Source organism: Leuresthes tenuis, unplaced genomic scaffold (assembly GCF_036924035.1).
Source record: "Leuresthes tenuis unplaced genomic scaffold, fLeuTen1.0.hap1 SCAF_1, whole genome shotgun sequence".
NCBI lineage: Eukaryota > Metazoa > Chordata > Actinopteri > Atheriniformes > Atherinopsidae > Leuresthes > Leuresthes tenuis.
Window position 1 is genome coordinate 13730917 of NW_027325355.1, and position 108729 is coordinate 13839645.

The following is a 108729-nucleotide window of genomic DNA, read 5'->3' on the forward strand; positions in this document are numbered from 1 at the left end:
TCTCATAAAGACGCTGACAAGGCGAAATGAATAGCACTAAATTTCTTCTTCTTACGATGGCACCTGCTAGGAGTGGGATATGTAGTTTTGTGACTGAAACTGTACACATAAAGACAAAAATAAGCATATTGTTTTTGCCAGCTTTATAGAGCCCCGTATATGTAAGCTTCTCTTTTATTAACCTTATTTATTATTAATTTTTTTTATAATTAAACTGTATGCATTAAAAATTGTTCAAATCAGTTTTACTTTGTGGTCCCTGGAATCACCAAATGAACAAAATCTGCTGGATGGAAATAAGTAAGAGAAGTGATCAACTCTGTAAGCTCAGATCAGAGGACACTGCAGAGGTAAAAAAAAAAAAAAAAAAGAAGGTTATTTTACATCAAAAGGCAAAAAAGCACATTAGGTCGCACAAAGCATTAGCACCATTCGGAGGATCTGCAACTGCTTCATCTGAACAGATGAAAGCACAGTGATATGATTTATAACATGATATAAGATTGTGAGGAGATGATTAAGTGGGAGACAAAATGTATAGATGGAGCATTGCATCATCATTGCATAATGACTCATTTCTTAGGCAACCCCTGGAAGCCTATGGCAGGGTGTGTGCCAATTTTGCCAGAGCCTCAGAAGGGTATCTTAATACTTATTATTTTAAAGAAAAATCTTCATCAGCAAGGCCCTTCATAAACAAGCCCACGATTATTCAAGAGTATATTGTAAAGTTAAAGATAACAAATAAATCAGCTCAAAAATCACCATCATACTGATGTAGTGAAATTCGTTCAAGTTCATTTCTTTCACCTTTTCTTTTCCATATTTACGTCATCATTCACTGTATGGCAACCCATATAATATAAAGGTGTTAGAAATACATGGCGTACTACAGCTTGCAGCTGTGCAACCAGTGCATCATTAGCAGGCTGCTGCAGAACTCAACAATCTTTTGAAGAGATCCATTTCATCTGAATCAAGTGTGTTTAAGCAGGAAAAACCATCTTAAACCTGCAGGACAGCAGCTCTCGAGAACCAACTTTGGGAATCCTTGCTGTGGGGTGTATTTCAGGAAGAAGGCAAGTCGGCACAATGAGTGCTGGTCCTCTGAAAAAGTCATGGGTTCTGATATATTTATGTAGATGTTGACACACACCACCTACAGCCTTTCATGCAAATAGAATCTCCTCGTTTCAGCAGGATCAAGAGCCCCGCTGGATTGCAAAAAACTAATGAGGAATGGTTTGTACAACATGAGAAGGAGTTGAAGCTGCTGACTCGGAGTCCAACATTTCCACTGCCAAGATATTAATGCCTAGTATCACAAAACTTCTCTAGAGGCCTTGCGTAGTCCATGTCTCAATGTGTCGGAGCTATTTTGGCCACACGAAAAAGACTGGGCAGATAGTTTTAATCTTGTGGCCGACCCTTGGCTTTCTGTCTATACATTTTTTATGTCTGAGGTGAGATGATTAGCTTCTTCAAATACAAACACCGGAAATAGGTTAGAACCAAGAGCTTAGCTTTAGTCAGCTTAGGTCATACATTAATAAATCTACAAAACAAGATTTAATTTCAGTTTTGCTGTTTCCCTCCGTCTCCCGTCTTAAAGCGAAACTAAACGCTGCCTTATTTCAATAATAAGTGATTCAAATGTCTTCTTTAATAATTTCGGATGCCAGCCAGCAAAGGAGTGTGCACAGCTTAATGAGCAATATTCTTGAACTTTTACCTTTAAAAGCAAGAGAAATTGACTTCACACTTTACATATCATTAATTGCTTTATTTCACTGAGCTGCGAGGTCAGCCAAGTGTAATTGTTATACCGCTGGACTGTTCCGACAGACATTGAAAATGGAACTTTCCCAAAGAAAGTGCAAACTTTCCCGACAATAACTTCATAAATATGGCTTTTCTTAGATGGTGCCTCTGCTACACGCCGCAGCTAGATCTGAGAATCAGAGCTGAAAAGAGAAGAAAGAAAGACAATGATAACAAAAAATAATAATAATAACAGAAATCTAGCACGTAGACACGTGCAATCTTCTCTGTGCCTCACACATCCACGCAGATGTTATTTATGCTGAAAAAAAGGCCCTCCTCCTGTCTTTCCCAGAATCCCTTGTTGTTTCTCGCAGCATGTTCGCAGGTTGCATGGTGAAAGGGGAGGAGCTAAAATGTCAGGGGTCAACTGACAAAAAAATGTTTGATCTTTTCCCCCTCCATGTCTCTATATCATCTATCACAGCAGTGAAAGAGGGGGGGCTCAGACTTTAGGTGTGTACGTGCGTATGAGCACACTTCTTCCAGTCTCCGGGGCTTCATCCCAGGACCACGGGGTCTTTGCGGATTTCCAGTAAGAACCCCCCTTTTTAAAAGTTTCCATTTTGTTGGAGATTTCACTTCTGCAAGGAGACATTGATTATGAACTCGAAATGGAGTAAAGCTTCCTCTTAAAAAGGATGAAAGGCCACTAAACTTATTTGGCAGTAAAATTAGACTTTCTTTCTCTTGGAAGTGTACATGTACCTATTCAGTACACATGTAAAGTGACTTTATGGTAAGGAATACTAATCCCTCAGGGAGTTTTAAGAGTAAACCTCTTAAATAAACACTCCTCATCATTCTGTGGATTGGAACACCAAATTATTTTTCATCCTGCACCAACAATTCACAGAGAATAAGTCTTTAGCTCCATCTAATGGACAGTGTTAGATTGTCCAAAAAAACACTGTCAACCACGTTGGATGGAGGCGGTTAACAACCATTTTCAAGCTCGACTGGATTCAGGTCCCCAAACTCACACTTTGTCGCACCAAGACTTACTCCCTCCGTTTTTTTTTTCTCTCTGTGGTTCTGGCGTTGTTGAAATGCAATGCCTCACCCCAGCTATACATTCGCTTTGGATTGCTCGATATATTTCTGTATCCACGAGATGATGCTTAAAGCCCGTCTTCTTCCTCTCGTGCCCCTGGGAACTTTGCCCAAATATTTCCATCTTTGTCTCGTCAGATTTAGCTTCTTATTGTTGAACAGTCATCCTGGTAAGTTTTGGCAAGCACCCAACAGGCTGACATGAGCTTGGTGGCACCAAACCTCTTATTTTTCTAAGCATAATGCTTCAGTGCTTTTGAGAAACCTAAAGACTGGAGAAGTTGTGTGCCTTGAAATACATACCAAGGGTTTTGTTCTTGACATTGTTAACGATTGACGATCATAGTTCTTACGGTACTTGAATGTGTTGCCTCCTCATTCAAGCACACAGGATATGCACTCTGGCCTCCTTTCAAACAGCTGCTACACTGTACTGACTGCAGCAATCACAGGAAGCAACATGAGATTTGGGCCTTCCTTTCACTTACACAAGAATAAAGAGGGCACAGGTAGAGATGCTCTCTTCCAACTGTTGTTTGCCAGTAGCTGCCAACAGGTAAAGAAAACCTAGTTGCTAAGTAAAACTAGTAAGTAAAGCTTTTTGAAAGAGTCTTTTCCAAGTGGTTTGCACCGAGGACTTCCCAGGTGGTTCCTTATAAAAAATGAAGGACGTTGTTCCATCCTTCATTTTTCAGTATTGTTCCACAAACAAAAACAGATACAGAACAGAAAAAAAAGTCTCCTTGATTTAAAATCGGGTTGACTGACAGCCTATTGTGAACACTACGGCCTCTGTCAATCCCCTTCAGCTTTTCAATTGAAACCCAATCTCAGGACAAAGAGCATTACTGCGCTGTTGACTCCTGATGTAGCCATCACACCTAACAGCTGCAGGGGTGACTGCATGGATGAGAATGCCAGAGGATCTGTAAATGGAGACACCACTGAGGTGTGAGTCCTCCAAATGACTCTGATATGAATTCAACAATCGTTTTTCCAACAAGACTTTCTTCCAGCACATAAGCAAATTGCTTAAAAGAATCTAGTTTCTTCCTCATTATGCCTCTGGTTGATATTATCATATACGTTTTCCGAGAAGATCTGCGTCTAAGATTGTATTCCAACAGCACCGAGTCATCCAAGGTAGCAAAGTTATGCGACCTCTACTAAAGGTCAAATATGTATGTCGGCAGCCTGCAGTGGGTATCAGTTGATTCTGCTGTCTGAAACGCTCTTGAAGTGATAGCTTAAAGAGCTATTGTCTGAGAATGCAGGCAATAAGTGTTAACGCCGGATTCTGATCTGTCACACAGCAAGACAATTGTTAACCGCTTAAGTACTGGTACATGCAGCGAAAATAAAGGTAAAAAGGCGACTTGCCGTCTGACATTTCCCTTATTTATCTCATTGGATAAGCAATTTTTTGGCACAAACTGGAAAAGTAAATGATTTAGGTTAAAGTGACTGACTAAAATGTTGGTGTAATTTAGGTTCTTTGGTTTGTTAATGAACAGTGGACTGTAAAACCAATTTTGTATATCAAAAGTGCCATAAATGAGCCATCAAGCCTGGTCAATAGGAGTCAGTGAATATTTAACACTTTTTTCTTTAGATTCAAAATCCTTTAGAATTTTCGGCTACTTGCCCAGCAAAATCAAACAAGCTGAAGTGAAAGAGAGGGCTTTATCAACCAAACGTTTCCTAAAACCCTGACAGTCAAAAAGATACACTCACCAAATCATTACGATCTCAAACTGCCAACGACAGTTCAGGCAACCTTTTCCTCATCGATGTGTCATCTGTCGTTGGGAAAGGATCGATGTGCGATTTCCTCTGTGGTATGTTCTAGTCTCCACTGCACACACCAGAGTGATATCAAACCCTAGTTTTAATGTGTAAAAGCCCATGCATGGTTAATGTTAAGTAAACAGATGCACGTTAGCAAGACAGATAAGCTTCACAAGCTAGGACAAAATCATCTATGTGAAAGTCTTATAAAAGTTCAAATTCAGTTCTCAAGTCATTTAATTGCATATCATAACTAACTAGTTTCCAGTACTAAAAAGTTGCAATATTATGTTGTAATATGTAATATTGTAATAAAATTGTAATAAATAAACCTCATATTATTAGTTTTTTATGGTTAAATGTCACAATGATACTAGGTTGTTATAAAATTGAATGTACCAAACTATCCGGCCGCTCCATAGATAAGAATAAGGGTCATTTTCATTCATCTCAATATTTATACAATACTGGAAATTACAATTTTTGGAAATTCAATTTTTTTTAAAAAAAACCTCGATGTCATTTCCTGAGGGGACAAAATGCTCTTCTATGATCTGCTTTTCAATCAAACAGTGTTTGTCCCGAATGGAAGGGAAATCGAGAGAAATGCGAGACTGAATGTTTACTGTTATTCAAAAAAAAAAAAAGCATTTGACTATGTTGCCCTTGTATTCATTTGATCACAGCTCAATATAAATCGTGTACTCATACTGATGTGACACAAGTTTGACTCAAAGAATGACACAAGCAGCTCCAGCAGGGGGTGTGACCTCTCTCTTCTGAGGTTTAAGTCAGGATATCTGTTGAGCTGAGTGATCCAATGCAGACCTCGGCCTCCCCTCTATCTTTAGTGGGCCATCGTCTCTGAATGGAGAGCCTAACTTTATCTGGACCAGCGTCATCAATGCTGCTGGTATTTTTAGGGGATGGCTTGCAGTGGCAGCAGCTGCTACCCACACACACACACTCATACCCTCCAACCCCGCTCCATTCCAACCCTCCCTTCCTGACTCTTTTGCTGCTGGTCAATGATAGAATAAGAGCTGATGCATACACCAGGCAGTCAACTGAAAAACTGTAGAAATTTTCCTTTCTGCTACCTGCAACCTAACGCCAAACAAGGAGGACACGAGCAAGAAATGACACCCGGGACGACTGCCCGCCAATTGTGAATGGAAGATATCATTTCAAATTTTTTTGCAGAGACGCTCAATGATCAGAAGATTAACCAAAATGTGCAAATAAACCAAGGATACAGCTAAAGAGTTTTACAGAGCTTCGTGACTGTTGTACGGGGCATCAAATCACTGTTTTTATGTGTCAAAGAATAACCGAAAGAGGGGCCTAAAGTTATCTGAACTTCCTGATACATTCTTGAACTTTCTGGAGGAGGCGTCTTCTACATCATATTAGTGACGGAACGCTTTAGAGAGGACAGCACTTGTGGCAGAGTGGTAAGTTTATTTCGTGGATGTTTTTTAAATGGATACAGTTCTAAAAATGGCAGTTTTCTAGTCAGTTTTAGAAGCAGTTCTGTCTTACTGTCCAATTTTCTTTCGTTTAAGTATAACTTCTATTGATGTGGCACCAAAAATAGTAACTAAGCCTGTTAAAGCTACAAATAACATGAAAGCAAGACATGAACCATAGAAGAGAGAAACGTTTTCTATGAGCTGCATTAAGAACATTTCAGGTTTACTTTGTAAAAGAGGAAAATAGCTGCTAACAGATATTGAATGGTTTATGTTGGAACTAAACCTTGCAGTTGTTGAAAAGAAAACAAACCAACAATTCAGAGGCAAGGTGAAACCTTTAATACACTGAGGATGCAGCAGATAAAGCATGACCCATTTTTGCAAGGATTTACGGGTCAGTTTTATCCTAGTTTAGAGCGTGTTTCGGCAAAAGGTTTTTTGTGTGCAATGGGACGCATGCTCTGCAGCGTCTTATTTTGGAAATACTACTTTATAAATACACTCTTCAATGAGTTACAGCACCAGCTGTGAGACAACCAAGAGCGTTGTGCGTCGAAACCAACTTGACTAAACCACTAAACATTTTGTAAACACCCGACTTGGATTTAAACGTTTACCCCGGTTCAGCTGTGGCAACTGCACCCAGCATTTAGACATTTCAAAAGCCTTTTCTATTCAGCTGTGAAAGATTTCATTCAAATCCCTGATCATATCAGTTTTAGAGCACACCGGAGTAGAATTATCTGCAACTATTGGAGGAAATGTATCCCCACAGTCAAAACCATAAAAAAAACTTTTAAAAAAATCCTACAAATAGTTATTTCTGCTGATTAGATTACCCAGACTTCATCAAAGAACTGCAATTTGAGCAAGTCCTGAACTTTTGACAACCACTGAATGCACTGAAGTTGATTGCCTACTAAACTATACATTTTCTTCATCTTTTAGTTCCTTGGCGAAACTTTCGGACTAAATCTTCATTCACGCGGGTGTCATGGATATTTTTGGTGGCGCTCCTAGAGTTTTAGGCTACCCACGCCCTGTAGTGGCACAGTGTGGAACAGATGCAACACTTAAGTGCCAAATTGGTGGAGACCCTCGTCCAGATGTCATCTGGGAACGCAAAAACGCCAAAATCTCGTCTGAAGGACGATACAAGCTCTCAGAGGAAGGAAAGGTGTACTTGTTAACCATTACTAATGTGACCGAACAAGATGCTGGCCAGTACATCTGCAAGGCTAGAAATAGTGTAGGTGAGACCTATGCAGCGGCATCGCTCAAAGTGGAAGCAGAGGCCCAGACACAAGATGGGGAGTTGATGCAACTGGGGGTTAATGGTGTGAAGGAATCAAAAAAGGGAAATGAGGAATTTGGAGGACACCTTAATGGCTACAGCATGGTTCAAAATGGTGCAAATGGAGAGGAAATGAACGGACAGCACAAGTGGAACAATGGGTTAAGTGAAAAACCTGATGATATTGATTTAACAACCAATGATAAACCACGATTCCTCATCAAGCCCCTGTCCCTGCGTGTGGATCGGGGAGAGGATGCTGCCTTCTCCTGCAAAATGTGGGGCACACCTCTGCCTGAAGTGACATGGGAGAAAGATGGGAAAAAGCTGAATGATATCTTTGAGAATTCCCACTTCAGCGTGAGCAGTCAAGACGGGGGTTGGTTCCAGCTCAAGATCTATAGGACGCGTATGCCAGACAAAGGTGTTTATACCTGCAAAGCTGTAAATTGCCATGGCGAGGCCTTGGCTGGAGCTGTCCTTCTTGTCGAACCCATACCAGAGCGGGAGGAGAGTAAAAGGTCCTCAAATGGTCATACTAACAGCCAATGGTCACCAAAGCACAGAGGTGGGCGGCTCAGTTTGTCAAAGCTAACAGAGGAGCCACCTGTCAACGCGTCCAAAGTCAAAAAGTTTGCCGTAACAGAAGGGAAGCACGCCAAGTTTCGTTGCTTTGTGACAGGCAAGCCTAAACCTGAGATCATCTGGAAGAAAGACGGGGTTCCTCTAGAGCCCGACAGACGTCATCTGATATTTGAGGATAGAGAGGGTTACTACACATTGAAGGTTATGTACTGTAAAGTGCAGGACACAGGGCTGTATGTGTGTGCTGCATCAAACGCTCTTGGAAACACCCTTAGCGCTGTTCACCTGTCTGTGAAAAGTAAGCAATGATATCTTTTTTAGATCAATTAATGTTTGAATTTCTATCTAAATGAAAAACAGAGTCAATAGTTGATGCATTGTAACTTGTGTTGGTCTCTTTCAAGTGTTTCATGGATAAATAGCTACAAGAAAAATCATATAATTTGAGTTTAAATGGTGTAGTAAGCACCATAGCCTGACAAAAGTTGGATTTAAAGCCACTAAAGTACTACCAACAAAAATCAACAATAGAATACTATCATGAATGAAACTGCTTCACATGATCCCTTAAAAATATAAGGATTTATGCACGAAAGTTTTTAAGAAGTGACTGTTACAAGTAAGCTGGTGCAGCATAAATTCAGATTAAAGTTAAATAAAGCCTATAGCTCCAATTTAAGGTTCCTAAGACATGTCTTCAGGTTGTGCAAAGATGATTAAGTAAGTAAAGGTAAACCGATGCCTACGTATTACTTACGTGCATCAAATTTGAGTGAAATTCATCAGAATAATGCACAACAGTCGGAGGTTACTGCATCCCATATTTGTTGCTGATACAGTGAAAAAAATGGTAGCCATAAAAAATCTAATCTTCTCTGAACTGATGGTTTCTGTTGATGTTTATATATTTAGCAAAAGCTTTTATCCAAAGCGACTGACATATAAGGATATAACATTACAGCTCGCATCAAAGCTAACAATAAGCTGCATAGAAGGAAAACCACTAGTCTCTGTCAGAGGTGACAGTGTGGAGATAGAGTGCAGGCAAGGATTTCTTTCATTTTTGCCAATATCAAGTCAGTCTGACTAATATTAATGACAAAAAGATCAGACTTTGCTGTGAAAAACAAGTGACCGTTTAAGCTAAATAGCTAATGACTAAATAAGGGAGTCGTCATGTCAGTGATGCATATCTCCAATAACATGAGAAAAATATTAGGTCGCAATGCTGCAGTTGTGCTCAGTGGACTGTGTGCACAGTTAAAATGTTTCAAGTTTTCACTTTTCAAAGTGTTTAATTATTTTGTCCTAATCCTTTCTCAATGGACACTCGATTCTCAGTATAACATAGCATTTCATATATGCATTTCTGTATTTTCCACCAATATAAGCTTCCATTTTGAGTTGGGGTTAACATTGCAGTACGAATAAATTAAGACAAATATGATTAAACTACTCATAACATAATTTGCACTTGTCTTGGGCAAAGTTGCAATATCAGAGTTTCAAGTTATTTCTTTTAGGATTGAATCATTTGAAAAATAAAGTACACTTTTATATATTTTATATAGGACTTCATGTATCGGGACCAAATCATTTAAATAGTGTAGTATAATTGTTTTAAAATTGCGTCCTGATGGAGAAAACGTTAATATTGAAACAGATAATATTGGCTTTTTCACGACTGCATGTTTAGTCTTTGTTTGTTTAAGCCATCAGCGACAAATGTACTGTACGTGTACTCATGATTTCATCGCTACAATTTCAGCCAATTCAACTTTTACATTTATACATATCGTGCAAAATGTGAACTTCTCTTGCTGCTCAGGCCCAGTTGTGCGGTTTAGGCGCCAGTTAAAAGATGTGGAAGTGAAGGAAGGGGACATGGCTGTGCTGGAATGTGAGGTACCAGATGAGACGATCCCAGCTGCCTGGTACCTTGAAGACCAGAGGCTGATGCCCAGCAGCAAATATGGAATGGAACAAAAAGGAACCAAGCGAAGGCTCACTATCCACGACATTGGAACGGATGATGATGGAGTCTACCTGTGTGAGATGCCTGATGGAGGGAAAAGCATTGCGGAGCTATCAGTTAAAGGTTGGTTATACTGACTTATCTACTTTATTGTGGGCCACCTTCCACAACCATCCCAATTTCCATCAGTTTCCATCATTAATTTTCTAAGATAAGCTTAACAAAGGAATGTAAACTAAACTTTTTTTTTTTTTCATACCGACAGGTAGCATTGTTCGTAAACTTCCTCGGAAGCTGGAGGTCCTGGAGGGTGAGAATGCAGCATTCTGCGTTGAAGTGGAAAACGACGATATGGAGGTCCATTGGTTCAAAGATGGGTTGAAGCTACACGAGACGCACCAAATGATTCTCAAGTCTTTTGGCAAGACTCACATTCTGGTCTTTGTCAATGTCGCCTATCATGACACGGGGGTTGTGACATTCGTCGCAGGAAGATCCAAGACTTCATCGCGCCTCAAGGTCAAAGGTATATTTAGGACAGCCAATAATGGTTGAATCCATTGAAGAAACAATTAAGAATAGCCAACCTTGTCCTGAAGCTCTGCATGTGTGTGCTACTTATGCAAGGCTGAAGATAGTGTGTGTAGCTTTTTGTTAATATGTTAAATGGTTTTCTTCTTCACCAAAAGAAGAATGTTTAAACATGTACACCAGCAAAAGCAAGCAGATTCAATCCTTCCCATTGCCAGAAAACCTTGGTTCTCTGGGGGCTACAATGTATTCATAACCATTCCAGAAAACGCCACTACCAACTACTACAACAGGAAATCATGGTTGTACATTGTTTTCCACAGTTTGAGGTGAAGCACACTGGTTCTAAAGAACACGAGCAATTCAAGCCACATAATCATTTGTTATAATACATACTTCAAGAACATTATGTAGCTTAGAACTGAGACAGCAGAAATCTGAAAAAGGCAAAGAAACCAAATATGAAAACAGAACCTCTCCCCTTGTCGCTCATGATACACATCAGGGTTGTTTTTTTAATGCTTTCATTGTCAGGTTCTTTGATTGGTATATATGCAGTGTAGTGCCACCGCATCTCAATGTAGAGCAGCAAACAGGAGCACCTCCCCTTCAAAAACAAAACTCTCTAAATGGCTAAAACCCCCCATCACATACAAGATTTTCTAATGGTTGAAAGGACAACACAAGCAGAGGTTCAGAAGTCTAGTTCAGGAACTCTCTTAAAACATATCCATTGCTGATTTATTCTTTGCACAAATGTTACATTTAAAAAAAATAAAACAGTTCAGTCGATCCTCTTCAGACAAGGTCAAGTTGCTCATGTGAATATCTTGCAGTCTCTAAACCCAACATTATTTGAAATGTTTTCCTTTTCCTTCCTAAAGCCACCAGACACTGCCCCCCTATCTGTCCCGTAGAGGCCAAAATGGACGTGGACGTAGACCGACCCAACAGCGCTCTACTCACCTGGGTGCCGGCCCCCAACAGCCAGACCTCCACACGCTCCATCTTTGTGCTGGAAAGGCAAGAAGTGGGATCTCAGGAGTGGCAGAAGTGTTTCACCTCAGAGACCACCACCTCAGCTGAGGTTACCGGGGACAGCGTGCCGTGCGAGGGCAACTATCGTTTCCGTGTCTGCTGCATGAATAAGTACGGACGGAGTGGCCATGTGGAGTTTCCCAAAGTCATCCACCTTGGTGAGCAACCTTGTCTTGTTCATGTGATCTGTTTGTTGGAAAGAACTTCCAAGTTTGACATCCTGTCTTTCTTTACTTCTACTTTTCTACATTATTTAGTACCGGGTCCCAAGATCCACAGCCATCTCCAAGGCTGTGAGGTGGTGGAAGGAGAAGATGCTCACTTCTCCATTGAACTGTCTGCCCCATTGGTTGGAACCTGGTTTCTGAATAGCACACAGCTACAGAACGGCGGACGCTATTCGATAAAACAAACCCAAACAAAGCACTCGCTGGTGATCCAAGAAATTCAAACACCTGAAGACACAGCAGAGATTACGTTCATAGCCAACGGAGTCCGAGATTCAGCTGTGCTCAAGGTTAAACGTAGGTGTAAAAGCCTGCTAATTGTGTTGAATTCAGCAGACGTTTGATGCATTTCTTTGGAGATTCCCTGTTTTATGTTTTCGCTTCCTTTACAGCTGCCGTGATGAAATTCACTCCACTATCAGAGTCAGAGAGCAAAAAGAGAGTCGACACAGGTGATGCCATCGTGCTCTACTGTGAAGTCTCCCACCCATTTGCCAAAGTATCATGGTACAAAGACGGTGAGGAACTCCAGGTGACCGATGGCCTAAACATCCAGTCGGATGGGAATATGAGGAGGGTTGTGATCCATTCAGCAGACGCCTCTCATTCTGGAGTTTATACATGTGAAACTTCCGGGGATGTAATCAAATTCAATGTGGATGTTGCAGGTACAAGGTTTTTGTAAGGTTTTTTGTAAAGTGTAAAGTATGTATGTTTAAGAACTCGGTCCTTGCTTGTCTAATAATCCATGTAAAAATGAAAGAGATTCAAATAGACATAAATGTAATGTTTATGGAAGAGTTTTCACAAAGAATATAGATCCAGAATTGTCATTATGTTATCTTCTAAAACATATATGTCCAAATTTCTAACTGACATTAACTAAAAAATGCGAAATTGAGACCTCAAGCTCATCGATCATGAGGTCTTTTTCCATTTTTCTGACTGTAAAAGCTACAAACACATCCGATAAACAGATATTAAGATTAAGCGATAACATTAAAAAATGCTGCCACTTAATTCTATTAGCAAGTCGAACCATAAAACAATGCCATTCCAAGAGCTTGCTTAATTTATAGCTTGTTTTCAAGTGCCTGACAATGATCACCTTATCATTCTGTTTTTTTTAGGTGCCCCAGTGGAGTTCAGTCCAGTCCCAGAGGAAGAGCTCCATAAGAGCAGTATGGAGCTGGACCCCGTGGTGCTGCTCTGCCACGTCTCCAGAGATGATGCTGAAGTTGTGTGGTAAGACAGAAAAATGTGAAACTGTAGTGTTTTCGTCAAAGTCATAGAGATTGTAATCTGGATATGAAAATTGGAAAAATCTGGATTAATTCTGTAAACCTGCATGTCTTTTGTGTGCAACTGTCCCATAACATTCTTCTGCTCTGCCTGAATGTTATCTGGAGGAGTCAATACTCAAACACAATAACTGAAAATCATCTCCATTTAGTCTGTTGTTTGAGAACCTCTATTTTACAGCTGTTTTTGTCTAACTCGTGACCCAGGTATAAGGATGGCTGTGAGATCCAACCGAGTGACAACGTCACTCTGCAGTCAGAGGGAACCATGAGGAGGCTAATCATTCGCTCGGCAGAAACCTCAGATGCTGGAGGTTACACCTGCCAGGCAGGAAATAATGGCATGGAGTTCACAGTCAATGTCAAAGGTACGCTGACCAGTATCAGACTCCTGCTGGTCCACTTAATGTTTAATGATTACACATCAAATTCGATTTCTCCTCACTTATTTTCTTCAACGATAAATCCAGAGCCTCCGGTGATGATTGTGGAACCAAAAGATGACGTTGTGATGGAGGGCTATGTATCAGAGGAGATCCGGCTGCAGTGCGAGTTATCGCGCTCAAACGGGAAAGTGAGGTGGTTCAAGGATGGCCAGCAGGTTCAGGAGAGTGACGACATCCAGCTGATATCGGAGGGTCCTTACAGGACGCTGACCATCCTCTGTGGCTCAAGGGAGGATACAGGGGAGTATGTCTGTGAAACAGATGGAGACTCTGTCTTTTTCCAGCTAACTGTTACAGGTAAAACTTTTAATTATACTAACACAAAAATGTGGAATCGCTACACTAAGCTTCGGTGGTTTGATTTGAATGTTTTCCTGCTGTACCAGATCCACCAATTCGAATTGTTTGCCCCAGTGAATCCGAGGTGGAATTGACCCACTTGGCCTCACAGAGGCTGGAGCTCAGTTGTGAGATTTCCATGTCCGATGCTCCAGTTCGATGGTACAAAGACAGTTTAGAGGTAGAGGAAAACCCAAACCTGATCCTGGAGGTGGATGGGGCCCAACGCCGACTGGTTATACCTTCAACCACTGTGGATGACACAGGGGAGTATGTTTGTGACACTGAAGATGACTCTGTGGCCTTCCTGGTCACTATTACAGGTATGCAGGAGAGACATGTAGCACTGGAGTTCTCTAACAAAGAGGTGTGTCTTTTTCCTTTTTAATTGTTTCATTCTTCCTTTACAGAGCCGCCAGTGATGCTTATGCGTCCCAAAAACAAATCTGATATACTGGACAGTTTTGCTGGCAAACCAATTGTTCTGGAGACGGAGGTGTCCCGGCTGACAGCAGAAGTCAAGTGGTGGCTAAATGGCAGAGAAGTAAAACAAAGTAACAACATCACTATCACAGAGGATGGCCTAATTCGTCATCTGACCATCCACAATCCCACTCCAGATGATTCTGGGAAGTACACCTGCGATGCTATTGACGATAAAATTGATTTCCAGGTTACAGTTTCAGGTAGGAGGCAACGGTTGCCTTGGAGATGTTTTTTCCTTTTTTGGTTAATAAAACCACTATGAAGTTGAATGTGAAATTCTCTTTCCTCAGAGCCACCAGTGAACATCTTAAGAAAGTCGGAGATGAATACAGATCTAAAGTTCCTGGTTTCGGACGACATCGTGCTGGAGTGTGAGCTATCCAGAGCCAATGCCATAATCAAATGGTACAAGGATGGCTGTCGTGTTGAAGGTGATGAAAGGTTCTGTGAAGAGGAAGAAGGTACTTTTCGATCACTTGTCATCCTGAACGCTGAACTCAAAGATTCAGGAGAATACTTCCTGGATGTTGGAGACGACAGTATCACCTTCCAGGTTAAGGTGGAAGGTAAAAATAATGTAGTTAATTTTGCTGTCTGATCCAAATTCTTTGAAAAAAGTAACTTAAAAAAATCTTTTGCCCTCAGAGCCTCCGGTAACCATTGTGGGAAACTCATATGACCCTGACTACCAGGAGATGGTGGCAGGCGATGACCTCATCCTGGCCTGTGAGGTGTCCCGTGCCAGCGCTCCTGTCCAGTGGTACCTTAATGATACGCTGCTCACCAATGACTCCCGTACCTACATTGAGAGCTACGGCGCACTGAGGAAACTTATTATTTCATGTATACAGCCTTCCGATTCTGGAAAGTATGTGTGTGACGCCATCGATGACAAGATGGTCAGCATTGTCAGGATCAAAGGTACCTGGGGGTGTATACCTCCAAAGTCTCTGAGGTAAAGAGAAAAACCAAAACGGTGCCTGATTGCTGTGTTTCTTTTCTTTTCCATCAAAGATACTCCAGTTACATTTGTGAACAAGGAGGATGACATTGTTGTGACGGGGTATGAAGCAGAGAGCGTGACCTTGATGAGCTATGTGTCCAAGGAAAGCGCTCCAGTTCGGTGGATGAAAGACTGGACAGCTGTCGAGGGCGACCGTTTTCGAGCGCTTATGGAGGGCCATAAACGCACTCTTATCATCGAGCCTTTGAGGCGTTCTGATGCTGGTGAATACACTTGCGATGCCAACACAGACCAGATCCACTTCAGTCTGCTGGTGAAAGGTTAGAACTTCTGTTTAATTACGCATTTGCAAGGACATTTCTAGAAAGTCCTGGTTTGGGTTGAAAAGTAATGAAAAAACAACTATTTTGCTTTACAGAAATGAGAATCAGATTCGTAAAGCCTCTCCAAAACACAGTGGCCCATGCCGATGGCATGGTGACATTGCGCTGTGAGGTGTGCAAGCCAAAAGCAGACGTCCAGTGGCTGAAAAATGGTGCAGAAGTGGTCCCAAGCAGGAGATTTTCCATTAGGGCCGATGGGGTTGAGAGAAGTTTGACCATCCACCGTTTAACTCGAGAAGATGCAGGGGAATATGTCTGTGAGTCCAGAGATGATCGGACTTCTGCAACACTCAGAGTAGAGTGTAAGTCTACTCAAGGGTCAGATATTCTGTTTTTTCTTATGAGAGATAGGAGCTTCATTAACTGTCCACTGCCTCTTCAGTGCCTCGAGTGGTTGAGTTTCTCACCGAGCTTCACAACACCACTGTGCTAGAAGGAGAAGATGCCACATTCAAGTGTGTTGTGTCTCCTGATGACGTCCAGTTGACCTGGCTCATGGACAATGAGCCCATCGCCTTGGGTGATCGTTTCCAGGCAACCCAGAATGGATTGTGCCACACTTTAGTGATAAAAAAATGCCACATGTTAGACTGTTCAAGGATTACAGCAGAAGCTGAAGGACAGATGAGCAAAGCCAGCCTCAAAGTTCAGGGTAAGACCACTATCAAGGCAAAACAACACCAAAAACTGTTACCAAAAACTACCACATGCTCAAAGTAATTTTTATTTCTGTCTCTCCTCATATTCAGAGGCACAGGTCATGTTTACGAAGAGGATGGACGCCGTTATGGCCGAGGAGTTTGGCGACGCCACCTTAGAGACAGAGATCAGCTTGGAGACTGGTGAGGTCCAGTGGATGAGGCAAGGGGTGGTCATCCAGTCCGGTCCCCGGCACACACTGGCCCAGAGTGGCTGTAAACGCAGCCTCACCATCCAGAACCTGACTCTGTCTGACCGAGGAACCTATCGCTGCGAGACTCTGCACGACCGGACTCAGGTCAAACTCAATGTAGAACGTAAGTGCTTCGTGATGGGGTTTGAATAAAATGTTTTTTGAAGATGTTTCGATTTGAATAAAATCTGGCCAAGTTCTGAAGTAAACCCAGGCAGAGAATTAAGGTTGCAACGATTGATTACTTTGGTTTAATAAATCATGACTTTGTACACTGTCTGTTCAACCGAGAATGTAATTTGCAATGAGATGAAAGACGTTCATCTTTACACCGAAACACGAAAGCTGAATAATTATTAGGCTCTATCTTCAAGATTCTGGTGTACTGCATTTGTCCTTTAACTCACATCTCACCTGCCATAGAAAAGCTCTGGCAAAGTGTAGTACAAATCAAAGGTGTTTTTCACAGTATGTCACAGTGCAAAAAGGCTCTAAGAATAGTACGGCTTAAATCTTTTAGTGTGAAAGGGGCTTTGAAACACAGCCTTAGTGTTACACAATAGTGCACTGAGTGACACTGTGACAATGGACTTTCTACCATTGGTGTGGTTCTTGTGATGCCAAAAGTGTCTATATTTAAACCACCTTTTGTTTCCCTTGAAACACAAAGTACTTTCAAGGTACAGTGACAGTGTAAGCTTTTCCCATTGGTGCTGTCAGCATTTTGAAAATGCATACCATAAATATGAGTTAATCTATTGTTGCATCCTTCAAATTTGGCTCGTATTTTCAGTTTGCCTAAGCATTTCTGCTTGTTTTTAAATTGTATGATGTTTTTATGCAAAATGACATTTAATCTTGACACCATTCCACAAATCTTCTGCTCAGCCCGAAAAATTTCCATCCGCAAAGGCCTGACTGACCAAGAAACTTTTGAACGAGAGACTACCTCCTTTGAGGTGGAGCTCTCCCACACAGATGTGGAAGGCATTTGGCAGAAGGACGGCATCCGAGTGAAGCCAAACAACCAGTGGCGAGTGAGCACCAACGGGCAGGTCCACGGCCTCACCCTGTCCAACCTGACTCTGGAGGACACAGGCACCATCGTCTTCTCAGCTGAGGGGGTGCGCACCACTGCAAGGCTAACAGTCAGAGGTAAATACAAGCCCGTGGTTGTGAAGCTCTGTGGTTTGGCTTTTATTCATCATAAAATGCTTACAAAAGATACGGATAAACCGCACTGCAACGCTAAAGTTCTCAAACGGACCACTGAAAGACAGAAAGAATTGATGGTGTCATGGCTTTAAATGTGACGTCACACGTCCGTAAATAAATGACTGATTGTGTTGTTATTTGTGTTATTTGCTGTCTGAAAAATTGGACTGACTGAACCGACAGAGACACCGGTGTCCATCCTAAAACCGCTGACTGATGTCCGTGTGGAGGAAGAATTTCCTGCAACTCTGGAGTGTGAATTCTCCAGACAAAATGTTGAAGTCAGGTGGCTGAAGGTAAAGCAAACCCTGCAATGTTTTTACTTGCTGTTGATTAGGATTTGGGTCACTGTTGAAGTCTTTGTTGGCTTCGGTATGTGAAAATTAGAAGAAAACTGTCACTGTCTTCGATCTGTCAATCAGAACGGGACTGAGCTGAAGCCAGGGAAGAACTTCCGGATCTACTCTATGGGTCGGAAGAGGTTTTGCCAGATCCTGCAATGCTCCCCATCTGACTCAGGCTCCTACACATGTGAAACAGGGGAAGTCGAAACATCCTGTTCCTTGGAGGTTTATGGTAACTGCATTATGCAATAACACATATTCCTTTAAAGATTTATTTTTGAACTCCCTGTGAAGTGGTTAGACTTTAGTTGATCCTATGCCTCCATCTAGTGGTCAACCTTAAGTTTGTCCACAAATATCTTTTTGACTCGACTCCAATTCCCTTAATCTCTCGACTGACCTCACAGAGCACGAGTTGGGGATAGTGCAGGATCTTGAGGATCTTTACATCCAGGAAGACCAGAACGCCGTCTTCATGTGTGGAGTTTCTCTGGAGGACATCAGTGGGGAGTGGTACAAGGACGGCCACAAGATCCGGCCCACAAGCACGACAAAGATGCGCACTGAAGGTCAGAGGTGGAACAGAATCCACTTAAAGCGACAGAAACAAATTTTGGAATATTCTGCACGCAATCATTCAGGAATTAAGGACTGTTTTCATCTTCCAGGGACCAAACACTTCCTGCTGATGTGTAATGTTAAACCTGAAGATGCTGGAGAAATTCGTTTTGTTGCCAGGGATGTGGCATCAACAGCATACCTTGAGGTGGAAGGTGAGTCCATGTTCAGTCTTACCTGCATTTTCCTCCTGGAACTTTATCACCTTCATATGAAATCCTCCAATTTCAGAACTTCCAGTTTCTATTGTGAAGCCCCTGCGGGACAGAACAGCCCTGGAGAAACACCGTGTTATCCTCGAATGCACCGTGTCATCGCCCCGCTGCAGCGCGACCTGGTACAAAGGCACACAGGAGCTGGTTTCTTCGGATCGCATGGACATTGTGGCTGATGGTTGCTCCCAAAAACTGGTGATTCAACAGGTGGCTGTAGAGGATGAGGGCACTTACAGTATTGAGGTTGGGGAGCACACATCCAAAGCAAAACTGATGGTTGAGGGTGAGTTTTTTTAAACGATGATGTATGTACAAGAAAATGTTAACAAATTTATGTCCCTGTGTGCTAATTTTGCGCAAGTCCATAATGGTGTTTTGCATGCTTCTGCAGCCCAGGCTCTTGTGGTGGTGAGAGAGCTCGAGGATGTGGAGGTTGTAGAGACGGAACCAGCTTCTTTCCAGTGTGAGGTGTCTGTTGCCATAAATAAGCCTCCAGTTTGGACTTTGAACGGAGTAGCCCTCCAGCCAGGCCCTTCCGTTCGCCTGGAGAGCCACGGGACAATCCATAAGCTCACCCTAAAGGAAACCAGTGTCGACATGAGCGGGACAGTAAAGTTTACTATGGGCAAGGCAAAGAGCAGCGCAACGCTCAGCGTGCTTGGAGAGTAGATGGAAAAGAAAGTGGCTTGTCAGAGGAGGAGGAAATGAGCAGGCCTGATTCACTAAATCAGTCTAAAGCATCTTAAAAGGCCAGGATGGCCTGCCTCTCCTCCCATTTCAGGCATATTCAGGGTTTTAGTGGGGTTAGACGAACCAGACATTTAAGCAATGTCAGTCGAGATTTTTTTTTACATTGTAGATAATATTTACTATTGCCTGATTGAGATTTATAGTTGACTTCACTGAAAAATAAAACCATTTTAAAGGAATTGATATTTTGTCACCATTACAGTTTACTTTGTCTTGCGATGGTGTTGTAGTGGTGAGCATAGCTGCCTTCCAAGCAGTTAACTTGGGTTCGACTCCCAGCCATTGTGGGGGGGTTTTGGTCATCTACTCCTTCCCCCTTCTGATCTATTTCTATGTAGCTTATTGTTAGCTGTAATATTATCTTCTGGCTTCTGGCGTATAACGTTAAATAAATGTTTTTCACGAAAGAATGGACTGTACGTAAAAAGAAAAAAAAAAGAAAAAAGTAAAATCACTACAAGACCCCCACAAACTTTTCCAGTCTCAATTCGCACAATTCAACCAGGGATTTCAGTGCTTTCTAGACTGAGTATGGTTGTAACACGGAGAGTTGTAATGCCAACAATTCTACCAATCAGGGATGAGATAGGAGTCAGATGATCATTTCAGTGTTTTTACCACTTTCTGCTCTGTTGTCAAGCATGGAAACAGATGCATGCAGATTTTATTGAATAAAAACAGATTTTGAGGTAAGAAAGTAATATTTTTGACCAACACCAAACTCTTATACTTATACAATTGCCACTAAAACCATATGATTTACAGTAATTTAAACTGTAGTTGGTTAGGCAGAATGTGATGCATTTTACCCCTGGTAATTTCATACCGCTATGCAAATACAGTTGGCTAAACAATGGCAGGCAGTGTTGGGGTGGGTTGTAACAACCATCCCTTTTCAGAAAACTACCAATATTTCTTGATTTTGTTCATTTTTAAGCAGGCCTAGGCAGTGGGAAAAAAATAATACAATACAATAATCCTAATACATCTATTTTTCAAGCATATTCTAAGGTGTGGCCTCTGTTTTTGCTTCATTTCTCTAAGTGTCACAACCCAGTGGGGTAGGTTGTAACAAAGGAACACCACGTTTGACATTAAAACACAAGGTCTGTGATATTTGTGCAGGGTCTTAAATAGATGCAACATGTAGTGAACAAATGTGGGTATTTTAGATAAAAGTTTGAGAATTATAGTTAAAAAAATACGGTGAGTTACAGGTGCTGAAGCAAAAAGTGTTACAACCATACCCGGTCTCCCCCATTTGCCAAGAATCAGCTTCAAAATGATAACTCAAACAAGACCATGGACAAGGAACAACTTACTCTGGATCGACTCCATCTGAGGTGTTGTCAAGTTCCATTTTTTTTTTAAACCACCCAATGTTGTTGGTTACTGGCTCTTCTGGTCATGGATAATAGAGTCTCCCCTCTCATGCGTTTGGTTATGGTCCCTCTTGTTATACGTCGTCTGTCTGTTGCATGGCAACAGAACCTTATTTCTAAACGTTATCATACCATACATGTGAATCCAAATCAATCGTGATACTGGAAAGGTGGTGCAATAATGCAATCTTATAACAATGCTTTCTTAAAAAGTAAAAAAAAACAAAAACGTACAGATACCGAAAAACTCCGTAAAAACCCAAACAGATTTTTGAGCCGTACTGAGGGAAGCTTGGGTTTCGGAGACATCTCAACTTCAGAAGCAATTAAATAGAACAAATACTGAATTTAGTGAATCGTTATTCATCTAGCTATCACCTTATCGTATAACATCGTTATTCACTGTTTTATTATTCACAGGTGTATTATGGTGTATTCCCTTGAAAGGTTTTGTTGGAAAAGCTATCTCAAAATATGCTTATACAGATTTGTTACTCTCATCCCTTCTGAGAAAAAAATAAGTCTTTGACCTTCTTTCATTTAAGATTTATGGGGTGGGGGTGGGGAATGGCATTATTACATTACATACAGTCCATACATTATTTGGTATGATAAAACAACAAAAAGTCAAAAAAAAAAAATAAAAAATTAGGTTACATCTATTGAATCATGAGTACAGTAACATGAATATTCCATATATTAATGAAATTTGTTTGCTTTATTACTGTGCAAAACAACATATACATATCTACTGAATGTGTAAGAAGTACAGTATCAGCAAATGGGCCCCCCCCCCACACACAGCGGCACAATACTCAAATGACTGAATTTTCCTATAAATGTGCCTCACTTGCCGAAGAATTTAAAACGGCGTCAGTGCCGAATCTAACCGAGACGCGTGGCGATGGCTTGAGTGCAACACGCAATTCAAAACAGTTACCCTGTTATGTGCCTACAACAGTAAAGATGCTATAGTTTCTTAGTCGTTTGCTGGTGTTTCTGATCCTTATTCTACCTACTAACACATGAGGTATCCAACCAGGTCTTGCACGAAAACAGCAAGCACAATCATTTCCGATTGGAAAAACAAGCTATAAATATTGTATCGGAGGACCACTCTTGGCCGAAACGAGGAATAAAATCAGTAATTATTCAAAGGAGGAAAAAAAAAAAAAAAAAGAAGCTAAATCGATTGACTAGAACTTGTTTATCATAGAAAAATAAGGCAATAGCTCTTGAAGAGGTGGATCTTATTGCCATCCCTGCCCCAAAACAAGCCTGCTGGTCCAGGCTCTTAGTCAAACCCACCGGTTTCATTCATCAGTGTCGACGCAAGGCATTGTCAACGCAAACGAGGGAGATCGCAAGGCCGCTAGCAACCGTGTTGCTCTTATTCCGACAACAACAGACATCACTATGGAGAGAAAAAAAAAAAAAAAAAAGAAGTCCCAAAAGGTTGAGATTGTAAAAGGAAAATTCCACCCCTAAACCAAATCTCGACATCGAAGTTTGCTAGCATCGTGTTGAGTTCTACGTGTTGGCGCGAATCAATAATTCCGCCGTCATATTTAAGGTTTAAGGAGATTAATCTAGTAAGCACCGCTATAGCTGCACTGTATGGAATTAATGTGAAATCTTTGAAGTCCAAAACATAAGATTCTCAGTTAGGCAACAAAAAAGAGGAAGGAATGGACTCCGTGTTCTTGCCTATGACAGATGCTTACCAATAGTGTCAAGTCTCGGGGTGGATTTATCCCTTTAGAATAGACTGAACTACTTTTCGCGTTCGCAGGTACCGCTTAGGGGGCAAGACTACGACAGCGGAGCCGATGGGCCTTCGTTAAATTAAATAACGTCCTTTCACCATTCAAATATGATCTTGCAAAACACGCTGAAAAATTCAAGGCTTGTGCCTTCAAAAAAAAAAAAAAACAAAACAAGTCATGACACGTGTGAGGCATCATTGTGATGCACCAATTACAGTTGTCGACATCCAGGTGGACTTTTCTTTCTTTTTTCAGAAATCAGTCCTGGTCCTCTTAACTCCGGACTCAACTGGTCGAGACATCCCTTGACAAACGGGGTGCATATTCATGCATGGCTGTCGGGTGAGTCTTTAAATGGTATTTGGGAACCTGAATCTTACGAGCATCGACAGGCGCTCATCGCAACGGATCCAAGGGTGGTTTGATGTCAACGCACTAGCATTGGGGTCTTTTTTTTTGTCCCCCGAGGAACACGATGCTCTCTGGGACTCAGCTTCTATAACACGGCTCATTGTTTGTCGGCACAAATCGATCATCGCCGATTTAAAAAGAAAAATTAAGCTGCATTGTTTTCTGCAGCATAGGAACCTGAATCATTTTTTCGATTTGGTCATTTTAATGCTGACGTCAAATTCCCCCCCGGAAAAAAATTAAGAAAAAAAAAAAGAACCTCTTTTTCTAAGCAGATTCATGTGCGTCCAATTTGAAAATCTATTTCCTCACTGTAGCGACAGAGGCATTTGCACGACAGACTACACATCGAACCTGTAAAGTGCTGTCCAATTATTTCCTTATTAGTGAGATCAACAACTCCTGATTTTATTTTAACATTGCAGCCCTAGCTGAAGTTAACTTTCTCTTTAAAAAAAAAAGAAAAAAGAATCAGATTCATCCATAACACTGTCGTGATTATTGAAAAAAAAAACAAACAAACAAAAAAAACTGATCACATAGCTCTAAAATCTCTAAAATGACACCAAATAATCACATCCGCTTGACTTTTAGACAAAATATAGTGTGACGCTTATCAAAACTCGGGTGTGTGACAACGATAATGCGATTCCAAAAATGTTTAAAAGACATTTACAATCTACAGTACATGTTCACCGTCTTCTGCTCTTTCAACGACCAATCGGGTGCGTCTGCGCGTAAACCTCCAAAAACCCACCAAAAAAATTCCGTTCCACTTAATTACTGCTTACAATCGGTTTGGGGGGGTCAGGGCCTCTGAGAATTCTGCGTTCAGTACCCAGTCCGTGTCCAGAGGATTTCGCGGTTACACACCCCTGCTTTACCAACTCTGCTCCAAGTTCATTTATACCGCAGATAAGGCCGTTAAACATTTACTCATCCTTTCATCCATTCAGTCACTCGCATCAGGGCTGGGTTGATGCGAGGCCAGTTCTCCGTTTGACCAGAAGGTGGCAGCATTAACACCGTCAAAGTCACTGAGGACTCCCAAAACATGAAGTTGCTTGATACAAGGTAGGGTGAAGGCTTGGTCAGCTGTGAAGCAGCCTGTGTTCTGGTGGGCAGTGATAGCTGGAGCCTCGCTGGTGTGTACATTTCCGTATTTTTTTTTTTCTTTTTGTTTTTTTCTTTTCTTTTCTCTCTGTACGCCATTTTGTTCGGAGCTGAGATGAGGAGTCGAGCACCGTTAGCTTGCGGTCCCTTGCTGCTTGAGGACCGTGTAGACGCTATCCACTTTGCTCAGCCGCTCGAAGAACGGGATGAGGTCCAGCAGCTCGGTGTCGGACATGTCGTCGAACCACGAGGCCACGGGCACCTCGATGAGAACACAAAGCAGTCAGCAACATTCAGCTTCTACCAATATCTACAACTATTATACATCAAATATGTTGAGAATGTAGGTAAAATGGACATTTTCAGTGCAACATAACAAATATTGGTATAAAAGCTGTTCTACCTAAAAAGAATACGGTGATGTATTGTATTTTCCTTAATATTAAAGCTTTTGAGGCAGCCAATACAACTAAAAACAGTAAAATAGAGTAATATGTGTAAAATAAAATAAAAATGAGCAGATGAAAGGTCGTCTGTGTCACCGTCGTGACTCGTCTTCGGCGGCATGTTCACTCACTGCGTTGTCGGGATGGAAGATGTAGGAGGCAGGGGAGTTGTCCACAATGATGACTTTGTTGAGATCACGACCCAGGCGACTCAGGTCCTTGACGTAATTCCCTCGGTGGAAGACGCAAGACTCCCTGAAGAGGCGGCAGCGGAATGCTCCCCATTTGTCCAGGAGATCAGACACTGGGTCTGCGTACTGAGGCAGATCAAATTCAAGGCATGGATCAAACCACTACGCATCAATGGGCAACGACTCCATTTCTAGCGATAATAAGCGTGTAATTAACTTTATTTTCATTATCATCTTCACACAATGCATAAAAAGCCAAATGTGTTACAACCCGACATTGGTTATCAAACATAATGATGCCTGTCTGTCCATCAAATGTGGAGAAATACACTAATCCCCGGTCACTTTCCTTAACTGTTACCTTGGCTAAACTGGCAGTGAACAGGACACACTCAAACAGTTCTCCCATCCTCTTCAGGAACTCGTCGACGTGTGGCCGCTTCAGGACATACACCTGGAACACACAGCAGACTCTAAAACAGGTTCATTCAGACCTCCTACTTCTAAAAACAACGTGTTCCGGCAGCTCGTAGGCGCCCCGGGGGAAATCCAATATTTTCTGTTCGTGTTCAACACAACCCCTGCGAGTGATAAGCGGATACTTTTCATCTGAATGTTCGAGTCGCGTTGATTGCATTTAAGATTCTTTCCGAAGCTTCTCAAACATTACAAGGCAGAAACGAGAATGCTACACCTGCATAGGAAAGTGACATTTATAAAGACATGCACATAAATCATAGGCAGAAAAAGGACTCGTCTGGTTGAGGTTCCTCCATTTTTTCTTTTTTCTGCTCTTCCTTTCTTCTCACCGGTGCGATGGCGTCTGAGGGCAGCGTTCCTGAACCAAGTCATCCGGAACAGGCTGTGCTTGTCTGAACAAACCTATCCTGGATTACTTGAATCAGGCCCAGACCCATAGCATGTCATCAAGCTCCAAGCAGCCATCCGCAAATCCCTTAAAAGGCAGACGGCACCTACTACACTCAGCAATACAACCGGGAGAGATGCTGTCACACGACGGCAGATAACAACTGTGAAGATCTTTTTTGTAGCACGCTAGCTTTACCTGGTGTACTGTCCCGTCTATTTCCACAGGAATGATGAAATCTGCGTTGTTCACAGGCTGGTGAGATAAAAGAAAAAACATTTTAGTCGAGAAGACGTGGATATTTACACGTGTAAACACTGGAGGAAAAAAAAAATGCGACTGTCTCTTGGATAGTAAAAACAAACTGAAACTTAGGTAAAAACAAACAGGTGTTTGCACACAAAGGACACGACTGTGTTTACTTGGGTTTATGAACCCGTCGGTCTGGGTTTGGCGTTTGCCAGCTGCGACAAAAAATGTCGCAGTCAGAGCCAACAACAACCAGATGGTGAAAACAGTGGATTCTGGAGTGTTTCTTACACTCGAACATAACCGTCCAGTGCTGTAATGTGTGATCGCAGCGGACAAATATGTGCTTTTCAGCAGGTTCTGAGCGTCTGCGTACACCAAGAAATTCAATCTGCTGACCTTAAAAGAACTGTGAACTAGCGTCTCATCCAGGTCTATGACCACGCAGATCTTTCCAGCATCTTTTGACTTCACCGGAGGCAGCAGTGGTTTCGCCTGGGCCTGAAAAAAAGCCCAAAACAAACGTTTCCCCAAATCACATAAAAAACAAAAGGTGAACGATGGCGAGAGGAATTGTGGAGGTGGGCAAAAGCTTGACTGACGAATGAATCCAACCAGCGATGGGAGAGATAAACGCACCTTGGAGACCGTTCCATTCTCTTCCACTAAGAGAGGGGCGTTGTTGTTGACTGGTGGGGGTTCAGACTGGTCCCGACACAGGCAGCAGAACAGGTTGGAGAACAGGCCTCCGCTCCGGGGCTTCTTGGAGGACAGAGAGGGAGAAGAACCTGCGCACAAAAGACAAGAGACCTCACAGTAAGCCTTTCCATACAGAGTTCGATTCATGATCTTCACAGAGATACAGTTACAAACTGACGAGAGTCTCCGAGCTCTTGAAAAACCATGAAATCAGCCCACTACTGCAGGAAGAACGACCTGCAGCCATCCACACAACGTAACTTCGACACAGCGAACGTGAGCCGCTTCCAGTCCTAACTTGAAATAACAGCTTCTAGGCACAAAGCTAACAACGACGTCGCCCGACTGATGATTCCATCTGCAATACAAACTGAACACTCGGCAGCTTCTCGTGTGTTTTTTAGCCTTGTACACAAACCCTGTTTGGAGACACACGTGCCTGTGCCTGGCCGGGAGCTGTTGCGGAACTACTTCTCGTCTGATGTCAGCAGAAAAAAGAAAAAAAAAAACAGCCTCAGCCACTCGAGCAGCACTTTAACACTTCGCTTACTGTACACTGGCATCGAAAAGACATTTAGGCATTCAGGCTCTGCATGGAAACAGTAACAGCCGTAAAATCCAAAGGCAAATCAAGCCACATGTCCACGCTACACTTAAGTGGATGCTAAAAAAAAAAAAAACAGCAGTACACACGTCTTGTTTTTTTTTTCTTTTTTACCCTCTGACCCCACGATGCACATCATTCCGTTCAATATTTGACTTTGCTTGTTTTTAACAACGGAGCAAAAGACTGCTGCCAAACTGATGATTAACCAGACAAACTTAGCAAACAGTGAAGGTGGGGTGCGTGTTGTTTTTTTTTTTGTTGTTGTTTTTTCCAGCCCTATCGCAGTCAATCACCGTTTGTCTGGAAAAGAGCTGTGCACCTGTGCAACTCAACAGTTATTTAAAGATGAGTCACTTGTGTTGGGTTTTATTTTTAGCTGCAGTTTACATACATACACCACAGCCTATGATTGAACAATGACTTTGAGTTGTTGTTCATAAGGTTACATCTTTTTTTCTTTGATGCGTCCTGAACAGAAGCTCCAAACATGCACAACAACAGCAAATCTTGTTATCTTTTCTGTCTGCTCTGATAAGATTAAGTAGGTCGTTTTTAAAGAAGCTAAGAGCGATTTAAGCCACCCTGGTTCCAGTTTCTCAAGTATGCTGTGGTTTCCTCCTTCAACTTCAGCAACTTTTTCAAGTCATAGTTGATTTAAAGTGATTTTTGGGGTTTTTGGACTGTTGGTCAACAACGATATTTGCAAGATAGGGTGCCACCAGGGCCACAGAAACCAAAAGAACCAACTTTTGCTCAGAAACAGGAGTAAAACTGTTGCAACTTTTCTTCTTTCACTTAAATCTTAAGGCATACTGCCACTGAATGAGTAACACACCGACGGAAATATGACAAAACCTACTACTCACTACCGGACATTTGACTGAACTTCGGGATAAACGTTCAGACATCGGAACTTCCGATGTCGATGCGCCTCGTAGGTCATTCGGACTGCGAAAGCACCGTGGCTGTGAATGGAAGCAGCTGAAGATACCACCCCTTTTGAGCTTTTTTGTCAATCATTTGGCTCAGATGACGTAAAAAAAAAAGAAGAGATCTGGTGGTACAGCTAAGAATCAGAGGTAAAACCAAGGACGAGGAAAGTTTATCTAATAAGAGGCTACGTCCGATTCTTCTTAAAAACGACTCGCATTACAATTCAAAATGTTATAGAGCACCGATTACTGCTAATATTGATGAATAGACCATTAACACTTGATAACAGTCGTCAGTGTGTTGATACATTTGTATTGACTGTTGCAGATTTAGCTAATAAAGTGGTAAAAATTTGTATTCTGAATAGCAGTGAAGACCCACGAGAGACGGCACGCCATAAGCCCTGTGAACCAATCTGAAGTCGTAAATTTAGAAAATCTTACAGGGGGCTCACACCAAAAGCGTTGTGAGCGGCCAGCTGCCATTCATTTTCAATGTAAGCTGGCGTCGATGAGCGGCCGGCGTTGTGAGCTTCAAGAGTTGAGAAAGGATCAACTTTATGCAAATGAGCAGTGACGCTACACGACGACAGCCAATTAGGGCCGATCTGGATTCCGAAGGCGGAAAAAAGGCGAAAAAAAGGTGGAAAAATGCGGAAAACGGCAGAGCGCAAACACAAAGAAACACAAAGAAGGCTGCCAAGAGTACGATCCAACCGATGTATGGATGGATGATTATATATATATATATGCTAGTTGCTATACATATAAGCCCCACCCCTTTGGCCGCTTCCGGCTTCTCTGGCCGCTTCCGGCGGCAGAAGAAGTACAAGCGGCAGGTTGTGAGCATCGTGAGCGGCTGTGGTCGCTCACAACGCTTTTGGTGTGAGCCCCCTGTAAGAATTTTGTGACGTCTTCTGGACCAAATAATGACGAGAAGAAAAAAAAAAAAAAAGTAATGCTTCGTCAAAGCCCTGCCCTGCCCTGCACCTTTAGGTGAAAGAATTGATGAGAAACATAAATGGATCATTCTAAAACAGATTTTCTTAAAAAAAAAACGGGTTTATAGACACCTAGTGGCGAATCTGTAGACTGTAACCAACGGGATTCCATACGCTTTAGAAAAGCTGCAGCAGCTCCGATTATCACACAACTCTTCTAAACCAACAGATCCCCATCGATGCTTTGCACTGGACCTTTAATATTTACATGATGAAGTATTTCTTGCATGCAGATAAGTTCAGAAAGTTCAAGGGTTAGGATTAAAGTTCTCAGGAACAGACGGGGCTGTTCATTTGATGTTTTCGAAGTTAATGTCAATGCTGAAAGAAAGAAAAAAAAAAAGAAAAGAAAAATGGTTTGTCACAACATGTCACTCTTTTGTGAAAGAACACACGTGACCCAGCTATTTTTGTCATTCGCGCATGACTTCACCTCCATGTCATGCCGAAAGATCAGTGGTCAAAAGGTTGACCTAAATAACTTCCCGATGAAAATAAAGTCCAAAGCGGCATTGGGAGTTTAAAACTTGCACCGCCAGGAGTGGAATACTGATTTTGAAGCACTGCGATGTAATTCACAACAGAAATATTGTCGGTTCTGAGCCACAGAAGCTCATCTTAGATGCTGAAATCCTTTCTGCTCTTTTTTTTCTTCTTCTTTAAAAGCAAAAAACTCAAACCGGCTCCCCCCCTCTGCCCAGTGAGTCTGCAGTGAACACTTTTCTCTCCCACTTTAGACTTTGTTTCTGTTTCTTTATGCTCCGCACTCCCTCTTTCCTTCTGTCCGGACGTGACCGTGTTACAAACACACAAACCTCTGTTGTCCATCTCTCGCGCCTCTTTCAGCCCCCCCACCCCCGCCCCCCCCCTGTTTCTGGATTCAAACCCAGCGTGACCCTCCCGGGCCTCTGAAGGCCAAAACAGGAAAAGGAAACAGACGGGTATCAGCGGAGGAAGCCACTCGCCAACATGTGTTGGAAGAACAGGAGTAGGTCTGCGATATTATAGGTCTATTATCCATGTGGATTTTTCTCCGTGCACAGTTTTCAGGTGGCTACATTCAGAAAATTCATTTTTATCCTCCTTGTTTGAGCGACAACTTTCAGATATTCCACCCCCGGCCTTCCAGCATTCGCTTTCATGGCCTCATTTGTTCCCAAGGCTCTCGACAAACTGTGGGCCGACACTTTTCTTTTCTTTTCTTGATAGAACTACTGTTGCTTTCGACTTTTGATAAATGTAGGAAATGAGTTTACAAAAGGCATCTTAAGGAAGAAGGCCCAGAGGAAGCCGACACGGAGCACGTGCGGAACTTCCACTAAAGAAACAACCCCTGATGCTCGGACCCGAGTCATCAAAGAGGCCTGGCCTCGTAAATCTTTAGAGGCAATTAAAGTAAAAGTGGTAGTTCTTGAGTTGTAAAAGACGCTTGGCTGGAACATTGGTCAGGTGACTTTTCTACCGTCTTCCAAAGCTTTTTGTGTCACATGCATGAATGCAGACTTACAGAAGAGTCCACAGCCGACTCCAAATTGCCACATTAGACATTTCTTGATGAAATGGTTCATGAAAACATGTCCGTCTATAACTGTTGAACTGAACTGCGCTCCACCATCTGTGAGGAAACCTCTCTTATCAGTCGATGTCTGACATTCACGTTGATGTGGTTATGTGGCCGAGCATCTGCAAAGACTTTCTTCTTTCTTTTTTTCTTTTCTCCATTCTCGTTAATGGTGAAAACTGCTGCATTCTCAGTGCAAGTTGCATGTCTGACTTTCTGTTGGGCTTATGCGCTCCAGGCAATTTGACTCCGCTTCCGTCGAAAATAAACTTAGACGCTTATTTTTAGTAGTTGAGAGCCGTTTCTGCAACCGGCTCTGGTGGCAGCCTCGCAGCTGGAATGTGACACGGCCAGACCGGGTGGAATCCAGCCTTTCTCTGCATCTCCGGCTTCTCTGCGCGGTCGATGAAGTCGGTCCTCCTCGGCTTCCGGATTGGCTAGCGTTTGGTAAGCGAGATAGTTAGGGTTAGGCGCAAATGTCAGGGGAGGGGTCAGTCAAAGGTAGTAAGGGCAAGTCTTCATGGAATACTGGGAAGGAACCAAAAGAGATTCTTAGGAGATAATCAGAAAGCTACTTAGCTGTGTTCGGTAAGTGTCGGATATTTAGGCCAACCAATTGGTGTGACCGGTACATTTCCATGAAAAACAAGCTAAAAGTGAAATCTACTGGCATTTTGCACTTGCCGGTTGTCAGTTTCAGGTCTTCTATCTGAAATCAGGGCTCTGTGGAAGACATCCAATCTGCTAAAGGACCCCTTAATCTTGTTGTCAAGACAGCTAGTTCTTCAAAATTCTGCCTGTGCGTCGGGGTGTGTCATCGTGCTGCGGACTGGCTCCAATCCGGCATATTTTCTTCCCTGATGGCAATGGAACCATCTTAACTCTTACAGCACCTAAAACCTTTGAGCAGTTAACATCCACAGGATTGCATAATGATCACTTTGTGCACATTACACTTTATGGCCGTCAAACCTAACAATTGTGGGAAGTTGCACAATCCATAAACAACCCCATCCCGCAGCCCACAGAGCTCAAAGTATCTAACCGCTCAGTACCGGACCTCTTCAGGACCCCTCAGACATTCTTTGTTTTCAAAATTGGACAGGTGGTCATAACCAAAACCACATTTTCTGCACACTTTATGCAATGTTTGTTTATGCATTTAGCAGACGCTTTTATCCAAAGCGACTTACAGGTAGGCAGGTAGGGTAAGGGGGTCTTGCCTAAGGACCCCTACTGGAGGTAATACCTGTCATGCAGGGGATTTGAACCCAGGTATCCCTTACGAAAGGTGGCAATCATACCTCTACACTATCCCAGTACATGGCGTCGCTGAGGAAGAGGAGGGTACAGGCGCCAGACCGCCCCATCCCGACCTCCCACCAATAGAAAACCAGTGACCACCTCATGCTGTTGCACACGATGTGACTTAGCTGAGACGCTTCACCGGTGAAGCGTCGCAAGAAGGAACGACAGAGTTGCAAAAGCGGTAAAATCTTTGCTGTTCCACCATTTTTAAAAAAAAAATTACCCTGAGCACCTCAGTGTCAATGCAAAAAATGGATGTGTATCAACAAATTCAATAAAGCTTACCAGGAAGAACATGAAATATATTACGATATCTTACGTCTCATATTGCTGAAAGTAAAGTTACGAGTCACCGCGGGTTAGAAACCGATTATTTTTATTTCTTTACATTTGATTTGGGGTCGTATACTAGGAACACACTTGAATATAAAATTTCTTGTCGCCGGGTAATTCAAACACGCCACACGGAGCCTTTGCATTCATCATCAGTTCTTTAGTGGTATCAAGTCATAACAAGTATCAAGTCATAACATCATAAATGTGCACATGCTTCGCAGATTTTTATTTGCATTTATATTGCTCAAATTTCCCGCCTAATAAAACCGCTGCAAGCATCACTTCAATCTAATTTTTCTGTATTTTTAAAAGATCTTGACACTATGTTAAAAAAACAAAACAAAAAAAAAACCACCAACACATGTGGCTTCAAACACAGATCAAACAACTGTTTGATGTGTAGGGCCTTGGTTTTTTTTCTTTTCTTTATAGAACTACTGTTGCTTTCGACTTTTAATGCAAAATGCAAAGAAACAAGCCTTTTACAAAGGTAAAAAAAAAAAAAAAAAACTAACATGCAGATTAAGCACAAACCTCTACCTCACCGTGTTGGACGGTCAGAACGTGTCGAAGCTGAATAATTCAGAGGCTGCTCCATCGTAATATGACATCAGAGTGGAAGAATTCCCTCTGCTTGTACTCATGATGAGACGCTCTGCCTTATCAGATCTTCTCATCAGCTTGGGATGCATTTTAAAGCCTGTCAGTGTTTTCCTGTAACCGACACCTATTCCTCTCCCATTCCTGATCATCTTCGCCTCTCTGGCCTCTGACTTTTAACCCGACAACAAACATTCAGGCTGCCGTGATCCCAAACAACCGAAAACCCCCAAAACACACGAAACACCAGGCGACGGGGCTTTCCTTTCTTACGTCTTAAACACCATACTTTCAAACAGGTCACACGAGCTTGGCACGCATGTCGGTTACTGGCGTTGACGTACTTGATGGCTTATTTAAATCGGCTACAAATCAATCACAAGTTCTGCTTTTTGCACAGGGATTCGGGTGCTTGTGAAGGAAAGGATCTGAAACGGCTTCGACTACCAATTCAACAATAAAAGGGGACAAATTAGCACAAATTATAAGGTCTTTCATTAGCAGGCTGAACTATGTGAACTTTAAGTTCCCACACAAAGTGTAGATGGATAAAACGTGCCATTTCCTGCAAGTGTATGGTCAGAGAGGTGGAAAAGGAGGCAATCTGCATTCTAAAATCCAACCGGCACCCACTTTAATCTCCATTTCTTGGTCACACCTTACAAAATCTATCAAATAAACCATGCAGATTAGAAAAAAAAACACATGCGTTGATATGAAACAAATTATCACGTTTACTCTGGATGGTCTGTACCAGTCCTTAAACATTTAAAGCCGCCATTAGGCTTGGATTTCAGGTTCTAACGTCTCATCTGAGGGCTGCACAAACGTGTAGTGAGCCTGCGTGAGGATGTATGTTTACACTGCATATTTACCAAAAAGTTTTTTTTAAAAAAGGGAGTTAAGTTATAGAGTCTATTGAGAGATGCACAAGATAAAACAACAGTGCCTCAGCTTCTTGTCCAATATCCCAGTGAAGAGAATTTAGCCAATAGGTCAAACTTAAACTGTAAAGATCCCCTCAAAGCCACCCTGATCCTGCTGTAGGTTTATTAGTTTTTTTTTTTTAATCTAACGTAACTAACCAACTTGAGTTCCCACCGTGTCAGAGTCCAAAGCGAGCCTCATAGAGCAGCTGTGCGTCACGGTGGGCAAACATGCTCCCAAAGTATGCGTACGGGGTTACGTAACGGACGGAGCTCACGTACGTCCACAAGAAAACAAAGCGTCCACCTGAGATCATCTCGCTCACACGTCGACTTTTATTGCCAAAACACGCTCGGCTGTAATCTGGGTGCAGCTGAGTAAAGTCAGCGTTTTTTTTTTACATTTTTTTTTTTTTATGTAAGATGACTGATGGGTCACCAGATTACTCAGTAACCTGCGTTTGCACTGGTTTGTGGGACGGCCGCGGTGCCAGAAATCCACGCGAGTGACTGATAACGTTGGCACAACGCGGCAGAAACTGGAATTTTAACTGGAATTTTAAGAGCAAAACATAGTGGAGCGATAAAGACAAAGTTTTATAGGCGAAATATTCTATTAGGACTGAAGTTTACTAAATGATGCACCGGCCTTTTGCTTCCTTGGCTGATTGGTTTCCAAACCATAAAACACCGTCCGCAGCCAAAGACTAAAGAAAGAAAGAAATCAAATCCTTACAGACGGAGTATTTAGGTCATACGGAGGAAAACGATAATGAGATTAGGTTGTTTTTCCTCCTGTCAGGCCTACAATATGCCGGCAAAAAATGTCATGTGCGGCTGAAAATGTGACACCGCGCTCGAGGAAATCCTTTCTGCCTCTTCAAATGAATACGGAGCGGTCACAGAGGCCGGAGGAGACAAAAAAAAAAAAAAAACGAACGTGGCCCGCATTCCTGCAACCTGAGGAAAGCTGCTCGTGGACGGATGCAAGACAAGTCACACCTGCATCTGCGAAACAGGGAAGAACACGACCAAGATGGTGTCGTTTCATCCCACAGTCGTGCAGCTCGGGAAGGTGGAGGCACCCTGAGACACCCACAGGTGAGATGAGCCACATCTGATGCCACTGCCATCAACAGCCGTATTGATGGTTTCAGTCACTGTGTTGGATGGCATCCTGCAGCTGCACCCTTTCACAGATGTGGCACATTTGACTTGTTAAAGATCCACACCGTTTCTATTGCTTTAAACAACAACAACAAACAAAAGAAACCCCTTTAATCTCCCCGAGATGATCACTTTCATTTCTTCCCACTGCTGCTTCACATCCAAGTGTGCGCAGAAGCGGGATTATCTCAACAAACATGCACTTGCTTGCAAGATTCTTCCACTTGAGAGCGTAAATAAAACCCCATATCCCTCGACAAAAGGAGTTTAGAAGCATGTCAAAACAATACAAGTGGGCGAAAAGCTACGGCGCTGGCCTGCAGTGTCCTTAACCGAGCCGCGGCACGTCATTTCCTTCACTTTCATCACAGGCCAAAGGGCCGCAGCCATAATCTATACACAACAAGAAACTCTTGACAGTTTAACTGCTGTAATTGGTTCTCCGCCCCCCTCCCCCCCTTTTTCTTTTTAAGTTTCTATTTTTTTTTCGTAACGTAAACTCTAATATTAGTGCGGCCGAAGCGACTGTAAAATGTTGGGGAGGCAAATTACTGCGCAAGCTCCGAGTTTAAGATCATATCGCGGAGCTGCAAAACTTTTCCGGACATGACTGCAGAGGACAAAAATGAAGACACTCACCCCTCTCTCCAGCACTTTTACTTCCCTCTTCATCCCGGCTGACTTGGGTGATTACTGAGGACGAATTGTCCATCACATCCAGGTCTGGTCCAGAGTGCTGACCTCACACTTTAAAGTTGGGGATTGTTCGCCGACGCGGTGCTGCATGAACTTAATGTGAAAACACAAAACTAAAAAAGCGCCGGGAAGGGGAGGGGGGGGGGACACCGCAACGAGTCGCCTACAGCGCGTCCATTCAACGTCGGGGGGGTCGTTATCCGCTTGGCGAGCCGCTAACGTTGTGAAGTCTGAAAGTTAGAGAACATTTGTGAAGGAGTTGGCAACTTTGATTCAATATGGTGCTCAACTCCGCTTGCAATTTCAAGATACAAACATGGAGGTTTCAAGGCGTCCCATTTCACTTAAAGTGGCGCGGGGACGGAAAGGCCGTACTCAACACTCCGCCTCGCGGCGTCTACAAATTCGACGATGGTCCCTAACGGTTGCCTGAAAAAAAAAAAAACATTGCTCAAAAGTTACATAGGGCTCATTACAGTCAAGTAAAAAAAAAAAAAGAAAAAAAAAACCCAAACAATTTTTAGACTGCGTAATGAAGCAGTTTAGTTATGTACACATATGAACCGTCAGAGCCATAATGCCTTTATGTTGGTGAAACTTGAAAAATGAAAAAAAAAAACTATAATATGTAACTTAAGACTCCGACAACAGCTACCAAAGCAGACACACAAATTAAGTCAGCGACTACGTCTTTACGTAAACGCCGAGTTTACCACGGTTTACGTATACAGTGTGTGGGTGTCGGTCACTACTGTCGTCGTCGTGTAATGACCGCTGATGGTAAAAACTTACCGATGAGTAAAACTTTTTCTTTTTTTTCCCCCCCAACTCCAGCAAAGAAACGCCCAGTTTGGGTCCCCTTGAAACTGCCTGGAGGTTAGGGACCGTCGCGCAAAGGCAGAGTCTGTCTTCTGCGGGGAACGTTTGCTCCGCTCAGGAAGGCAGTTTTACGTTTGACTACTTCTCGTCTTTGAATCACTTAATAATAACACGTAATATTTAAGTTAAAAGTGGATTAATTTTGCTTACTAAAATGGTATCTTTTCCGTTTGAAGAGGAGTACCCATTTGATAGAAGATAGTGGTTTTAGTAAGTGGCGACATTGGTTTATTTTGAGGAAGTGCATCATGCTATTCTCTATTATAGAAAGTAGTTGATTACTGACATTTGATATTAGATGATATTGTTAAACGCAGGGTGTGAACTAAAGTTGGGCCTTTCCTCTGACATAATATAGATATGACAGTTTTTCTGTTTTTTTTTCAAAACAAAAGATTTTTTATGTCTCATATTCAATCCAGCTGTTGTTTTAGTTTATTATTACTGTTTATAGCCTTTTAGTTTCTTGTGTGCTTACAGCTTTTGCTTTCCTAACAGGCCATTCTGTACATGAGACTCGTACGCCTTCTACTCTTGCTTGAATAAAGCGTGGATGAGTAGCAGATATGAATTTTTCTTTCCATGACAACAGTTCATTAAATAAAATGTTACATAGAGGGTGCTCTGTATTCTTCAGTTTGTTATTTTTGTCACTTACTGCAATTTCCACCACATGGAAAAGCATTTGAAAAAGATCATATATTTGGCAACAATGGTGGAGATTTCATATAAAGGCTTTTATTTGTTGCCAGCTGTGTTTGACTGTCTCTGCTGTGCACACCAGTGTAGTAACGAGGTAAACAATCAGCATGAATGGAAAGCTCCCATCACACGTTTGAGGATGTTGTCCCGCCGTGTGAGTGTCTTTGCGCCATTTTCCAGCTTCTGTGTAAATGCATTCTAGTTGCAAATGCCTTTGAATAGTTTGAATTCTATCCCGAAGCAAGAGAAATTTAGATGTAAGAGTGCAGGTGTGAAGCCAAGATCAGCATTGCACTTAAAGAAACATATTCCAATCGTATCAATGGTTTATTACATACTATCTCATAAAAACATTTTCAACTTTTTCCACATATAAACACAGCAAATTGGTACATTTACAAATCTTTTACCATCCAAATTCATACAAAAAGAACACTGTGATAAAGCAGCACACAGGACGTTCTATTATTACAAGGACTGTGTATGCCTGAATAAATGTATGCGATCTACAGTCATCTCGCAGTTATTCTAATGTCCAAATACTGTCGCAAAACTTTTATTTTGGAACCAATGGAAACATTTACAAGATCAATAGTTTTTGGACCTTAATCCGACTGAGGCACTAACTGGATGGCCGTGATTTTCAATAACCAAAGACCAACCGATGTTTAATACTGACAAAGTCACAGCAATTTACCAGTGTTTGACCTTTCTGAGAAAAAAAAAAAACCTTATCTACATTATGAACCGTTTGTCATAGCTGTGTTACAGTTAGTGTTGAGGATTAACCACAGAACAAGAAGTTGTACAACAAATCCTATCACACCCTTAAAATAGTTTACTGGGTGACGCTCGACACCAATCACAGACACTCCTTAGATTTTTTTTTTTGTCTTACTGCTAATTGAAGTGGATCGAAAATGCTCGTGCACACGCACACGCACACACACATGCAAATAAATTAACATGAAAAACGTAAACAAATTTCCCAAGAAAAAAAAAAAAAGACTATTTTTGGCTTTTAATTTTAAAATGTGACTGAATGAAACAATATGTTGGCAACTTAATTCATGATCCATTCCCATGAGTTGCTAACTACAAAAGTGAGTGACATGAACGCATTTTTTTTGCAGTAAAAGTACTAATGACACTAATGATAACAGGTTCCAGGTTAATCGTGCAGACTGGAGACCAGTGGTTATCTAAAGCAAATATTAATATGCAATTTCAGAACCCACAATGCGGCCGACAGAAGAGAAGTCGAAAGGACACCCCGGTGTCCTTTCAACAGAGCATTGCTTCATGAGCAGGTCTGAACGTCATCAATTCAACGAACACATAAGCATGGTGCGTATTTTTGATTCTCCTCAAAATCAAACCGGTGCCGTGTCTTGAATTTTGCCCAAATCAAAACACGGACTCTGCGATATCTGCTGTCGCTTGTGCTCGGGGGTTTCAAACAGTGCCTTGGAGCAGATGGGGTCGACAGAGGAGTTCTAGGAGTTACTTTGCTTTCTTTTGGGAAGCTCTACAAACTCCCTGCTGTTGTCTCACTTTGGGCTGGAAACATGCGGCGCGGTCCCAGACGCGGGGGACTGGGGTGAGCCCTGGTAGGTGCGCAGCAGCACCTTGTGCTTGGTTGCGCTCTCAGTACGACGGCTTTGCTGTTCCACCAAGAACTCCTTGAGTCGGTTCGAGGTGAAGGTGAGAGTCTGCCTCCGGAGTTTCATCAGGTAGGAGTCCTGTAGCCAGGCAAGTGTGAAGCAGTCACGTGTAGTTGGACGGGCCCTGAAAACACACAAATGCGAAGAATTTAGCATTTTCTTTTCTTTTTTAAAAGATTCTCTTGGGCCCTGTTCTTATGAACATGTAGGGATGGGAATTGTTAAGAATTTAGCAATTCCGGTTCCATTATCGATGTCACTTATCGATTTGGTTCCTTATCGGTGCTCTTATCAATTCTCATCCAGTTATATATGTAGTACAAATGGCTTCGAATCCAAATCGAGCCCCGATTTCCTTAATTTTGGGCGAACGGCCGATGCTTGCATGTGAAAACAATCTTATCCACCGATCTTATCTACTTCCGCAAAGGTCTGAAAATCAGCAACTGTCCCTTTTTGTCTGCCGTCTGCACATGTGCGGTAACCTGGAGCACGTTCAATCAGTTTGGCAGTATTATGGGGTGTTTTTTTTATTATTGTTTTTTTATTTATTATTTATTGGTGGTTTAAGTTGTTTTTGTTAGTTTGTCCTCAACTGACCTCAAACTTTGTGATTTTATAAAAGCAAAACACTGCTGTGCACTTTATCTTTGGTAAGAGGCCCAAGACAAGTCTGAAGTCTAACCTGTTGTGCAGGTTTTTGTTTGTTTTTAAAATGTGAAAAATGAAAGACTAAAGGAAGTAATTTATTTTAGTTTAGTTTAATTTAGTTCATTTCGTAGTTTGGACAGCAATGCTCTAAACTTTTCATTTATATTTGAGAACACTTCCTCGTGCAGTTAAAACAAGTTTGTATTGTTTCATCTGTATTGTTCAATGTTTTTCAATAAAATAACATTGGGACATTGAAGGTGTTTGCTGTCTGACTGATCTTATAACACTTGACAGTCAGTTATAAAAACAAAAAAAAATCGATATCAGCCAAAATTGGAATCGGCAGGTCAGGCTTTTTTAAGATCGGCGATCGACCAGAAAACTGCAATCGGTGCACCCCTAGTTTTCACCCTGGTCCGAGTTGCCGAGAAAATTTGTTTTCAGAGGCAAAGAACAGACGTTGGCCTGTTTTCATCTGGACAACAGGCAGAAAAATGCACAGATAAATCTACATTTGTTAGATACCCATGCTCGGATGAGCAGGACCTAAGCTATAGTCGCAATCACCATGGGTAGCTGCTCAACATCTTCTTCAGAAAGGCTGAGGCACTTTGGGACACATTGGGGAACAATTTGGTTGGGTCAAACTTTGCCATCAGGATTTTGGATTCCGCTTTCTGAGGGTCCTTGTCCTCGAACGGCAGCCGACCACTTAGCCTGGTAGAAGATGACAAAAAAAATCAAGGTTTGAAAAGTCAATTTTTAGTACATTTTAAGATCAGTCAGTCATTTTTGTAATATATACTTCAACTGTGTCACTCTACTACACCACAACCATCACCTTTGATCTTATGGTTGAAGTTTTACACAAGTAAGAGTGAATGAAGTGAAACGTACATGACGTAGGTCACAACTCCGACAGCCCAAATATCAGTGGGAGGACCAACGACTTCACCTTTCACCATCTCAGGAGCTTGTCAAAGAAGAGAACAATTCAGATCACTCAAACACTCTCAAAATAGTCTCCTTTCTATTTTGATAGCAGATCTGTGAGATTTAAAAAGTATGGTGTGGAAACTGCCCGTTTTTATTTAGTTTACAGCACATCACGAATAGAGGATGAGGTTTCTTTACGACGATATCGATAAATCATTTCCCTGAACGAATCGTATTAGACAGTGAGTGGAAAGCATCCTACGTGTCAGCAGAACAGAGTATGAAGCAATAACTCTTACTAACACTCGCAGTAAATGCTCTGATAGACTAGCTGCTACTGTACGTTCAAATGTTCTGGAATATACTGTATGTAGTCCTGGTCCTTCCCCTCACCCATGTACTCCAGTGTTCCTGCTCCAGAGTCCTGTTGTTTCAGGTTGAGGGGGTTAAAGCTTTGAGCGCTGCCAAAGTCCACAATTTTGATCATGTTGAGGTTGGTCACCAAGATGTTGTCAGGTTTAAGGTCCAAGTGGAGGATGCGGCGGCTGTGGAGGTACTCGACGGCCTGGAGAATCTGGACCAGGTAACCCACCACGTCATCCTCGGAGTAGCGGAACCTTTAGTGAGTGAGAAAGGTGAGTATTGTTGACGGTTTTCCTCAGATAATAAATACGGAATTAGCAACTGTCTGTGCCAATGGCAGTCCATTTTCTTAATAGATTTATGACTCTAGAAGTCTCACGATCAGAAATATTTCTTAAAGCACCACTCGAGAAGTTTGTGAACCTTAAAACCTTGTTCTTCTGATTTGTTTTGACCATTGTTTTGCACATTCCTGAAGCTGAAACCGGCCTGGAGCAGCTGTGGGCTGACAGCTCATGGTTTCGGTTTCCAGCCTGGCACGACACGACTTTGCTTTACAGTAGCATATCAAACACCGACAGCGAGATAACAACACACGTTTGCTGTAATGAATAAGGTAACAGATGGGACAGATGTAGAGTTAGCTTTGTTGATATCAGTAATACCTAATTAGCTTTCTTGTTCTGTCACATTCGCTTTGCTTGGCTGTGTCAGTGAAGTTACTGACGTGCAGGTTTAAATTCATGAAAAGAATGCAGTCATTATCATTTTTCCATCTGTTCGGTGTAGGCTTTGAATCAGAGGAGACTGAAAGGTTGATTCTAATTAGAAATCTAATAAAACATGTTTATATACTGCAGACGTTTACTTTAGTGTTCTGTACCATGACTAATGGGACATACACAACGTAAGTTCTAACCATATCATTATCCTCTCTGCCTCATAGATGATGCCTCATTTAGCCACTTCGGTTAATTTCAAGTTGACATGGAAATATGTTTTTATTATTATTAAGGGACTTGGAATTTTAAAGCACTTCAAGATGGTATCTACTATCTTGTATTATATGGCACTGTGACTATTACATTGCACGTTTATCAATTTCATAAATAATTCCTTTCAAATCCTTCAAAAATGTCAATCAGAAAAAGGGAAACTGTATTACAGGTAAAAAAGGAGTTCTGCCTTTGTGTGAGCAATGTTAAGCCTTACTCTTATAGGGTCCTGCAACGTTAAAGTACTTTGTCTCTTGACATTAAAGGTGGCTCCTTTTGTCAGCCTGTGCATGTGCAGGGCTCAGTCAGAGAAATGTTTTTATGCCAGTAGCGTTACATTCCACAATTGTAGCCAAAGAGCAAAAAAAGTTGCCAAATTCGCTTGTGATGCTCCAAGGAGTAACACAAAAGAACTGCATTTTACATAGATTGCAATTGCTAACCATCCTACCTATCTATGAGGCTGTACAGCAGCTCTTTTCCAGTGCAATACTCTGCCACCAGCACTAGGTAGCGCGGTGTAACATATGCCTCGTGCAGAGCCATGATCTTCTCGTTGTGAAGGGATTTCAGGATCTCATACTCTTTCAGCACTTCCTGCTTGCTCTCCTGACTGTAGGGAATGATCTTTGCCATGTAGATTTTCCCTGTTGCATTCTCCCTGCATTCACGGACCACTCCAAATCGACCCCTGAAAAACAGGAGGCACAAAATATATGGTTCCAAAAAAAATGATTCATCTTGGAACTAAATGCATTTTTTTTTGTGGATGTACCCTGACAGATGGAAATCTGTTAATTTAGGTCAGAACAACAACTAATAAGAAGTAAATATCATCCAAGTTCAACCCTGATTTTGTTAGGATTTTGTTAGGACATTATTGTTGTCCCATACAAGGTCCTCACCTGGATTTCTCATCAAGGAAAGTATACGGTTTCTGCGGAACTCCCTGTCGTAGAGTTGTGGAGGGTGTGGTGCGTCCTGATGGAGTGCCTCTAGTGGGGGTGCTGGCACCCTCTCCAATTGGGCTTAGGCTTGAGGTCTGGAGTACTTGTGGGGAAAAGGACACAGCAGTTGGAACCACTCGAGCGGTGGCGGTGGCTGTAGGGATGTAGGTTGGGACTGAGGCCACCACTGGTTTTGTGGGTGTTGAAGGTGGGGTTACAAGAGATTGTAGGGGTGATATGGGTGGCGTCTGGGTCATAGGGGTAACCACGTTTACTGGACTCTGGGGTTTAGGGAGCACAAATGGTGGAGGAGCTTTGACTGCGGGTGAGGCAGGGAGTGCAGCGCTTATTTTTTGAGTCTCTTCACCTGCAGGTGGTGAAGGAGGCTTTGTGGCAGGGCTGGAGGGCAGAGGGGATGGTGTCACCCCCAATTTGGATAATGGAGATGGAGTCTGAAGAGATAAGGCAGCAGGGGAAGCTGTATCTGTTGGAGAAGAGGGGGTGGAGGTGATGGTAGCATTGTTCTGAACTGGTCCGTGCACAGGGGTCGTCACTGAGGAGATAAGCACTGGTTCGGACGGGGCTGGGACTGTTTTTACAACAGCAATCGCAGGTGAAGCTCCTCTAGCTGTTTGACAGTTAAAATACATTCAGGAATTACTCAATATGCTTATCAATAGAGCTTATCTAGCTTGATATTACTTTAGATAATATAATAATTTCACTAATAGTGGTATAATAACTGTATGAGAACTTCCAGTGATTTCCTCTGAGCTTTTTCTGTTACCTGTGGAGTCCAGGGTGACCGGAGCAGAGCAATTGCTGTGTGGCCCCTGTCCAGCCTTGTTGACACAGGAGACTCGGAACTTAAAAGTCCCACATAGTGGCAGGTCAGTGACATTGTAGTAGCAGTCAACTATTCCAGTAGCTACAGTTACCCACTTAGAATCACCTGGAATACATTGGGGAAATAAAGCAAGATTCATGTCATGTCCAGAGGAGTTCGTGGAAAGATCATACACAATGACTCAATACATTACATATTAAGCAATACAAGATTGAAAATATCTTAGATTTTTTATTTTTTTTAGTCCTCTCTGGGTGTCTAAAAAAAGTTATAATTCACAAATCAAACACTAGATGGCAGTGTTGACAAACTCTTAAGCTGATGATGTGGATATGAAGGTGGTTAACCCGCCAATGTTTTAAAAAATTTAAACAAAAACCTGAATTAAAACAATCAATTGGGCAGTGACACAACTAACATCAGGACTGAAAGATTATACACAAGTGAAGCAACAAGTCCAGAAAGTTCTTAGTTCATCATCTACCAAATTATAAGGTAACAATGATTCATTACACATTATGACACAAAGCTCCCACACCAACACTACGGCAGTTTTATTTGGGGTTTTCTTAGCTTTTCAAACACTATTATCTCCTCGGACCCGGAGAGAATTTATAGTCCTAATAAATGGCCTCACAGTGATAAAATGACGTTTTAGTGATAAAAAGAAGTTTTAAAGCACCCACAGACCACATACAGCAAATAATTCGGCAGCTTCTTAAATACTTCTGACTCACTCACCCTCTGTTTTTCTTTCCAGAGAATAGCTGCACGGAGATTTCGTGTCCACAGGTTTCCACAGTACCAGGGCTGTATTGTTGTAAGTCTGAGCTACTTCAGGGGTCCCTGGTTGTTTTGGGACACCTTGACAAGTGAAATGGAAGAAAGAGTTAAGTATATGCTTTGAAAAGAGCACGGCAGGGAATTACTATAATCTTTGACATGATTCTGCATGTTTTCTGCTTCGTTTTTCTTCTTTTGCCAGTCTGAAAAAAAAAAATTATTTTAAGATATTTTAATTTACATATGTAGTGTTTTAACGATAGTCTTTCTGTGGTTTTTAGGATGTGTACACTTATAGCTTCCACTGCAGTAAAGATGATTTTACAAGTGCGATAACAACCTTTTGCGGGTGTTTGTGACTATATTTGTCAGGCTATTCATTCATACCCTGACTTTTTCAGCTTGTGAGAAAGAGTAGTTTCACCCACAGGCTGTTATGAAAGCTGATATTGCTTCTGTGCTGCACTGGTTGTATTTTGCGTTTGATATTTTGATAACTGAGTTTGTCTTTTGTTTAATCATTGTTGCTGATGATTGATGCTCAGTTTTTGTAGTAACATGATAATATAATCATATATATATCATATATATATATATATTCTTCATTTTCTCCAGCCAAAAGTACAAAAAACACCCAAATAACTGAGTTTTGTTCTAATTTAGTGTTGTTCAGTTATTTTGAATTTCATTTCCCAAGACTTCAGATGAGGTAAGCATTTTTTCCCCCACAGATTTAAACTGATAGATTATTAAGGGACATATGACCAGGAAATAAGCTTTAAAGCCACAAATGGAAGTTTCTTCAATACAATCAAAAGCACCTGACATTTGAGAATTAGATTTCCCACCGAAGCCCCAAAAAAATCTCTTAATTATTGTTGCAATTGCAAGCAACCTTGGCAGAATCTAAACATTTCCACCATCACTATACACCCTTTGTGCGAAACCATGACTGGATGCTTGATATGACCTGCTACAGCTGATTTCAATTGCCAAAATGTCATTTGTAAATTATTAGATGATGAAAACTCCATCTGCCGTGAAGCTCATCTGTTGACATTAACATTCATTTCAGTTGTATTAATATTCATACCACTCACACTGCCATTAAAGTTCAATAATGTAAAAATGACTATAGTCTGTGTACTGTGGGTCTTTGAAAGGCTAACAAGCTTCTGCGCTTGTTTGAGAGGAGTTCTCTACATTTGAAACCAGGCTGAAATGAATTCACTATTCTCGTTTTCAGTATTTGGTGGCTTGACAAATTAACTGAAAATGAAGTAGCTATGGACAAAGTAAACCACTTACAGGCTATGGAGAGCGTACAAGAGGTAGTGGTGGTGGCTATGGGATTCGTGGCTATACATTCATAAACTCCAGCATCCCTGTGGCTGGATCTCTGGATTGTGAGAAGCTGCCTGCCGTCCGGATGTGAGATCAGGTTCATTCGATCGTCTGTCAACTCCAATAATTTCCGATCTGAAACACAAAAAATCCAAGAATTTTAGAAGCGGCTTTGTGTTGAAGAAATACATCCCCGGTTGAATTGAAGTTACCTTTCATCCATATGATTTCTGGATGCGGGCTGCCAGCTGGAAGGCAGCTGAGAGTGACAGCTTCCCCCTCCAATAAGACGTGGTCTTTCAATTTAATGTGGAACACTGGGGCAAAATCTGAAGCAGAGCGAATAAACTGCTGGCTTTTTGTCAAGCCCTCTTCTTTTGGGACAGTTGAGGATAAATCAGGCTGGGAAGGAGTTTTGTCTTTCTTGCCCCGCGTCAAGCCCCACCTGTCCCAGCGTGATCGTCTGTCACTCTCTGCTGCTTTTTCGGAATGGATGCTGGACATGGATTCGATAGACTCCTTGGATGCGGCAGCACCAGTTTGCTTTGCCAGTTGATTCTCAGGGATGCCCATTCCTTTAAGTCCGCGACCCTCTGATTGGGAATGACGGTGACGAGCGAACAGCGGTGTGCTCTTACTCTCGGTGTCTCCTTTTCTCTCCTCTGACTGACTGCGGATCTTTGTGGATATTCCTGCCACTGTGTTCTCAAACTTCTGCCGTATTGCTAAAACAGGTGACTCTGGGACCTTCTTTAAATCCTTCTGAACCAGCTCTTTTTGATCCCCCCCAGTTTCTTTAGCTTTCCGCTCCTCTGATTGATTCCTCATTTTGGCAGAAATTCCAGCCACTTTGGACTCAAACTTGCGCCTCATGGCAGAAACTGATGACTCCTCAGCTTTTTTTTGCTCTCTCTCACCCAGCTGCCTCTGTGCCCCTGCACCATTCAGCTCCTTTGTATCCAGAGACTTACTACGACCAATGGCCCATGAAACTCTCTTATTTACAGCAGCTTCCTGTTGGTTTACTTGCTTTTCCTCCTTTGGTTTCTCACCTTTCTTCTCCGTGGATGTTGACCGCTTGCCCCGCAAAGAAAACCGCCCAATTAGACCAAGGCCAGTGTCCTGATCTACTTCTCTTAAATCTTGAACAGATTTGGATTTTTCTGGGAGTCCTTTGGATACCACTTCAAGCGGAGACCCTCCTGGCCCTGGCCTGTAAATCTCCTCGCTCCCATCAACCACCTTGCGGCTTAATACAGGGGATTTCTCCTCTGATTTGTTTCTGGTCAGTTTGCGGAGGCCACGGGTCAAAGACGATTCCCGCTTCTTAAACCTCGCTTCAAAGACCTCCTCTGAATCAATGTCTTTGATGTCTGATCTGAGCACAGGATGGCGAGGGATAGTAAGAAGATCAGGATTGGATGAAGAGGAAACAGAACCTGAAGATCGGTCACCAGTTGCTATTTTGGCAAATACTGCTGGATGTTCTGACGAGGCAGATGTATCATTAGACTTTGTATCACTTGGCTTGACTGTCGAAGTAAGATCTTTGGATTGGGATTTGACAGATGTTTTACGCGGCACTTCAACAGCTTGAGTGACACCTGCATATGTAAATGATTGCTTATTTCTCTGTGCTGTTTCCTCATCTTTCATTTCCCCTTCCTTTAGATGTGAGACCCAATTCTCTTTTCTCTCTTCCTCTTCATCATCCTCCTCTATTACAATTATAGGAGTGATAACAGAGGGGGATCTAGATTCCGGTTCTACTTTTTCTCCCTTTTCTAACTGAATTTTGGTCCTTTTCTCTGCTATTACATCTATGTCCTTGTATTCTTTCACATTATTCTGTTTTTGCTGTTGGTCCAGTTTTTCTGGTGCTGGGAATACAAAGGAAGTTCTGTCTCTAAGTGAGGCAGGTTTAGACTCCAGCGTTGCTTGTTCAGTCAGTGCAGACATTGAGGTTGCCTCCTGGAGCATCTTCCCTTCTGTGCAAGTATTGCCCACCGAGGGAATCTCTAAGGGGGCACCAAACCTGCGGTGCAGGGGCATGGGCTCAGAATCGCCCTGAGTGAAGGAGACACTTTTGCAAAAAACTTTGGTCTTTGGCATGTCCTCTCCAGCAATTTCAGAGGATGCCGCTCTGGTGAGTGTCGATGGCCCTGCTCGGGATCTCCTCAAATTCCGATCGAGAGACCCTGTCTGCCTCTCATCCTCCATGCCAAGTGTTTCAAACAAGGGCCCTCGCAAGCCACTCATCTTTTTATCTATGCTCCCTCCCCTCAGCAGTCGCTGTCTCATCAATTCAAGTTTTAGGGCATAATCCTCCTGGCTTAACTTTGTTGCCCCAGGACTTGGGCTGCGATTGGGTAGTTCCATAGAAACAGCCTTTTTCAGGCTATTTTTATTACCCTCTGAATCATCTTCTGCATTTCCATCTTCTGGGCCAATGTGGAGAAGCAGTGCTGAATCAGCAGAGCTGCCTCTTCTCATGGTAGCTCGTCTGGCTTTTGTCTGCAATTCATCGCACTCAACGCTTGATCCTTTCTGAAGAGCAGCTCGTTTCCCCATTCTTTCCACGTTTTGAGTTTCCTCTTCATCTTTCATCTTTTGATTAGCCTCTCCTCTAGAGTCTGCCACATCCATGTTATCCTTTCTCCTTGTTCCATCGGCATCAGCACCTGGTTGTCTGGCACTTTCATCTCCTGGGATCTCATTAAGGGAGACTCTTGAACCAGAGAAGACCATGGATAATGGCATGGGAATAAAGGGAAGTTCATCCACATCTGCGTCTGAGTCGGATGAGGAGGACGGCGGTGGAGAGCCCTCTTTTAAATTCCGTGCTACGGCAATTGAGACATGACTTGATGAGTCATTCAGGAGCTCCGGGATGGACCGCATCACCATCTTGGATTTGTAGTTGATGAGGGAGCGCTAAAATTGTTCAACAAATAACAATTTTGGATTATTTCATCTCCAGTATTTATCACCACTTCAATTCTGAGTAGAGTTGTTCTAACAGTAAATGAAAGCATGGGTTGTTGCTTCGTATGAGTTTAATGTTGGTCTGACAAAAACTTTGGGATCATAGTAAAAATCCACATGCCGTTCGATGTGAGAACATTTAGTCTTCCAAATGGACAAGCTATCTCTCAATTAAAAACATGCCTTCATAGAATGTAAAGACTTTAATTAGTATTATTCCATTATTGTTTCATAATGTTTTTGTTCCTGAAACAACTGAATTAAAGCCTTAACATAACCCTGGACTGCATACAGTGTTTCCTTTAAAAAGTCCATATCCGTATCAGACTTTGGAGCCTTCATATGTCCCCATTGTTGATTTACAAACCCTGCATGCTCACGATCTGCCAGCCACGTGACTTACCTGCCACCGCCTTCTAGAAAGAACCTGCTTTAGCATAGCTGTGCTGATGCTCTTATTTGTAGGTGACTGCAAGACAAACAAGGGAATTACCATCAACCCAATCGGAATATCGATCCAATGATGACTGAATTTCAAGGCAGGCAGGTAGATTTTCTAAATAATAGCTCACCTTGAACCAAGGGTGACGAAGGCACTCAGTGGCACTGGGCCTCCTTGAAAAAGGGAAATGAAGCATTAAAAGAGCGTCTCATGGTTTAGACTCTCTTGAGTTGGTCAAACTAAATGAGTCTACACATGTTTTCATGAGCCATTAAGATACTTACAGCCTGTCCACCACTAAAAGCTTGATGACAAATCCCTTTGCTTCTTTGCAGAGGCCAGAAAACATGCTCTCCTCAAACGCCACATTGTAGTTGCGGATGTTTAGGGCAGTGGCTCTGTCATTCTCACCAGCGAAAGGAGACACTCCAGTAAGACTAGAGTAAAAGAGACAATCAAAAACCTATAGTTTTTTTTCCCTTCAATGATGTTGAAATATGTTATGTATTGTGACAAAACGCTTCAGTAAAAAGCATACGGAACATACCAGAGGTAAGCGATGACACCGACGGGCCTGCGGGAGAACATGACAGATGAATAACAAGTGGTATTGAAGGAAAAACATAAAAAGATACATAAAACTAATTCGATTTGGTTGCTGAAAACAAAGTTGCGGCAAGTGTGGAGTCACTTCTCCATGCTGGGGAACAGGCAGCTTACCAGATGTCTGTTGCCGTGGAAACGGGAGTTTGATTAACAATCTCTGGCGCAACATACTCAGGTGTGCCATATTTGCAGTAGCACTCCTCCGAAGCGTCCAACTTTAAGGCATTTCCGAAGTCGCAGATGCGAATATGGTCACTCCCCGGGCTCACCAATAAAATGTTTTCAGGCTAGAGGGGGTTTACACAAAAACAGCACTGGTACTCTTAAAAAGATCATTACACTAAAAAAAAAAGATGCATATGGCACAAGTGTTAAAGGTGGAGTGATACCTTTATGTCAAGGTGAGCTATACTTTTTTGGTGAAGATAGCGAAGACCCTCCAAAACCTGCTGAACGCCACTGCGGATCTGGAATGTGAAACGCAGGGAAAAATCAAGTATAACGTCACGTTACATAATGTCAGTGCGGTGCAGCACACAAACCTCCAATTCCATGACAGTTGTTTTCTTGGCCATTCTCTCCAGCAGCTCCTCGTGACATCTTCGCACAATGGTTGAGGAAAAAAAAAACCCACACTCGCTTCAACTCAACTGTGTAGCCCAAAGTGGTGGGTGCGTGTAAAATGAATTATAAATGAGCAAACTCCCACACGTCCTGTTGCTTGCTAATTCCACTCAGCAGCAATGAGTCAGAGAGGAAAAGCTGGGCTGCTTCATTGAAGCCTCCAAGCACTGCAGGAGACATCAGAACCAATGGTTTGGATTTTGTCTTTAAGATGCATCTTGTTTGCCTGATAAAACTTGAAGCAGCCACTCAAAATGTATTGCCTTTATACAAGCACAACGTTCTCCATCACTGAAAACAAAACTGCATCAAAAGGATACAACTCCGTGATGAGCACCACAACGTTCTTCTTCTCGAAAGCGTCGTGAAAATAGAGGATCCTCTCGTTGTCCAACTCAGACAGCAGATCCATTTCTCTCAGCGCTGAGGCTTTCCTCTTTCCCCGAGCGGAGATGAACTTGGCGGCAAATTCGGTCTTTGCCTTCTTGACGGTCACCCTCTTCACATAGGAGAAGGCCCCCCTGTCACGCAGTAATGACACGGTTAGCTTTTCATCTAGCTGCTCGTGTTTATAAAACGGTCTATTTAAATGTCATCACAACTAAAACATTACAATGCTGCATCCAATAATCCATCCACCCGTCTCCAATTCCATCATGACCTTTCGGCATATTGTAAGTCAAGTTACTCAAGAGGGTACGACCGCAAATGCGACTGTTAACTAACCAATATGAAGCAAGCACTGCTCTCTTGAGGAATTAAACAATGTTCTTGTAGAGAGCGAACATGGTCGTGCTTGAATTGTGGAAGCCACTGACCTTGTAGTGATTTGTGTACCACTCATAAATAATATATATATATATAACTAATGCAACTACAACAGGACAATTACAGATATATATGGTTATAGATCTGTGCAGAACTACGCAGTAACATTCCAAGAGAAGAAAGCAAGCGGCATACCAAAACAATAGCAGGTTTGAGTAAAGAACTGTAAATGAGTTAGTGAGGCCTGCCATCTGAATCATTTAGATTTAGTTGGCACAGACAGCTGCAGTGTGCACTTGCGTCTGTTGTCATCTGTGTCCTACAATGCCCCTCTGTAGGATTTTACCCGACGTGTTTTGAAGTTGCATCTTTCCACCCACTTGCGAAGGTCCCTTTTATCATTGTGACGCCGAAGTGTTTTGTCATTGAGCCTTAAAGTCATAGCCGAAGTTTGATTTTGAACGTCTTGATGATTGGTAATGCAAAGATGATCGTGTGTCTGCTAATGGCTCGTGGGGACCATATTTCAGCAGTAGTGCATGACAATCCACACTCATGTTGGTTCTTGGTTCTTGAAATCACACCCCTTTGTCACTTTGTCCCGTCTCCATGTCTTTTCATTTCCTGTTTTATTTTGAAAGAGTAACTCTCCTCTCCTTTCAGGTCACTTGCCCTGCCTCGTGTCACCAGTCAGATTGTCTTCTCTGATTCCTGATTGTGTCCACCTGTTTCCCACTGCCCTCGTGTGTTTTGTTCTGTTGTTCACCCAAGCCAGCCACCACAGTCCAAGTTGTCCCTACCTTGCTTTTCCCAAGTTACGAAAGCCTGAATCCTTTTGCCTCCTTGCGAGTGATTTTTTTTTTTGTTTGTAAGTTTCACAGTTTATTGTCATAGCTTCATAGCCAATTTGATAGCCTCCTTTTGGAATAATTTTTTGTTATAGATAAAGTTTCATAGAGTTGGCTGAGCCTCCAATTTTCAGGAGAGCTTTATATATATATATATATATATATATATATATATTTTCTAGTACTGAGTTTGGTTTTCCTCCTTTGGGAGTGATTTTGAGTTTGTCGTTCTTAGCTATTTGTCCTCTTCGCCGAGTGAGTTTCTGTTGTTTTTCCTCTTTTCTTTATGGTTATTCCCTCCCTTTTTCAGACAGGTTTTTGATTATTCAGAATTTTCATCCAGAATAGTGTTCTTTATTGATTTTTATAGTCTTCATAGAATCAATTTCATAGCTTGTTATTTTGTCATTCAGTGTTGGAGGTTGGAGATATTCAAATAAAGTCTGCCTTAATGGTCATCCTTCTGCATCTGAGTTTTAAAGTCCAGGTCTGACACCCTTAGTGACGTCACCACTGTGAAATCTAGGATGTAGAATACATATATTGTATTTTCCCAAACAACATGAGGTTAAGAAACTATGTAAAGGAGGACCCATAAGGAAAAGAACTATAGAGTTGCAATAATCTGACAGCACTTTGCCATGAGATGACGGATGCTGTTTATGTGGCTCTGCTGTGGATGAAGCTACATCTAATATATCTCCACTCCACTCTGTGTTTTTCTTAATCTGTTGTTTCATTCAGCCAAACCTGAAACTATTGCCCAAGCAATAATTATTCGATTACTTCTTTTTTCGTTAAATACATTTCAAGAATTACAACTACATCAAAACAACGTAACAATAAATGTCTGCACAAGGTCGCCATTTTCATAAAGATTTATACCACCACCTCTGCTAGAAGGAATAAGAAAAGGCTTAAAGAACAATCTCAACTTGGCATTCAAACGATCTATGTAGCTCTCAGTCTTTGCTTCCATTTAGATACTTTATTAATCAACAGCGTACCTTACCTATATGGACAAGTATAGACATAAACCACTTTGGTACAGCAAAAGGAGAGGCATTTTATGGGAAGTTCAATTACACTTTGAGTTGAGACTCAGAAGACGCCATTGCTTAACAAAACAGCTGAAAGAAAAACGTCTACCACAACAGCAAGAATGAAGGAGATAAGGGACGTGATCAAGAAGGAGCGGCACAGACTAAATGAGGAGAAATGACACAGGATTGTGTGTGGAGGCTATACAAAAAAGATCTAAATGTACTTCAAGAATAAGCTCAGAGATTTTTCAGCTTTGACTTGTGGAATCAATGAAAAAAATCTCTAATCGCAGATCAGCTCTATTGACCGTCTTGCCCTTTTCCCTCCAATTTATATAAAAAAAAATCTTCTTTGCAAGGAGTTGTATAATCAGGTTTTATCCTTGAACAGTTTCCCGTGGCGTGTAGGGTGGTGGGGGGGAGGGAATCAATCTGAATTTCATTTACAGTTTCTTGTTCCTCGAGCTGGCAAGAAAAACTGATTTTGTCATCTTCCTCGTTTTGCCATTCCAGAGGCTCTACAATTCACAGTAAATGCCCGTCTCTGCAAAGAGACAGACCAAAACAAATCATCTGTCGGCTAATGCATTTCACTCCACTCAGACCGATGACTCATCTCTTGTTTCTGTCTGGTGTTGTTAAGCAGGTGCAACCCCTCTCACCTCCTCCCACACCCCGACCCCGAGAGCTCCAACAGCTATTGGCATCGGTGCCTGAGGGACTCGAGGCAGCGCAAAGGCTGTGGCTGAACATACGCACTCACCTCCCAATTTCTTTGTGGATATCATAGTAATCTGTCAAACGTCTCATCTTCCTCAGAATGGTCCCCTCATCCTCCATCGGCTCTGCTGCCTCTTTTTGCTCTGCAGGGAGTAGCGACATGGGCATCTTTATTTTCTGTTTTGTGTGCGTGCGTTTGGCAGTAAACGTGTGACAGATGGTTTCATGCTGTAGTTTGGACGCACCTTGCGGTCCCAACCATATGGTGCATATTTAAAATGTAATTTCCAAACCACAGCTAGCCTTATACTGACACAACACGGACAGCATACCTGTGTGAACTGTGAGCTCAGCCTTGCAGGAGTTGGAACCGGCCAGGTTCCTTGCAGTGCAGGTGTACACACCAGAGTGCTCCGGTTGTGCATTAAGGACAACAAGGGAATACTCAGGGTCATCATACACAAATGTGAAGTGGCTGCTCTCAGAGAGAAGTGCATCATCCTGCAACAGAGGAAATCAAACAAAGTGACGTTGTTCAGGTCTAGATTTGGACTATACTTTGCATACTTGTATACTTAACAGGGTACCTTAAACCACAGAATATCCGGATCTGGCTTCCCTTCAACTTCAACAGCCAGACGTGTTGTTTCCCCAACATGCACATCCACATCCTCCATGATGGTTTCAAATTTAGGAGGAACTAAAGAAAAAGCAAATATCTATGAGGACAGGAAACCTTCTGCACTCGATGGAAGTCATTACTCGATGCACTTGTGTAGTTTCTACTGACAGAATATTAGGGATTCAGTTTGTGTCACTGCATCAAAATGAAAAGGAGATCTCAAGTTTACAGCGCACTTGTTTTCATCTGGTAAAGGTTGATGTATTTTTTTGAAAAGACCCTAAAACAAAAACACATGAAGTTTTAGGTTCCTCTTGAATAGTTAAATAAGAAGACTAAAGTAAATATCTAAAGATAAAGAGGCATATCAAAGAGGTCTATTTATAAAACATTTGTCAGATTGTGTGCTAAACTGCCCTCTTGGGAGCCAAAACACGTGCTAAACTGCCTTCAAGTGCCCTCCTGGGAGCCAAAACGTGTGCTAAAGTGCCCTCTTGGTAGCCAAAACGCGTGCTAAACTGCCTTCAAGTACCCTCCCGGGAGCCAAGACGTGTGCTAAAGTGCCCTCTTGGGAGCCAAAACGCGTGCTAAAGTGCCCCCTTGGGAGCCAAAACGCGTGCTAAAGTGCCCCCTTGGGAGCCTAAAGGCATGCTAAACTGCCCTCTATAGTGGTGTGGACACGCCATATGTGCCCTTTTTTTTTTCGTTCCGCCCCTGCCCATCAAAAAGTCAAATAAGATCATATTAGGATATGATCTTAAGATACAATGTTGTCCTTTCTTATCTTGCAAGCAGTTCTCTTAATACTGGGCATTCCTACACGGTTTGTACCGACAAAATATTTGTTGCAAAGTTTGTGTCACTGGATTAAAATCACTGTGCATAAATGTTTAACACTGATAACGCAACAATTTATTCATGTATTTTCAATAGAAGCCTCTAATGTGAACTAAGCTGCATGTGGATGGTGACATTTTATCCGCTTAGACCCATTGGGTAATAATAATGACACATGCTTCATTTCGAAATGCTGAAGTCATTTTTAGAGAAGTTATTTTAAATTTTATGATCCTTTAATTTACAAGCTTAAGATATTAAATCACAAGCAGCTTTCCCCGTTGACATTACACACTGCTAATAGTAAGTTCTTTGGATTCTCGCTAAAATACTACATTTGCCACGTGGCAGTCTGTCAGAACGAACCTGCCGCGGCCAGCTGAAGCGTGCAGAGGTCGCTGCCAAACTGGTTACAGGCTGTTACCACCAGCTGACCAACGTCAGCGCTCTTGACCCGCTGTAATCTCAGGGTGTGTTGATCGTCGTCCGGCATGCTCATCTCATACATTCCTGGTCTGTTGATCAACACTACACCCCTCCTGAGGGAAGCAGAGAGAAACCACGCTAGAGCTGCAGATCATGAATCAAAAGACTTGTCAAGAGTCATTTATGCAATTATCATTTCTGCTGTTAACACTTTAATTTGGAAATAATTAGGGCTGTCAAACGAGCAATTACATATATAGATTTATTAGGGCTGTCAAACGATTAATCTTTTTAATCGCAATTAATAATTTTTTTCCGTAGTTAACTCACGATTAATCTCTATATTTAAAAAAAAATTTAGAGACTCAAATAAACACAAAGAAGAAAATGTTTTTTCTTTTCTTTTATCTTTTCTTTCTTCTTTCAAATAAAAAACGTGCATTGTAGACCCACTTCACATGTCTATTTCAAAAACATCGCACATAAAATGCCACAACAATGTGATTAGGGTTTTTTCCATGACCACGGTTTGAATGGAAGAAGTATTTCTCTCGTTCTTCTTCTTCGTCTCTGCGGTTGTCAACCAACTTGAAGGTGCCTTACCGCCACCTGGAGGTCCCACACTCCAGTCTAGTAGACGATAAACTGGGCCGCGATTAACCGCGATCAAAAAATTTTAATTAATCGCATTGTGGACGGATTCTGCGTAACGCATTTTGCAAGCAGACACAATTTTGACAAATAAAAGTATAGCCTTTAGTGTATTTAACTAATGCAAGGACAGCCTTGAAAAATCCCGCAGATGGAGAGCAAATCCTCACTTCAAGAATTGGCAAAGCTCTGTTGAGAGACCGCTTGCTAATTTTATCTAAAGCAACGAAAACCACTGCAGAGCTGTTTCTCAGCCCCCCCGATCTCTCTAGGTCTAAACTCGTTACCCCTATAATGGAAAGCAGCAGGGTTCTCACTTCTGAGAGACCTCTGTGGGAATGCATTCCCACTTTGTGATATATGTGATAACGTTGTGTTTTAGTTCCTACATAGACAGATCACCTTGGCTTGTTTTAGACTACATTTTAAAAAGCACATAAAAAAAAAAATTTTTAAAAGCACAGCAGACCCTCAAGTTTCCAGCATAACTGTTTTTGTTTGGTGAAGGTTTATGTAATATTCAAAAAGACGGTGAAACTCCCAGGTTCCACTCTTCAGTTGACTTGAACAAGATAACTGAATATGCATATCAAAGACGTTGATCTATTGAATGTTTGGTTATGATACATTTCATATGTTAAACTAACCAAACATTCAATAGATCAACGTCTTTGATATGCATCTTTATCTTCAGTTGTTTACTTCAGTTATCTTGTTCAAGTCAACTGAAGAGTTGAGCATGGTTGAAACTTTTATGATCATATCATGTAAGGTAACGGTAACCAGTTGCTGTGTTTTCCTTTCTTATCTGGCAGGCTTCTATTGTACAATTGTGAATTCTTACACAGTTTCTACTGACAAAACACTAGTATCAGTGTATTCTTTAGGCGAAAAAAGAAACTGCTGTCTTTTGTCATTTTAGACAGGAACTAACCTTTTCCAGGTGACAACTGCATGCACGTGGTTAAGTGTGATGGTGATGCTTGCGGGTTGATTCTCCACCACATACATAATGTCTGGTTTGTCCAAGATAACTGGTGCTTTCCTCAAATATGGTCCTAAAAATTGAAAAAAAAAAATCACGTAGGAAACTCTTTATATTATCCCCAATGAGCTTATTTTAGATATGTGGGATCCCTGTGCAGTTGCTGTACCTCTGTCCAGCAGCTGGACCAGATCAGTGGAGGGGGATGGTTTGCTCATCGTCTTCCCGGTAGATGTTAGGACTCTGAACGCATAACGAACTCCCTTCGACAGGGAGGTGACAGTGTAGTTTGTCTCTTTCAGGTTAGATGCTACGACGGACCACTGGATAGAGCCCAGAGGCTGCTGCTGGACCAAATACAGCAAAGAGCTGGCATCTGCAAGCACACATGCTGTTGTTAATCTGACAACCAAAGACAGTGAAGTGCTTAAGGAGGTGCAGGAAGAAAATGATTTAGTTTTGTTTTCAAATCTGTGCTGATAAGACATGATATGCCCATGACCCATAGAAATGTCCCAAAAAAAGTTCCTAAGATGTCCATAAATTAAATTTTAACCAGTTTTGTTCAAACCTTCAATGTTCCGGAAAATCTCTTTTTCTTTTAAAAAAACTGAGCAGTACTCCAAACGCCAAAGTACAAAACTGGTATTGGAGAAACATGCAACAACGAACCCACCCACTGAGGAGTCAAGCCTCTTTGGTCTCTTCCAGCTGAGGCTGATAGTTTTCCCTGTAATGGCCTCAATCACCGGAGGACCATCAGGAGGGTCGGGAACAATATCTATTTTTAAGAATGAGGAAAAGATAAGAAAAATGCTGCTTTCTGTCAATTATTGAATCAAAAAGGGAGCATGCATCTTTACCTGTAACATAGAGATGAGCATAGCAGGCTGCTTTGCCCACCTTGTTTGAGATCACAGCTTTGTAGACTCCCCCATGAGCATGACAAGCGCCCCTAATAACCAGACTGTGGACATCCCTGTCTGGAAAACACACACAAGTTACTTATATAAACTCTTTTCGTGAAAAAAAGCAGGCTCTGGTTGTTCGTCATCCAGTTGACTGCTTACACTGAGTCATTTTGCGTTCCTCACTGCTCTCAATGCGTTTGCCGTTGTGGTACCAGGCAATGGTTGGATAGGGCAGGCCTGCAACTTTGCATTTCAGCACCGCCTCCTTTCCTTCAATGACCTCCATATCAGCTAGAGGTTTAAGAAAGTCCGGCATGGTCCTCCTCTCCACCTCACTTTCAAGCACTTCAGGCTCCTCTGGGATGGATGGCATCTTCTCTAACTTGGCCCTAAAGGAACAGTTAAGATATAGACGAGTTTGAATTAATATTATCTCTCCTTTTGAAGCTTTCCTTACTTCTGAAGCGTTCTTATTTGCCTTTAAAATGCCAAAATGCCAAATACAGACATTTTTCACGAGGATGACTTCTCTTACATGTGTGAGGAGATGGCAGCTCTCGGTTCTGTCATGTAGAGCTCAGCAGTACATTCACATTTCCCGTGTATATTCTGAGCAACTGCTGTGTAAAAGCCTTCTGTGTCGCTGCTAACGTGGGTGATGACAAGAGAGTGACGACCCCCCTCTTGAAGGATGCGAACGTCATCGCTTTCTTCCACTCGTGTCTCTGGCAGAATGTAAGTGTGAAAGAAAAAAAAAATCAATTTCAAATAAACATGTCTTCTGGAAAGGCAATAGGTGTTTATATGTAGATATTCTCTCTCGCACACACGCACTGGAGGTTCTTACCAAAGTGCATCCATGTGACTCGTGGAGCAGGTGATCCGCTCACCTTACAGTCAAACCGCGCAGTGCGTCCTTCAATGACCTCCAAGATGTCTAGTTTACGAGTGAACAGAGGCTCTCTGGATGGAGTGACTCTCAAATTTGCAGTTGAGGTCAGCTCTTCTGTAAATGGACATGTGCGTTAGTGATGTTTCCCCCCGCCCTCATTTCCTACAGTCTTTTCTATTTATATATATATATTAGGGCTGTCATAGTTAACTCGTTTTTTTTTTTTTTGATCGCGGTTGCCTGAGCAATTGACAATTTATTAGCAATAAATAGGAGAAAAGTCACGAGGAGTTCAGAGTTCTGAATCTGATGTGACTGCAGTTTTTCATTCATTTAACTGTCATTAGGCCCCGTTCTGTTTGTTGTCTACTACATCTTCAGTTTTAAGACCACAATGTTGTGGCATTTTATGTGCTGTGTTTATGTCAAGTGGGTCTACAATGTCTTTTTTATTTGAAAGAAGAAATAAAAGATAAAATAAATTTTTTCCTTGTGTTTATTTGATTCTAACTTTATATTTTTAATATAGAGATTAATCGTGAGTTAACTATGGGAAAATGCGATTAATTGCGATTAAAAAGATTAACCGTATGACGAACACTTTTTAAGAACAGGGGCATTAGTGTTGGTGATTCACCTTTGGCAGTGCTCAGCTTGCAGGTGTATTTTCCACTGTCATCCTCATGCACTGAATTTAGCATGAGGCGACACCTGTAGAATGAAAACTCAATCAAAATTAAAAGAAAAAAAGCAGTCTCAAAGTCACTGTTTGACAGATTGTCAGCAGTAGAGGGTTAGGGTTACACCATTTAATGAAGATGCACAACTAAAAAAGTCAACCCACCTCTTTCCATCAAAGTGCATCTTGCAGTTGAGCAGCGCTGGCTGGATTAGCTTCCCGTTAGACAGCCAGTCTACATCCACATCTGGAGGTCCTGCAACGTGACACTCAAACATGGCCGACTCTCCAGCCCTCACTGCCACATCTTTTACCTCCCTGGTGATTTTCAGTGCCGTCTGCTGTGCAGCTGGTGATGGGGAAAAAAAAAAGTAGGAGAGGCAGCAATGAGGAAACGTGAAATTATAACTCTCATAACAAAATGAAGTGTTTGCTTACTCACCCCTGACCTCCACTCTGAACTCCACCTGCTTGGTTCCGTACTCGTTGATGATCTTACAAACATAAAGCCCCGCGTCTCCCTTCTGAGCTGAGCCGATTCTCATTTCACTGGTGCCATCTTCAGTGTCTTGCACAATGCAGCGCCCTGCAGTCTTCAATGTCAGTCTGTCCTTCAGCCTGGGCCAATATAAAGCCTCTGTCACAATCATTTACACTCAGATGTTTGGAGTAGGGCTGTGTCTGTATGACAGTCTTTGACCTTGGTTGGAAATCAAAGCTTCAGGTGTCTGAATGTGCCTGTAAAGAAAATGTCTTACCAGTACACCATGGGTTTGGGCTGCCCTTTGATTTTTGCCGATATCACAACATCTTGACCCTCGGTTACTCCCTGGTCACACGGTGCCACCTTTTAAAGAATCACAACATAGTTATATAAAGCTTTTGGAAACTATGACAGCTTCTAAGTAGTTTTTTTTTTTTAATTAACATTTAGAAACTTCTTGCAACTGCTTGCATCATTTTTGCATCATTCAAGTTCTCTCCAAAAGTTTTCAATGGTATTTAGGTCTGGTCTGATTACTGTCGAGTTAAAAACAGTCCACTTTCTCTTTTTTCAAACAATATTTTCTGTTGTTTTCAGTGCGCTTCAGGTCTTTGTTAAAAACTCAAGAATGAAATATCCTTAAAATGTGAGTAACGTCATAATTTCTCTCATTTATTCTATTATTATTATTTTGCTACAATAGGCAGCTATGAATCTGAGCAAGACGCCACGACTTGTGGAGTCCAACAGGGGTCAGTTCTTGGACCTCTTCTGTTTAACTTGTATACGCTCCTTTTGGGTCAGATATTGCAAAACTTTAACATTAATTATCACAGTTATGCAGATGATACACAACTTTATGTCTCTCTGTCACCAGACGAATGCAGCCCAGCAGACATACTGTGTCAGGGTCAGGAGGAAATAAACACCTGGATGAGAGAGAATTTTCTACAATTAAATGAAGACAAAACTGAGATCATTCTGTTTGGTAGCAAACAGAAGAGGGTCAGCATTGGTAAATGTCTTGAGAGTCGGGCCCTTATAATCACTCACCAAATTTGTAACCTTGGAGTTTTAGCAGCCACATCAAAGCTGTCACCAAGGCAGCTTTTTACCAACTTAGACACATCAACAGAATTAAAAGTTTTCTCTCCTAAAAAGACCAGGAGAAACTCATCCATGCATTCATCTCCAGTAGACTTCCCAAAAAGAGCATTAAACATCTGCTGCTCATCCAGAACACTGCTGGTAGAGTTTTAACCAGGAATAAGAGATCAGAACACATCACACCAGTTTTAAAACCTTTACACTGGCTTCCAGTCAGTCCCAGAATATATTTTAAAAGCCTACTGATGGTTTACAAATCCCAGAACGGTTTAGGCCCAAAATACATCTGATATGTTCAGAGAATATAAACCCAGCAGAGCTCTTAGATCCAAGGACTCAGGCCAGCTGGTCCAGTCCAGCATTTAGCTGTTATGCTGCAAATAAGTGGAACAAACTGCCAGTGGAGATTAAACTGTCACCAGACATTTTTAAATCCAGGTTAAAAACATTTCTTTTCTCATGTGTCTATGCATGAAATCTGCATGATATCTTTTAACTTATCGAGACTGTTGCTTGTTTTTAATCATTTTGATTCATTTTTATTATCTTATTTGTTTCTCTTTATATTTTATGTATTTTTTATGTTTCTTCCACTCCTTGCTGCAATGCTTTTATTTTATGTAAAGCACTTTGAATTGTTTTGTACATGAAATGTGCTATACAAATAAACTCAACGACTTGACTTGACTTATTCTCTTTAGCTTGTCTTCCCAAAGTTCTACTTTGGGTCCCCCACCCACCCACAGAACACTAACCAAGAGAGATTATGGATTATCTATTAAGCTTTTTACTATCATTAATCTTCACTTGTGCCTCCTCCTTGGCCTTTGCTTAAATCAAACTGGAATCCAAATTTTCCTCCTGAAAGTCAAGTAACATTATAACAGTTCCCAGAACAATGGAGGAGTTATAGACTATGATGTGAGATGTATGAATACACATCCCCTTCTCTCCTGCAGCTTGCTTTTTTGTTATTGATGACATATGCATCCATAACATTGGTCGAAAACCTCTCCATGAGGGTCTCACTTAAAAAAATAGACAATGTGCTTCTTATTCGCTCTTACCAGAAATGACGGCTGTTCCTTCAAGCAGACATGTTTACTCAGAGAAGTTGAGTGTCCGACCTCCATCTCCTCCTGAGGGCTCAGATATTCCTCATCTGACTGGACCGGACTGCTGACTTCCAGGGATAGGGGTGGTTTTCCATACTGGGTGCAAGTCGGCTCTGAAGTAACAGCAGAGTGACACTGGATGATAAGTACAACAGCATCACAAGAATACCGCCACTGCTTCTAATTCACTTTCATTTGGGTTCATGAATAAGTCAGCTGATTTAGCGCACATTTCAGTTTATGTGATTAACTGCAAATCTTTTTGAAAATACTGATAACACAGCACCCGCGTGGCTCACTGAGCCTTTTAATGAGAACAGTCTGTCACAGCCACGTGTGTTTTATGCAACATAACACGTTGAGTTAGAGATGATTCGGCCACTCGGAGCTCCCCCGAACACACGTGTGCACACACAGAGCTGAAAGACCTTTCTGAGTTGACCGCAGCTGAACAGATAACGAATTAATTCCTTAATCCCTGACCCAATCACTCAGTTATTCCCATGAGTTCCAGAAGAGACACTGTGTCCAGACTCCATGCAGCATTTGCTTGCATATTTGAAATGTAAAAGAACTTTCTGTCCCTGTTTCTCCTTGGGCCTTCTTTTTTTCTCTCTCTCTCAATCTATCTCAATGCATCTGGAAAGAAGAGATAGCACCATGACAACTGACTGTAAAAAAAAAGAAAAAGCGCATCAATGAGTTGTAAAGAATTAAGACATATCTTCTGTTCGAAAAAGCAAAATTAAAAAAAAAACCAACATATTGTTTTAGGATATCAACTCAAATGTCTAAAATGAAAGAAAATTTTATCATTTGCTGTAAGCTGCAGGGAAACAAGTAAAAGAAAGGTTTGCCCAACACATTTCAACATGCACATGAAAGACTTGACCGATGACATATAAAATTAAATAAACAACCTACAGATGTCCTTTACGCTGAAATACACTTACACCAAATTAATCTAACTTTTGTAGGCACATATACTCTTGAACTCTCCGTACTAGAAAGAACTAATTCAATAACTTACCTTGAAACTCATCTCTGAGCTGCGTGTGTGCACCAGAGGGATAACTCCTGGGAGTATTCATGGACTCCTGCCAACTCTTACGCAACTGCTGAACAGTTTGAGTCGGCTATCCTCTTTTCATCCTCTATTCTCTTCTCCGTTTCCCAGAACCATCAAGGCAATATTCTCTAACAACTTAAACTCGATAGCGTATTCGATGAAAAGGGAAGTATTGAAAAAGATTCTTTAAGTTCTTGGTCATTTTCACACTTAGCATATTTAACAATGAAATTAACACAAATCTGGGAACGATATTGCGATCTGACATCCACTGAAGCCTATAAATCAACCCGTCACACTATTACTTTCATAAACTCCCATCCCGTTTTGATAACTCCATCTATGAGCCCTCTAGCGTGAAATCCAGGGTGTTGAAAAACTCCCCGAGTGGAGCAGTAATCTCACACAGGGACATAAAGCAGACAGCAATTACCCGGGAGAACAAGAGGATGGCTAAAAATACTCCTGCAAGTCAGACTCCACTGGCCTAATATGGCAACAGAGGCCCCTGTGCTGCTGGTGAGACAGCACCAGAGTGCATGCTCACATTTGTTGACAAAACTGTGGAAGGGCGAGTTGAATTTACATGAGCCTAATCACTGCTCACTGGCAGCAATACAAGCTTTTTGCTTATGCCGTACAATGTAAACACACCTCCACTGCAGGCACAGTAATGAACGGGAAACCTTTTCCCCAAACCCCTGACTTTGAATGCCACGGTTGCCTTTAAGCCTCAGGAGACCTTTGTGTGATGGGGTAGGTCTGCATTTTAAAGGCACAACAGGGGGGGGGAATCTGTGCCTTCAAGAATTAATGGGTTGTCATGGCAACTATCAGCGCCCGGAGCTCTGGTTGGGATGCTGAGCTCCAGTGGGCCTTTGTAGTCATTAAGACAGAATGTCAGGCGGAGGAGGGCTGGCAGTGGATTAAACCATTTGCACGAGAGTCGAAATGTTCATGTATTTTAAGGACGGTTATCATTTTCACGTGCTTCATTGTCTTCCTCTTCGTTTAAATGTACGCTACATTGTTAACACCGAATTTCTTTGTGTCGTGGGCCAGCCTTCCATCTGTGGCATGATCTTACCTGACTGGATGTAGAGGGTGGCAGTGCAGGACGCTCTGCCCGCTGTGTTGACAGCCGTGACGCAGTATGACCCTGCATTGTGTGGCCTCATCTCCTTTATCACCAGACTGTGCTTCTCCCCCGCCGCTTTAACCACATGAGAGGCATCGTTCCGTATCTCCACACTATTCTTCCGCCATGTCACTGCAAAGGGAGACAAAACAAAATTCATGCAGATTTTCCACCGCAAAAACAGATAGAGCACGCGCTTTGGAAAGGCTCATCGTTTTGGGAATGTCTATGTTCTTTTTGTATTCTCTGCTGCATGAAACAAAGAATGCAGTTTATTAATAGGAGGAAAAGCTGGAACGTCTCTTGCACTGAAGCATACAGATGCAGGCTGCACACACTAGTAAGATATTGTAAATGGACATGCTATAGCCAATTCAAATCATAACCTTAAACTCCCAAAAGAAGAAAACCCCCGATATGAAGATGAAGCCCGCTAATCAATAGATAGGAAATTCTCTGTCATACCAGTAGGGGCTGGGCTGCCAGTGATGATGCATTGCAGCTTGACTTCAGAGCCACTGCGTGCTGTGGTGTTGTCGAGAGGCTTCTCAAACACCGGGCCCTCGTCTGGTTCTTCATCAGCAGAGAGGTAGGAGTCATCAGATGACCCCCCTGCAACCAAGAGGGTCGTGTTTGGACAATGCATGTGCATTGGTTAGCAACTGGGTTGGTCACGAATGTGTCATCGGGCTTATTCCAATGTAAAGTAAACTTAAATGAAAAACTATTAAAAGCAGTGCAAGAGACTTTACCTCTGAATGTCATAGAGCATAGAATGTCAGAGTTATTACATAACATTCTTTAGGAGTTACTTCGTACCTCCTGAAAGTCCAAGTTATGCTGATTTTCAGATCAGGCAGCAGCATGCCTGTACTGTAGGCCCCAGTAACAACACCTTTAAGGTGTTGGTATATGTGCAACTGGGCACATTTGTTACTACGCTCCATCCAAACCAGCAGTGGCATTGGTGGTGGTCAGAGGTTTTCAACCAAGCCTAACGTGCATTATTCCACTTTTTCTTGTCAGTGTGGGCAATTAATAGGTGGGTTCGCAAAAAGAGACATACATACATAGATATGGCCTCAGATTTTTAAACAACCATTTTTTACAGAAGACTGTAAAACAGTCCAGCATTTTGCCTCCATTTTAATTTGTGGTGAATGCTGCTTGTCTTGATTAAACTCTGACTTTTTGCAAATGTATTTTATAAGAGACGTTAATGCATGTTAATGACTCCTACCTTCCTCTGAGGACCTGGGTTGAGCTGAGTGACCTTTCTTGCTTTTGCGAACTCTACCCTCCTTCCTCTTAGTCTTCCTCCTCTCGTTGCTCGTGTCTGCGGTTTCACTTTCCATGGGTTCATCCTCAATTAGGATTGTTGGGATGTCCACTTTAAGGGCTGGAGATATTTGTCCTGCTTCCGCCCTCCTCTTTTTTAGGCTTGGGCTTGATGGGGTATGTAATGGGGTAATCCTGGAGGGTTTGGGTGGATACTGGGACCCTGGTTCCCTGACAGTTATGGGGGATGCTCTCTTCCCTGTTGGGCTGGGCGATCTGTGGTGTGATTTGTCCTTCTTGCTGTCTCTCTTTGAATCCAGTTCTTTGTCTTTGGAGGAGGACCAAGGTTGTAGGGAGCTGGTAACAACTTTGTCAGCTGCCAGTGAGCTTTGCAGGGTTTTGCTGTGTGCAAAGACAAGAAAACGGTTGCATAATCCTGACCAGTGAGAAAAATGATCAACTATAAGATTTCAAAAAGGGTTAAATAATGTCCATTATGTGTCTACTTTGGCGAGGATATAACAAATCTTACAAAAATACAGTTAAGTCTATCTGTGTAATTTTAATAAACACAGCTATCGATAAAGATTCTCTTTCCCAAACCTGATTAAGCTTTTCCTTGTAGCTGTTGGCAATGGTTGTCCTGGTAACTGGTGAACTGGTGCCGTTTCCATGGTAACAGCTATTTTCCCTGTGCTTCCTCGTGAAACATCCACTGTCTGTGTCATCTTATCCTCTTCAGACTTGTTATGTTGATTCCCCAGACCTCTGCCTTGGGACTGTTGAGAAAACTTTAAAATGCCATCCCCTTCCCTCCTCCCAGCTTTTTCTTCCTCCAGGGCTCGCTCCCTTGCCTCCAACTTTTTAACTACTTGGGGAGGAATGGGCTCTATTTTCCCAGTGTTAAGCCTATCTTTCTGTGACAGCTGCTCAGTGGAATACGCTTTCTTCAAGCTTGGTTTGCCCACAAGTTTCTTGATCCTCTGGAGCTCCTCTGCAAACTTGCTCTGATAGCTCTGGACCCTCTGGGAGTAGCTTGTCTGGTCTTCCAATGAAGAGGCCCGTTGCTGGAATGCTGCTCTCTTTTGGGCTGGGCCCTGCAGGACACACCCCTCCTCTTTGCTGGGACCTCCTGTCTTCTTTCCCCTGTCATCCGAGTCAAGGGAAGCTGCCCCTCCTGGCAGATCCACACTCGTCCTTCGCTCCTCAAAAGCCCGGACCTTGTCAAAAATCTTGGGTCCTGCACGAGCCATTTTCGGTGTCATAACAACACTGTTAACTCCAGATGAATGGTCATTCTTAGAAGCATGACGGTCTGAGGGTTTGCTTTTATCCAGTTCTTGTTTTGGGGTATAAATGCCATTTTTGTTTGTGCTGAGAGGTGGCTGGGAAGAAGACAGGGGGACACAGGAGGAAAGCCCCTGTGATTCATCAGCAGTTTGAGTCCTAGAGGAATGAGGATTAAGGGGAAATGAAGGTGCGAAGTTAGAGTTTAAGCAGAGTTGCGAGGCTTTGGAGTAGTAGAGATGAAAATTAAAGTCCATTCATGTGGGTTTTTTTTTAATGTTGCCATATTCCCCATTATGCTCCTTGTGTTTTGTCTGTGCTCTTTGTGGCTCATCTCAATAGCAACACATTAGACAATGTAAAAATCAAGTGGCAGAGAAACAAAAATAAGTAAATGATGTCTCGCTCATTTGCAAGCTGTCTAAAGTCAGTAAAGTAAAAGAGAAAATATAGGATCACACATTCAAAACATTAACAAAGTGCCAGAAAAGTGCCCTTGCTTTAAATTCAAACACAAAAACATCATGCCTAAAAGAACATGTGACTCACGTGATCATTAGTTTGTGACAACATTCATGCTAAATATAGGTTGGATCAGAGGTAGCAACCCATGCAGCCACAGCAAATCTCTAAAAATATGGTCTTAATCCATAAAGGGGGGCTGCTCTGAAAAAAAACATGCAGTGGGTAGAAAGCAAAGTCACAGTTTTCAGGAGCTCTGAATAGAAATGAGGAAATTGCACAACTGTATCCTCGCCTAATGTCTATAAGAAATGTTTACAATATCAACGCTGATATTCCAAAGTTCTGATGCTTGTTAAACAGAAATCAAACTACACAGCAATAAGACGAGTCAAAGGAAAGTGTGGCCAAAGCAAAGTAAAGATGGGAAAAACATCATCATGAAAAACTTAAATATATATAAAATAGGAGTGAAAGAAAATGTAGCATGAACATTTGAGTGAAATGGAATGTAATTTTACTAGGTGGGTCAAAAACGGATATAATGTTGTGCATGTGAGAGTTTTCTTTACAATTTGGGGTTTCTGGTCAGTCTTTTTTTTTTTTTTTAGTGGAATCCAGGAAATAAAAAAAAACCCATGTGTGCTATAATGGCATTGAAAATGTTCTTCCTCTGTAGAGGCTGAACATGCTCCCATAGTAGTCGCTGCCGACAGAAACACTTTCCTCTGACCCCTGCACGGGCCGTGCCAGGTTAGCGTGAGACGCACGAATGAGCGGTTCCACACCCAGGTGACGGACAGGCTGGGGTCCCTCAGTAGGACCCCCGCCATAGGCTTGCCTGGCTGGGTTTGTGGGGTCCAAATGGGGCCCTGGAGGGCGAGAACCCAGAGTGCGGAGCTCTCGCTCCACCACAGGGTCATAGGTGCCGGGGAGAGTGGCCCTGCGATCTGTAGCATCTGGATTATATTCCATCATCCTTCCTCCCTCACCTGTGAAGAAAGACATGCTGAATTAAAACTTAATGTCTGAAATGTTTTGGTTTTATTCTTTTTTTTTAAAACCAAAAAAATTATTTCATGATTTAGCAGATTTGTTTGGGACTTCTCATTCACTTCTCCACACTGTAACAATGGGGTCCACTGTTTAGAATTGTGAATCATAAACCATGAGCTTTAAGGCACGACACACGACAATATGTAAGTGTTTTCAGTAGGGCTGTCATAGCATTAATCGCGATGAAAAAATGAACGCTTTCATTTTTTTTTTATCGCGGTTAATCGCAGCCTTAGCAATTGGCTTAATAAATAGGAATAAAGTCACAAAGAGTTCACAGTTCTGAATCTGATGTGTCTAATGACTGCAGTTTTTCATTAATTTAACTGTCATTAGGCCCTGTTCTGTTTGTCGTTTGTTGTCTACTACCTCTTCAGTTTTAGAACCACATTGTTTGTTTTTGAACTAAACATATCAAGTGGGTCTACAATGCACTTTTTTATTTGAAAGAAGAAAGAAAAGGCATTTTTTCTTTGTCTTTATTTGATTCTAACTATATTTTTAATAGAGATTAATCCTGAGTTAACTATGGAAATAAATGTGATTAATCGCGATTAAAAAAATTAATCGTTTGACAGACCTAGTTTTCATTCATTAACTGTCAATGATTACAATGATTGTATTTAAAGAACAATAACAACAATAATAACGAGTATAAATGAAAACATAAATAAATAAATTTGAGGAAAACATCAAAGTCTGCAGTCACTGTTAAAAAGCCTTATGGCTGTGGGGACAAAGGACCTCCTGAACCTCTCAGTCCTGCAGCTGCAGTGAGATGAGCCTCTCACTGGAAGTTTTATGTTCTCCAAAACAGAATATAATTTCCTCCTCATCCGTTGCTCCACCACAGCACTGCGAGGGTCTAGCCTTCTGCTTACTACAGAACCGGCCTTTTTCACCAGTTTGTCCATGCGCCTACAGTTTTTGCCTGTAGTGCAACTCCCTCAGCAGACAAAAGCATAGAACAATGCACTCTCACTGACAGTGTTGGCTTCTATGTTGGCAGACCACTCCAGTTTGTTATCCAGCACCACCCTCAGGTATTTGCAGGTCTGAACAGTCTCCATCTCCCCACCATCAATGCAGCCTGACTAGTATAGAGTTTTAGATCTCCTGAAGTCCACCACCAGCTCTTTGGTCTTGGTTGAGTTCAGAAAACAGTTATTTTTGGTCCAGCCATTGAAGGACTCCAAAAGGTCCCTGTACTGTGTATTAAAGTCTCTTTTCAGAAGCATTGTATTTTATTCCATTACTGATTGAATGTGCACAAAATATAGAAAAAATACTTCCTTACAATGTCCTACTGAAAAAATATGAAAGTAATGCTTTTTAATTAACTGTGAGATGAGAGGGACTTGACTCCTGAGCTGGTAGAAAATGATACTGGCAAAAAGGAGTGCAGGATCATCACTAAGAAAGAAAAGGGGGTAAGACAGATTAAACTGTCTATTGATTGCTTGAAGAAAGGAATCGGAACAGAAAAAAAAGGGCTATGTGTAAAGAAAGCCACCCCCCCATCACAAATCAGGTAATGATGGGCATTTTAGTGATGAGCAACAGAGGCAGGAATGCTTTAGCAGCAAAAAGAAAGAGCTGTCAGCATCTTCGGTTGACGAAGAAAACCCTGAAACAGCGATGGAGACGAGGATATAAAGTCAGACTGCATGACAGATTGCGTGAAATGATTCTGACTCAGCGTTACCATCAGAAAGCCCATTATATCAGTTTTACCCTTTTTCAGAGGGGACAGATAGAAATATATTGCACATTTCACATCGAGCTTGAGAATTCATTTCTCATTGAGGTTAGGCAACGTGATATTTGAAACTAATACATTAGTGTCTCATTACACTCATTTCCACAGGGTCCAAACAAGCCCTGGGTGTAAAGAGACCACACTGAATTAGTGAATCAGCTGGGGGGAAAAACAAATCTGATTTCTGTCTTTGCTTGCATGCAAATGAGGCATCCAGCTTGTTGCATGAAGAAAACAAACAATGCATCGTCTCATTTCTTCCTCTGTTTGATAACCCTTTTTCTATGGATGGCTGGTTAGGAGTAGATTGTAAGGGCATGCAGGTTCTGTGATGCCAATGCAAGAACCTCACTTCAGAATGGCGATAAATGCTCTCTCTGGAACTACTCTTATCTAACATTGAGAGGAAAAGTCTCATTAGACCATCGTGGGGTTAGTATTTGCCACCAAATGAAAAACTTTTGCTTTTGCTGTTCAGACACTTACTTTAAGAGATTGAGAGGTTGATATGAAATATCATATAAAAACTTTATTCAACCATAAGATGTACGCAGGTCAAAAACTGTTAATGACCTAATTTGTTCTGTAACCATCAGTCTATTTACAGCTAATTTAATAATATGTCTGACAACTTGTTTTAGCTGTATAATCAAGCGAAATACCCAATATAAACTAAAATATCTCTGTTTTCATCTAAATACTGGAGTGGCAAACTGAATCAATTTTGTTATTCTGTTTGATAAGGCACAAAATTGTTATGGTCGTGTCATATTATCTCTGATTACAACTTTCAGACCAAATTATGACCGCATACATGTTTATGCTTTCATGTGTAAAATGATTATTTCAGTCAAGAAAGAAATGAAACAGGTTGTCAGTTTGTAGTCTGAGAGCTGTGTTAGATTGCTTGAACAAGGGCAATCTGTCCTCCTTTTTTAATTACAATATGCATCACGTCAACTCTGTTGAACTAATTTGGAGGTGAGGACTAAAAAAAAGAACAGACTATAAGAGCTACTGCTGTAGGTCTAAACTCAAAATGTAACCTGTGATCTAGTTTTAAGTTTGTGAATTTTCGACAAAAATGCGTTTTCTATCATCATTTCTATATATTCCTGTTAAATGCACACGCTATGTTGTTCATGCAATGCTTATTGGAGTTCTGTTTTGTCCAACCAATGGTCAAAATCACAGCCTTCATTAAAAAATTATAATAAAACGGCCGAAATAGCGGCCGTATCTAGGTTGATCAGCACAGCTCCACTGTAGCTGTTTTTTAATATTCTAATTTTATTCAACTCGGAAAGGGACAAGCACGCAATACAGTGGAATAAAATGACGGCGTTCATAAAAGTCTGATGTATCGAGCAGAAACAGTCTTTCAAGTTGATTCCCAGTGGAGCCACACAGTGAGAGCCAGACCTGCGACAGGTTCCCTGCTGGAAACTAGGGCAGTGTGTCACAGTGGCATCACACCATGAGGGATTAATGTGTTCTTGCATATCGGATTTCACCCAGCACACATCATCAGCCAAGTTGATAACACCCCACATTAAATCCATCAATCCGCACTGATGTGTAATTTAGTTTTTTTGGCAGCAGCGCTGGTGGTGCGGTAAATCGTACAGAATATGACATCATAAATTAGATTTAGGGAGCCACTAAACATGCAAATTCTGCTCTCAGGGCCACCCTTTGCAAGTACTGCCTGCTTGCGGAAATAAAAGTTAGATCATTTTAACAAAAAAATTAACTGAAATGTCAGACGTCTAATCTAAGAAATTTCCAGATGATTTTATATTAAATACCTGAGGGGCCTCTCCTGCCAGCCTTATCTTGGTGCCTCCCAGTCCCTTCTTTGGTTTCCATCTGAGGTTCTGTGGTCTCATCTTCTGTGGTCTCTGAGTCTGAAAGAGGGAGAAGAAAAACAACAATAAGTAACACAGAAAAGGCCGTTACGGATGAAAATCCAGTAGAAAATTTGAGGTGGGGGATAAGAGGAAGACGCACAGGTAAAAGGTGGGATTTGCCTGGCAACACGGGTTTTGAATCCCTGAAAAAAGGCACAGGGAGCCCCCCCCCCCTATGCCCGGAGTGAAATAAACAAATAAAAACTTACGCATAACATGCAGCGAGCTGTGGTTTCTAAAAAATACATGGCTCATACCTAAAGAGGAGCACAGCTGCTCTTCCCTGAGGCTCAGATCAGTTTCAATCGGGTAACAAAACAGCGTTAGGAATTTACAAGCTTATATAGAATAGGGCCAAGTCAAAAGTCAAGAAAAAAAAAAGGGGGGGCGGGGGGGGTTCCCATCCATGTCCAATCCATGTTCAAAATTAGAAGAAGAGTACTGATGAGTCAAACAATGTGAACTGATACAAGTAAAGTAAAGAAAATGCAAGTTCTTAAAACATGCCACCGATAAACGGGAGACACAGGTCACAGGAAACAAAACTTAAACCATAACCTAATCGTTCCCATCAAGACCACCACAGGACAAAGGCTCTTGATTTGTTTTAAAAATTAAAAAACAAGGACACAAACATGATAGAAGTGCGGGGGGTTGGGGGGGCAAGCTTATCTTAAATTGCAGGACAAGCTTATCTTAAATATTAAAAAGGACACTGAAGGCCTGAGGGAGACACAAACCACAGACAGGGGTCAAAATAAACTGCCTGAAACCACATTTGCGGCTGAGATCACATTACATCAAGCAGGGCGAGCAGATGAAGTCAGGGACAGATGGACTGACAGAGGATGGATAGGTGGAAGGAAAGGAAAAAAAAAAAAAGGCGGTAGATGATTGAAGACCGGCAGGTTTACCATAGCTTTGCTTTCGGCAGGAGCGGAAAACTTCGCTTCCATAGTGGCAGCAAGAGAGGGCAGACGGGAGAGCACCGTTACTATGGAAACCAGCATCTCTCTCACCCACACGACCAATCCTCTTCGTACCCATTAGAGTCTAAAATCACCAGCCAAACTGCTGGGCGGCTGACCGATATGTTTACTGGTTAGAGAGCCCGGGATGGAGGGTGACGACAACCGCAAAACAGGTTGCACCTCATTGCGCCTCAGATCAAGTCAGATCCTTAGTAGATAATTCCAGAAGGTCTGCCTAATGATACGAGAGCGACTGTAACATGAACAATCACCATTAACTCAGCAGACTGCTAGTGGCTTGTGTGGGTTTCTGTTGGTGTGGGTATGTGGGTATGTGGATCCACCCATCTGTATCAAATGAAGTTAAACAGCGTGCACAGAGAGCTAGGAAAATAGAGAGTAGTGTAATTTCGAGGGGATATTATGTCAAAGCGTAAAGCTTGAACAGTAATGTAAATAGGAGTTATGTACAACAAGTATCTGCTTGAGCTAAATTGCAAGATATACTACCATAAACTACTTATACAAAGAGGCACGGTAACAAAAGCCGCTTTCGATCTGAGCTTTTAAACAGTAAAACATACAAATAAAGTCAATTAAATCAAACAAATGATATCCCAAGCTGAAAAAAAAAGAAAAAAGAACCAACAGAAACAGAGAGAAAGGACTGAAAGGAACAAACAGTTACAGAAGCTTAGATTCGTAACTGGAAAAAAAATAATAAACTGAACATGCTGATATCGAGTAGAAAAGAATCGGTGTCAAGCTCACACTGACAACACACCATGGGTAAATCTGCCAAATGTCCGTGCGGAATGCCCAGTTCTCTGAAACAGAGATACAAGAGTGAAATGAATTATTCAACAGCAATTACGGCCAGAGATCCTTTGTTTTCACAGAGAACGCTGAAGTGCAAACTGCAAAGCTTCCACTTAGCCTGAAGCTGCTGTCACATCGCTCATCCTAAGCATTAAACTGTGGGATTTGTAGCTACATCTCTCACTTTGAACGCGCCAAAGTTGTATTTCTGGACACGTGGCAATAAAATCTGTGATTCTTGAAATCCTTTTCTTTCTTTTTTTTTTCTGGTGAATTTGAAGCTCACCCTCTTCAGATCTGATTTTAGTAAAAACCTATTTGGTTGGGCCTGAAGTTAAGATTTTGTCCCATTGGTCACAGGCTGGTTTAAAAGAGAAGACAATACTGTATATATGATTAGGAAGAAAAAAAAAAACATTCAAAACAATTCACTTCTGAGCTTTCAAATGGTCGCACCACAGTAAAACGAAAAAGGTTTCAAATGTATGGCATTCTACAAGCTTTTTCACTCTTTTGAGCGAACGTCTGTGCTGATAAAGCGGCGGATAAAACTGGTTATCGCCAGTCTGTCAATAAGGACCACGGAAAAGCTTCTCCAAATGACTCATGGCTTTGCAGCAGATGGAAAGGAAAAGAAGCGAAACTGAAAATGACTCATTTTGCCCTCGCATTAGTTGCTCACTCCCCCATTGGTCGACGCTTTTGTGTCAGGGAATTTGATTAACAGCTGGCTGGTGGCGACTGCTGTTTGACAGACCCCCCCTCCCTATAAACTGCCATTGTTGTCGTGATCCTCACTGTCGTGCCCTCAAGGCAATCATATCAGCAAAACTCAGCCTCCAACAGCATCCTTTAGAAATTCTGGATTTAGCATATTCTCATAATTCAAATCCTACCGGCATTATTCTGACAAATCTGCTGCTGGAAGCTATGAGGCCCGTCTCAAGGGTTTGGGGTTTATGTAGAACTGTAAAAAAAAAAGAAAAAAAAAAAGAAGTGAAGCAGCCGTCAGAAATCCGCGTCAATCCTTTGCTTCGCTCACTTTGTGGCCTGTGTGAGACGCTGGCCCGATTCTCATGTCTCCACGGAGCGTAGCCTACTGACACACTTTTCAATCTGCCCTGAATTTGCGAAACCCGTTAAATGAATTACTTATTATACAACAAAACTATTACGAAGGCCAGGTCATAATGCATATTTCATGACACAGAATGTGCACAATGTTGCAGAGAGTACATTTGGACTAAGATTAAGTATTAGACTAAGAAATGATTTCCTTCTCTTAAAGTATATTGAGATCTTTTCTACATGACAGCCAGAGCCTTTTTGGGGCTGATTTTCTGTTTTTTCGGTCGTCCTAATTTGTCTTTTATATTTAACAACTATTAGACAACAAAATGGAAAAACAGCAAGCGTGGTTATTATCCCTAATTTTGTTCTTTAATAATATTTTCTGCAGAGTTAAGGGATAAACACCGTTCATCTGTTCCTACCAAAGTCACTTCAATCCCTGCTGTTTATTTTACTGCTGCTTCCTATTAATTAAGTGTCATTAGGTAAAGGGTGTGGCATCTCAGTCCAATATGTAGAAAAGAAATATGGGTGTCTATGAAAAACAACGTAAATCTAGCTGAATAGCACCACCCCCTGTGCACATTTTTTTCCCCGGTATGGAGGCAAACTTACCTGGAATCTCTTTTTGGACCAGATTTTCTTCATCTTCAAACGGTGCTTCCTGTCAAGCAAAGATTACCTGTGGCACGAGCTCACAAAAACATCCCAACAACCTGGAGAAAAAGCTCGGGGGGTGTGGTGTGAAGACGAAACAACAGCAAAAAAAAAAAAAAGAAGAAGAAAAAATCAAAATTGAAAACAGGATTCGGCTCCCCTTTTTCGTGCGTAGGTGTGTTTACTCTCCAGTCTGGCAGAAGGACGAGAAGAAAGAGATTGACTGGGAAACGGAAAACGCAAATAAGCCAAAGCCAGGTGTCTTTGTGTCTGAGTGTGTATCCGCTGATGTGAAGAGCGTCCCTCTCTGACGTAAAGGCTGCTTTTAGAGGGGTAATTCTCTGCCGCTTTCTCTGTCTCCCCCTGTGCCCATTCTCCCTCAATCAAGAGCGCTCTCAAATCTAGTGGGGGTGGGGGGGTGGGACGTCTAAGCAAAAGGGGTGTGTTGTTCTTGATTGCAATGGTGAAAGAGGAGAATAAGAGGAGGAGGAGGTTGAAAATCAGAGAAAGAAAACAAGAGTGTTGACGCTTTTTTTTTTTTGTTGGGCAGCGGGGAGCAAAGATGGGAGAGACAGAAAAGCGAGACCGATGCAAGGAGGGAGTCAGAGGGAGAAGAAAGAGGGATGCAGACAAAGAAGAGAGATGACAGACCCGAGAATGCACGCAAAGAGACAGGATGTGGTAAGAGGATTCACAGATGAAGAGGCACATTACGGGAGAAATGAGTAGAGAAAATGGAAACATCTGGACATAAAAGAGAAAACATGAAAACAACAACAAAAAAAAACATCTCCTCATGCCATAATTACATCGTATTTTGTATTTATCACTGTATCCTTCTCCCTGTTGTCCTAGCAGCCGTCAGCAAAACCCCGAAGCCATCAAATATTCATCTTCTATATTTCATGTTACCTTTAACCAGTGAAAGGATTGTGGCCTCGGGCAGTTGAAGGCTATTTAAACTACAGGAAACAAACTGCTCCAACTGGATTACAATGCAACACGTTATGCATTTCAATTGAACAGCAAACAGCATAGATATAGGCTTATCATTTAGAGAACAAATTGTGTATCGCAGTCAACTTTCCAAAAAAATACAATATCCATATCGCATGAATTCATTGTTTTACCTGCTTGGTAGATGTGGGACTAGCTGCAAATGAATATATCCACTGTTTCCACATTGCTTCCTACCATTTGCACATTTCTGCTCGGATTTAATGGCAGTAACTTTTTATATTCAACCGGCGGCATTTCGATCCCATGCACTGTTATTACAGGCAAATGGAAACGCCTCACTGTGGTCATAATTAGGTTTTAAGCTAAAGGGAAACAGGAAAGTAAAAAAAAAACAGGCATTGATGCTGCTAATCTAACAGGCACCAAAAAAAAAAGATTTCATGTTCGACAATCTGTGAAAAAAACCAACTGATTATTGTAATATCCAGGAGCACTTTATGCACACATGCAGTGGCGTGCACGGGGGTGGGGGGGCCCTTGTGGCTAAAGTGCACTCTCGGGAGCCAAAATGCGTGCTAAAGTGGCCTCTTCGGAGCCAAAAGGTGTGCTAAAGTGCCCGCTTGGGTGCCAAAATGCGTGCTAAAGTGCCCTCTTCGGAGCCAAAAGGTGTGCTAAAGTGCCCTCATGGGAGCCAAAACACATACTAAAGTGTCCTCCTGGGAGCCAAAAGGTGTGCTAAAGTGCCCTCTTAGGAGACAAAACGCATGCTAAAGTGCCCTCTTGGGAGCCAAAACACGTGCTAAATTGCCCTCTTAGGAGCCAAAATGTGTGCTAAAGTGCCCTCTTAGGAGACAAAACGCGTGCTAAAGTGCCCTCTTAGGAGCCAAAATGTGTGCTAAAGTGCCCTCTTGGGAGCCAAAACGCGTGCTAAAGTGCCCTCTTAGGAGCCAAAAAGGTGTGCTAAAGTGCCCTCTTGGGAGCCAAAACGCGTGCTAACCTGCCCTCAAGTGTCCTCCAGGGGGCCAAAATGCGTGCTAAAGTGCCCTCTTGGGAGCCAAAACGCATGCTAAAGTGGCCTCTTGGGAGCCAACATGCGTGCTAAAGTGCCCTCTTCGGAACCAAAAGGTGTGCTAAAGTGCCCTCATGGGAGCCAAAACACATACTAAAGTGTCCTCCTGGGAGCCAAAAGGTGTGCTAAAGTGCCCTCTTAGGAGACAAAACGCGTGCTAAAGTGCCCTCTTGGGAGCCAAAACACGTGCTAAATTGCCCTCTTAGGAGCCAAAATGTGTGCTAAAGTGCCCTCTTAGGAGACAAAACGCGTGCTAAAGTGCCCTCTTAGGAGCCAAAATGTGTGCTAAAGTGCCCTCTTGGGAGCCAAAACGCGTGCTAAAGTGCCCTCTTAGGAGCCAAAAAGGTGTGCTAAAGTGCCCTCTTGGGAGCCAAAACGCGTGCTAACCTGCCCTCAAGTGTCCTCCAGGGGGCCAAAATGCGTGCTAAAGTGCCCTCTTGGGAGCCAAAACGCATGCTAAAGTGGCCTCTTGGGAGCCAACATGCGTGCTAAAGTGCCCTCTTGGTAGCCAAAACATGTGCTAAAGTGCCCTCTTGGTAGCCAAAACATGTGCTAAAGTGCCCTCTTGGGAGCCAAAACGCGTGCTAACCTGCCCTCAAGTGTCATCCAGGGAGCCAAAACACGTGCTAAAGTGCCCTCTACAGTGGTGAGGACACGCTATACTTGCCCTTTTTTTTTCTTTCCGTCCCTGCCATTCAAAAGGTCTGTGCACGCCACTGGATACATGTTTGCTGTACAGAATGGAGCAAAAGTCTCTCAGTTCTTTAAAGAAAGACAACATATGGATTGTTTTGCACATGCATGCTTTTATTGAGCATTTAAGCTTTATGCACTGAAAAAGAAGACTCATCGAAGAGTTCATTCACTAGGCTGAACAGCCTTTCAGAGCGACCGGCTGGCAATTGAACGTAACGAATCAGCTGAAAAAAGCACGGTACGACAGGTCTCTTTCACTTAAAGCCAATTTCATAAAACCGTGTCCTCTGATATGTCTGACAATATTGAAAAAAATCTTAAAAAAGAAACAAAGGGACATGTAACACGCTTCCTGCCATCTACCTGCCACCTTCAGTCTCTCTCTGATACTTGCCTTGACACATTAACTGTTCTTTCAGGCATTTCCTTTCTCCGCACACCACCTCCATCATATTTATCTAAAAATAACAAGCAGACCCAGATTTTATTGTCCAACCATCCACAGCCTTTAGCCACGTAGCGGCAAAGATTTCCAGTCTTGACTGCTGAACAGTGTATTCTTTAGGGTTGTAAAAGAAGGCCCGTTTCTGTTTATTGCCTTGTAAATGTGCAATCAATGTAAGATTTACTTCTGCTGTGAATCAGGAATTGATCAGTGAATGCGCATCTTGACTCGACTCATTAGTTTCTTCCTCCCCATTTTTAAGATGATTATCACCCAGCAATAAGAAATATTCTCTCCCCCAAAGCATCTACAAATAGATTCCACTTTGAATATTCTTTTTTTATATATATATTTCAAATCATCTCAAACCTAAATGCAGTGCATTACAGTTATTTTAACAAACTTTCAACTATTCACCCCCTCCCGCCTCGCAATCCACCTCCATCCATCAGAGGCCAGCAGAAAGTGAAGCAATCAATACGATGCTTTATGCGTGATATGGGATACACCCCCAAGAAACATTTCAAACACCACCAGATCGATAAGCCCATCATAACACCAGATTCCATGACCATCATCCAATGAAAGGTCAGATTCAGTGGCAAGCAGTCAATTTTATGCTGCTTCAAAGCCTCTCTCACAAGAGTTTATCTTACACTCGTGAAAACCCACAGCTAACCAGCTTCAGCCGGTTTCTGGCTGCAACTTTATAGAATGCAAGCCATTTAGAAAAGATCATTTGATTTAGTCTGTGCATGTCACATATCATTCTCTGAATCTGGTTTCTGTGAGGGCTCAGGGTGCAACACTGATGCGCCGCTTCGACCTACAGTACACACAGACTTGGACATAACCCAGTCCTGGTTTGTATCCGATAACACCTATCAGACATATTATAAATAAATTTGATTATGAGTCAGCCCGCTGTGTGGATGTAATATCAGCTTTCTGCAATGTCAACCCACGTGGAGAATTCAGGCAATGAACGAGCATTAAAAGACTTTGGACAGGTGCAGTTTGGAGCAGGCTACAGTTTAATTAGCTTAAAACAACAAGAGAGAAAGCAGACTTCACGGAAACACATTGATTTTGTGACAGAGACTGCTTTCCTTGATGAACGCCTTCCAGGCATACAGCTTTATCAGCAGCAACTCCAGCATAATCTCTGTGCGACAGAAAACAGATTCTGCTGCCGTTACATCACACCGTGTCTGTATTTCAGCGCTAACTAAGCCTGGCCACAGCAACACATTCTAGAACACGCGTGTTTTGATCAAGTTGGTCTGATAAAAGTAGGCGTTGTGACTGCGAGGTGATTGGCTTGAGGGACGTCTAAGGAAAACCTATCCATGATTGGGGGCTTAAGCTTAAGCCCACCAGTCGTGCTGCATAGTACAGACACAAGAAAACATGCAGTGAAAAGAGAAGTCAGCACCACGGCTGCAAGTGGCAGACCGGAGAGGTGGAGCTAATTGGCACATTCGCAGATTTCAGGGTATCAAATGAGGCCGATGTGAAATGATCTAAGCCATTTCGAGGCATAAAGATACTGTTTTTGTGAAAAAGATTCCACATATGCCAGAAGAGTATGTGCATACTTGGGTGCTGTCTGCTCACTTAAAGCATCCATCAAGCTTTGCCAGGTTCTACAAAGCACTTAACAATGAGATTCTCACACACCCATTGACACACACAATAAGAGCTTTGTATTATATACTTGCACTAAACAAACGTAAAGCAGTTTTTCGTACAAATAAAGCTTATTGTAGTCATATATATAGTCATAGCACTTTCTTTCTTATACAATCAGATAGCAATTGGCAAGATTGAACCACCAAGCTTTGGACAGGGATTCCCAAACATTTATCATTCCCCTGTTTTAATCTGACAAATCCTAGTGATTTGGCCTTACTTAGAAGTCTTAAATATAGGGCTTCTGTGTCATGCAAGCCACACTTTGAGGGAATTTTGGGGGGAAAAAAATACATAAAAAATCCCAGCTGTGGAAAAACGTCGTTAGAAGCTTATCATCAGTGACCAGATCTGAAAGTGGGGATCTCTTCTCAAAGGGAAGAGTACAAATCAAATTTCTTAGTTCGCATACTCCGCCCGTGGAAAGCACAGACGTATCAGAGGTGCTATCTGATACGTCCGCGTTTTCATCCAGCTAGATTTCATCCACATTTATTCTTGAAATAAGATGCTACTTAGGGTTCTCTGACATATCATTAAGCTTTTGGGAACAGTGTTGTCCCTCAGAGGAATGCGTGTTAGTCTTTTCTGTTGAATTTTCTGTGGCGTGCACAGAAGGGGGGGCCGGGAGTCGCCCCCTTTTGTGGCCCAATTGTTGAAAAAAGTGCTAAACTGCCCTCTTGGGAGCCAAAACACGTGCTAAACTGCCCTCTTGGGAGCCAAAACACGTGCTAAACTGCCCCCTTGGGAGCCAAAAACGTGTACTAAACTGCCCTCAAGTGTCCCGTCGGGCGCCAAAATGCGTGCTAAAGTGCCCCCTTGGGAGCCAAAACGCATGCTAAAGTGCTCTCAAATGCCCTCATGGGAACCAAAACACATGCTAAACCGCCCCCTTGGGAGCCAAAACGTGTATTAAACTGCCCTCAAGTGTTCTGTCGGGCCCCAAAATGTGTGCTAAAATGCCCCCTTGGGAGCGAAAACGCATGCTAAAGTGCCCTCAAGGGAGCCAAAACACGTGCTAAAGTGCCCCCTTGGGAGCCAAAACGCGTGCTAAAGTGCCCCCTTGGGAGCCAAAACTCACTAAAATGCCCTATTGGGAGCTGAAAATGTGTGCTAAAGTGCCCTCCTGGTAACTAGTTAGTCTGTTTTAAGGCTATATAAGGTGCCATTTGTATAACACATAAAACGTGTCTAAAGTGCCCTCCACAGTGGTGAGGACATGCTCTATGTGCCCTTTTTTTCCTTTCCGCCCCTGCCCTTCAAAAAGTCTGTGCACGCCACTGATGGTAAGATAGCATTTAGGAGGTTTTCTCATTTAATGTTACAGTTTGTACAAAGAGGCTCAGCTGATGATTCCGTCTCCTGAAGCTCATTGGTCATTATCGTAAAGAAATCCAATTGTTCGGCAAGATGCAGAGAAGTGTTTACGAAAATTGTCTTTTTAATTATGTTCAATTTGGTTGATAACATGCAATACGTCCTTGTGTTTCTATATTGTGCACACACATCATCAAAGACTGGGGCAAAATATAAACAGTGATCTCGTAAACTTAATTTAAATCCCTTTGTACTCAAATTTAAATCAAAGCAGAGTACAACTTAAAAAAACATTTGGCCCTCAATGACCTACAACAAAAATGAGATTATTTACACGCAACCGAAGAAACCCACTAAAGCAAATGCGAGCTGTGGCATCGATTCGATTCAGATTGTGAGGTAGTTTTTGAAATCCAAAATGACAGAGGCCAATGTTGACAATCACACTGTAACCTGATCCTACCACCTAATCCTGACCAAATCCCTGAAGGTTCCCGTGAATGACTGTGTGCTGGCACGATGGAACACAAACACACAGTTTGCCCGACAGAACGCTGGGGGGAAACAGCGTCGGCTTCATTCTCACATGTTGCCACAGCTGCTGCGCGTGAATAGAGGACTTAATTAATTGTACTGCAACCTTAATCCACTTACAACAAAATGTCTACAGAATGTGAGATCATAAAGCAGCCATATATTATTTCTGCCCTGGTATGCCAATATGAGCCGGTTCAATCTATAAAAGAGGTCCGGGTTGATGTAAAATGGAAAGACCAGTGATGCTATGCTCTGCACATGACTCATAAAAAATGCATAGACTCAGCAGTTAAATTGATTTCTGCAGTACATTTGTCAATGAAAACAGTGAGATTAAACAAGACTGGAAATGCACGTTCAAAGGCGAGTTTTCATAAAATCGCCAATTAGTACCATGGCTTTAGGGGAATTTGCACATTTCACTTCATAAAACATGACCATTAATCCTGTTAAACATTGTGTAGAATGAAAGACACTTTATAGGCATCGGGAAACTCAGCATTAGCTCATTTTTGTATTGCCTTAATTGAATTTCCTCATCAGCAGTTCCACTCAGTCAACTGTGTATATTATGATTACCTGCAAAAGTATGGTCCTTCAATTAATCACTTGCCTCTTTAAGGATTCCCTACAAAGCATCATATGCTGTTGTGATGCATCTTCTTTTATTGATACTGTCTCCCACTTACCTTTCTGTTTCTTGCTTCTTGGCCCACTCAAAGCTCCTCTAACGCTCCTCAAAGACTTCCGTGCATCGAGTAGTTCCTTCCGCGACATTGCTTGTTTTCTTCCGTAAGATTCTAGAGTTTATCCATTAAAAGAACGCTAAAGACAATGAGTCCCAACGGGCCTCCCCGTTTCATCTTTCCTCATAATTTTGCCATCAAAATGGCTTTCTACGCAGCATGAAGTGGGAAGCTGGTCAAGCGAAGACGAGCAACCATAAGATGGCTGCCGGACCATAAAACTACCATCTTCAGCCCATATCTCTTTTCTTGCCCTCTCCCTGTCCCCCTAAAGTCCAAACGCTGACTGCCAACCACAGTGTTCTATTTCAGGTTGCGTATAGTACAACCCCTCCAGTTGTACTTTCCCTTTGCACCCCTTTTCAGAGAGCCGGCCCCTTCCTTCCCCCCCAGTTAGATCAGAAGATTAAACGTACTGCTGCACGGAAACCAAACGACCTTTCACTGTCCTCTTCGGATCACTCCTGCACAGAGTATTGGAAGTCAAGTGCAGGCAGACAAGCTGTAATACATGAACAGTATGCTACAACTTCCAAGGTACAGATTTTGGATAAAGAGACTTATATATGTGGAGAAAGATGGATGTATCTCAGATAGCTCTATGGTGACAGACCTTTTAGCTGGAATTGAGTATAGCTCTATGGCCTTGTATCGGTTCAAAATAAAGCTCAGAATCTGTGACGAATGCTGGTAAACTGATACTCACACTAAACAATCATTCTCCTTTTACCTTGTAAGTCGCTTCGCTACATGTATATATGTAAATCCTAGTTCAGTAGTTTTATGAGTGTTGCTAGTAGTGTACAATAAGACTGTCCCCCCGTCGCTCCACTCTACGGATGCCTTTCAGGTGATGTAACAGATCCCTCGGCATTTGCATCAAGCTTGCATGCTGTTCAGAAACCACATCAATCAAGCTCTCCTATAGGAATTCATCAGTTCGCTGATGTACTCAAATGACAGGGTGATTTGTAATCTGAACGAATTTGTCTATACACAGTTTCGAGTTTGATGACAATATTAGCTCCATAACCATGTATTGACTCCCAAGCACATCTGACTTTACAAGTCAGCTGAGAGTGCAGGGTGTTTGGCTTTTATCTGACACGTAGGGGCCTACAAGAAAAATGTAATTGATTGTGTCAAGGAAACCGTTTCATTCCTTTTTTTGTTTGTCATTCAACATTGTCGAAGTGCAATTTCGAGCACGTCGGATATATCTGAGTTTGAGACACGACCACTAAACCGAAGTATCTTCCCCCATCAGACCGTTCACATTACAATTTTGACTCAATCGCAAACGACCGCTCTCAGCAAAGCCTCAAAGAATTCACACATCTTTTTTAAATCAGGTGAAAATAGATTGAAGTGTCCAGTTCGAGTGTGGGCCTGTGCAAAACAGCAGTGGCGTGGAAGGGTTTAAATAATGCAGCATACGCTGCACAAATCTACATTTAAAATCTCATCCATATCAAATATCAGTGCAAACAACTGCATATATCAGAACAACTTTTTCATATTCATCTTAAAAGTTGCTTCCCTTTCTTTTTTTTTTTGTCATTTGACAGTTATGCAAACAAAACATTTGCTTCTACTTCCATATCAATAGATGTATCTAGTTTCAGCCTAAATGCAATGTTCTTCCTCAAGAATAGTCTTTCAGGGCCACAAAATGGATAGGACTGGATAGTGTAGTGGTTGCCACCTTCCATGTGGGAGACCTGAGTTCAAAGCTCCTGCATGGAAGGTATTACCTCCAGTAGGGGTCCTTAGGCAAGACTCCCTTACCTTACCTGCCTACCATGTAAGTCGCTTTGGATAAAAGCGTCTGCTAAATGCATAAACATGAACACGAGGCCCTCAAGCTGTCTTGGTTCTTTGAAATGATCGTGATCATGCTGCATCACAATATGACAATCAAAGGCAAAAGAAGCTAAAGCTTAGGAGACCACAGATCAAACAGCTTACCCCTATAGGTATGTTAGACATATCAAGAGGGTGACGTCAGTAAAGATACCTAGACTTGTGATACAGCGCTGCTCTGGCTTCTGGTTGGTCTGATCTCTAAGGGTGATAACTAAAGTAAAAGACCCGACTGTCTGACTCAGAGAGCAGCCAGAACATCCATTAAACCGAACCTCACACGGCACTGGCATACATGCCAACAAACAAATACACAATCGCATTCTCCTCCTCGCCTCTTTTTCATCACGCTGACCGTGATCGAGTGTGACAGCGCTGCATCTTGACCGTGGTGATGCTATAATTATCTGTGATGTCTGCTGCTGCTGCAATTGGAGAAGGGGGGCCGGCGGCATCCACACATCGCCGGGAGCACGAGCACTCGAGCCGGCGCGGCGCATACCAGGCCATAAATAACCACAAGCGAAGAGAAAAGAGGGGTGCCTCACGAGGGAGACAGAGGTCACGGCGATAAGAAAACAGCCAGAGCCCTCTACCTGCTGTTAATGTACATAGTGTAAAAGAGGAGATACAATGCTGTTTTTGTCCAGTCTCTGTTAAGCTGAAAGTCTAGAACAGGAGGTATGTTGTCTAAATGCCTCGTCTTTACCTTCCAAAGCTGAATTAACAGCATATTTACCTATGTCAGGCCAACTTCTTTCAAAGCATAGGTCTGAGGTCTGCCAAAGTGAGAGCTAAAAAAAAATAAGAGCTACTAAATCATACAAGCAACAAAAGAGAAATAAAAAAACGGTTCAAGGTGCATCGCATGTTGTCATGCGAATCTAAATCACGACACCTGAAATTAACAGACGGAGACAAAGAGAGACAGCGAAGAGAGAAGCAATGAAATAGTTAATGATGACCAAGAACAAAACTAGGTGAGTAAGACAGAGAGAGACGTGGACGTGATGAGCGATATGCCAGCTGGACCATGTGTGCCAAATCATAGTGGCAGAGCCGGCGACGTGTGAGCTCAACTGTCAACTTTCTTCACAGGCCAAGGCAGCAAGCGTATGATCAAAAGTATCCAAATGACACAATGATCTAACTGCAATCCGTGTCCTGTGATTGACACAAAGGACTCAAACGGATGATGCAAGCTGCCCGCGAGTATTTATAACACCAAATGTGATAATAATATCTTTGGAAAACGCAGTTCAGCGTTGAGGTTTTATCCTGCTGATAATCCTGTGCTGGAAATCACTTTCAACTCACGGGAAACTGTTTAATAACTAAAAAGATGACGGCATAGGGATCCGTGTGAAACTGAAGGCGACAGTGACACAAGGCAGCCACACTGAACAATCCAAGGATGCAACTGACAATGATATATATGAAAAACAGGTATGTGAGTACATATTGTACTGTACAAGGGATCTGGTATGTGTCTGCGCTCTAGTGTTGGTTAAAGGGATATCAAATGACAAATGGCAAACCATTGGAAGAAGTTTCTTTTTTAATAAAATCTTGCAAGTTCACCTCATACTTTTTTATATTTTTCCTGTCATGCACCGTTTGAAGTTATGTAGGCAGACCAGCCATCTTGAGCCAAACTGCATCAAACAACCTATTCTAATTTTGGAAGTGTTTGGAGAGCTGTAACAGCAGCAATACCTTTATGGCTTAATTCAATATCACAGTTTATTCACGGTCTCATGCTCTGATTCAATAAGTTGTAAGTACTGGCTCACGAATCTTTACTTTGCTGTTCCAGTCTCTAAGGTTTCTGGAATAGAAATCCAGGCACAGGAAATACAAGAGTGCACAAATCCGCACAGACTGATTCAAAGCAAAATAATCATGAAAAACACAGCATACCGCAAACTGTATTTTCAAAAAGGTTTCACTGTTCTCTCACAAAATGACACATTTTCACTAGAAGCTTGCTTCACTCAGTGGCAGATCTAGGATTTTTCAGAGTAAGGGGCCATCGAGGGGCCACAATATTCATAGAGGGGCCAAGTATTTGTCCCATAGACATATATACATTGATATGTATGTGTGTATGATTTGTCCAACATTGTTCGAGATTGTTCAAATCTTCTGTAAGCTTTATTCACGTTGGACATTCCTATTTGACTCATTAGCGCCGCTAGTAATTCGGCATGGAATCTGATCATTGCTCTCGGGCAAAAGACACATGAGTGATAGCACAGGAGCACTTCGGGGGGCCAATCAGATTTCAGCTGGGGCCAATACCCCTGTGGCCCCGCCCCTAGTAACCGCCCCTGGCTTCACCTTTGCAGAATCCTCCAAAATCCTCCGAATTTGAAATCGAAACTATCCCACACTCCTTTACCTGCAAATAATCCACACAGTAGGCCTACTTAAGACCACCTAATGTCTAAATACAATAAAAAGTTTCAGGTTTCAATCTGTCATTTATCATTGTGATTTTTCACAGCATATTGATTACATTCTCCTTTGTACTGTGCTATAAGGTGAGAATGAAGTGAGCTTTCCAGATGACGTGAAACGAATGAGTAATGCAGTATTACTTAACCAAAGGGAAGTATTCTGCCTTTCCTAAATTAGATGGAACATATCCTCACAGAAAGAACATCTTTACCATATGCATGACACTCTTCTCCCTCTGACACATCTCAGCTGCCATTTACATCCACAAGCTAATTTTAAAGTATTTCCTAATGCTGCTTTTCAGTCGCAGAAGAGATGATTACTATCTGATGCTCAAATTCCATTCTTGGATCGACAAGATCAGTGGCTGGGTCGATCTTTCAAGTGAGAAAATGCATTTTTGATAAAAACCAAAGGAAAGTCAACTCAAAAGGAAACACACGATCAAAAATTAAGATTACAAATACAATGCATGGGTTGCAATGTTGATATCGGCTGCATGTGATTACCTTCACCGAGGTCCATAACAGCCAGGACAGCATTGCAGCTCGCCTCTCCCAGTTCATTGGTCGCCACGCAGGTATACAGGCCAGCATCACTCGTGCGGCAGTCCCGTATCCAGAGCCCTCCCGAGTCCTGAGATTCTGAGGGGGGGAGCAGCTCATCGTTGTGGTACCAGGACACCGAAGGTTTCGGGTATCCTGACACTGATACCCGAAGTCGGATGTCACAACCCGTTCCCACTGCTGCCTTACGGAGTTTACGGATGAAAGCTGGAGCAGCTGGTTCTTGTGTTTGAACTCTACCGCCTTCAAAAACTGGTTCACTGGTGATTTTGGCCTTATTGGAGGGAACATCAAGAGAGGGATTTGACTTAGGGACCTCTGCCATCTTGGTCTGTTTTAGACTTCTTTACAAAGTGCACCTTTTATCTGGTAGTTGAGTGAGGTATCGAGGTGAGCTGCATTTATTGACCGTGTCCTCTGAAAGACTTCACTGGTTCAGATATCTCTGGGCTTATCGGGAATAAAAAAGGATGTGTCCCCTGGGCTGATGCACTGGGAGCTGAAATGACAAAGTTACATTATTTTTGGCACAGTACACTAGCAATATCCAGTGAAATTCAAAACGTAGATTATTTTGACTGACACTGGCAACTGAGAGTCATCTTAGAAAAGTAGACTAGCAGTATCTCTGTCATTGGAAAGAGGTCTTTAAAGTTTGACGGGTATCCTCTGGATGCAATGGGAACAAATTGGTTTTCCCCGCTTGAAAATTCTCAGTAATTACATCAACCCACATTGAATGAAGTACCAGTTAAATGTTTGAAACTTGTTTTCCCATTTGAAATGAAGGGGTGGGTGTGTCCAAACTTTTGACTGGTACTTTGTGTGCTTTATGGTCTTCTTTTTGTTGATATACAGTTCCAGGAGTGATATCCTGATTTTTTTCCTTTATAATTTGCTGATCCAGTTCAAAATTCAGTGATGGAAAGCAATCCTGTCCCAGTTACAGCTAAACAGGCCCAAATAATGATACCACCACCACGTGTTTAAAGATGAAACAAAGTTTAGCACAAAAACGTAGATTTTGTTTCTTCTTTTCTACAAAAAAAATCTATTTTTGTCTCGATTATCAGCTTCCAAACAGCCGTCTAGCTTGTCCACGTGATCTTTATCTAACTTCAAACAGGCAACGGCTGACTGGATCGGTTTTCTCTTTAGAGATGTTTTTGTAACCTGTTCCAGCCACGACACAATTCCCTGAACATGTTGTGAAGATCAGGCTTTTATAGACACCTGCTTTTTTTTAAAAATGTCCCAAAACTTAATTGTCATCGATTTGATTGAAAACATCCGACTTGGATATGTGATTTGTGATCATTTTGAAAATATCAAGTACAATATGTTTGTCTGAGTTGTGTTATTGTCTACTTTGAGGACGATAATGAGGACTTATGCATTGCCACTATTTTGTCAAAACATATGTATTTGCATCATATATTATACAATTATGTTCAAATGTTGACCCTGTGGGTTGACAAAAACAGCTTAAAGAAGTGCACCTTACCTCAGTTTTGCTACTAAAGCCAAAGGGTATTTCGTTGGACATCCCCGCAAAGTCCAGGTTAAGGTAACAAGATCCATGGAGCAAAATATTTCATCTCAGATCATTTGCTAAAGCCTGCGTCTCTATTTGTCCTTTAGCGAGCAAAGAGTGTAGGTGTAAGTCCACCCTAGATCACGAAGCATTAGCAGCCACTGCCATGGTCCCTTTCAACAGCTTTAACCTCAGTGAAGAAAGATCAGACAGAGTGACAGAGAGAGAGAGAGAGATCCTTTTCTTAAATGTCAAACTACTCAGGCCTTCTGTTCTGGTGTGGTTTTACCACGGGTTGCTCGGCAAAAACTAAGCTTTTAACCGTTTTTTTTTTGCCTCAGAGTACCTAAATCAGCTCATGTTATCCGTCTCCCATATTGCCGCTTCACCCCCAGCTCCCTCAGGTTGGGAACGACAGCTGCAAAGATAGGTCACATTTCTTGGACTGCCTTGTATGACCTATTCTCACACGCTTACGCACATGCACGCACAAAGCACCCGCACTCTAAGCCCTTTAGATAAGATTATAAACCAAAACGTATGTGTGTCTGAGAGTGTATGTGTGAGAAACGCAGAGACAGCCAGAGTGCGACAGTTGGGCTTTCTATAAAAAGAAAGTCTGAGAATAAAGACAGGGCTTAGTGATTCATACTGTAGGGCAATGATATAACAAAACAATGTAACCAGTTGGAACTGTTAGCATCCGAGGTTTCATACATCTATTCATCAGAAGCAGTTTGCACTTTGCCTTCAGAGTTCATATATGACGATTTGCTGGCATCCTCTTCATTTGCTTTCATTGCTGTGTCGGGTCACATTACTTTGTAAACATCTGGGAACTGAAGAGACTAGTTGTTGGACCATTCTCATCTCATACGAGATGAGTTAGATTCTAAATGCTCAACAGGCCTGGGTCTTCTTTGTCAAATTATAAATTTCACAATGCCCCAAATGTTTTCAGTCGATCTAAGATGTGGATTTCAGGCGGGCCAGCCCAGCACCTGGAGTTTTCTGCTCTGAAGCCATGCAGTATTGCAGATATATATATATGTTATATGTTACTCTGAAACCTGTATATGCATTTTCTAGATGTGCAATTTTCCAGTTCCATTGCACCTCCACACCATCAGAGAAGCAGGCTTTTGAACTGAGTGCTGACAACAAGCCCGACAGTTTCTCTATCCACTTTAGTCTCGAGCATATGTGGATGGCAGGGCAAACTGTGTTCACAGGCTTTCAGATTTCTCAAAGTGTGTCCTGAGCCCGTGCAGTGATTTCCACGTCAGACTCCTGCTCGTTCCTCCCGCTGTTGCTTTGCCTGCAGACAAATCATTAAAGTTGCAGTCAGACACAAGTAGCTCCTGGCGATTTATTCTGTTCTGCTCACCTGGTTGCTGAAAAAGAGCTGTAAAGTCTCTCTCCACAGTAATGTATGTTGGGGCGAACGTTTCACCAAATTCTGCCTAGTTTCCTGAGCAGACCGTAGTTTCATCATCACGCTCTCCATCGTGCCTGTAAACGCCCCACAGACAGCTCCAGAATATCTGACGTGACGGACATTCAGTAAGAGACTGAGATGTATCCGGTGCCCGCTCGAACCACATCTCTGAAACATTCACAGATATCGATTTTGCCTCCAATCAGTGGGGGACCTCGAAAAATTTTGCGTGCGACATGAAAGTAGGCAAGACTAGAATGATACTTAGAAACTTACAGCACCAAAATCATCTGAGAACTGCCCTTAGAATAAAAAGGGCTTGGAGTAAAAACGATCAATTTACCACGATTAGTGTACTCTTTAATAATCTTACCACAACATATCGATCTTATGAACCCAGCTTCAGGGCAAGCAATGTGTCACGTGATGCATTTGATGTCATTTGACCTGCAGGTACAGGGAACGATTCCCTCCTCTTCACCAATCTGTGTAAAACCAAAAACAGGCTTTGTTGTCATTTTTTTGTGAACCGCTCTGCCAAGGTCTAAAACGAGAACTGCATTCAAAAGACCCTGCTGATATATTCCAAGCAGCTGCTTCACTTGTTTTGTTCAGTTTGCAGACTGAGTGAAATCTAAGTTTACTATAAAAAAAAGTATAGTGGTAAAACCTAAAAAAAAAGAAAAGAAAAAAGATCTATTCTTTCCAAATCTCTGTTAGTGAATTTGACTTGATTGGTGATCATCATATTGATATATATTGTCTTACAGAAACCTGGCTGCAGCAGGACGACCATGTTAATGTTAATGAATCAACTCTATCTGACTATTTAAACGTTCACTGTACTTGTATAGCACTTTTCTAGTCCAGCTGACACATTAACACACACAGCACGTCTTAGTCTATGCATAACTACGTGCTTCCTACTCATTGACACACCTATGGATGTCCTAGGCAACATGGGGTTCAGTGTCTTGCCCAAGGACACTTCAACATGTGCCCCAGAGTCAAACCACTGACCTTCCAATTGGTGGCTGAATGCTCTTCCTCCTGAGCTACAGCCGCCCCTACAGGTGTTGTGCATGTCAATGTAGTGGGTGACTATCATATCTATGTAGATGTTGAAAATGACAGCCTAAATATTTACTTTAATTCTATATTAGATTCTGTTGGATTTTCTCAAAGTGTTCACAGACCTACTCATCTTGTGCTGACTTATGCCATTGAGAGTGAACAATTAACAGTATTCCCTCATAACCCTGTCTTATTTGATTACCTTTGAGTTTACACTGCTTGACTATACAGCTTCTGAGAAGAAATTTAATTTGGGGCCCGTGAAGAGAAGTCTTATGAAGCATATTGCAATTACAACTTATGGCCAGGAGTGGCCGCTGTTTAGCGTTTTTTCCACACTGAGACACTTCTATTTAATCATTTTTATAAAGCAAGTTTGGTTTTTTTTATGTTTTTTTTTTATGTTTTCACTGTAAAAGAATATGAAGACTTATGAAACGTATCTGCAATGATTGGGGTTTGTCTGAAGCACATTTTCTGGGTGCATATCACACTTATTTTAGTAGCTTTGATAAAAGTCATCGGGTTCCAAAACATCCAGAGAATGATTGATCTTACTTGTATACATTTTGAGCACACTAGAAACCGGTTTTAAGACAGTGTTTGTATTAAGAATTTTACATAGCAGTTTGAAAAAGCTCCATCTAATGACAAAAGCCATGGAATATACTCAGTATATACTCTGTTTGCACATAAATGTGCTGTTTTTGCCATGTTAAAGTGGAAAAATGTCCTTGTACTGAAACTACCTTGATTATAATAACAATGTGTCTCTGTGAGATATTCAAGGACAGTGAGATTAAGAGACTTTACCTGCCAGGAGACAAAGAAATTTTGTTTACCATCAGACTAGGTGTGAGAGCATTCCTTGCACAATATGGCAGCTGTGAGCAAGATAGTAATTATTACTTTTTGAAGGATTATAAGTCACAAATGAGTGGAGACACATAAAGTCAAAGCTGCTCTCTATGACAGTGTGACTTTTTTTTTTAAATTGTCAGGCTAAGAGTTGAGTTTCACAAATAGCGAAATAGCTTAGGAGGCATGACAGTAATGTTTCCAATTCAATCCACATTCAATCCCAAAAGCAACACTCCCAGACAAAAAAAGCTGAAAAAAACCCCTGCAGACACATGTTGGTTCTGTGAGAAACAGCCACAAACACAGATAATGCAACATCCAATCTGTCAAGGCCATCCTTTGCTATCTTTATTTGCGAGCAATAGCAACAAAGTGCTTTTGCTTGCAGACCTCACTCAGACCCAGATGGCTTCAGAGCCTAAACAAACGTGTGAGAAGACAGAAAGACACAGCCGATGAGCCATTTTCTGGAGATATTTCAATTTTGTGCTTCTTCAAACCAGTAAAAGTAGTCATACCTACTTTCTGGACTTCTTTGTCATTGTATCTTGGGGGGTTTATCGTACTGTGCAGTTATGGTGTCCCCTGTTGTCCTCATTCTGGGCCATCTCTGGATCCACATTCTGGTTCAAGCCTGCGGGGGAGAGGAGCTGCCCAGAGGGGCTGTGTTGTCTTGGTTCCGAGAGCACGTTCTGGAAGGCCTTGGGCTAGAGGAACCCCCTCTGAGTGCCGTGCAGGGACCTGATAGGGACGCAGCACAGCCAGAGATGAGGCGGCTGCATGTGAGGGTCCCCAGGACCAGCAGAGCAGTGCGGGTCAATCGTCAAATCAGTTCGGACCAGGATACATCTCAAATTATTCTGTTCTCCAGTTCTGGTGAGAAGCTTTTTATCTTCGTCTTTTTTTTGTCCTCATATATTTGAGCCTGAAATTCACGTCAACGGCTCAAAAATCTAGTATTTTTGCATCCCGGTACATAGAAAACAATGCACTGGTACGTTATATATCATACAGTTTCGTTTCAAATGTGTGCTTTATCCTATTAGCTTTGAGCTACTCTACATATCAGTGCTGGCTATGTGTAAAAGTAGTGTGTAGACTGTTTTACCAAAATATTTTTTAATCCAATTTGAAGAAAACCCATTCAGGCCTATGTCTGAAAAGAATACAACAAGAAATATTCTCCTAAATTTAATATATAAAACAGCGGTCGGAAAAGCCAGGTTTTCTAATAAATATGCACCATCCGAGAGCATATGATGAATATGAGCCAACTGTCATTTCGTCATATTTCGGCTCCAAGGTGACAGACTTTCTTGGAGATTTTACGCTTTCCGGGGGCCCTTCAAAGCTTTTCTTTGGGCATTGGCTGCTTTTTCAGTCATTTCAGTCAGTTCAGCTCTTATGCCTGATAATTTTCAGAAGAACTTGTGTGTGTGTGTGTGGGAGGGGGTTTGTTTGTTTTTTTAAGTCAATAAACACTGACCTATGAATCATAGACGGGGCAGCTTACTCATGGGATGAACCCGTGTTGTGGCTCCACAAAACCATGACAAAGAATCACTTTTAAATTGTATCTTCAGGTAGTTTGTCACTAGCAGCCTGTCACAAAGACACATCATTTGCTCCCATTTCTTTTGTTGCATCTATGAAAAATGCCAAAGATACAACAACAGACGTAAAGTATTTTTTAATGCATCAACAAGGTGGTTCCTAAAGAGCCACCGGCCAAAAACCTAGAATATCTCAGCACCTGTAGTGTGTCCTAACAGTGTTTGAGGAGATCAGACAAGTGGAGGACAAAAAAAGGAAGTAGCAGGCCGTAGGAAATATATCTACAGCGGATGAACAGTGTCTGAATGTGATGTCCTGAAGAAATAATGAAAAAAACTCAAATACGTGACAGGACCTGAGAGATTGCATCTGGAAATTCAATTGATCCATTTGCTGATCACAGAAACCTCACCACTCTTTGTGGAAAGGTGCAAATAAGTGGGGTGGAGGGGGTGGTGGTCTGAGATATGCCAAATGACACAAGAAACAGACTGAAAATCAATGGCAGCGGTTCTTACGGAGTGATGAATCCTCCCCAGAGCCTGGGCCTCAACATAATTGAAAGAGAATGCAACAACTGGCAGCCGACATCTGAAAAAAGAGCTTTAGAATGCCCTTCAGGAAGCCTGGAGAGCTATCCCTGGGGTTCTACTTAAGGAAATTAAAGGAAAGTTTGTCTAAGATGGTACAGGCTGTGTTTGAGACTGAATGTGCTCGTGTCATACTTCTCCACTCAACTTTAAGAACATATGGACAGTCGGAGAAGTATGAGTGAGGGAGGAGGGATCGCAGTGCTTGTTAACAACAGATGGTGTAATCCTGGACATGTCAGTGGGAGGAGGGAGCGTCTCTGCACCCCAGATGTCGTTCTGCCGCGAGTTCCTGTCTATGTTGTCAGCCGAGAGAGTTAATCTGCGTAACCTGCCAGCTCTGTTTGTGTACTCAGCAGATAAGTTGTTGCCAAGCTCCAGAGACAACACTCCCCACCCACCGATGGTGATCTCTGAAGATTACCACCACACCTCTCTCGGCTCGACTCGAACTTTCGCAATATTTTGTCGGCTGATTTGCATTCACCTTCATTTTGTTATATAATCGACAACAGCAGCATCATTTTTGATAATGATTTGTACTGCAGCAACATCATTTGGATTTCCATTTATGTTTGCATGTGTTTCAATGAATTGCTGCACCTATTTCCTGTTTTCCTGGCAATAAAGAAGACAGGAGTGGGTCTGGACTCATGCACAGTGCTGTTTTGGTGTGACCACAGACTTTAAAAGCTTGAATGTTGATTGGTGATGTCTGATAGCCCTCTCTGCTCTCAAGTTTCAAACTGTTGAGCCCACATAGTTTTGTGAGAAATGTTTAAACCATTAGAGGTCAGAATATGAGCAAGATTAATGAGGATTGAATGACTTCATCTTTAGAAAATCCTAATAAAACTGTCATGTAACCCGTGTTTTCCTCCACCTTTGCCTTGACAGACTCATCCTGTGCCATTACCGACTCGGCTCCAAGAGAAACCTCCGACACTTGTCTCACATATTACTTCAAGCCCTCCATCAGCTTCCGAGACACTGTGGTCACATCTGCCCACTTCTGGTTCTATGCAGGGAAAGCAGCGTTGGAAAGCAACTCATCCGCACCACTCTTCATTCTTAACTCTGCGCAGAAGCTCCTTCGGGCAGCAGAGGATCCATCGGAGTTGAGCTCTGATGGATGGTCAACCTACCATCTGGACCAAAGCCTGCTGGCTTCTGTGGCTGAGGGCCCTTTTCTGCTTCAGGTCCACTGCGCAGCTTGCCGGTGCCACACCAGTGAGCCAGACAAGACCCCTTTCGTTCACTTACATGTTCGGCCTCGAGGGCCCGTCCGTTCACGCCGCCTGGCAGAGGTAACCATCCCCTGGTCTCCCTCTGCCATCTACCTTCTGCAGCGGCCCTCGCAGGAGAAGCCTCAGCACAGCGACTGCCATCGAGCAGAGATCGAAATCGCCTTCGAGGAGCTGGGCTGGGACAATTGGATCGTCCACCCGAAGGTGCTGACCTTCTCCTACTGCCAAGGGAACTGCTCGGCTGTGGATCGAAGCACAACGATGTTGGGGATCTCTCAGTGCTGCGCTCCTGTCCCGGGCACCATGAAGTCCCTGAAGATTACCACAACATCTGACGGCGGGTACTCGTTCAAGCATGAGACCCTGCCTAACATTATGCCTGAGGAATGCACTTGTATTTGAACATAGGCTGTTTTCTTTGTTAACATTAGCCTATGCTATATCATGAATATTTTTCATATATGCAGTCATGATCGTTCCATGTCATACAGACAAGCCCACCTCAATTTTTCATGTTAATTCTTTACAGGAGAAAGATGGATGGACGAGATATGGACAGATGTCAAATATGAAGAAAATATAGATGAAGTTGCAGATGTTCTTTTAAAGATGACTTAAGGGCTACTTTACTTTCTATAATCTTGCTTTTAGGGACAGATGTTTGATTTAGATTTTTGTCAAATAAAGGCACATAAAATGGGTCATGGGTGATTGATTCTTGGTTTTATATTTAAAAAGAACTGTCGATACTTGTGCAGTTTCAAGGAAAGAAGGTATAATCTGGCAGACTGTAAAGGTGCTCCACACCGTTACATCCATTTTTAAAAGTTAACCAGATGTCCCATGAAGATTAATTTGTGAACAGGAGACCATTTAACCTAGAAATATTAGTTTTTTGGCTAAATTAAGGTACTTGCCCCTCTTCAACGTTCACTCAGCTCTTCAGATAAAAGAGAAAAGAAAAGAAAAAGGGAAAGAATAGGAGTAAGCAGTAAAAAAACAAAAATCTAAAAAGAGAGAAGTACTTTGTTGCATTTCTGGCTTTTGGGATAGCTTGAGTTGAATGAAATACAATACTGATTCAGTATCTAACATTAGCCTGTAGCAGCTGACAGAAGATCCTAAGCAGGAACTTTTAATGTCATCCAGTTTTCTGAAGAAAATGAGCATTCTTTGCTCCATCAGCTTGGTAATAGATCAAATTAAAGAGCTGAGTGATCACCCAGTCAGGGCCAGTATATATATATATATATTTTTTTTTTTCCCCAGTCACCTTAAATTGTATTTAAATTCAGCATTCAGAACTCTTAAAACAGTTATTTTCTAAAAAAAAAAAAAAAATACATGTTCAGCAATTGATTAATCTGTAATGTTCACATAGTGGACATTCATACATGATGCAAGTAGCAGAGAAAAAAAAAGTACATATTTGAAAGTTTTGTGGCTATTATTTGGCTACAAGCTGTATTTATAGAGTCCCTACTTAGTTCACCTCATTTTGCTTTACCCCATGTGCCCCTTAGATGGTGCTGTTGGCCCAGTATTACTACCTCTCATAAATACTGTAGTGGTAGAAGTGAGATGGTCAGTTAACAAGTAAAAAAAAAAACAAGACAGAAAACCAAACTATTTCAAATATATTTTACTCTTAAGACAAAATAATCTCTACAGTTACAAAGCTACAAAAATTGAAATAGAAACGTCAAAAAGTATAAACCATTGAAATGGAATGTCGTACCTTGCAGTAAATTACTAAAGTGGAAGTGAGATGATACAAGAATACAGCATCAGACAGCGCTTTGGCAGTTCTGCAGCCACTGAGTGGTTTAAAAAAAAAAAAAAAAAAAATACTGTTAAAGCTACTGATGGCAAAGTGGAAGGATGAACTCACGTCTGAAGCACTGAGCTTTCATCCAGACAACAGTCCTCCTTTTCTCCAGGACGCACTAGAGCAAACATGTTTCAACACAAAAAGCAGCAATGTGGATGGAAAAAAAATCTGTTTAACTACAGAAGAAAAATCAAAAAGACATGGATGGAATTTCATTGAAAGTGGCCCAGGAGATAGTTTAACTGCTATGCAAAAAAACATTTAGTTTCTGACATGTTTAGCATTATAATTACTACGGTAAGGAAGAGCATCATCCACAAACATCCTGTTAGATGCAATGTAGAAAGTAGAATGCGTGACGCAACACTTTCCTCCTGACAAAAGGTCAATCTTGCGCTTTGGTCAAAGTGTTTTAAAAAAAAAAAAAAAGACGCATTTTAAATGAATCGAATTATACAGAAATTATTCTTGGTAAATCCTCAAAACATTTCTGTTAAATTAGGAATTCAAGCATTGTCCAGGTATACGTTTTGGCCGATTAGAGTAACTATGAAGGTTCCAAATATCTTTCAAACATTTCTGAAGGAAAAAAAAGAAAAAAAAAAAAGGAATGAACTCTTGCCAATAAAGCTGTTTGAATTAAACATGACTCACTCAGCACAGGTTAAGCCACTTTTTCTGCAAAATAACACCCCCCTCCACACACCATTGCACACTTAAAAAAAATGACATAACCCAAGGCTGTGTTTAAGAATCAGGACAAACAAGCCTCAACAAAGCAAGACATTAATATTCAGTGACAGTTTATAAAAAGAAAGCCTCTCCTTTGTGAGGACAAAAAAAAACAAAAACAAATGCCAATTCAGCGAGGAGTTTAAAGCTTACATTAATCCCTACAAGGTCTTACAGATGGCATGGCCGCAAAGTCAGTGGGCGAAAGAACAGGGTGGAGAAAGCTCCGTCAAAAGTTTGGACGCAGGTCGGCAAGCAGAAACTCCGGATGTGACGTGCTGTCGAGATGAACCCATTTGTCACAACGCAGCTTCATCAGCATTTGTTTTTTTGGACTGACCACTAATACTGAAAGGCGCGAAGCCCTCATCCACTCTTTGGTCTCTCCCTCAGTGGTCTGACTGCATTCCCGTGTGCTTCCCCTCATGCGTTTAAGGCCAGTAGGAAGGAAAAAAAGGACGGACATCTGAGAAAGGAAGCACGCTCAGGCATGTATTCCTAGGAGAAGAGACAGATTACTCAGGATGCGTGTTGTTTTTGGTTTTTTAAGACTCATCTTTAAAAAATGCATTCATTCCCCTCATTCAAAACAAGACCTAACAACAATCAGATTAAGTAGATTGACACATCCTAAATGGCAAAAATGTTGGATTTTCAGGCGTGTTGTCCACTTTCACTCAAATGTTTACATGTCTTTGGATTTAGCAACCTTACTTCCAAGGTCTTAACTCAAGTTGTATGAGCAATTTACCATTCTCTAATAAATTCCCTTTATGCTCGACTGCCACACAAACACCCCTCAAAAAGCATAAACTGTTTGACTGAATTTATGGCCTTTAAATAAATGTTTCACCGATTAGTCACTTGAAAATTGTGTTCCAGTCTAATGGAGATCAGACGCACCACATGCCAATGTGGTCATTACCTTTCTCACTCGTCTCTCCCTGCTTCTCCTGGGCGAAGTTTAAGCGATTCTGCTCAGCAGCTGTCTGTGCAGCTGTGTTGACCTCTGGGCTGCTGCTTCGTGAAGGGCTTCCTTCATCCACTTGGTATGCAAGATCCAGGTGCTGCTGTGCAAGCTTGAGATGCCTCCTCAGCCGCTCCAGCTCCCTAGACGAGGGGCCCTCATCCCCAAAACTCTCTCGTCCGGAGTCACCCATTGGCAAGTCCCTCAGCTCTCCTTTCAGTCCTTTCAGTTTCTCCTTCTTCATGGTGGCGTGGTATCCTGGTGGAGCTGTTGGCATGGAGCGCGAGGTAGGCGGGCGGGGGGGACGCACGTTGAGCGTGGCCCTCCTACGGAAGGTGTCACGGATGCCGCCAATTCCCAAATGGATGATTTCCAGAACGGTGAGGAGGAGGCAGAGGAAAGACACAACGTACATCACCAGCAGGAAGATGGTTTTCTCCGTGGGGCGGGACACGAAGCAGTCCACCGTGTGCGGGCAGGGCAACCGAGTGCAGACATACAAGGGCGTCACCTCAAACTGGTAGAGGACATACTGGCCGAAAAGGAAGGCAATCTCAAAGGCAGAACGCCACAGCAGCTGGCACACGTAGACCTTCATCAGGCCGTCACGCAGGATCCTCCGCCGACCGTCATGCTTTTTCACAGTACCTTGAAAATATATATACACAGTGTTAATCAGTCTTGTACACTGAACATTAAAAATGTGCTATACATATTTATTGCAGCCTACGTTTTTCATCTTTATCGGCCTTGTCTGGTTCGATCTCTTCAGCAATCATTGGGTCTTCCTCTCCATTGTCCTCGGCCTCTTCATAGTCTCGCACTGCCCCGCGGTTGACAATTGGCATCCTCTTCTTCTTGTTGTTCCGAACAGGCTGGTACTCGTTGTCGTCAAACCGGGCGATCTTGTGCATGGCAAAGCCCAGATACATAATGGTGGGCGTCGTGATCATGATCACCTGGGTGAAACATTCATAAAGATCGTATCCCGAGAGAAAATTGATCAACGGTGCGTTTAATTGGATGACGCTTGTGGCTCACCTGAAAGATCCAGAACCTGACATGCGAGAGCGGCGCAAACGCATCGTAGCACACGTTCTCACACCCAGGCTGCTGGGTGTTGCACACAAATTTACTCTGCTCATCGTAGTAGATGGTTTCGCCACCAACGGCCGTCAGCACAATGCGGAAGATGATGAGCACCGTCAGCCAGATCTTGCCCACAAAGGTCGAGTGGTTGGAGATTTCGTCCAACAGACGGGTTAAGAAGCTCCAACTCATGGTGCTGAGGTGGCTGGAGCGCTAAATCTGGTCTGAAGACAAAAAACAAGGCAATGGGTAATCAAATACAGAGAGCCTGGCTTTGTTTTTCAGTCAGGGAACAACAAATTCAGAACAGGCTTTAGTATCATATTTTGTCCTTCAGGGTCAGAAAACACCAAAGGAGTGAATTCGCAGTTTGATATTAAATCAGACACACGTGGTGGATAAACAGATGTGTTCTGGTAAGAGTTTTATAAAGTTTTGTTTAAAATCCTCATCTTATTTCTTGAGGGGCTGATATATATATATATATATAAAAAAATAAATGTTTTGACAGTTTTAAGCTGTCAAAAACAAACAAAAAAAAAAGTTTTAAGAGGCACTTTTCAGGCATTGCATGAAAGAAACAAACTTTAGCTCTGAATGAGTTAAATCATGAAACAATTTAAAATGGAAAAAAAGGCTGTTTGTGGCCTTTTAATGGCAAACTGAATGTTTTAAAAAAAAAAAAGCTTTTTATTAGTCTAGTTGGTGAAAAGACCATTTAGAGATCTTATGTTAAGGAGAAACTAATGAATGTTTTTCCCCTTAGTTTCTAACATTTAATAGACCACATGATTAATTGGGGGGGGGGGGGTGTCTGCATATAATTAAAATGCACATTAGTTCCTGACTTTTAGTCAGTGAAATTTATAAGCCTCCTCTTTACCCAAATACTCCTAATTGGGCTAATAAAGTCTCAAAAGCATCAAACTACCAGTTTACACATCTGCGCAAAAAAAAAAAAAAAAAAAAAAAAAAAAGTAAACCCACATTCTCACAGCTCCCTGGTATGCCAAGCGTGAGCTGTTTAATCAAAATTCAAAGTGCCGGCTGTCAAGTTGGAGCTAGCTGCCAGAAGACCTGCTGTGGACGGCAGGATTTAGGGTACCAAGGCAATGAAAAGATTGTGGAATTAATTTTCCGTCCCACTGACTGAAATTATTCCAATAAATATTCACAGGAACAGAATTAATCCTTTTGTTCTTGCGACTGTTTTACATCAAGTCCTTATAATAAGCATTTGCCAAAAAAACCCAAAACAATGAGCACTAAAAACTACACCTTCAAGGTCTTTCTACTTTGATATCCTCCAAATTAACCAACCCTAACCCTCCCCATCAGAAACAAGTTTAAACCCATAGAGTCACATTGACACGAGCACAGATTAGGAAAAAAAAGCTGTACCTTTAAGACTCTGAACCTTCCAACTCAGCATCTCTACTTTTAGAATACAGGGTGTAGCAAAGAAAACAACCAACATTTTATGACTCATTGCTACAGAGACAGGCGTTAGCCCTCACTTGCAAGATTAATCATCCGTCCCTTTGTCAAATTTGTTCCCTCAAATTCCATTTAAGATGCGATGTGCGATATATGCCAACTGGAAAACCAAACCCCCCCCCAAAAAAAAAAAAAAAAAATCAGGCCTTCGTGAGACTTGGCTACACCAAAGCAACAAAAAGCACCCAGACTGGAAATTATGGACCTTGAAACGCATTTAAAAGTTTGCCACCGCGGCAAAAATCTGACAAATTGTAGGATTCACCTACGATGGGGGTTAACGTCTCATTAACTTAAAGGAAAAGAACAAACAAAAAAGACAACCCCCTGCGTCTGGTAAATGCTGGTTCTTGCTTGTGGGAATGTCTGAAATGTTTGACAAAACAGAACGCTTTATGACCCTGAAGGAAAAGTCAGACAGAAACAAGTACAGCTGACATCTGTTTTACCCCAACATACAATTATAACACCCACACGTGTAGGTGTTGCGCTGCTCAGTGTTACGCCAGATTCATGGCAATATATATACATGCACACCAGACTAAATTCGTACAATGATGCCCCATAAATGGGCAAAGCACTTAGTCTTAATTGGCCTGTTTAAGCCGTCTGGGAAGGGTTTCCTCACAGCTAATAACCTTGTATGAAAACTCATAAGCCCCGTCTGACAGCAACTGAGAGACTGTCCCTTTAAACTTCAGTCTGAAGCGCCACCGCTTTTTTTTTTCCTCCCCCTTTGGGATCCGATAGTCAGCCCTTTTCATCCGAGACTCTAGAGGACACGACCCACTGTGGTGAATAAAGAGAAAGAAGAGGCATCTGTTGACGAAAGTGAACCAATGACTAATCCAAAAGCACGAACCACTAATAACATCTAATAGCAGTACAATTAAGAACGTGGGGAGCCTCAAACAAGGAGCCAACTGTTGACAACTTTGCCCGACTTGACAGACGCGTGGATTCCACACAGCAAAGTCATTCAAATGACCAGATTGTCAGCACACTTCATTAGATGATGCACTGCTCTTGAAGTGTGGAAGATGGTTGCTCAGACGGTAGCCTTCTGGGGCAGTTTTCCCCTCTCTTGCACATGAAAGAGCTCCTGCTTGAAGGAGGACTGAAGAGGGAGGTTAAGTCTTATAGGTTTATCTCTTCACACACACACAAAACTCCTTGTTAACAGGAGATCTATAGATGGAAGCAGCAGGGAGGAAAGACAAACAGCTCATCGCCCAACAATGTATGTGACTAAGACAAGAAGACAAGCTTGTACCTGATTCAAGTAAATGCAAACACTTCTCCACTCTCCTGGCAGACCATAGACAACCTCTACATGCCTTCTTATTTGCTAGTGTGGGCTAAACTCAGCTCCGATTTAATGGCTTTTCTGCTTCGGGAGTCACTCAGCTCAAGAAGAGGATGAAGGGGGGGTGTAGGGGGGGTGGGGTTGGGGAAAAGGAGCTGGACAAAGCTGAAGGAGAGTTAACATTCCTGCCTAACCAAAACCAGAAAGCTCGGATTTTAGGGTTCATGGAGCAGACAGAGGGTACTTGAAATCCCTGCGTTGTCTGAGCAGCGAGACAAGAATCTGCAAACGTCCATCATAACTGCCCCGTGCTGTCAGTTATGAGGTTAGACTTCTAAAGAGGACTGTATCCTCAAGACTTCTTGCGCTTTAAATAATCCATCAGAAAGAGAAAACAAAAAAAAACAGCTGAAAGGAAGTTTAAAAAGATCCACTGCAGGGCCGTTGAAGGCTATGAACACGCTTTGCTGAGTCAGACTGAAATGTTTTGGAAATTGTGGCATTCCTGGAGGAAAACAAAGCGCTGCCAAGCTTCAGTGGGGAGACAAAAAAATAAAAAAATCCGATGACTTGGAAGATGAAGCCATCCTTTTCAGGAAAAAAAAGTGCGAGCCACCACTGGCAGCGAGATTACGCAGTAAAATAATCGCGGAAAGAAGAAGAGGAGGAAAAAACGCGTTTAGTCTTGGTGGGGGTGTGAGCTCGTTCAGCCACTGAAGTGGATTCTTGTGCCATTAAAAAAGGAACTTTTAAGGACTTTCATTAAACTGCGCGACTTCCTAACTTCCCGCATTGCGCTAAGAAAGTGCGCTTTTAATCAATAAGAATATAATAATAAATACATTGCTGTATTACATTATTCCCTTTGGGCTTGAAACTGACGAAACTCGGACGACTCACCGCTTTCCGGCACGCGCAGCTCCAAAGAGTCGTGAAGCGAACCCACACGGCGTTATACACCCTGGAGACTGCTCGTAAACGCAACTCTTTTTAGGAGAGAGGGGGTGGTGGTGGTGGTGTTTGAGCGCTTGAAAGACTTTTAATTAAGACGCAGAGAGAAGACCAGACTAAACTAAACAGCCTGAACCAACTTGTGCCAAATAGCCTACTCACCGTCGGCGCTCCAATCCGCGCGGCTTGTCTATTTGCGCTCAATTGCTTCACCAGGTTTTTCTAATTAGCGCGCCCTCTCCTAGGCGATCGCGTCCGCGGCGGCTGTCAGTATGAACCCATTCAGCAGCCTGTGTTGACCCCATGTGTCGGGGTCCTGAACAAGAGGACAAAAGAGAGAACTTTGATTCCTGTAGGGCTCCTGCTCCCCTCCCCTCCTCGTCCTCCTACTCCCCCCACCAGCCGTACCTCCTCCACGTAACTCGGCCCCATTCAAGGAGAGGAGGCCCCAAGTATGAAACCTGAGATCCACGACGCCGACTACCGTCCTACCCTCACGACAAAAGACCACGAGAATCCCATGATATGTTCCAGAATATAATAACGCTGTGCAAGTGTCACAGAAGAACCCGTTTTTACGGGTAGTACAAACGCCACGAAGAAGAATAAATGCGCATTTACCTGCAAGTATTAGAAAAAATATACTGGACCTATTTAACTTTGATACACAATCATGGTATTTGGTTGTCAAAATGAAGCATGACTTGTATAGTTTCTTTCTAAATGTCTTGTGAGTACACTTGCAAGTCGTTTGATTGGAAACGATAATAGTTTACATGTTTTGTTTTTTTTGGAACATGGATTGTTTATGAGACAATTGGCCCCTGGGCACAGAGGAGTAGAGCTCCACTACCCTTACAGAAGAGGATCGTGTCCTTAAAATGGCAGGATTGTGTGTCTTTGCAGCCACTTTACATATCATAAAGTAGCTGGGGCTGTAGTTTTGATGAAACACCTTCTTGGTGTCACTTTGTTGAGATTTGGTGTTAATTTGCTTACATTTCATGCCTCTTTATCGTCATTTTAAGGCTTTCTGGTCGTTCCACTGTTGCTTCGTGTGTCTTTGATGCCATTTGGATTTAATGTTTTGTGTCATTGCGGTCGTTGTCCGAATAATGTTTGCAACCGTACGTCATTTTTAATCTTTTTTTAAATTTTATTTAATCATTGCTCTGCATATCTTGAGTTGTTTCGTGTCTCTGTGATTGCTTTTTGTCAGTAGTTTACATCTGTTCGCCATCATGTTGCTTGTTTCTGTTATTGTGTTTCTTTTTATGTCTTCAGGGTTTTTTTTTTTTCTTTTGGCTATGGTTGTTATAATTTAGTCCCTTTTTGCTGTGGTTCCTTTTCTCTCTTTATAGTCTTTTTATGTATTTGTTTTTAATTACTAACTTTGAGTTTGATTTGTCACTTCTTTCGCTATTGTTTCAAATCATTTTGCCATTGTGCAAGCTCACTAGGCCCCTAGCTGTTTGACCCCTGGGCTGTCTAAACCCATTCAGTAATCCGCCCTGGAAACAATAGTCAGACGAAAGAGACTGTTCCTACTCTTTGTCATAAAAATATCTCAAAATACATACAGTTAATTGCCATAATAGTTTGGGCCGCAAGCTGCAACATTCCTGCAATAAATCAGGCTTTTATGAAGGTTGTAATGTTCACTTTTGGATTTATGATTCAGCTTTATAGAAACTGTGGAGACTATTATGCTGTTCAGTGCATTATACACAGTAAGAGCTGTGTGTGATATTTGGTTTGCAGTGCAACATTAATGGCTTGCGAAAAAAAGAAAATATTAAAAAAAACCACATTGGACACATTGCCCAAAGAGTTTAATCAAAAACTGAACATTATGCTCTCTATTGGTCCATTTCATTTGAGTTTACTTATCATGCACATGTCCACTTGGGTATTCCAGTATCTTTAAAACGTTATTTTTCTGGACAGCTTTAGGGTACTTGCGTGACACCATTAGGAAAACCGATGGTAAAAATAAAATAAAAAATCAGTGCAGTGGAGGCTAGGACATCCAGGGTAAAGTTCCAAAACCGCTAACCTAATTCATCCCATGATGCAATGCTGATAGCATCCTTCACCAGGCCGTCCTTTTTCTGAGAGAAGCCTGCATTCCAATTTGAAAGTTAACATCTCCCAATTTCCTAATCCGGTAAAAAGTCTAAACGTATTCCATTTGTTTTGTTAGAATCTGAATTGCCTTGTTTCTTCATATAAAAATGTCGTCCCGAGAACAACAACACTGTAATCGAATCATTGCTGTTTCTGCCGAGGACTTGACGTTATACCCAGGACCACAGTTTGGCAGCACACCGGTCTGACAGAGGACTGCGTGACTGTAGCTTTTACATGAGGAGGCCCACCGTCCAAGAATCTGGTTGACTCTGGCTTTCAGCAAAACAACAGATTTCTTGTCATGCACACAGCAGCTGTAGTGCTCCTGACTTACCAGAGAACCTGAAATGTTTGGAGGAGGCGGTGGGAAGTCAAACAGGCCAGATGTCTGCACAGGGCCAAGCGGCCATGGCTGCATCCCAGTTTCCACTCATACTATCTAACCTCCGTGCTCTCCTCCGGTTCTCTGATATGGCCCGTGCGAGCCATGAACTCATTCACCTGCGCAATTGGAAACCATGTTAAAGACCACAAAATAAACACTGTCTCAGGATAAATGGTGATCTGAGGCAATCTGAGGTCATATGAGCACAAAATGGTACTAGGATCACGACAGGGTGGGCCAAGTCTCTTCTAGGGCTTAAAATTCCTTCCTACACCCCTGTGGAGAGAATATTAACTGCTTGATTAGAGGCAGGACTTTCTGATATAAAGCACTTTTGATTTCCGGCCACCCGCGTGGGCCACCGCCTCTCCTTGTTCCAAGCACACGTGTTGTGGTAATGTTTTAGTGTCAGGCTCGATCGCTCGTTTCCTCCCAAAACATAAATTCGTAGCACGCAGTCATTATGACTCACGGGATTGTTCAAGGCTGAGTGTTTTCTGGGATAATTAATTTCACCACGGTATCAGCCAAAAAAACAAAAAGGATTCAGTGTTTCCTCGCTTATTCCGGAGACTCAGAAACACTTTTTTTTTTTTGTTTGTTAGATCATCAAGAGCTGTAATAAAAAAAAAAAAAGAGAGACACTGACCGCATGGAGAAAGATGGTAAGAATGTTAAACTCACGGCTTAATACGGGCATGTGCAAGTGAGGAAAACGGTGCCAGATGTCATATCAGAGCTATAAAATAGAAGTAATGATGTACAGTATGCTTCGCCATTAACTCAGTTTTATGTGCCTCCATTTTTTTGCTTCTATGTGAGCTTTTTTTTTTTTTGTGGTTAGAAAAGTAACACAT

The 108729-nt window shown here is 42.1% G+C and overlaps 5 protein-coding genes across 5 annotated transcripts; 2 read left to right on the top strand and 3 right to left on the bottom strand.

The window, feature by feature from the left end:
* Window positions 1-5891: 5891 nt before the first annotated feature.
* obsl1a (obscurin like cytoskeletal adaptor 1a) lies at window positions 5892-19890 on the top strand. Its single transcript, XM_072379179.1, has 25 exons — window positions 5892-6116; window positions 7086-8314; window positions 9845-10114; window positions 10257-10517; window positions 11407-11718; window positions 11818-12084; window positions 12180-12455; window positions 12918-13032; window positions 13296-13456; window positions 13559-13831; window positions 13921-14196; window positions 14284-14559; window positions 14650-14925; window positions 15005-15280; window positions 15374-15643; window positions 15742-16008; window positions 16089-16358; window positions 16456-16722; window positions 17487-17753; window positions 17997-18109; window positions 18236-18389; window positions 18565-18726; window positions 18826-18930; window positions 19007-19273; window positions 19382-19890. Exons 2-25 carry the CDS (start codon window positions 7132-7134, stop codon window positions 19657-19659), a joined length of 6642 nt encoding a protein of 2213 aa, XP_072235280.1. The 5' UTR covers window positions 5892-6116; window positions 7086-7131; the 3' UTR covers window positions 19660-19890.
* Window positions 19891-21652: 1762 nt separating this feature from the next.
* On the bottom strand, window positions 21653-36475 carry LOC140289481 (carboxy-terminal domain RNA polymerase II polypeptide A small phosphatase 1-like). The gene is made up of 7 exons (XM_072379274.1): window positions 35943-36475; window positions 26806-26954; window positions 26566-26667; window positions 26116-26172; window positions 25411-25503; window positions 24990-25175; window positions 21653-24674 (listed from the first exon to the last, which is right to left on the bottom strand). The coding sequence occupies exons 1-7, from the start codon at window positions 36013-36015 to the stop codon at window positions 24546-24548; spliced, it is 789 nt and encodes a 262-aa protein (XP_072235375.1). The 5' UTR covers window positions 36016-36475; the 3' UTR covers window positions 21653-24545.
* Window positions 36476-37888: 1413 nt separating this feature from the next.
* On the bottom strand, window positions 37889-90586 carry spega (striated muscle enriched protein kinase a). The gene is made up of 42 exons (XM_072379321.1): window positions 90191-90586; window positions 88630-89185; window positions 72716-72814; window positions 68934-69084; window positions 66947-67789; window positions 66306-66745; window positions 65531-65677; window positions 65015-65197; window positions 62811-62971; window positions 60911-60999; window positions 60595-60770; window positions 60318-60501; window positions 60111-60184; window positions 59429-59587; window positions 59117-59306; window positions 58741-58970; window positions 58534-58653; window positions 58347-58451; window positions 57840-58046; window positions 57620-57743; window positions 55975-56147; window positions 54737-54849; window positions 54482-54650; window positions 54193-54292; window positions 51091-51291; window positions 50689-50746; window positions 50536-50613; window positions 50261-50433; window positions 50088-50114; window positions 49825-49977; window positions 49671-49713; window positions 49502-49567; window positions 46326-49047; window positions 46078-46248; window positions 44728-44850; window positions 43927-44091; window positions 43098-43767; window positions 42644-42883; window positions 41228-41451; window positions 40796-40871; window positions 40466-40615; window positions 37889-39368 (listed from the first exon to the last, which is right to left on the bottom strand). Exons 2-42 carry the CDS (start codon window positions 89009-89011, stop codon window positions 39131-39133), a joined length of 10197 nt encoding a protein of 3398 aa, XP_072235422.1. The 5' UTR covers window positions 89012-89185; window positions 90191-90586; the 3' UTR covers window positions 37889-39130.
* Window positions 90587-94168: 3582 nt separating this feature from the next.
* Window positions 94169-97386, top strand: inha (inhibin subunit alpha). Its single transcript, XM_072379500.1, has 2 exons — window positions 94169-94469; window positions 96635-97386. The coding sequence occupies exons 1-2, from the start codon at window positions 94169-94171 to the stop codon at window positions 97384-97386; spliced, it is 1053 nt and encodes a 350-aa protein (XP_072235601.1).
* A 1222-nt stretch (window positions 97387-98608) lies between these two features.
* On the bottom strand, window positions 98609-105709 carry LOC140290213 (gap junction gamma-1 protein-like). Its single transcript, XM_072379335.1, has 5 exons — window positions 105520-105709; window positions 101556-101827; window positions 101245-101473; window positions 100473-101162; window positions 98609-100045 (listed from the first exon to the last, which is right to left on the bottom strand). Exons 2-5 carry the CDS (start codon window positions 101793-101795, stop codon window positions 100032-100034), a joined length of 1173 nt encoding a protein of 390 aa, XP_072235436.1. The 5' UTR covers window positions 101796-101827; window positions 105520-105709; the 3' UTR covers window positions 98609-100031.
* Between the last annotated feature and the right edge of the window lie 3020 nt (window positions 105710-108729).

Bases quoted from the DNA above. Each gene is read 5' to 3' on its own strand.
- obsl1a (XM_072379179.1), top strand. From the start codon at position 7,132: ATGGATATTTTTGGTGGCGCTCCTAGAGTTTTAGGCTACCCACGCCCT. The intron at 14,926-15,004 runs GTAAAAATAATG...TTTTGCCCTCAG, and splicing joins CTTCCAGGTTAAGGTGGAAG to AGCCTCCGGTAACCATTGTG. The intron at 18,727-18,825 runs GTCAGAGGTGGA...TTCATCTTCCAG, and splicing joins GACAAAGATGCGCACTGAAG to GGACCAAACACTTCCTGCTG.
- LOC140289481 (XM_072379274.1), bottom strand. From the start codon at position 36,015: ATGGACAATTCGTCCTCAGTAATCACCCAAGTCAGCCGGGATGAAGAG. The intron at 26,173-26,565 runs GTCAGCAGATTG...TTATCTCACCAG, and splicing joins TAGTTCACAGTTCTTTTAAG to CCTGTGAACAACGCAGATTT. The intron at 24,675-24,989 runs GTGAGTGAACAT...GTTCTCATCGAG, and splicing joins TCTTCCATCCCGACAACGCA to GTGCCCGTGGCCTCGTGGTT.
- spega (XM_072379321.1), bottom strand. From the start codon at position 89,011: ATGGCAGAGGTCCCTAAGTCAAATCCCTCTCTTGATGTTCCCTCCAAT. The intron at 60,771-60,910 runs GTAAGACATTTT...ATATTGGCCCAG, and splicing joins CCCAAACCCATGGTGTACTG to GCTGAAGGACAGACTGACAT. The intron at 57,744-57,839 runs GTACAGCAACTG...TTCAATTTTTAG, and splicing joins GGTCCAGCTGCTGGACAGAG to GACCATATTTGAGGAAAGCA.
- inha (XM_072379500.1), top strand. From the start codon at position 94,169: ATGGTGTCCCCTGTTGTCCTCATTCTGGGCCATCTCTGGATCCACATT. The intron at 94,470-96,634 runs GTGAGAAGCTTT...TTGCCTTGACAG, and splicing joins TATTCTGTTCTCCAGTTCTG to ACTCATCCTGTGCCATTACC.
- LOC140290213 (XM_072379335.1), bottom strand. From the start codon at position 101,795: ATGAGTTGGAGCTTCTTAACCCGTCTGTTGGACGAAATCTCCAACCAC. The intron at 101,474-101,555 runs GTGAGCCACAAG...TGTTTCACCCAG, and splicing joins TCAGGTTCTGGATCTTTCAG to GTGATCATGATCACGACGCC. The intron at 101,163-101,244 runs GTAGGCTGCAAT...TATATTTTCAAG, and splicing joins GGCCGATAAAGATGAAAAAC to GTACTGTGAAAAAGCATGAC.